A 144,179-nucleotide genomic window follows, 5' to 3' on the forward strand; every position below is an offset into this window, starting at 1 on the left:
TATGTGACGATGTAATCGCCACAATAATAATAATAATTTACTAATTTTTTCGACAATAATATTCATTGTCCCGATCGACGCTCTCATCGCTCTCATAATCGGACAACAAGAGCGAGCTACTTACGGAGTCTCACGCAGAAAGTTGCGTGGTATTTTTAGGATTATCTTGGATAATCCTAAATGGATTATTCACATACATCCATCATCATTATTTCCAACACTCCACTCTGATCGGTTACACGAGCCCAAAATCTAATATAATATTAAAAAGAAAACCACACCATAGATACGCTCAATAATAATAAAATATGAAAGTTACAATCTCCGAGCAAAACAAAAATAGTTAATCTAATATAAAATTTATTAAGCGAGAATAATAAACGTTTATGTTTCAATTTACTTATCGTTGGTCTTCATCATAACTGATCAGTCTTCATAAAACTGATAAAATTACTTTACAAAAAGTATAGAAAAAATAAGCAGAAATATAAAATTAGTCTTGACACATTTATTTATAAGATTAATTTTAGCTTTTGGGCGCAAAACAGATTAATGCGACACTGTCCGTCGATTTTCCAATAACAGTCGGTGTGGGTGGCGGCGTCGCAGGTCGCGCAGAGCCGAGCCCGAGCTGCGAGATAGAGGGGAAAAGGGAAAGAGCTGATTGCGGTTCGAGAGTTGTTGACAACGTTGTTTTATGTGAAAATTTTCACTTTTCATTTCTCGCTTTATCCGTTCCGTGTAAACTTTTTTATTATTTATTTACGCGATCACGTAATTTTGCACGGAGAAAATTGCTATGGTTGTTCAATCGCAGAGTCACTTCCAAGTTCCAGAGTACTATGGTTTCCATAACCCTTTTGTATTGATGAGCGAAAAATAACATTATGATTCTGTATTATTTATCAACCCTAACTTTTTCTCCGTGTATGTGCGAAAGCTACAAATCACTAATCGTAAATTACTAATGCGGATAAGCACACTTGAATCCGCACAACCGGGAATCTCTTTTTCTCTCCATGCCTCTTCTCCTCTCCGGATATTGTTTCCTAAATCGTCGACTCGATGTTTGTAATAGTTTCGAGCCTGTATGGCTCGCGTTTCTCGCAATTTTTTTACGAATTTATCTTCAATTCGATCTCTATCCCCTTTCAGTCATTATAGAGATCCGGCTAACGAAGGCGCGGAATAAAAAGGAGAGCGGCGCGTGGCGAGTTTGTAAGAGGGTGAGTTTGTAGAGTACCTCGGGGCATGCGGGGTACGGAGCGTAAGCTTATAGGGGTGGGTTTTTATCCAGCAAACGTATTTATCCAGCTACTCAATCCACCAGGCGGGGCACGCGGGGAACGGGGGCGGTGGTGGCAGACGAGCGAGGGATATACGCCAAAAATCTATCTTTTTTTAACATATAATAAGCAACAAAGATAAAAATATTGCTTTTATCACACAGGTTTACCAGGTCGCTGGCGGCAGGCACGTGGTTAAATATTCAAATTTAAACATTTGCTTCCAAATATAATAAACGTTAAACGTTATATATTTTCGTATTTGCCTTTCAACCAACTTTGATGTATTGTATAGAAAAATACTGGTTCATTTAAAAAGCAGAAGCCCCAGAATCTCTGCAAATAAAATTTTTATTAAAAAACCGCAGTTCGACCTCGTCATTTAGTTTATCTATCTAGAGAAGCGCATTCACTTTTTGGCGTATAACTTTGATAAATAAACTACAAGAAATAGAGAAACACGTTTATAACAAAAGTTCGTTGATAATAAAAAAAACTTAAAAAAAATAAAAAAAGGTGGAAAAAAACGTTTTCGGTCAATTTGTTTAAATTTGTAATATATATGTCGTAGTTTTTGTATCCCTGGTGAAAAGTCTCAAAGTCGTCAATTGTCTACGATCAATTTCTGAATTATAAACATTTAAAAATCTCCTAGGCTGCAGTCACAGCGCGCAACTGAAAGCATAGCTCTATCTTCGTTTGATATTCGATATGCAACGAAGACAGAAGATGCTTACAGCGGCAAGTCGGGCAAGTCGGGCTCTACACAAGAACCGTTCGTACGTTCGTATACACGAGTTTGCACATGTGTACCCACATCTGTGTATGTATGTCGGTAAATTATTTGCCAGCAAAGCAAAACGAAATAACAAATATTCATCACACAGATGCGAGCAGATACCTATGCAATAATAAAGAAATTATTTACGCGGAATGGATAGAGAAAAGTAAAAAGTAAAACGTTTCACGTGATCGATTTTCAGAAAAAGAAATACGATTTAGAAATTAACTTCAACTTTAAATCCGCACAAAGATTCGTAAAAGATGCATTAATTATTTACAAAATGATTGATCTCCGCAATCAAGAATACAATGAAGAGGCGATGCTCAGCGTTAAACGGATTAATCCAGCTATCCTGCAAAGTTTTGAGAAAATCGATACAAACTAGCTCTTGGAGTTTATCTATAGTACTTTTACTCTGCACGTGGACGCAATTCGGGCTTCAAACCTCAAATTATTTAACAGGTTCCCTTAAATACATGTACCTCAATCAACGTAAGCGCATCTTAAGATAAACGTCTTATTGAGAGCTTTAATCTGTAAGTCTCGCGATAGCATGAGAGGGATTGCGGGGACAGCACATCTAAACAATTAAAATTACGGCCGATAAGGATTACGATATGAAAGTCACTCTGCTATTATATTAACTTTTCAATCGCGAAATTTAATTTGCTAGCGAACATAGTCTGGAATAATACTTTTTCGCTTGCAGCCTTGTAAAAAACACCTACGATACGGACGGTACAGAGAGAGGAAAGTTATTTTTTACAAAAGCCGTTCAATTAAAATCTTGTCGCTGGCGGCGAGAATGTACAAACCCAATTATATAATCCCCTGACTGCAAACTTCCGCAGGAAAGTTTCGAAGGGAACGATCAGTTTCGCGTTTCGTAATCGTTTTTTTTTTACCGTGTATAATATCAGCACGAATATAACGAAAAATGTACATCAATTTCAAAGTTACAGATACAATTAGCTTACAGGACTTTGATAACGTGTCTGGAGTTCTCGTAAATGAACTTCAAATGAAAAATGTTTTCAATATAAAATATCTGTAGCAAGAATTTATCTGACAAGAACTAATTGCAAGTAAACTTCATTCTATCGCTTTCAAAGGAAATAAATGAACTCTGGCTCGATGTTATTGCGTGAAAAGATGAAAGAGAGAGAGGGGAAAAAAAGGGGAAAAAATAATTAAAGCCCTATAGCTATAGGAACACAAAGAAGCGTTATAGACGCCTATAAGCTTCTCTATACGCCCACAAAGTGTTTACAAAAATCTCGTTTGTCTGTGCCCTTAAGCAAAAGGGAATTAATCAAAGGAAAACAGAGTCCGAAGTGCCGAAGTGCTCGCAAAAACTCGAATATGAATCGCGATATCGATTGAAGACGCAGAAAGACCGTTATTTTCTGTTATTTTTATGTTGCTCGGATTTGACTTTAATTGTAATTGTTTAGCATAAGATCGCGTTATAAAATTAACTTGGGAACCGCTATCTAATAAAATTCCAGCATTATGAGAAATCGACGAATAAGTATATAGACCACCTCTGCTGGAGGAGCGGCGGGGTTTGGAATAATGACCCCCATCCCACCGCAGCATATCAATAGACAGCTTAATTGAGCGGGAAAGCGCGAAAGCGCTTTCCGGGTAGGAGCCCAGACGTGGGCCAGGCGCTGGGGGGCCCCGGAAGAATCAACGTTTTTCGGGGTTCCCCTTCAACAGGGGACATGAGGGACATTCGCAGGAGTTTTAACCGGTAGGCTTCGGGCATTATCACGTGTGATATGCGCGCATGGAATCCGGCACTCCCCTCGCCTCTCCCCGGAAATCGATATTCCACACTCACAGAGATGCGAATTTCAAACAGCTTGCAGCGCACACAAGCTAGCAGCCGTGTATGTGTACGTGTACGTGTGCGCCCGGCGCTCGGCTGGCTTCGGGCGTCTCTTTCTTCCTTTTGGGTAATGCTAATGTTGGAGGTATATAACTTTGTCGAGCAGAATTAAATTTACCTCTGATACATTTTCTCGCATAATAATGTTATCGGAATAAAAGCGTCGGAAAATAAACACGTGTAAAACTGCAGATAAATAATTGATTTCATTGTAAATAAAACAGTTGAACGATCGGGTGATGTATTCTCGACGAGACGCACTTTATCTCGTGCAAAATTTACTTTGATTACATACATAAAAGCATGTAATTATCGAAAAATCATTATATTAGCTCAGTTGATTTTTTAATTTGATATCATAACTCCGGAACTAATACAAAATTCTTTTAATTATTTTGACTTTTTACGTTACTGTTTATTTTTCCATTGAAATTAATTAAAGAAAAGTTGTACAATGAGTAAATCTGTTTTAAAATTTACGTCGAACTACATAGTTCACCAGTCGTTGGAAACATTATCCATTAAACAATTGCTGTCGATGAGACAACGATGAAAATGTTTTACGTGCACGGGTATAGAGAATGCGAAATCACGGACCTAGTATATTATTCTCAAATGAATTTCCTCAGCCAAGCGGAAATCGGAGGAGAATTTCGCAACTTTACACGCCGATCCTATTAGAGGAAGGATATTTATTTGCAGTCATTGACGAACATTTACTAAATTTATGGCTCTATATACCTTGTCATAATAATATGACATATATGTATTGTATATGTATTATGCCTTACTGGTAGACTACTACGGTTGCCCGGTCAGATTTACACCTCCTTGTGTGTGTGTGTGTGTGTGTGTGTGTGTGTGTGTGTGTGTGTGTGTGTGTGTGTGTGTGTGTGTGTGTGTGTGTGTGTGTGTGTGTGTGTGTGTGTGTGTGTGTGTGTGTGTGTGTGCGTGCGTGTGCGTGCGCAGCGTTTTTTTGTAGATCTTTCTAAGTTTCATACTTTAAAAATTTCATAATTAAAAATCGGCAATGTTTGACTTAAAATACCGCTATTATTAAAAAACTATTATTAAAATTTGTTAATAAAATTTAAAAATATATACCTTTCTCTATATTTATCTAATTTGAAGTTTTAATATTCTTCAATATAAGCAGAATACTTCTTTATTTCTCAAGCGCTGCTAAAGTAATGATTTAACGTTTTGCGAGATGACATTTATACGACGTATTCAAATGATTGTTATAATACAACTACAAGTGTAAATGGTAAATATTTTGTAGAAAATGAACTATCAGATATCTTTCTTAAAAATATAATCGTTTATTTTAAGAAATATTAATCTTCGAAAATCGACTTTTGTCCAGCTAGATTGCCGTTTTGGCCCACTGTGGCAATGTCGTGTCGCAGCTAATTCTCCCGTAAGCTCCCGCTAAGCCGCCGGAAAAGCCAGGACTGGCGCCTTTGATCTGTTGTAATTCGTAGTGGCGTCCCAAACCGGCAAATCCATTTTCCGTAGAAAGCCCTCGCAACCGTCTCCGCCTCTTGGTCTCGCAATTATATGACCCGTGAGCGCCGTGGCCCTCACCGTCTCTGCCACCTGGAACGCCGGCACCCGAGTTGTCTCTACCTCTACAATCGCATCCGCGATATCGGCTAATTGTTCGTTCGTATCCGCGGTACGCGTCACCAAGCTAAATGTATGCCGGTAAACGACTGAGCCAAACCGTACGCAGGTGGTGTCTCAAAAATTGCGACGGCTTTCTATCGCCGATTTCTTCATGCTCGAGGAGCCTACGAGTCTTATGCTCCTGCGACAAGCAAAGTCGCTTAATCAATTCGGCTTTTAACGTCTCGTACGCCCGTACGCTTCCGCGGGCGGATTTATTATAATGCAAGATTATCTCGGTTTTCTGAGAAGTAGACAGAGAGGAGCAACAATCCGCAGACGCCAAAACTTCTTGAAATTCACAAGTGTTTGCATGTTAATTATCTCGACTATCTTGTGTTCTTATGTCTAAATAGATTCCACGCCGTAGGCGCTTTCAAATAAACTTTGATGTTAAAGGTATTTTATCTCGTTTAATTAAAATGTTTTGTTTGCCTTCCGATGGGTTTCTACCTTGTCAAATCCCATGTCTCATTTTTAAAGGATTTGATGTAATTTTACTCTATAGATCACATGACATTTGACATGTTTCCCATTACTGAGGATTTGCGCGTATATATAGTAGAGGCAAATTAAAAAGGATCGTGGGCTTAGGGTCGTACCTCGTGTACGACACGTTCACGACAATTTCACGTTGCCAAGAAACCACGTATAATAGCAAGGGCGATCAGGATGAATCATCAATAAGCCACCTTCGCTTTTTATTTATTTCGTTCTTGTTTTTATAGAAAACTACATTTTGCTAGAAAAAAAACAAGAACTGAGGAAATAAATAAATATAATAAAATATAGATTGACAGAAGATGAGTTTGATTGGGACAATTAAAATTTTAAATAGAAAGGAATCGTATATCGAGTTTTGCATGGTCGTATTTTGCATGGAAAGAAGGAATCTGTCCAGTTAATATTCGGCTCTCATAAGGTGTCATCTCATTGTTATATTTGACGAGTGAACGTCTGGGATCGACTTAAAAAAAATGCATTTGACTCGCACCACGCGTTGTTAGGCCTAACAGAATGTCTGCAACGTCCATACCCCGCTCTACCGCTCTGATAAAGATAGAATAATACAATAGTGTAAGATCTTTGAGTCTGCAAATCTATCGATCTCCGAATAAACATTAGCGTTTTCAATAGTATCACCTGTATCACACATATCCGGTCATATAATATATCCCTCGCCCGTCTGCCACCCCCGCCCCCATTCCCCGCGCGCCCCGCCTGGTGGATTGAGTAGCTGGATAAATACGTTTGATTTATTTCACCCACGCGCCCACCCCTATAAGCTTACGTTCCATACCCCGGATGCCCCGGGGTACTCTACAAACTCACCCTCTTACCGTTTATTTCGCCTCCGTTTTATTCCGCCGTTTTATACCTCCGTTTTATTCCGCCCCTTCGTTAGGCGGTTCTCTAATGACTGGACTGAATTGAATAGGGATAGAGACCGAATTGAAGATAAATTCGTAAAAAAATTGCGAGCCATACAGGCATTTAGGCAGGAAAAAATATCCGGAGAGGAGAAGCTGGAGAGAAAAAGAGATTCCCGGTCGAATTCAAGTGTCGCATTTCATGCGTCGCATCGAGAAGGGACGCAGATAGGACCGGAGGAAGTACGTCGACCTCTATGCACGCAGATCATATAAACATGCAGGATGAAAATATTGTTTGTTTACAATAAATATTTGATGCATTTAATAAAATTTATGCAATTTAAAAGCGTTATTATTATTTACTTAAAACACCAAAGGTGCGTTCGCGCTATTGCATCATTCTATTCTTGTTCTAGGTCTAATGAGCGATAAAGATAGAACAATGCATGAGCGATAAAGATAGAATAAATAGTGTTCCGCGAATGCATTTCAAATGATAAAAAAAAACTATTGAGAAAATAAATGAAACATGAAGCGAAGCGGTATACGCTCCATGTCGCTGTGGCAGCGCGACAAAATTGAACTTTGAAAGACTCGAATGTACATTGACCTGGACGTTTCGATATATGTATATGTATACGTACATGTATTATATGTCCAGGCATTTCTCCTGCCGGTAGACTATACAATACACAACAAGGATATTCTATTTCCATATTGAAACGTGTCATGTTTATTTAGCGCAATGTGCAATAAAGGGTGTGTAATGAAATAAAATATTGGCGCCTTTGGTATGCCAATATCATGTTTTATACGTTTATTATGACATAAGTCATTACAAGTGAAAAACAAGTAATTGCATTTCCAAACGCAGGCCAATCAAATGATACGTACGATTAAATGGAATGACAAAAGGAGACGACCTTCCTTCCCTTCCCTTCGCACGAAGTCGGGAAATCGATATTCCATTATCCCGAGCGGGAGCACTGTCGATAAGCCGCGCGGGGGGTGGGATGTATTCCCCGCGGGTGCCGAAAGACGCCCTCGTCGTCCACTTGGGGTGGAAGAACGCACGTGGAATAATTTCATCCTTGTTTGTCAAATGTTAAACAAGGACGAATGACGCTCGCGAGCGACTCGCGGACAGTCGAATGTTTGGACATAACACATCTAATCATACACTCCCCTTCATTAGCATTTCTGATCAGCTATACGAGCCCCAAATTTCTAATGCATACGGAGGAATCAGAGTCCTTATAACATTCTTTCTTCACCAATCCCTCGGAGGCGTCGTAACGAAATCTAATACAGTATGAAACACGAAAAAGCTCTCTGTCTTTCTTCTTCTGATATATCCGTTTTGTAAATAATTCATTAAATTTTCATGAGCCTTTTCAATTGCCTTTTATAGGTTTATGAAAGAAATATGCGGCGTCCCGCGCATGTAATTCGTTATGGAATTCACCGCTCGTATTTCCGTCGTAAATATATCATCGCAATATGCCCTTGTCGGGCATTTCTTTCTTCTCGCCACTCTCGCGGCCACCCTTTCTGACATCGCTCGAGCTTTCTGATTAGTCTGAATTTTTTCAAACGCTTTGAACAACGCTCCGCTCTTGACCAGTAATTCATTAGGCATGCTCGATATTGCAATTGTTGTCATGCCTTTAGGCATGACTAAGGTAATACAGAATTTCGCCATTTGTAATCTTCCCTTTTCGTATTTGCCTGGTGTAGATCAAATATCTGCTGACTGTACCATGCTGTTTCAAATCGATCTAGACGTCCGATTGTTTAAATTTTTGCGTCACCGAACGTATAATTTTTTAGATTTTGAGGAGGAAAAAGGTTGGCAATCGAGAATTTTAAATGTCAATGTTTTTAAATTTTATTAGTGGTTATAGGTACTTCTATACACGTGGAATGCGAGTGAACGCAATTATCCCGAGGAGATGTTTGATCTGATCTGGAATACATGTATGATGAAAGGCAAGGAATCCACTCGTGCACATTACGTGTATTGCAGACTGGAGTTCTCATTGGAATTTACTCAGTGGAATTTACATACATTTACACATACATACGCACGCCCGCATGCACGCACACATATGAACGGACAAAATATTTCAATCCGATATTTACAATAATTATTGGTAAAAACGATATTACCGTTGTACGTTCCAGAAGTGCCATAATTAGCCGCGCATGCATAAACCCTCTTGAACAGAAAATTATACATGTAATCTCATATTTATGCTCTAATTGGATTCCGCCCCCTCCCCTCAGAACGAGCAGTTATTAGCGAATATGCTCTTCAGAATCATACATCCGGATTCATACTCAAACAAGGGCTCTTAAAATTGTGTACAAGATAATTATTGGTATTTAAAAGCGGAATTTGATTTCGCTTATCCTATAATCTCTATATGAAATGTAAATGTATGAAAAGCCAATCTCTTTGGAAAGCTTATTAGATAATTGTTGCAACTAAAAAAGTTAAGTTATTTGTTATTGCAAACAATAGTATTTGACAATTATATTAAACATTTAAATATCATTTTTATTTAGAAATTTCAGTATTAAAAATCCGAGTTTCAACATCGAACTCGCGAAATTCATGTTCGACCGTTTATAGACGCCGTCGCGCCGCGGTCGCTTCGTAACGATGAGATTCCAATGACGGGCAAAGACCGCCGGGCTCGTGCAATGACCGGTCCGTGGATCGATTGCCTAATAGTGTCACATTGTTTTGAGCCTTTCGACTCACGAGACTCCTAGATATATCATTGCCACCTTTGACTAGAGAGAATACGGCCTTAGAAGCGTTCAAGCATAGCTTCGCACTACCGGCCGCTCGATCGAATGCGTGAATGTCCGCAAATGTTCGAACCTGCGGTATTTGTGAAATATAGAAGTGTCTTGTATCAAATGTACGCGCGGGGAGACAAAGTATAAAGGTAGATTGGCTCAAACTGAAAAGAAAAGTTATGCACTAATTTACAAAATTCGCACCAATTATTGAGTTATTAATTAAACTGTCTGAGCCAATGTGAAAAGCGGCAGGCCAGACTCGACAGGCACATGAATAAATTATCACGCTCGCCGCGTGCCGCTCGATCTCTATTAGCGATTTATGTTCCGTGGCTCGCGGAATAAAAACATAAATATTTCTGTAAATGTAAATAACTTCTTTATTGTGGACATTGTTAATGCAAACTTATCGATCGTGTCGTATTAAAATTCGGCGTTCTGACTTTTATTCGTCTGTCCGGCTCCAGTCGTGCTCAACTTGTATTCGTGCTTAAAAAAATATTTATATACAAAATATTACATATAATAACATCTAAAAAATAAGAAGTTAACTTCACGCGTGAGAACTCATGGGGCGTTGCTAAGTAACTGACGCCTCTCCTCTTCTGTCACTCTGAACCGAGCGAAAAATTCATCAAATCGCGTACTTCTCGACAAGTATTTCTCGAAAACGAGTACCGCAAGGGTATTGACACTTAATTGCATATTATTTCTATTTTTATGGAGCATCATATACTAATTTTTCAAAAACATTTAGAGAAAATTTTTTCACAATTTATTATAATGTCTCTTTTACAATAGCTCGGAATAGGAATTACATGTTAAAAGTTGAAACTTTGAAACTCAGTATCTCGATTTTTAATACCGCAAGATGTATTGAAATTTATACCATAGCATAAAGCACACCTAAATTAACGTATATTCACAGTTTCAAAAAAATCTGGAGAAAATCGATTTTCCGGAGAACGTCATGAGAATATTGAAGTTCACGGCGCAAAGCTGGAACTTTTTTAAATCGATTCTTATGATATCCCGTAACAAGTGTGTAAAGTCTCTAGAATCAACTCGGCCCGCTTCGCCTTTTTTTATTGCAAAATATATTTAAAAACACGTTTCTGTATAGTTTTCTTTAAATAACTCCTTCTGTGTTGGTCAAACGACAAAACTTGAAGAGAGAAAAATTGTTCGGAAGGAAATTTCCTATAAGAATAAACCTTTAAAAAATTTAAAAAATTTTTTTAATTGCAAAATTGCAAAAAATACGCGAGAAAAGGGCTATTTTTACAGGTTCCCGAAAACTGGGTTAAAAATTATCATATTTAAGCGGACATTCACTCAATGATACCTTTCAGTATGCTGAACAAGTGTGCACAAGGCTCGCCTCCAATTTTTATATGACTGCCTATTAACAAATTATTTATGCAAATCGGGCGCTTGGCTCTCAAGTCTGAACGGGTGAACTTATTTTGATGCACTTTATCGGAAATGAAAGGTAACGATGTCTAGTTTATGAATTTAAAATAAAAAAATTTTTTTTTTCTAAAATTTGACTATTATTTAAAACAATTTAAATTTCGCATATTAAATATCGGCGTTGTTTATTGGCGTAGAGTAATGCAAATAGTACCATTGGTTTGCGCTTAAAAAATCATGAATTTAAAAAAAAAACGTCCCGATACGACCAATAGAAGCCGAGATAATTGACTTTTACATAATTAATGATTACAGCTAAACTATTTCATATTTTTACTTGGGTGTGAAGGTACTGGAGTGAGTGCTTTAACGGTGGAATTTTTTTCGCTGCAATTCGACTGCCAGGTTCGGCGAAAAAAAATGTCGAATACAGCGGTTTTAGAGCGAGAGCGCTGGAGCTGACGCAACCGCGCGAACCGCCAAGCTCGCTTAATTAACAATTACTTTTCTCTGCAACAAAAGCACGTATCCAAACGATTTTTTTTAAATTTGCTTGAAATTTTCCGAATTTTATAATTATCACATTATAAATGTCATATTCTCAGTATTAACGGAGATAAACAAGATATATTAGGAAAAATACGTATTAATTAATAACAGATTGTTTTTGTGATATTTTATACTGTATTGTATGTTGTATATTGTCAAAACAGATTCTTAGCTTTTCGACGAAAGTGATATTTGAAGGCTTTTACGGCCGCCTCCCACAATCCTCCAAAGGGAAGGGCAGCCGGCGGATTAAAATGCCATTGTATATTTTCGCTCGCGAAATAGTCGTGAAGTTCGACATCTCGCAATAATGATCGAACGGCGTAACTTAGTTCGCGGTCGGCTCCGAGAAAATTCATCCCGTTATCACTATATATGTAAGAAGGGAGCTCCCGGCGACTTGCGAATCGTTTAAAAGCCTCGTACTTTATTAATAAACATTTGATTTAATACGATTATAGTTTATCCTTTTATAATTATTTTATTTTACTTTATTTTATTATTTTTTTTAGTACCTGCATCTATTTATTTAATTGATTCCGGAAAATTACTTGTTGTAGGATTCCATTCCAAGATTCTAAACAAAAATATGGCGATGGTACCAAAAAACTATAATAATTTTGAAAAAAAAATATTTTGTTTTTTAAAGTACCTTCTACCTTCTACCTATTTTATTGGTTCGAAAAAATTACTTGTTATAGAATACCGTCTTAAAAGTTTACAAAAAAATATGGCAATGGTACAAAGAGCATATCATAATTTAGAAAAATAAAAAACAATATTTTATTTTTTTAACTTTCGCCTACTTATTTTATTGGTTCGAAAAAATTACTTGTTGTAGAATATTATCTCAAAATTCTACATAAAATATATGGCGATCGTACCAAAAGCATATCATGTTTTTAAAAAATAAATAAAAATATTTTATTTTTTAAAAGTACCGCCTACCCATTTTATCGCTTCCAAAAAATTATGTCCGATAGGAAACTACTCCAAGATTCTAGAAAAATTTTTTCGTAATTGTACAAGAAAGATATCGGGACTAAAAAAAATCAAGAACATTTATTTATTTTTTTTATCAATGTTTCTGTCATTATAAACCTTTCCCGAATTTTCTACAAATGTGTCTCAATGATATCTACAACATATTAAAATTTCATCAAAAACGGTTAAGCCGATCAAAAGATATGAATTATTTTTGAAATTTTTATTTTTATTTTTTACAGCAAAACGGTTCAATATTAAGGCCTAATATTTGACTAAATTGTAAGTGACACTGATAGCAATCAAAGCAATACCGTGATGTTTACGCTGCCACTCGACGTTTGCAGGCATGTGCTCGATGGTTAACAAGTGCGCCACGACTGCAATTTCCCCGTGCAAGCGACAACCGTTACCCCAAAAATCGAGTGAATTTGTTATATTAAATAATATATTTATACGATGTCATCATTTTAATATGGGCGAAATGGAAGCTAAACTAAAGAACCAAAAAAGTCATAAATAACGGTTAGATGTAATTTTAACTACTAAAAATTTCGCAAAACCCTTATTAAAAGTACATCGATTCTTATAAGAAAAAGGGCGTAAAATAAGAATCACCAGATTTTTATTAATTTATGTTGGTTTAATAGGCACGGCATAATAAATTACTCGATAATCATGTATGTAAATGGATAGAGACAAAAAAAGTTTGATATAACTGTTGGATTATGTAAAATACGAGTGACTGGCATTGCCTGATGACTGTAATTCCCCCCATTCTCCCCTACGTCCGCAAATCGATTCGCGACGTACGGGGTCACTGGGTCTCCCGAAGCCACGCGAAAACTACACGGTGGCGTCCGTTCACCCGAAAGTCGGGACGCCCGCGGCAAGTCTAGTACTTATTGTGCCCATTCGAATAACCGAGCTTACAATACGACCGCATTCAACTCTAGACGCGGTATACTGACCTTTTTTACCGGCGCGACTTTTGATTTGACGGCGAGTAAAGTTATGCCAGTCAAGTAATATATGACGTAAGATTCTAAATATTCTGTCGAAACGCACTAAAACTTTTTAAATTATTTTAGAATTGATCGTATAGTACAATTACATTCAATATCAAATATATATTCAATTTTGCAGTAATATAAATGAATATATTATATCAAAATTAATTTGGTAGAAAATTAAAAATACAACAAGATATATTTACATCGATATGTAAGTTTATAAAGATTTGCATATATTTAATTAAAATAATGCGATTATTGATTAATTATATATAATATCCAATTATAATACCGCATTTGTGTGGAAATTTTCTTTTTTTTTTTTAATCTTACGTCACTTATTTTGTATATCTTACTTTTTATATTATTATTATACGATGTGACATCACGTATAGTGCCAGAGACACTGGAGAGACGATAGATAGTTGAGTAAAAGAGAGTTATATAGCTACACACACGATGACATGTAACGTACGTCATGTATTAAAACCTATTTTTTATGTTAAAAGATGACTACACAACTGTCTTTACCATTCTACCTCTTTACACATAGTATAAATTAAAAAGCAAATTTTTATAAATTAATGTTATTGATATTAAATTGACATTAATATAAATTTTAATGTATGTATATATTTAAATTATTAAACATTATTACAAATATAATTTATAAATAATTTATAAATAAATTTTACAGAATTATTATTTAATATTCTTTATATACAAAGTATAAATTAACACTATATAAATTTAAATAATAAAATAGTTTTATTAATATTTAAATTTATATCTATAGTTTAGATATGCTTGGTATATATAAATATGATAATATTCTATGAAATTAATAATAATCCTCTTCTAAAAAGGAGATGTGAAGTTTATTGTTGTCGCTTTTCCGCGATTTCGATTGGTTCTCTTGCTGCGCTTACTTCATTTGCAGCTGTCATTGTATATTTTGACAGTTGTGTGTATCAAGGAGTTAATAGTGTAATAGTAATAGCATAATGTTAAAGCTAAATAGCGCGCGCGAAGCGCGCGTCTGTAGTGTCTAGTTCCCTTTCTAAAAAAGGCATGGATAGTTTATTGTTGCCTCTTTTCCGCGATGCTGATTGGTTGTTTCGAAACTCGATCTTGATTTTGATACCAGTCACTTCAATTCGTGGCTGTCGCGAACGGTGGTATTTTGACATTTGACAGTTACGTAGAAGAGGGTTAACATATTAACAGATTAACTTCTTTTTTCCTTTTGGATGTATCAAGATTGTTTCTCAGAAAAGTTTTATAAATCATTTTTATTATAACCTTTATTCTTAATTTTTTACAAATGATACTTTGTGTTATTTTTTATTTTCAGTAAGTGGTTTTCGTTTTTACTCTTTGTACAAATGTATTACGATGACTGTATGTATAAGGTTATTTCTTATACATGGATCTATGTAACGAGAACGTAACGAGATTTAAAGCATTGGGTAAAAAGAGGAAGAGAAATAATAACGGAAGAAAGAAGGAAGGAAGGAAGGAAAGGTATTTAAAAGAATAAATAAAAGAATTTTAATTCTTTTTTATTTTTTTCCTTTTGGATGTATCAAGATTGTTTTTCAAATACGAGATTTAAAGCATTGGGTAAAAAAAGGAAGATAAATGATAAGGAAAGAAGGAAGGAAAGATATTTAGGGTAACTCCAGTATTTATGTCACGCAGGGTTTTACTCCGCAGATGTCAGAAAAAATAGAAGGAATGAAGGTATTTGCCCGCAATTATTCTTTTACGTGCCTTTATGCCATATTAGTATTGTGTTGTAATTTCAGTTCTTTACTGTTAATATTAACGAAACTGTCGTGAGTTGAATCGATTTCTTACCGTAGTAAGAAGCACGATCTTGTGTTACGACCTACGTAAAATGATTACTGTAAGAAATGTAAAAGGTTTAATGGTTATTTTATGATACATAAGTGTAGAGGGATAGTAAATGATGGAATACAGCAAAATACAAGTGCATAGCTCTTATATTTTTTGTTTAACTTAATATCTCGTATATTTCTTCTATTTAGGATATAAGGCAAGTTAGGATGCGAGATTTATGCCATATAGTCTCTCCCTCTCTAAAAAAGGCGTGCAAAGTCGATACTCGAATGTATCGCGGTTATTGTTGCCTCTCTTTTCCGCGATGCCGATTGGTTCTCTCTCGATTGTTTGCCGTCGCGCCGTGGCTTGCTACATCTCGTGAGGGGCTGTCATCGCGGAGTGTGAACGTTTTGACAGTTTGAACGTTAGCGTAATGTCGTGTGAGTATAATAGTGTGACGTAGTAAAAATTAAGTAATAGTAGTAAAAAGTTAAATTATAATAAAAATTATAAAATTTAAAAAGTTAAATAGCGCGCGCGCAGCGCGCGTCTGTGAACGGTCGTTATCGAAAAATTTCAGATACGTTTCAGATAAATTCTATATAATGTTTTTATTATAATTTTTTATATTATTTTTAATATTTTATTATTTTACATAAGATACTTTGTGTTATCTTTTTATTTCAGTTACTAAATCAGTTCGCAAATTGAAAAAAGTCAAAAAAGACAGAGAAAGAAAGAGAAGAAGACGGAGAGAAAAAGTGAGAGATAAAAGAGAGAGGTAAGCCTTAAAATAATAATTAAACTTATATTGGGCGTAACTCGTTTACGATGAAGATGCGTGTTCGTCCGTAATTTTTTTATTCTTTGTGATTAGATGTTACAAAGTTAAAGATGATGAACAAGAAAAAAAGAAGGAGACAGAGAAAGAATAAAGAGAAAAAGAGAGAAAGAGAGAGAGAGAGAGAGAGAGAGAGAGAGAGAGAGAGAGAGAGAGAGAGAGAGAGAGAGAGAGAGAGAGAGAGAGAGAGAGAGAGAGAGAGAGAGAGAGAGAGAGAGAGAGAGAGAGAGAGAGAGAGAGAGGGAGGTAAACCTTAAAATAATTAAACATATAATAATAGAGAAAAAGGGGCTATTAGGGTCGAACGCGGTTCTTCGTGCGTGGAATCAGTTTATTCGTCTTCTTGTAGTACATTGAAAATAAACGTTTCGGTTCATTTTTGAGCCATCCTCAGCATTAACAAGCGATTTGCCGTACGTTCCCTTGTCAACTGGCGAGCTTACAGACTCGAATTAACGTGGACCAAATGATCCTTATCTGTAATTTTTATAAAAAAGTTAGATGCAATAAGAGCGAAAAAGCTTTATAGACTCACCAAAGGTCGAGGTGAACGTGGGGCATGAAGCCGTATACAATAAAAGTAGCGAAAGGACTTATCCGTCCCGTCCACACGTTACGCAGCAATAAAATGACAAAAATTTTGAAAAGAATGAGCGTGTCACAAGTCACGCCATCGATAACGTTTAGCATAAATAGTTGTGTCAATAAGATAATGGATTGTTATGATATCTGGTCTAAGTACCAATGACATCGCCAGAACTCGACACGTCACCGAGTTCAGTTAGCCAGTGAGAAGCGTTCATGGGCATAGTTTACAATTTATTTAAAACGGCTATATATGCATGGTGTAAAAATTCGGTGTCATCCTGCAAATTAATACTATTTCTCTGTAATTTTATATGAGTCATTTCAGAGACTAATCTTCTGGATAAATATCTTTCTTTATCAAGGATTTCCACGTTCTCCCAATCAAATTCGTGATCCAAATTTAATCTGTGTTCCGTGATGACAGATTGTGTCGTGGTATTTCTGTGAATGTGGTTACAATGCTCTGAAATTCGCGTTTTTAATTGCCTCTTTGTCTGGCCTACATATGAAGCGTCACAATTTTTGCAGGATATTTTATAAACCACATTTTTATTAGATTGAGTTGGGAGAACGTCTTTTTGTACCTTGATAAATTTGTTAAGTTTATTTAAGCTGAAGAAAGAGTTAAGTTTATTTAAGCTTGTTAATGCTAAGGATGGCTCAAAAATGAGCCGAAACGTTTATTTTCAATGTACTCCAAGAAGACGAATAAACTGATTCCACGCACTAAGAACCGCGTTCGACCCTAATAGCCCCTTTTTCTCTATTATTGTAATTCCCGAGAGTCATTCTATGATTTTAATTAAACATATATTGTGTGTAACTCGTGTGCGATGAAGATGATGATAACGTGTTTGTTCGTAATTTTTGTATTCTTTGTGATTAGATGTTTTGTGTACAAAGTTAAAGATAATAAACAAGAGGAAAAGTAGGAGACGGAGAAAAAAAGAAATGAAGAAAGAAAAAGAGAAAGAGGAGAGAGAGAGAGAGAGAGAGAGAGAGAGAGAGAGAGAGAGAGAGGGGGAGATAAGCCTTAAAATAATAATTAAACATATTGTGCATAACTCGTCTACGATAAAGATGATGATAGCGTGTTTGTTCGTAATTTTGTTATTCTTCGTGATTAAATATTGCAAAGTTAAAGATGAACAAAAGAAGAAAAGAAGGAGACAGAGAAAGAAAGAGAGAAAAAGAGAAAAAGAGAAAGAGAGGCAAGTAAGCTTAAAATAATAATTAAACTTATATTGTGCGTTACTCGTCTATGATGAAGATGATGTGATGGCGTGTTTGTTTGTAATTCCTTAATTCTTTGCGATTAGATATTGCAAAGTTAAAGATGAACAAGAGAAAAAGAAGAAGACAGAAAAGGAAAGAGAGAAAAAGAGAAAAAAAGAAGAGAGAGAAAGAGAGGCAGGTAAGCCTTAAAATAATAATTAAACTTATATTGTGCGTAACTCGTCTACGATGAAGATAATGATAACGTGTGTGTTCGTAATTTCTTCGTTCTCCATGATTGGGATATGACCAAGTTAAAGATGACAACTAAGAGAAAAAGAAGAAGAGTCGAGAGAGACAGAAAGAAAGAAAAAGAAAGAAACATAGAGAACAAGAGAGAACAAGAGAGAGAGAGAGAAAGAGGGGGGCGAGGCCGTGGGGAGTTAAGAATTTATTTTCGTAATCAAAGAGATAATAGGCATGTTAAAAATTTTGTATATAAAAATTGTACATATTTTTTTTCGAGGTTTTTAATTAATTATTAAAAGTGTATTTATATCGTTGCAAAAAACATGAAATTAATTTAAATAAAGATTTTTCTGTACAAAGTCATTTGAAAGTCATGTTGTTATGTATATACCGTTAAATTTTTCTTAATGCGTTATTATTAAAGAGCAATAGCGTTGCAAATGTTGTTTTGTGTAATGATATAGAAAAAAAGCTAAATGACGCGCGCGTAGCGCGCGCTTGTAGTGTTCTAGTAATCTATAAAAAATTCATTGTCCTAAGATGTAAGAAATTATACTTTTAAAAAATAAGTACATAATATAAATATACATTGGCCTAAGATGTATGAAATAATTCAGTTACAAGACAAATGAACAAAAGTAATTATTATTATTATATGCTCTAGAAAGATATAAAGAAGTGCTCTAGAAACCACACGCAGTGCTTACTGCTTACTGCACATGAAATTTAAAATAAAGAGAGAAAAAATTAAAATCAATTTAATTTTTTAAATATTCCGCTACAATATTGAATTTTTTAACTTGTATGTATTATATTGATCTATTGTCTATAAAAATTGAATATGTATAAGTAATAAAAAGAAATGTGAATATGAGCGATTTAAATTTATTATTCCAAATTACATGTAAAATAATTGAAAGATTATTATTATCACAATTGAATAAGCACATTTAGAATTAAAATTGCAAATAATTGTTACATGAATGTCTGATGATAAAAACCTTTGTCGCTCAATTCCTTTAGCTGTTGATTGTTTTATTATTACATTTATTTTATAACCCTTGTTATTTTAATAAATTGTTGAATGTATACTTACTTATGTTTACTCTTTGAATGTCGTTTTAAAAGGTTGAAATCTTTTACATAAAATATTATTATATCACATTTATTACATTTTGCTTTATATTCTGATAAGTCCAAATAATATTCCCGTAGCTTATCAGGTAGTGTGTAGCTAGCACAGATGTTACGCTGGTTTTTGAAGCGTTTCGGCGTTTATGCTACAATGATACACACCCACGTACACGCATATGGAATATTGCTTCATGTATGAATGTATGTGTTAAAAATTGCGCTGAAAATTTTATCCCATGGGGCGTATTTACGCCGACGTAATGATCAATAAGCCAATCACAAGACCCCTTGAGCATCCATTTTGAAAATAAGCTTTGTAAAGCAACACTGTGATTGGCTTATTAATTATTACGCTGCTTAAATACGCTCCATGGGACAGCCGATGTTTATGCTAGCGTAACGAAAACGAGCTTAAAGCCTTAAAGGATTAGCCAAGCTTAATACGTCATACGCCAGTACGCTATATGCTGGCTCTATGGGACTTCACCTTTACTGTCCTGTATTAGAATGTGGTACAGTGTACACAAATCGCTGCAACGTTTGCAAAATTGGTCACAAAGGTCGAAGACAAAAGAATGCTTTATTTATTGAAATGTATGTAAATATGGATATATATAATTTAAATTTGCCTTATAGCTACTAAATCATATAACTCTAACTTTCCTTATTCCATCATTAATTTTAATGCCTCGCTTATGGAAAGGAAAAGTCGTTACTTTAATAAAGAAAGACGTACATAAATGTTATAATTTATTTTAGTAATGTTATTTTATGCTTTAATAGGATATACTTTGAGCAAAGAAACAAAGATTTTAATGATATAATTGCATTGTCATATTATCGTTGACGATAGCATAAAATAAAATTTTATAACATTTATGTACGTCTTTCTTTATTAATCCTGGTCACTAGGGGTCATAATAACCCCAAAAATTTTTCAAATTAACCAGAATTGCACTAATTTCTAATTTTTCACTCTTCAATAAACACGTCTTTCTTACAGAATTTTTTGTTCATTTTTTTTAAAGAAAATTATCCACTTTGTATTGTAAAATAAATACCTTTTTTGAAACGCATGCTGCCGTACTATTTTTTTGTCACATCTCATGAGAACAGTCATAAAATTTTAGCCAAAAATATCAATAATTTAAAAAGTTACAAATTTTTAAGTAAAAAAAGTCGTTTTTTTATGTAAAGGAACCCGGGGCATAACGGAAGCGCTGAGGTTTAATCAAGTTTACAAAATATTAACAATAAATAAATGAATCCGTCCGATATAATTTTTCAAGAAAGAGCCATATAGCAAATGTTATAGAATCGAGCGCCGATGACAGACTGCTATAATTTATGACCTACAATTGTCACATCCTATGAAGAGCTACATGTCGGGACATGGTTTATGATACTATTCGGTGTCGAAATTTTTTATTAATAAGCAAATTACAATTGAGACTCAACGTCTAAAGGATGTCACCTCTCTGTGACGTAAAAGTAGAAGAGAAAGAAACGATAGAGAAAAGAGAAAAAGCGATAGAAAAAAAGTATAAAACGATGAAGAAGAGCGTTAAAATCATAGTATGCTCAAGCAAGCAAGCGAGCAACTTGAGAATATGGTTGATTGCAATATGGAGCAAGAGTTATTGGAGCAATCCACCCTATTAAATTCGAGAGAAGAATTTACCGCGTGGGAGTAACGATGTGTTGAGTTTAACGAATCGCTGATGGAAGAACAAAGCCGAGTTAAACGGCCGCGATTATCGATCGGCCACTAACAGTCGTTGGTTGTTCGTATCGCGGGAATCGAAAGTTTAAAAGATTCGGTACGTCAACGTTTCGTGCATGTGAGTGCCGGATACAGTGCGAGTGAGACAGGACTCACTCAGATGGCGTGAGATAGATACGGCTTTCGAAAGTCGTATATTGATTGGTGCGGTAATCAATACCGATCACATCGAACCGCGATCATTTCTCGAAGATGCGAGAAACATTGTACTCGATCGTGTGCGGAACGTGCGTCATACAACAACATGACAGTGTAAAGATAAATACAGTGCGTTCAACGGCGAGTTTGTTGCAGGTGATAAACGTGCGAATAAGTGTCAATACGAGAAACTGTGAACTCCTTCGTTCGTCTGATTTGCAGGAGTAGTATCAGTTGCGCGTTATATTATCGAGCCTACCCTAGCATCGCTGAAGGAATTCCAGGAACGCGATAGCGAGTGGGCGTTGTCACGTATACTTAATTTAACGCTAAATATAAACAAATATAATCCATTGCGCGCGGGGTGTTTCGTGAAATTGCCGGAAGAAATTAAATTAAAAAGAGCGGTGATCAACGTGGAATCAACGAACAATGCGTGTTTCGCGTGGTCAGTGGTGGCTGCTCTGCACCCAGTTAAGAATAATACATGTAGAAAATCTTCGTACCCTCATTATAAAACAGTATTAAATTTACAAGACATTAAATTCCTAATGTCGTTGAGTCAAATAAAAAAATTTGAAAATCTTAACGGCATTTCCATCAACGTATATGCCATAAAAAAAACAAGGATCAACATACAATCTTACCAATACGGCTCACCGACCGAAAGATAAACAACAAACACGTAAATTTGTTGTACGTGGAAGGCCCGCGAGATGCCAACGTAGGATATTTCGCCTGGATGAAAAATTTATCACGCCTCGTGAGCTCGCAGATTAATAAGAAAGGACACAAAAAATACTTCTGCGATCGGTGAGTATATTTTTATTCTATGATATTTCATTTTTTTTTCATGAAAAATAATAAATTATTCTTTTTCGCAGATGTCTACATTATTTCAGTTCGAGCGAAAAATTGGCAGCCCATGGCGTAGACTGCCAAAAATTAAACCACTGTGCCATCCAGTTGCCAAGTGAGGATGACAAGTGGCCGCATTTTACCAACTACGGCAAGAAAGAACGAGTCCCGTTCATCGTGTACGCGGACCTCGGCTACGGTCAACGTGACGCTACAAATGCTTCGAAGCATTCCTCTTCTCTTTTCTTTCAATGAAGAAAGAAGGAGAAGAAGAACGCTCCAAAGCATTTGTAGCGTCACGTTGACCGTAGCCCCAGAGTGCACCCTGAAGAAGACGGAAGCGGATCCACCTATACCTACCAACGACGACTCGTTATCCGTGTATCGATTTCGTCGCGATAAAGACTGCATCGTGTGGTTTGCCGGAGAGCTTGAGAAATTAGCCCATAACGTAAAGTCTATATTGTCTGATAATGTTCACATGATAGATTTAACGCCAGACGAGTGGGAGATATTTCGCAGTGCGACTGTCTATATGCGAGAAACCGTTCGCGCCAGACGACACGCTGGTACGCGATTATTGCCACCTGACCGTGCGGAGGCAATAATCGCGAAACCAAACTTTCACAGTCGTTCAGGCAATCTAGTCGCCGCGCCGTTGAATTGCGTAAACTCGAGGTAAAATTCAACAAACCGATCTACGTGGGCATGTGTATACTCGATGTATCGAAAGTCTATTTATATGAATTTCATTACGAGTATATGTTACCACTGTATCGCGACAAATGCAAAATTATGTACACTGATACGGACAGCCTTATATACCACATCGAGTGCGAGAATGTTTACGAGACGATGAAACGCGACATCCACAGATTCGACACGAGCGATTGTCCGACTAACAACGTGTACGGTATACCGCTTGCAAACAAGAAGGTGCCGTGCTTAATGAAAGATGAAAACAATGGTGTGATGAAGACGATCATGACGGAATTCGTCGGGCTCAGAGCGAAGATGTACGCGTTCAGGGTGGATGGTAAAAAAGACACTAAAAAAGCAAAAGGCGTCAAGAGTAACGTCGTAGCGCGTACTATAACGTTCGACGATTACAGTTCGAATTGAAAAAAAGTATGAAAATATAAAAAAGTATTACTTTATATATTGCATATATTTATGTTTTACATTTATAATATTATTTTATCACATATGTTCTTCTCATTTTTCAAATAATATTTTCTTGTATCATATACATAAACTTCTTCAGCTTCTTTTCACCAACCTCTCTCATCTATCCGTATCTCAGCTACTCGATCCACCTCGATACAAATCGAAAAGAGAGACAGACAAAAAGCAAAAATAATATAATAATAAATATAAATATAAGAATATGTAATTACATAAATACTTATAAAAACAAGGCTAGATACAGATATAAAGTGAAGATCAAAAAAGATTTTTTTATAAATGTAGAATATTTATAAATTTTTTATTTTTCCTTTTACTTTCTTTCTTACATGATTTGTTATGTTCTGATAATGTATAATAAATACGCATACGCAAAAATAATTTGATAAGAAATATTGTAGGAAAATGCGGACACGGCGGTTCAAAAATTATATTTTGCACAAGCTGAAATAAGTAACTGCCAATATTTTTCTGAAAACAATTTTTTTCAAAATTTGTCACAAATATTTCTTCTAACTTATGTATATATAAACAGAAATCATCGCTTGCTACATTTAAGTTCCCGAACATGTTTGTTTCATTTTTTTCATAAGCTTGAAATAAAGAATATAACGTTGTATCATCAAAAGTAGTCTTGCTTTTATTTACATAATCTATACATGTATCACATGAATGTATTTCTAAACATTTTTTTATTAGATACCCACATACATATTTAAATGCATTTTCTTCTGGCAGATTCATTGTATAATAATCATAATTTGGGATGTCTAAAATTGTACGCGTTGAAGATGGAACAGATTCAGATACGATAGATGAAGTAGAATTTGGTGTCCCAATTAGACTTAACATATCATCTTCATCTGGAGCACAATTTTACGTATCTGAATGTTTCAGAAATGTTATACTGAACAGTTTTTTGAAAGCGCGTGAAAATGGTATAGGTGTTGGATTTAAAGAATTACCACCTTGTTGTCTAATCGAACCAAAAAAATTTTCGAGACAATTTTGATTAATCCTACGTGTTTTCAAGTATAGAAAATTATAACATTTTAATTTTTCCCAAAGTTTTATTATACTTTTAATCGTTATCTGCCACCATTCAAAACATTTTACTTTTACATTAGTACCATTTTTATCAATGACTTTAATACTTTTCAAAAAGCATATTATTTTTTCTAAAAACTGTTGTTGTATTTCGCTTTCGGTAAAAACTTTACCATATTTTTTAGGGCTACTTGCAGTATGAGAATTCAAAATATCAAATAATTTATCGAAATGGTCTATTAAATCAATGGTTCCAACTGCTTCACTTGGAAGTAAACCGTGAGGCATTTGGATGGACAGCAAATTTCACTTTCATTCTTTGAAAACCATTGGGTTCAATATGGCATTTCGTTACCCTGGTAGAAATGTCATGCATTTTTTTAGCAGTTACTGGACAGTTATATTAACTTCTGTCTAATAACTGAGAAGTAAAACTACTTGGAATTTTCCAATCAAGATGTAACGCTTTTTCTTCAGTTACTGCGCACAAAAGATGCGCAAAATCTGAACTCATTTACTGAACAATAACAGGACAATAAATGAACAATTCAATTGATTAATAAGCAAACCTACTGATCAAGAAATGGACAGTTTTGCCTTAGTAATATTTTATTGCTAAATGTAAAATTTTGAGGTTAATGAGAGTCATAATGCAGGAAATCTTTCATGCGTAATATATATTATACTAAGAGAGAGAGAGAGAGAGAGAGAGAGAGAGAGAGAGAGAGAGAGAGAGAGAGAGAGAGAGAGAGAGAGAGTTTAGCGGTATATAATACATATTATATACCGAAGATGTTTGCAGTATGATTCGACACTCTCATTGACCTTATTTTTATATTCGGATTGCAAATGTCATGAACACCTTTACATTTTTCTTCAAAAATTTCATTTTTAAGGATTAGTTTTATAAGTTTTACTTTTTATATCATTAATATTATTATCATCAGAATATTTTGCTCACCTCCAATCATAATAGCCTTATTAGTTGTTACTTCTGCAACAAAATTTTGTTCTGTCATATTCCTTATTTCCTCCAATTTCCTTTTCCTTGCTCTATGTTTTTCTACATGTTCACTCATTCTTCACGCAGTTTTAAGATCTTTTAACACTTTATGCAATCTTTTAAATTAATTTTATACAGACTGTATAATACGCGCACGTTATAAAACTGAATCAATATTACAATATGTCTTGGAAACAATGGAAACTCAATGAAACTTTGTTGAGTTCTTATCCAGTTCCTGCGCAGTATTTTAACTAATAATCATCTATTAATACTAGACAATAACTGGGCAGGTGTCCACGCAAACTGCATATATTTTTACCAGGAAAACTGCTTCAGATACTGAATAAAATTCTATCAAGTTCTTGTCCATTTCCTACGCAGTATTGTTACACAAATGAGAATGCAGTAATACTAGACAGTAACTGGAAGGGTGTCTAGGAAAACTGCATACATTTCTACCAGGGTATATGTAAAGACATAAGATTAAGTGCAATATAAATTATTGCACACAAATCATATTGTACAACATATCAGGTATTAATTAAGGCTGCGGTCCATTTAATGCTACAATTTATGCTTTAAAGCGTTCTTTGTCTTCTTCTTTCTTTATTGAAAAAAAGGAGAAAATGACAGCTTTGAATCATTTGTAGTGTTATGTGGACTGTAGCTTATAAGCATTCATAGTTTTGATCACGTAATACAGTAAAGAGATATATAGAGATAGAGATATATAGAGAGAGAGAGATATAGAGATATATAGAGATATAAAGAGATATATAGATTAAAGTAAAATAAATAAAACTTACGGTCCAGCAATTTCAGCATCATTATTCATTACACGTTCAGGTTCAGGTAATTGCAAATTACTGAAAAAGGTATATAATTAAAAGAATGTTATTTTTATTACAATATTCAAATATTTTCCAAACATTGCAAAAAAATTATTATATATATGTATTTTTTTGGTAAGTGTTTATGAAAATAATTACTAGTCTTTTATTATTACCTGTTATTTTCTTCTCTGCTTGTTGATGGAGTTGCATTCTGTACATCCAGATCCATCTCCAACGTTCCAACGTTGAAACATGTATTGCTACAAAAAAATCGAGTTAAATGAGCTATTACAATTTTGGTTTTAGTATTTGTATATAAAATGTGTGGTAATTGTGACGATTCTTAAACATGAAATTATATTTTACGTCGGACAAAATTACTTGTAAATAACTAAATAATTAATCGAATATTTGAAGACAGAAATCATACGTAAAATCGATATTATTCAATGTTATTAGAAGAGCAACATGCGTAACCACATTCCATATATCTAAACCGATCGATTTTAGTTTTCAAACTCAACACGTGCATATTTCGTACATCATATAAGAAAACTTTTCTAGGGAAAAAAGGCTCTTGTCCTAGGTCCTTCTCTCCGTCCACCATAAAAAGAATTTATAGTGGAGGAGATAAGAGGCCACAAGGGCTCGCAAGGATCCTGTAAAATTTCAGTCTGCTTCAGTCGGCTGGTAACAACCAAATACAGAAGTACTCAAATCGATGAAGAATTTAAAATACCAAAAAATATAAGAAATATATTTACAACTCTTTTTTCTATATTTGAAATTATAATATTTTATAACATAGTTAACTTCAAAGAAGATGTATGAATTTTTTTATATTTTTTCAATTATTCCAATAATGTGTATAAAATGGTCTACATGTCTACAATTAAGGTATTAGAAAAACGTGTCCAATTTAAAAATTAAAATACATTCATAATAATAAAATTCAGAATAAGACTTTAATATTATAAGATAAAAAAGCTATCATAATAGTGTGGATTGTAATGGTATACTAGATTTTGTGTGTGTGTGTGTGTGTGTGTGTGTGTGTGTGTGTGTACAATATAAATTTTCTTTTTGTACAGTGTAATGATATATATATATATATATATATATCAATGTATTTTAATTTTTAAATTGGACACGTTTTTCTAATATCTTAATTGTAGACATGTAGACTATTTTATACACATCATTAGAAAATTGAAAAAATATAAAAGAATTCATACATTTTCTTTGAAGTTAACTATGTTATAAAATATTATAAATTCAAATATAGAAAAAAGAGTTGTAGATATATTTCTTATATTTTTTGATATTTTAAATTCTTCATCGATTTGAGTACTTCTGCATTTGGTTGCTACCAGCAAACTGAAGCAAACTGAAATTTTACAGGATTTTTGCGGGTCCTTGTGGCCTCTCTTATCCCCTCCACTATAAATTCTTTTTATGGTGGACGGAGAGAACAACCTAGGACAAGAGCCTTTTTTCCCTATATATATTTTTTTTATTTGACACACCTTGTTGTTTCTTCTTATACAGTGTCCAAGACAATCACACTTATCATCTCTTTCTGCGATTCTTTTTGCGCGTTTCACCCCTTCCGTTCCAAACGATCGTCAAGAAAGATTTGCAATGATGCAAATTGTCCGATTCTTCCAGTTTCACGATTTTCGTCACGAAGCAATGGCTGAAAAATCATATAAAGCAGAAGTAATCATAGTGACACAACAAATATTAAACTGGAACTTAAAATATATTATAAGTAACAATAAATCTTCGATCACAGCAAAAATGTGCTGGATTATAGATGCACTATCACGGTCTGCTCGCAACCCTCTTCCACCAATCATGAGACCGAAAGTATGTGCCTTCAACCTCTCCTTGAGGCTATATAACACAAAACAACGTTATCTGGAACATCAATATATTTCTCAGGTTATGTTCGATAAAAATTAACTTACAAAAAGAAAAAATTCTAGATGTTTGCCTCAGTGTCTCTGTATAACGGAGAATTCCGAAATACTCGGAGATTTCCCATAAGGTGTACTTTATTTGCATATATAATAGATTTTCAATACAGGATTAATGTCAACTTTGCTCGCAGATAGCACATCGCGATATGATAACGAGGATATGTTTTTTTCGACATTCTCTTGCCCCCTGTGGCGTGATGAAGGATACTTACATGGCAGCGGTAATTTATAGCGGCTGCTCGTAATTTTTATTTTCCAGCGGGGTTAAGCGTTTTTAAGGCCATTGCACGTAACAAAGTTTTAGTTTTAATCGTAAGGCCGTAAGAAAATAGACCAATCACAGTCGATTATTCTTCTCGCGCTTGAAGAATAATCGAGTGTGATTGGTCTATTTTCTTACGGCCTTACGATTACAATTAAAACATTGTTACGTGCAATGGCCTTTACCGTAATGTGCAGTGTTTTTCTTAAACGGGTTCAACGCGGCATAGTTGAACGCTGGGAGAATCTTTCCGAACCGGGTAAACGGATGCAGCCGTGTATTCAACGTATTGTTACCGGCCTCCAGATCGCGCTGGAGATAGTCGCTTATTATAGCGTTTTTTATTGGCAGAACTGGTGCGCACTCAGTGCACATTAAAGCCGTTGTACACTGATTTAATCTCTAATATTTAAAGTAAAATGCAAATATTTCGACTGATAAAATACCCAGTACATATTTTACCAAATAGTGCAATAAAGAATATTGAGGATTTCATGATTTAACCCGTTTATATTAAACATACACTTTACGTTGGTTTGTGTACGACGGCTTTAATGTGCACTGAATGCACACCAGCTCTACCAATGAAAAACGCTATTAGATTCAATGCCCGTCTCGCGTTGGATCTGTCAGTTACGGACCGTTAAGCTATAACCACACAAACTTGCATAAGCCCATAAACATAAGCATAAGAGAATTGATTGGTCCATATGCATGTGCATAAGGAAATAGACCAATCCGTTTCTTTATGCATATGGTTATGCACCTATGCAAGTTTGTCTGGATAGACCTTTAAATGGCTGTCGTAATAGGCCGCGACAATTGTGTTACGGTATTCACGTGTGTCGCCTCGCTTTTACGACAGTTTTAGACAAGGAATAGGTACTCACTCGCGATTTGTCGTTACAAACGACACAAATAACACGTATGACCTATATATATCTTATATATAGTTTTAGTATATCTGCAATATTATTTCCTGATTTGTAATATATAAAATACTTTTTTTAATTAAGATGTTTATTGTAGAAAAACGTATGAGATACTCTTCCATGAAAGAAGCTACAAATTATTTTTAAAATGTACAAGAGGATCATAGCAGACCAAGACGTCCGAGACGTCCGAGACATCATTAAGACGTTATTAAGACGTCATTTGACGTTATTCTCCTACCTGGGAAGGTATATGTATATATATATATATATATATTTATATATATATTTGCAGGTGTTATATATTTTACGCGCACTTATTGTCCTATTCGAAATTATCAAATATAAAAATTTGGATGAAAAAGTTGAAAACAATATCTGTACAAGCTAATCTTATGTTTCGGCCTGTATTACGAGCGATATTCAGGTGTTAATAAAGAATTTTACATTAACTTGTGATCTATTTTAATTCGTAGCCAACGTTTCGACCTACTTGGTCTTCTTCAGGGCAACTATTGTTACATTCAAATAAATAAATTAGTGTCTATTGGAGCTCACATAAGAACTCCCACATACTCTCACGTAACATATGACAAACAACGACAAATTCAGACGCCGAACATAGCCGATAGATGCATTCTAATCATACAGAGGACCACCGATAAGATGCAATTTATCCCTATGGAGGACTGCTGTTGCGAGGAAAGTAATGAATACGGAATTGTTCAACCGCGATAATGTAATCGGTAACTTTTTAATGTGTGCTTGATGACAGCGCTAATTTGAGCACGACTTTGACCTTGCTTGCGTGACGCATCACCGACGATGACCATCAAATTTTATGTTATTGTATATAATTTCTTATGTGAGCTCCAATAGACACTAATTTATTTATTTGAATGTAACAATAGTTGCCCTGAAGAAGACCAAGTAGGTCGAAACGTTGGCTACGAATTAAAATGGATCACAAGTTAATGTAAAATTCTTTATTAACACCTGAATATCGCTCGTAATACAGGCCGAAACATACGATTAGCTTTTGCTTCAGACGAGCGAAGATACTTATATTTATATTTAATATCTGTACATTAAAAGTAATTATCGGATTTAGCGATTTATACAATAAATGTCAGTAATATAATTGTAATATAATTTTCTTATTTTTTGCAGGCAATAAGTGAAGGTTTGTAACGTATTGCGTCTGCAACGGAAGCACAAAACGAACTTTTAAGAAAATCTATAAATTTAAATAATCGTACATTTAGATATTTTGACAGAAATGATATGATATAAATATTTATATATATGTCACTAAATAAAGTAAATAATAAGCGATGATAATATTAACCCAACAGCCACGTTGATCGGTCTCCTAAATCATATAATCGTATCATTTCATCCTTTATAGCGAAATATCTCCATATGAAAGCATCATGCACCGTTCCAGGAAATCTGGCATTTATGTTTAATATTTCTAAATCATGGGAGGCTATCTGTAATAAAAAATAAAAGTATGTAATATATGTATCAATTTTTTTTACAAAAATTGAATGTGAAAATGACGTGTATTTATAAATATTATTCGTAATATGTCAACTTACTGCCTGCTCATAAATAGAATGAAAACCCTTATGATTTGCATACGCTTCTTCATGTTTTTTTGGTCTCACGATAGTCACATGTGTACAATCAATACAACCGATAACACCTTTAAAGTTTCTTTCTTCTTGAAATCTGTAAAAATATATTTCAAAAATAAAATATTGGAAAAATATACTGATAATAAATTAGATACAAGACATAGACAAATAGTTATTTTTCTTACAGATAATTTTCTTACAAATATTTCTTACAGATTTATCAGAATCAGTTATAAAAAATAAAAGCATAATTATAAATATAAATAGCTAATTTGCTAATTTAAAAAAGTTAAGTACCTTCTTTTTAAAGCTTCCCGCTTTACCTCTGTTCTTGAGAACTGAATCCATTCATTGGCGAGTATTTCGGTAATACCTACTGCCACAGCTTTTATTGCGCGACTAACAGCAGGTTGTGAGATTGACACAAGATAATCATTTCCAACACCTTTCTCATATAAGCCAATAGCAAAAAAACGTAGTGCCGTTAAAACCTAAAAGTATTAAAATGTCTATTTAATATCTTATTAATTACTTTCAGGTTTTGGCTGCATTATAGATTTTTGTATTTGCTTATTGAATATACATGTCACAGTAAAAGCATGAAATCAGTAAATGTGTACATTTATACTAATCAATGTATACATTTACTAAATTTTAAATTTTAAATAGGGGAGACTGGGGCAAGGTGTTACACAGGTAAAATGTTACAGCGTAAAAAGTAGATTCATGAAACCGTCTAAGAAACGCTAGATAAACGATTGTGAAATGTATGATTATTTAGCTTCAAAATGCGTTTATCTAGCGTTTCTTAGACGGTTTCATACCATTATTATCTGGAGTAAATGACTGACGGGCATTGCTGAGATAAGCGTCATTGCGTACGTGATTCACGGAAAAAAATTTAGCTAAAAGTCGTAAAATAGGGATAACTAATTTTTTTGCAGCAAGAGCTATATTTTTTGCAGCGAGAGCTAAAGTTTAGCAATAGTAGCAAAACCTTTTGTTCTCGCTGCAAAAAATGTTAGTTATCCCTATTTTACGACTTATTTTAGCTATAGTAGCTAATCTTTTTTTTCCGTGTTGTTATTTAACAGTTTATGCGTACTCGGTATGTCTGTTATTTTAGATCCACTCGTGTTTACATTTAAATTCGTCTTAATATTGGATTCTACAAAATCAATATTATATGTACATGCAACTCTACTTTATGGAAAATATGATTTTTCGATTTATAACATGCAGCTGTAGTCGTTCAATATTCTATTTAAATAAAAGTGAAAAAGATCTTGCGTGTAAAAATTACTGTTCCAGAAATAAAGACACCATAATTAAAGTGTAACTATTAATAAAAAAAACAATTGATTCGTTTATTAATACAATTTATTTGTTTAAAATAAGTTAACATAATAATTAATGTTAAACAACAAAATTATTATTAAACACAAGTATAATGTGTATTCCTAAAATAAGAAATTTATCATTCAAAAACAAATAAAAACGTAAATAAATTAACTTTTTTAAAAAATATGCGAACTTAGCGCCTTTTTAACTTTCTATCAAAGTATGTGGAACAATGAGTATATACTGTAAAAGTGTAAAGTAGAACATAAATAGAGATGGGATTAAGTTCAATATGTATTTAAAAATCCGAGTCAAATCCAATAATAAAGTTTCATTTCCTTGGATTCGAGTAATATTCGTAAGAAATAATATTTCATACATTTTGTACTTGCGAAGTAATCAAATTCCAATTAGTTAGTTTCGAATTTTAGAATGAGTGTCTGCAGGATTCGAAATGTACTTATGATGCATATATGCTTTTATTAAATTAAATTTTCAATACCAAGAACAAAAATTATATGACTTTGAAATTTTATAGGTTGAAGAAAGAAAGAAAAATAGAAAGAAGTTTTAAAATATTAATGTTTAAATAATAAATTGAGATTACATATGATTATATTATACATAATATGTACATGTACGATTACACATGATATATTATATTATACATATGTACGTACATGTACATACATATGTATAATATAATCATATGTAATCTCTATTTATTTTTCATCATCATCATCATCCAGCTATCCTAGTCCACTGCTGAACATAAGCCTCCCGTAGTATTTACCAATTTGTTTTGCATTGTGCATCCCGTTTCCAGCGACACGTTTGATGTCGTCGGTCCATCTTGTTGACGCCCCCTGCTCCAAGAGGCCCTGAGCCTCCACTCAAGAATCATCTTCGTCCATCGGTCGTCGGAGATTCTCGCTGTGTCCCGCCCAGTTCCATTTTAAGAAAATGATTCTTTCGATGGCGTCTGCTACCAGCTTTCTCCCAACGTGACATACTGCACTGCCATATATTATAGATAATCCATATTCAGGACATTCTTATTTGCATCCGCGCTTAATCGCGTATACATCGTCAACTCAATCTTGCATTAATCTAGAAGTAATACATAGGGAACAAAACGCTGCTAATAAAGTTCGGTATAATCACAATGCATTACGTTATAATAAAAGTATTCTATAATTAGTACCGGTTAAATCTTATTGCCTTCGAATTTCGTTTGAACCAGCTCGGAAATCGTATCAACTCATCAGAGCTTTCTGACATTTTGCCAGCCGGTATAACAAACGAGAAGCAAGCATGCATCAGAAGTAGACTCCACATAATATTTCCTCTCATCACTTTCTCGATGAAGTCTCTTTGAGATAAGTATTATCTATTATAGATAGAACCGCCCGTCGGGCGAAAGGGAATCCGGTTCCTATTCCGGAACCCGGCAGCGGAACCGCATACAATTCGGGCCCTCGTAAGAGTGTTCGTCGGGGTAACCCAAAATGACCTGGAGACGCCGTCGGGAGATCCGGGAAGAGTTTTCTTTTCTGTATAAGCGTTCGAGTTCCCTGGAAACCTCTAGCAGGGAGATAGGGTTTGGAACGCGAAGAGCACCGCAGTTGCGGCGGTGTACGGATCTTCCCCTCGGACCTTGAAAATCCAGGAGAGGGCCACGTGGAGGTATCGCGCCGGTTCGTACCCATATCCGCAGACCTGCTTTCGCCCCACGTGGGCGGTTCTTTCTTCTCTGCCAACTGCGAATGTAACAATTCATTAACTCTTGGCCTTCGTACAAATAATCATAATTATATACTCACGGTAATGCTTGAAATATTTTGACTCCCAAAAAATTTTCTTGTATAAAAAGAGGCGCTATTTGTAACTGTGGAAATATAAGCCGATCTTATCGTTCAAACTCATATTTTTTTGCTCTGCTGCATTGAGAATGCTATTTTTGTAACATCGAATGGACCGCAGTTTGAAGTTTTTTGTCAATCTTCTCCACGTGAGACTTTTGCCTGCCAAGAAATTCCAAATGATTTATTACTTGTCGAATATCATAATTCATCGACTGAATTAAACGGTCGAGATCTTGATGTTCTCTTCAAAATATGGACTTTATTGAATTCTGCGAAGAACAAGATCGAATTATATCAAATGAATTATAAGAAAGTCTTCCAGTAAAAATAATGCACAATCCAAAGTTGTTACTGGTTTTCCTCCAAAACAAAAAGAGAAGCATGAAAGGCAGCTCTGACGGAGACTTGGATATAAGCGATAAGCATAATGATTAGATCTCTAACAATCGAATAATTCAACATCTACCTCTGCATTTGTCTGTCGGTACTGAAAACAGGGTCGCAAGATAAACTAAGAACCCAGAGCCCTAATAAAAGAGAAATCGACAATAATAAAAACAGGGTGCAAGTAGAAACTTGTACATTGCTTCCTCATATTTTTTAAGTAAGCAAGTAGAAACCTGCATTGCTTCCTCTATTTTAAGCCATAGTTATTTATATTTATTTATTTTGGCTTCCTCATAGAGGAAGCAATCAAAATTATGGACCTTTAACCGCATATAAAGCTGAATCTAATCAACCAAATCTTAAAGAATTATATATGAAATTGGGGTAGAAAAGACTGAAAAATATAATTAATCAATTCTTAAGTTATAGAAATTTTAGTAAGTTTGGCTGTTTTTGTAACAGAAATCGGTAACCCCTTTATTATTAACAAAATTTATTAATTCTATTATATTCTTCAGTCTTTTCTACCCCTATTTCATATATAATTCGTTAAGATTTGGTTAATTAGTTCTGGAGTTATAGAAATTTCGGTAAACTTAGTTATTTTTTTTTAACAGAAATCGGTAACCCCTTTATTATTAACAATTTTTATTAATTCTATTATATTCTTCAGTCTTTTCTACCCCTATTTCATATATAATTCGTTAAGATTTGGTTGATCAGTTTTGGAGTTATAGAAATTTCTGTAAATTTGGCACAGACATACACACATACCGACATTTTTTTTAATGCAATATTTCGACGTTTTAAAACATTCTGAACATATTGACATTAAAAACTCAAAAAACAATCTTTTCTTTGGTTTCTTCTACCCCTATTTTATATATAATTCTTTTAAATTTGGTTGATTAGAACCAACTTTATACGCAATCAAAGGTTCATATACGAATTTACGAAAACAAAGCTTCCTCTATAAGGAAGCAAAAATGGATGCGTCACTGGAAGAATCGATAACTTAGACCCTCAAAATATAAGACGGCGGGGGTGGGCCTTACGACAAAACTCGCCAATGGACAACTTAAAAATAGATAATTATATCTAGCTCGAAGGGATAGGCGAAAAACCGAAAGTTACGTCACGATCGGAAGAGAATTCCACCAATCGAATCATATTAAAAAATAATCCCGCCTCCTTAATTCTGTATAAAAATCGCGACTTTACGCACTTGGAGACACTTCCGATCCGGCACGAGACAGTTTACTTCTGAGTCCGCATACTCATCCCAGTTTTCGTTTACTATTATATTAAAGACAATTTTCTGTTGTTCACCAACCTAAAGAATCGCGAGTAAATTCTGTGCGCGCTAAGTGCCACGAATCACCCTCAGCCTGCTGGCGAACGGGAGTGCCTGAAAAAGGAAGACACCATGAGTCTTGACCAGAGCGCCATGCTGAACAGCCAGCGAGAAATCTTCGGACGCATCTCCAGAGCCGTCGACAATCTCAAGAAGATGGGTCAGGCGAACATCACCCTCTCTGCCATCGAAACACGCATTCGCCTTCTTGACGACCTGTGGGCAAAATTCGAAAGTCTGCATAACTTGATTCGAGCCTGCTACAAGGACCGCTACGCTGAGAGTGAGTACGCTAAATCTGAGTTACTCGACGAAGCCGAGAGTGCTTACGTGATACAGCGTAGCGTCCTGTCCGAACAGGCGAATCGCTTCACGTCCGCGTCGGCTTCTACGTCCTTCACGCCGCAATTTTTGGGTACCTACGAAGACTGTCCGTCTTTCCGTGATCTCTTTTGGTCGGTCATCGGCGACAACACATCTATCTCGCAAGTTGAACGGCTGCACTACCTTCGCTCGTGCCTCCAAGGGTCAGCTGAAAATTTGATACAGTCATTAACTATTACTGGCGAAAATTACGATCGCGCGTGGACGATCCTTTGCAAGCATTATGAGAACAAGAGGGAGCTGATACGCTCCAACTTCGCCACGTTTACCGCCGAAGCTCAGCCGCGTCCATAACGCTCAAGAGAGCATTGGAAGACCCATCGACTCGCACGGCATGGATCTGTTCAACCACCTCGTCGTTGAACTGTTCAACTCGCGAACGCGTCTGGAGTGGGAATCCTCCTCGGGAGACTCATTCGAACCGCCGAGTCACGACACTCTGATGAACTTCATCACGAAACGCATTCTCACCTTGAACGCCGCGAATCCGAAGAACACTGTCACAAATTCAAGCGCGCCATCACAGGAGCAGTGCCACCAGGCACACAAAAAAAAAGTGTCTTGGCCGAGAAACTACACTAGTGTATTCCCATGTACTTTTTCCCCCTGAATCCGAATCACAAAAAAACAATTTTTTTTGCCTTTAATTCGTGTTTTTGAGCATTTTTTTGTGGTTATCTCATAAATTTTAGCCAATCTGACAATTCTGACTTCGGATTCGGATTCAGCGGGAAAAAGTACATGGGAATACACTAGTGTGTAGTGTCTCGGCCAAAACACTTTTTTTTTGTGTGCCTGTGTAATTATTAGAAAATATATTACTAATTTTTTTAGAAAATTAGCATTTATTAATTTTGTAAAGTATCCGTTTTTAGAAGTATATTAGTTGCAGTAGAAAAGAAACGATGACGTTAACTATACTGTAGTATATTCTCGCCTTCGGCTCGTGCGCCTACCCGCGCTCGTGACTAATGGCGTTTTCGATTTGTGACAAACCTGGCTCGGGTTAGCTCATGGACATAGAACACATATACATATTATGTATGTATTCTATGTCTATGAGCTAACCCGAGCCAGGTTCGTCACAAATCGAAAACGCCATATCAGCCAACTTCCGTACGTGTAACACATACTATTTTGTATTACAAGTGCATGTAGGGATGGGGGTTAAGGGAGTGGAAATGTGCGTATATTAGACGAGTGCGGGTAGTCGCACGAGCCGAAGGCGAGTGCGTTTATCCGCACGAGCAGTCGGGAGTTTTTTCCCCCAACGAGGGGGGGCGAAGCCCCTCCCCCCGCATACTTTAACCGACATTTATTACAGGAGCAAATAGCACGTATCGCGTAGGCTCGTAGCGAGCGCGAGCGCGAGCGCACAGTCACGTTTATCCACTACCTGTCGAAATCGACTTCGTCGGCCAGGTCAGCCTTGTCGTCGTCGTCGTCGCGTCGACGACGGCGGCGGCAGCGGCGATGGCCACGGGCTGACGGGCCTCACGGGTCTGATGCCCTGATGCCCGAGCGAGAAAAACGAATAGCGGCGCGAGTTTGCACGCGGTTGTCCGCGATACGAGACTCGCGCTTCAGACTCGGCACTCGGCGACTCCGCGACTCGGCCGCGCTGACGAAAGAGAACACGAAAGGGAGGACGCGCCCGTACTCGTACCGTTTGGGAAGGTTATGCGTACAAGTATGTACAGTAGAGTGACATATGAGTAGCTGTTAGGTTAGATGTGTGTTGGGAAGAGGTAAAGTGGCGGTATTTTCGGTAGTTGTTTTCTGTGTGCGCTGCGAGATGGCGTTGATACCCGTTAGGTATGGCTTGAACCCGTGCGCTATGAGTCTTAGCGCACGGTTTTCCCGTTGACTATGACTTTGGATATGACGTGTGGAATATTTTGTAGGTAGATGTTGGCAAATCGTTAGGGGAGACCGGGGCTAAACCGCCAGCGGGGTTGAACCGCCAAATCAAATATCTCGGAACCTGTATATTGTGCGAACTCGCTATTAACATTGTAAACGCTGCTTATGGTACCCATGTGACCAACGGAGTTTCGGCAGGTTACCTGCCGTGTTATGATTTTTACGAGGGCAAACGTGTTTTCGGAAGGTGAAAGTGAAATTTTCTGCGCGTGGAAATATTGTAATATCTGCAATAATATTTGCTCTCCAAATCTCGCGGTACGTGATTATAAAGAGTAATGCATGCTGAACACGAATCCAGTGTAGTTTTTTCATTATCGTTGATGTCTAATATTTCGTGGGCGATCAAACCTGAAACTTATGTTTGGGGCTTATCCGCCAGTAAGCACCCGGGGTTGGTCCGCCAGTCTCGTCACTGTGGCGCGCCGGGCGCACGACTTCAGCTCACGGCGATTTCAGGTTAGGTTTCCCTCGAGCGTGATTCTGTCTTCCCTTGCACGTGCGTCAGTTTGTGTAGGAGGGAAATGGTACGCACGTATCGTCGCAAAACGGGTGTTTTTGGGTGTTTTGGCCGACCGAAAAGATGGCGGACCGTTGTTTTCGAGATCGCTTACGCTCACGGCACGTCGGCGAGGTACGGCGAGGCACGGCACGGCTCTGAGATCCCGCGATTTCCGCGCAAGAGTTAACATGCCGCGCGCGCTGTAGATCGTCCCGACTCCCGGCCGCGGTAAATCGTCGTTGTTGGTCGTTGTGTCAGTGACAGTCGCGCGTGCGACCGCATCGTCCAGCGTTCGCCGCATCGTCTCGGCGTCATTGTCGCCGCCGTTGTAGTGGTGGTGGTGTCGGTGGTGGTCATCGTCGTCGTCGTCGTCGTGGTGGTCGTGGCCGTTGTCGTCGTGGTGGTCGTGTCCGTCGTCGTCGTGGTGGTCGTGGCCGTCGTCGTCGTGGTGGTCATGGCCGTCGTCGTCGTCGTCGTCGTCGGCGCGTCGAAGAATCGGCGCGAGGACGCCGTCGAGTCGGTAAAATGGTCGCGCTCCACCGCGAGCTTTTCTAACCCCCCTGTCGCTATTTATCGCTCCCCCGCGAGAAACGCGGCTTGGTTAGGTTGCTCGAGGGTCCGCGCTGATCCTATGGCACCGGAACGCCGTCACGCGTATTCCCCGTGGTTGCCCGCGTTGACAATGTGACGTGCCGTTGGGGAGTTTACGATTTGGTTAACCTCTGTATTCACGTGCCTAAATTGTTTTATGGAATAAGTAAAACAATTATTTTTTAATGTTTTGCATAAAAATTTTTAATAAATTTTTATATTTTTCTCTTAAAAAACAATTATTAAAATGTATCCTATCATTTTTCAGGATTACATGTACGTATATGTATTGAAAATGCAGTGTGGCGGATAAACCCCGGGGGGGTGGCGGTTCAACCCCGGCATTTTTGAGATTTCAATTTTTGCACCGTTGTCGTTTTTGCTCTATACCGGTTAAACAAAGCGACGTAGATAAAAATTTCCTTAATAAATTTTGTAGCTAAAGGTTCACTCTTTACAGTGGTATACCACCTTTAACTTCAATTATTTATTTTGTTGTTAAAAATCGGCTCCGAAAAAAAACTGGCGGTTTAGCCCCGGTCTCCCCTACTTTCCGCACAGAAAACACACACGGAAAGTGCTACTTTCCATGCACGTGTAATACAAAATAATTTTTTCATACTGAAAATTCGTGTTTTTGGGGAAAATTTGCAATTACTAGATAAACTATAAACGTGCTTTGCACGCTCCCCCCCCCTCAACCCCTTCCCCCTCAATATAACAATTATAATTTATAAAACACGAAAATTTGTCGGCCTAACTGGCAATAAATTTAATATCAATCACAACGACGTTTCGACCTCTGCTTTGGGTCCTTATCAAGTTACAATTATTTAGCAATGCTGCAACAACACAAATTACCGATATTACAAAGAAATCAATAAATAATGGTACAAATATAAAAACTTACAATGATTGCGCGTCAAGTTTTAAATCTTATTGTCATCGTAAAAAATATGCGGTCAGGAGATGTAAAAGAACAACCACTTAGAGACATGACCATGCCGTGTAAAGCTCGGAGAACGAATGGTAGCGAAGATATAATACGGTCATAGACTAATGGTAGATATTCGGTGTCTTTTTGTGAGTTAATAGCGTCTGTATGTTTGACGGTAGTTTGCGTTTGTTTATTATGAATTTACCATTCGTTCTCCGAGCTTTACACGGCATGGTCATGTCTCTAGTGGTTGTTCTTTTACATCTCCTGACCGCATATTTTTAACGATGACAATAAGATTTAAAACTTTACGCGCAATTATTGTAAGTTTTTATATTTGTACCATTATTTATTAATTTCTTTGTAATATCGGTAATTTGTGTTGTTGCAGCATTGCTAAATAATTGTAACTTGATAAGGACCCAAAGCAGAGGTCGAAACGTCGTTGTGATTGATATTAAATTTATTGCCAGTTAGGCCGACAAATTTTCGTGTTTTATTAATTTATTACTGGCGAAGAATTATCGTATTGAATTATAATTTAATCATAATAATAATTATAAACAAATAATTGTGAATTTTATGTGTTCATATACGTATTTTTCTTATTTATTCAGATATTTCTTGATATAAATAATTTTTAACGTTTCTAACTTGACGTTGATGGTTACCTAGAAAAACTTAATAACTGAATCAAATAATCTCACTCTAGATAAAGCAACATATATAATTTTCGTTGATTAAACACATATTTTCTTCAATCACACCAACTTTTCATCAAACATTTAAGTTTGAGAATTATTGTTTTTTTTTCACAAAATTATATTTTTTAATATAAATAAAGTTTAATTGTTTAATATCGAATTTCTTTGAATGTTTTTTCTGTTTTTTTATTGCTTCTTTTAAAAACCTTATATATACAAAAAGGTTAAAATATAAAGTTTTAAAAATTCGCAAATATTTGAGTCCGCCATATTGGATTTATTTTTTGGAATTTTTAAAATTTGTTACAATATGCAAAATCTACACCAACAATACCACATATATACAAAAAGGTCTAAAAAATATTGATAATAAAGTACTTTTGAATCGGGGGATCACTTTTCGGGGGATCACATTGGATTTTTTTATAAGGGATTACATTAATAAGAGATTTTCAATTTTCCACCGAGATGACTGGGCCCGGAAGTACAAGTAGCGCTAGTAATACGCTTATGCTAAGGTATGCATTTCGTGTGCGATGGCTCTAATGCTAGCCACACCCACTTTTCATAAAACGTTAACACGTTAACAGGTTTTGACCAATCGCGTATATCCGTCCCCTTCGTCTTGTCCAGTATCTCTGATTGTAATATTGTCAGTTACCTCATGTTCATACTTGTTTTTGCCAAGACAACTTGTTTCAGAATAAAGGATAAAAAATTATTTTTATTTAATTGTTAATTTTCTGAAAAATTAAAAAATATTTTTTTTAATTACTAATTTTTTGGAAAATTAAAAAATATTTGTTTTTTATTATTATTTTTTAGAAAATTAAAAATTATTTTTATTTAATTATTTATTTTTGAAAAATTAGTTATAATTCTCGATTTATTATTAAATTTTCTAAAAATTAAAAAATAATTTTAAACATTAATCATTTTTGTAGAAATAATCTTTTTTTGAAATTATTTACAAATTGTTAGGTAAATAAAAATAAGTTTAAAAAAATTTTTATTTTTTTGGCACTTAATATATTGTATTTTGGCTTATTAATGATTGCTTTGACATTTAAAAAATAAATAATGAAAATTTTTTTTGCCGATCACTGGTCACGAAGATACGGAAAAAGCCCGAAAAGGTTACTAAATTAATATAATTAATATAATAATAAATAATTTCGATATTTTCATAAATCTGAAAACTGACTCTTTTTTATATATTTAGAATAGGTGCTCCTATCGTCGTGTCACGTCGTGTCTAAGATAGGTTAAGATAGGTTATATTTCTTTCTTATACATAACAACAGTCGCAGTACTGCGGATATCGTTCCGTTATTGCAGCGTTATATGCGGTAAAAGCAACAGAAGTAATTACGGAACGATCTTGCAGCTGTGCTCAATGACGTCACATCGTCAGTACTTACAGTGAATACAGAAACTAGAGCTCCCGGTCAGAAATGTGTTTTAAAATACACGGGTACACGTGACACGTGTAGTCGTACTACACGTTACACCTGACACGGATCACCGCAGGTACACGTGTAGCCGTGTATTTTAAAACACGTTTCTGACCGGGAGCTCTACGTTCTAGCGTCTAACGTCTCTAGAGACGTTGACCCTTCTTGAGCCATTTACCTACGAGTACAAGATTATCTGCTTGCGTCCTTCCTTACCCCTACCCCTCTGGTTAGCCTTGCATTCGCTTCCCAGTTTTTCTCATTCAAATCCTGGGGTTGGACGTAACAGGTGTAAGAAATGATTTTGATACAAGACAAATGGACATAGTATTTATTATTTTCTCTTTGTTAGAAAAGTATTTAGACTTATAAAAATTTACTTAATAAACGTTTGAAATATAAAAAAAAAAGTGGACAGTATACTTTTTTACAAAAAAAAAATTATAATCAAGACACAAACGTTAAATAAACTAACGTTAAATAAATTTTGCACATAATAAATGGGATATTTTGTTGTTTAAAAAAATCAATACATATTAAATTCGTAATATATTCTTTCTCTTAATGATGTTGTGTCACACATGCATGAATAATTATTCGTCATTAGCGTACGTTTCGTCTTCCTTTCGTTTACGTGAGTCGGAACAATTCGTTGACATTTCTATTGAAATCCACAACATTGCTGTCTATTGATCTAAAAATAGTCGTTATTTTGTACTTATACATATATAAAATGATTCTCCAGTGGAGTGTATTTTACACCCGAGGCTTCTTATTTTCTAATGAGTGTTGATGGGAGCATTGAAGGGTGTAGTCCCAGTAACAAAGATCAGAAAGATAACAATTTATAAGCTCTTATTTAAGGGGAGATAACTAAGTAAAATGGTCAAAAAATCGAAATTTTTTAAATTTAATATTTCGAAAGTATAACATCTTGAGAGTATTCTGGCAAAAGGAGAAGTCGAAATTCGAAATATTTACGGAGCTATCGCCCATTGTCGAGACGCACCTGGAACGCCGGGAGCGTACCTGAAGCTGGAAAATAATCAACTTTTCGAGGAAGCTGAAGGACTATTGTATGGGCCTGGAATTGCTGATTGAGCGGTAAGTCACTAAAACTAATAGTTTTATCGTATTAAAACTTTAAACGCGATTATCTCGAAACTGCATTTTCAAAAACTGCTGCCACTGTAGTTCAAAAAGTTGTTGATCGATCGGGCTGAAATTTGGGGAGGTTTTAGTCTATAATATTATCGAAAGAATATACCTAAAGTTGTAAGGATATCGCGTAAATAAATTACTTTTTTGGGGTAAAAAGTGTCGAAAAAATAGTCGAAAATTTGAATTTTTGATTAAAATGCCTACCAAATTTTTAATTTTGCACTTTTTTATAATCTTATAGGTATATCCTTCGCCTAAACTCATAAGTAATCGAAAAATTTTTTGGTTTTTTGTTTCAGACCGCTACAAAAAACGTGACGATGGCAGCCTTTTTCCATCTCGCGCAAAAGACGCCAAATTGTGAAGCCTGTAACGCCGCCATTTTTTTTTGTTAAAAAAAAAATTTTTTTTTCAGTGCTTGACACCTATAATTAAAGTATGCCAAAAGTTGAAATTGATGCAATTATTTTATCACCTCTAAAAAAATTGTTCAAAAATCGCTTATTTTCGTGCTTCTACTTAGTTTTCTCCCCTTAATGTGTTATCTCTTACAATCGCAATAATGAGAAAGAGAAGAGAGCCCATCTCGATCTGACAATGAGTATCGATCTGAGTATCGAAAGTAACAAATGGCGCTAATTTCAAGAGTAATAAAAAATGTAGACTTTAATAATGTCTAACTTTCTAATGTATAACTAACAAGTGTTCTGGATTCATACCGACCATAATTATTTAAAAAAAACAATAAAAATAAAGTTTTTACCTGTTAATATACTTTAAGATGTATAACCATGAACAAAAACATGTGATATTATACTGCAAAAACAAAAAATTATAATTAGTTTTAATATTTAATATTTATAACATAAATAACGTGGGGTATAATATACACCCCACCCCCCCACTGAAAGAATGAACAAGAAAAAATTAGTCGGTGTTTGGAACGTTACAGTCATGTATACTATAAGACTATAGAAACAAATATCATTCTTAGATTTAAATAATCATCAAATTTCATTAATGCATAATCCTATTTTAGTGTTACACTGATTTATTTAAGATTCTTGTATATCAAGATAACTTCTCAAATATATTGTCATTGTGAAAAGAAGAAACATAACGCTGTGTATAATAAATTAAATAATGTTAAAAGCAAATCGAATAATTACCTAATAACGGCTCTTCTTTATCTTTTGCTTGTTCCCTGTTCCTCATATATGACCATATATAGTCAATATCTATTATTATAAGTACCTGACGTCTGTCTGTATGTCTGTCTGTCTGACCGCGAACTACTTATTCGTTAGTGGACCGAATTTCAAAGTATTATATAAATAAAAGGACATTACCAATGTAAGAAAAAACATATGCCAAATATATAAAATAATACAAATTTGTATATTACTAATTTCTACAAAAAGTAGTGAAATCCTAACAAAAAGTCTTTACAAAAGAAAAAAAATACGCCAAGTACATAACAAAGCAATGTATATATGTAGATTTTGGAAAAAATAGATGTCTAAAATTAACTTCGTTCAATATCAAAAATAGACGTAAGCTTAATGCAATTAACCAAGTACATAATATATAGTATAAATATTATAATCTAAATTACAATTTTTAGTACTGCTATCTATATATTAAGTAAGAAGTACATAGCTCTCATTTATACTTTGTTATATTAATTTGTTGGTTCTCTGCATGTATATTAATAATAAACGCTGAAATATCCAGGTGAGAAGTTAAGGAAGAACTTAACATTGAGACTCAAAAACTTGGCGTGCCCTGGGCATATTGAAATACATTCAAACTTATGATAAATAAATATACAATATATGTATAATAAATTTATGTATGCTAATTCTTTGAGTGAGAAGAGCAGCACAAAGAAAAATGTTAAATTTAACATTAAAACTAAGATATAAAACTCTTAACTCACTAAATATTATAATATAAATTATAATATGTTGTTACATGTTGCACAGAATGCAACAATTGATTTAATTCATATCCTAATTATACATTTTTTTCATTGTTTTAATAGTGTAGGAATTCCGGGGGAATTTTTGGATGGAGATTTTTTCCGGGGAGATTTCTTCCTAGAACCATAATATAGGCATATTGTATATTCAATAATGTTTATAAAAACTAATAGCATTCTTAACATTTATAGTAAAGGTCAATTTATTTATTTGGGCACACCAAGTTTCCTTAACTTCTCACCTCGATATTTCAGCAATTATTATTAATATACATGCAGAGAACCAACGAATTAATATAACAAAGTATAATGAGAGCTAATAAGTACTTCTTACTTAATATATAGATAGCAGTACTAAAAATTGTATTTCAGATTATAATATTGATACTATAGGATTATGTACTTGGTTAATTGCATTGATCTCACGTTTATTTTTGATGAACGAAGTTAATTTTAGACATCTATTTTTTTCTAAAATCTACATATTATGTATGTTTGATTAATACATTCTACAAGAATATGAGCCAATAATTGTACATAGAAGTGGAGAACTATTGTAAAGAACTACGAAGATAATGGTGTTAAAATAAGAATATCAGCAACAATGTATTTAATGATACTGGCAGTAACTTTAATAACGTCTTTTAATACACAATTTCGTTATACATTTCGCATATCCGCTAACATACAAATTATGTTGTTACATAATTTATTAATCGCCCTGATTAATATATTTTACTAGTTTAATAATTATACATATACAAACTGTCCTTTAACTTATTCTTTTATCTCATAAAAATTAATAATAATTAATTTTATAAATCATATAATTAATATTGGCAAATTTAATTTTTAGATCAAATATAACGGAGAATTTCGCACTAATGTTTGTGATACGTTAATTTCTGAAAAACGTGAAATGTAAATAAAATTACAATTGCAAATAAAAGAATAGGTCCACATTAAATCTTTCAATCATGTGTAAGATATTAGTTGGTTAAGAACGATTAATTCTTCACCGTATAAGTATAAATAATCATCAAGATTAATATGACAAATCCGGAATATATAAACCATATGTTGTAATCAATTTAAGTTTCTTTGATTAATTGTAAGTTAAAAAAAATATAATATATTAAACAATACGAATCACTGATCTCAATAACGTTGAAGAGATAATGTTTTCAAATTTAGAGAAATAGAAATGTATATTTCGAATTCCATCTCTCGAATTATTCAAACGTGCTCTACGCTGCACGTTTTTTGCATTTTTATGTGAAGGTATAGCTTACCGCCTGATGACAAAACCTATATATTGAATTTATGTACCAATTAGTATAAAACTTTTAGAACAATTACCTGCGGTTAACGTGTTCTTACTCCAATATAACTTTTGGATTGTTCAATACGAGATGTGAGGAGAACGGTCTGACTGTTTTGGGGAATGTCCGAGAACTGACTAGGCAATAAGTCATTCACTATTCTTCGACCGCAAGGAGAACAATAGACTGTGGTCGGTCAATTTCTTACGACTCACGACTTACGACAGTTACGACATCCATTGTAGACCGGGCCTAACAGAAAAGCTGCAAGCTTATTGGCTAAAAACTGTGCGATAGCCAATCAATTTGCAGCCTTTCTGTTAGAGTAGAGTTTGCGCATACATTTCTCGTTAGAGAATCGGGCCCCTGTTCTTTGCAGCTGAACTGGCTGCACTAGTTCAGAGTTTATCTTTTTTACACCACATTGGAAGGAAAAGGATGAACTCTGAACTAGTGCAGCCAGTTCAGCTGTAAAGAACAGACCCATTAATAGTTTCAATACATGTAAACAATGTATCTAACTAGATGGCTAAGGTGAGAAAGAGAGAGAGAGAATATAAATTAGTTTTCTCTGTAAATTTGCACCGATTTTTATTAGTGTAGAAGGGGAAATGATGGCACAGGGCCGTACAATCTTACGCGAGACCCAACAAAAATGTTGCGGAAAATTTTAATAATTTATTGGCTCATAGAGACACATAACGCGCTAATGTTATTGTGTTAATAGTTTAGTAACACTTTATTTTAAATAAATAGTAATATTTTATTATAAACTGTTTACATATATAATATAAGTAGGGGAGACCCGGGGCTAAACAGTCCGTTTTTTTTCGGTGCCGATTTTTAACAACAAAATAAATAATTGTAGTTAAATGTGGTATACCACTGTAAAGAGTGAACCTTTAGCTACAAAATTTATATAGGAAACTTTTGTCTACGTCGCTTTGTTTAACCGGTATAGAGCAAAAACGACAACGGTGGAAAAATTGAAATCTCAAAAATGCCGGGGTTAAACAGTCTACCCCCTGGGGTAAATCAGTTTCAGGTTTGATCGCCCATGAAATATTAAATATCTACACTGGATTCGTGTTCAGCATGCATTACTCTTTATAATCAGCATGCATTTATAATCACGTACCTCGAGATTTGGAGAGCAAATATTATTGCAGATATTACAAAATTTCCACGCGCAGAAAATTTCACTTTTCACCACGAAAACATGTTTGCCCTCGTAAAAATCATAACACGGCAGGTAACCTGCCGAAACTCCGTTGGTCACATGGGTACCATAAGCAGCGTTTACAATGTTAATAGCGAGTTCGCACAATATACAGGTTCCGAGATATTTGATTAGACGTATTTACCCCGTAGACTTTTTAGCCCCGGTCTCCCCTACATTTATTCTTGAAATTTAAGTTTTGTTGCGATACCGCAGTCATCTTATCAAATGTCATCTTATTTATCTATAAATTTATTTATATATAAATGTCTCAATTATATAAATCACAGATTATTCCTACGAAACTTATATATATTATTTAATGAAATACTTTTTATTATTGTAGGTCAAGATTTTCTTGTGTATCTTATTTATATTATATTATGGCATCACTATTTGCATATTTGGTGTTTCCGATTGTTTCTTAAATAATATTTGAGCAGAAAAATATTTTTTAATTGTATCCGGTTCATTGTCCATAGTTAAAGATTCTAAATTCTTGTAAAGAAAAATCACTATATTTATTTATTTCTAAAATTTAGATATTTTTAATATGACATTCAATATGAATTTACTGTCATAAATATTTTTAAAACTACGAGGGTCGGTACGAAAGTAATGCTTCCTAATTTTTTTCTCAGAAAATTTTATTTCTGGAACTTTGGTGTTTACATGAGTTTAATCTTACATCTTTATGGTGAACATTTATTACTTTTTCACATAATTACCATCTCTTTCTATACACTTTTATTATCTGTGAATAAGACTGTATACCCGTGCGGTAAAAATCTAAGTAAGAGAATTAAGTAAGAGAATTTACAAGTATAACTTAAAAATCTTTGAAATAGATAGAATAGCTAATTACGATGTTTAGTTACGCGATGTTATTTCTGGTCCAAATACAAAAAACTAGATAAGATATGTAACATGTAATAGAAACAAGAGTTGACAGCTTAAACCCTTGTCTAGCAAGTCCGGTTCCGACAGTAGTTCCCAAACGTATGTACCCTATAAGCGCATAATATTCCTAGAATATTATATGAATATTATTAAAAATTAAAATAATATCATTATAATATTCCTAGAATATGATATAATATTTTTTAATATCGTAGAATATTACTTTAACATCCGGCGTGGAATAATATTTTAATACCCGGGGAATATTATTTTAATATCCGCGGAATATTATTTTAATATCCGCGAAATATTAAAAAATGTTCTTAGTATATTATTCTGGTCCAAAATTGACGTTCATATAACATTCTTGGGATATCATTATAATATTTAGGGGACATAATTAAAATGTGCACAGAATATTAAATTTATGTAAGCAAACATTTTTATATTTAATATTTTATTTTTTTAATGAAAATTAATCTATATTTAAAACATTTTTATTTAATAAATTGTTTAATCAAAATTTTTTATTACAATAAATAATAATATGCCATAAAATATATATTCCAATATTTTTATTTTAATATAATGTACAAATTTTATACATATTATATGCATATTACAACATACATATTACAAAATAAATTTCTCTGTATTATGTTCGTTATGCAGCAATGGTAATACAACGAATTTGTCTTTATACGGCAATACGAACATTTTATTTTTAATTTTCTTCAATGACCACATTTTTTCTCGCGAAAGCTGAGAAACCACATAAATTTGGAGTAAAGAAGATTCACATGAGATTGTAAATAAATTATCTTTTTGTTTGTATCTTTTCCCACAAATGATTGATTCTTTCTTCTCAAAGTCGTAAGAAAATTTTGTTATTTTTACAATGTCTCCATTTGTCAATATACAACAATTATCATTGATAGTATTTACTCGAAAACGATAATTAATTGAAATAGCTTCTGTATACAAAGGTGCTCTTTTTCCATTGGGCAAAATACAATAACTATTATGCGATTCGCTGACTACAAGTTCAGTTGTACGATAATCAGTGCTTTTCACGTTAGATTTAATTTCATGATACCGATTATACAATTGTTGTAAAGGTTGCGCATACTTTTTGACTATTTGTTTTAGATGCTGTAAAAAATTTTCATATTTAAAGGCACTGTAATTGTCTAATGGTCCAAATGTTTTTACATCTTGTATAACATGTATCAATCCATGCACATTATGCGATACAAAACTTTCATGATACAAATGTGGCATTGCATCCACAAATTTTTCTAACAGTTGACCTGCATATTTGATGTACTGACTATAATCATTACTACACAGAATTCGTACAGATACGTGTAAAACCAAGAAATGGTTATACAAATCTTTATCTAAAATTTTTTTTTAAACAACAGGACCGGTATATAAAAGCAATAATCTGTATTCGGTTGCTTTAAAATATTTAACTAATTGTAACGATCGAGGTTTACGTGAAAATTCGTTAGGAACAAACGATGCAATGTTTTCAAACAAATTGGATAAACGTTGTATACTTTGCGCATTTAAAGAATATGGTTGTATTGATTTACTTAACCATAAATATAAGAGTTTACGCATAACACCGAGGCATATTAAATGCATGTATTCTAAAGGAATTTGCTTAACAATATCAAAATTCGGAATGTCTGTCAAAATACTATGCCCTAGATGATAATTAGGATCAGTTTTATTTTTAAATTCAAAATTATTTCGCAATTGTTCATGATTATTTAACATATAAACGCGCCTATGAGCATATTTGCCTTTTACATGACATTTAGTGCAACTATAATATCCGCAGTGACCTTTGACATTTAAAATATATGATTTTGCTGGTGCATCAGCTATAACAGAAACAATTCGACAGTTATAATGTAATCCTTCAATTGTTATACCATTTTGACATACATCTTTAATATCATTTACAGTAGCACTTAAATAAAGATTACTATCATATGGCTTTTCAGGACCGTAATAAGCTCCAATAAGAAAAATACCATTAGTATTTTTTACAGAACCTACAATAGGCCACAATGATGCATTTGATTTGAATAACGGAATACCATCTATAAAAATTGATATTTTTATTCCACTAAGAAATAATTCTTTGTTTGTATTTAAAATTGTTTCTGTAATTCCTTTTTGTAAACCTATGTGTATATAACTACCTGGTGCCATGGATATGATATTTACTTTGTTGCGAGGAGTATTCATCAATGTCTTAGATTGTATTGGTAAAGTTTGAAAACAAGAGTGCAATTTGAAATGATGTAACAACTCAGTCACAGCTGTATGAGAAATATTATTCCTCAGTTTCCAATTTCTTAAAAAGTCTTTTGTATTCTCGATCTCTTTATTTTTATGCTCTTTTGTAGAACACTCCGTTTCACTCATCATATTTTCGTATTCAGGAAGATATGGTACTGTTGTATCATCTGTATTATCAAAGCATTCAATATCTGAATCAATTGGATTATCATCCGAATCTAGACAATTTATATCAATATGACAGCTTTCTTCATCAAATATATCTAGTACTTCTTCGAATTTATTTTCACATTGATTCTGATGCTGTAAAAATCTATCAAATGGATCCTGTTTAGAAGAAGAGCCTGGTCTATGTAATGATTCAGTCATAACAGTATCGAGCAATTCTGCAAAAATATAATAATGTATTACAATTGATAAATTCTTTAACATCCATAATAGCGCATAATATTGCAAAATGTAATACAATATTTAAGCAATATTACATAAATATAATATTATACAAGAGATTGTGAGAATATTTCAAAACATATTTAATATCATAGGAATATTTTTTATAAATATTTTAAAATTAAACACTTAAATTAGTATTGCTTTTCTACATTAAACTTCTTGTTTGAAATATATTGTGCTAAAATAATACATGTTACATGATATATAAATATTTTCACAAAAACATTTTTAATATTAAAGTGAACTTCATGAACTTTCCGGAATATTTAAAATGCCTATAATATTTATGTAATAAGAAATTAAAATATTTTATATATTATATAAAATATTTAATCTGCATATCTGCATATTTATAACATTTAAAATTAGTATTTTCTGATACAATAATTATAAATGTATAAAAATGCCATTAAATTGTATAAATTTTTATTCTGTGTTAAATAATTACAGAAAAACGTTATTAATAATTGTGTTACTTTTATTAAAAAATAAAAATGTTTTAATTGCTTGTTAGTACAAATAATTTCAATATAATTTTCTTTTTAAAATAACACTTCCATAGGATGAAATAAATTGTTTCATACGTAATACAAATAATTTTACAATAAAATAATATTGCAAAAATTATACCTTTTCTTGTTTCTTCTTCTGCATCATCATAATCATTATTGGGCCAATTCCTTTTAGTGACACAAGTCGACACAAACATCGTTCTATCCTTCTTGGCATTCAATGAATAACAAAGACAGAACGACACTTGTGTCGACTTGTGTTACTAAAAGGAATTGGCCTATTATCTTTTATGTTTTTGAAAATATATCTCATCACGTTTTCCGTTTCACTTGTTATGCGACGGCGGAACTGACGATTACTCAAATCCGAAATGTGTTTTTTAAAACGTTTCGACATCATACAAGTTATCCTGCAATATATGCTCAATTAACAAAACGTTATCCTGTTATATTTTTATCCAATATTAAATTAAAATAAATGTTAAGAGAGTGAGATTTCATTATAAAAACAATATCATAATGTAATTTTCAAAATGTAAGTTTTACTTAAAATAAATAAAATATCAAAAAAAATTAAAACTTTGTGGTTGCAAATTTAAATACTTACGCCGCGCTGTCCGCAAATTTAAATAATCACATAAAAAATTTATCATTTACATTTATATGTTTTAAAAACAATGTGATAAACAAAATATCAACAACATATTCTGTTTTATTATTAGAAAAAAAGAAGTATACTCTCAAAGGGACAACTTTTTGCTTGGCATTATAATTATTTAAATTTGAAACTACGAAGTTTTCATTATTTTAATATACTATTTTATTTATTTTAACTAAAATCTACATTTTTGAGATTATGTTATGATCTTGTTTTTAAAACGAGAATAAACGCTAGTGCGATTATCCATTTTACATGTCATAAATAATTATATATTATAATTATACCTATATCTACTATAGTACTTATACTTACGACACTTATAATGCAAAATGAATTGAATTAATTTTGCTTTCAAGATCTTTTAATTAACTTGATACTTTGTACCGTATTTACAACGGATGGCCAAAATGTATACTCCTTGTCATCAGTTAACCATTGTTTCGGTACTGTAACCAAGCGATTGTTCAGTAAAATTATGTAAAATATGTCGTTTTTTCTTTTTCTAAAAAAAAAAAGATAAAAATGTGTGCGCATGCTGCTAACATTTTGCTCTTATTGGACTATTTCATACAATGTAGTACTTACCGATACGACATTCATAATGCTGATTGATTAGATTAGAGTACTTAATTACTATTAATGTACTACTAATTAGCCTGTAGAACGTGTGACCACGTAGCATTAGATATTATAAATACGTGGTACCGTATTTCTAGATTTTTCCTTTGTCGAACGGAATTTCACTGTGTACTACTAATTAGCCTACGCTGCAGAACGTGTGACGACGTGGCATTAGATATTATAAATACGTGGCACCGTATTTCTAGATTTTTCCTTTGTCAAACGGAATTTCACTGTGTACTACTAACTATAGCCTATGCTGAACAACGTGTGTGCTGACGACGCACCAGTCGGCACCAGCCGAGTGTAGCCTTTTACCAGCCATGCGCTGGCCGCGCTGTCCGTGGAGGGGAGCTAGGCCGGCTAGCTAGGAAGGAAAAATCGAAGAAAGGAAAAATCTAGAAATACGGTGCTGCCAGTGATCGGCTTTTGGTCGCACGTGGTCGCACGGTCGCATACAAGCGAGCGACCGTGTCCGAGCGCACACGTTGTTCAGCAGTACACAGTGAAATTCCGTTCGGATTGACAAAGGAAAAATCTAGAAATACGGTGCCACGTATTTATAATATCTAATGCCACGTCGTCACACGTTCTGCAGCGTAGGCTAATTAGTAGTACACAGTGAAATTCCGTTCGACAAAGGAAAAATCTAGAAATACGGTGCTGCCAGTGATCGGCTTTTGGTCGCACGTGGTCGCACGGTCGCATACAAGCGAGCAACCGTGTCCGAGCGCACACGTTGTTCAGGGGGTCAATCATGAATCTTTTCCCCTGGGGTGGAAACGTAAAAAATGAAAAATCTCTCTTTCTATTGATGTTAAATAGAAAGAGATAGTCATATAAAACTTTTCACTTTCCACGTTCCACATTAATACATGATTGACCCCCAGCAGTACGCAGTGAAATTCCGTTCGACAAAGGAAAAATCTAGAAATACGTTTCCACGTATTTATAATTAATCAGCATTATGAGTGTCATAGGTAAGTACTACATTGCATAAAATAACCTAAGAAGCAAAATGTTAGCATGTGCGTACATTTTTACCATTTGTTTCCAGAAAAAGTACAGAAAAATGACAAATTTTACATAGTTTTACTGAAGGATGGCTTAGTTACAGTACCGAAACAATGGTTAACAGATGACAAGAAATATACATATTGGCCATCTGATGTAAATACAACACAACGTACGAATTTAATTAAATCTTGTGCCGAAGTAAACTTAGAATGGGAAAAATACGAGATAGAATGTAGATATGGAACAGCAGGTTTGTATTTACCCAGGTAGCACACGATATCCATAGAATGTTTATTTAGACTTGCAATAATTTCAGCCGTAAAATTAATTTAATTTAACGTGAATTTAATTATTGATTTAAGTCTTAATTTTAATCATGTATATTCTATGCTGAACCATTGATTTACATAAATATTATTTCTAAAATATCACTCTTTATAATTGTCAAAAAATAATCTAGTAAACTCTTGTAATTGTATTTCATTTTTAACTTAAGCAGTAATATTAAAATAATAGAGCTTTAATATTGAAAAATTAATATTTATTATTTGAGTAAAGAAATCTAATTTTGCAGAACATCATTAGAATATATTAATTTTTAATGTTACAATTAAATAAAATCCCGGGAAAACAAATTTATATACAGGGTGGGAGAAAAGTATGGAAACCCTGAAAAATCTCGAAAACTATAAGTTTTACAGAAAAATGTTTCAGACAAAAGTTGTTTGGTTTCGAGGGGGCCATAAGATGGTACCATTGGTTTGACCTTGGATGGTCGTTTAAAGCTCACGTAAACGACACCTTTAATTTCTTAAATGGAAACCCCTATTTTTCAATGCATATTCTTGTAGCTGATCTCGAGAGCTTTTCAAAACACTATAATAAAGTATTTTTTCATTAAGAACTTTTGGAATTATGAGGCTTGAAAGTTCTAGTATTTTGACATAAAATACAAAATATCTTGTAAAACATTAAGTTTTCGGTAATGTTACCTTAATACTTTTATGCACAGAATAATGAGACGAATCAATTGGTATGAAAAAAAGACATAGTTGCTTTTAAGAAAAAGTATGCAGATGCGTGTTGCAAATTACATATTTTTTCTTAAAGGAACTGTGCCTTTTTTTCATACCAATTGATTCGTCTCATTATTCTGTGCATAAAAGTATTAAGGTAACATTACCGAAAACTTAATGTTTTACAAGATATTTTGTATTTTATGTCAAAATACTAGAACTTTCAAGCCTCATAATTCCAAAAGTTCTTAATGAAAAAATACTTTATTATAGTGTTTTGAAAAGCTCTCGAGATTAGCTACAAGAATATGCATTGAAAAATAGGGGTTTCCATTTAAGAAATTAAAGGTGTCGTTTACGTGAGCTTTAAACGACCATCCAAGGTCAAACCAATGATACCATCTTATGGCCCCCTCGAAACCAAACAACTTTTGTCTGAAACATTTTTCTGTAAAACTTATAGTTTTCGAGATTTTTCAGGGTTTCCATACTTTTCTCCCACCCCGTATAATCATATAGGATCATATATTTATATACCATTATATAAGAATTATAAATAATATACGACCATACATAATTATGGTACATAATTGTATATAATTATTATAATTATATTACTTATCAGAAGCATTATATACAAAATTATAATATGTAACTTACATAAAATGCTTTTCGTAAGTGATTATATTCCATATATGATTATATATAATTACTTGACGCTACTTATTTATTTGTAAATAATTATAACAATAAATAATTTTTTTTGGGAAAAAGAAACTTATAAAAGGGCTCGAGAAAAGGAAAAATTAGCAGAGAAAATATCCGACATTAATACTACTTCAGATGAAGAAGAAAATAGACATAAAAGAAAATTACGCTGTAAGAAAACTTTAACTACTTCTGAAACTGAAGATAATGCTTCTGATGATAAAGATGCTTCTGTTGCTGCAAAATTGCCAAGAAAAAATAAACCTCCACAATTGACGTATCCAGAACCACCAACTTCAAAAACTACATCTGTATCCAGTTTAAATATGGATTACATTGACACAAATAAATCAGATTCCAATAGTGAGATTGAAGAAGACATTGATAAGTATCACAAATCAAACAATTCAAATCCTCGGAAAAATACAAGTAACAACTCTGTTGTAAAAAATTTGGCATGTAACAAAAGTCAAGAAGCTACTGGTAAAAGTTTGGCATATAACACAAATAAAGAAGCTACGGGTAAAAATTTCATGTTTAAAATATTATTATATAACAAAATTTCTTATATAACTTAAAATTTTGTTTTCATAAGTAATTAAAAATTTTTTCAAATATTATTAACTTTTTTCCAGAAACAGAAAAAAAATTCCAAAAATATATTATTAAGAGTTTGGTAGATATTACTAATCGCGTAAAGAGTTGCGAGTGTTTGTTAAAGAAACTGCACAATTCTTCTGAGCAATTGGAAAATCAAGTTTATGATACTGACAACAAAATCTTTGATGAAAAATTCCCCATGAAAAGTCTCGATGACGTAAGAGATATTGAACAGCAATTAAAACATGATGAGACATTTAAAAACCAAGTTGTAAGTATAGATAAACATATTATTGAATAATACTTGTATATTTTTTACTTATTTAGAAAAATTTAGACATTTTTTAAGTTTTACAGTATTTCCACTTTTTTTTGGAAATGTAATTGGTACATTATTGTAAATATCCGTTATCAAAATTTATTTTTTTACAGAAATCGGCACTTTATTTTTACTCACAAAGTACTATGAAAAAAACCGTTACGAGAATTATGACAACATTGTTTACAAACGAAGTAGCTACAAAATTCAGTTGGACTGGACAAAAAGAAAACAAACAGAGATTTGAAATATTGTTTTTATGGAAAATAATATATGGTAAGAATAGACTTATAATTTACTTAAATTGATAACGTCGTTTATTTATGTAAAAGTAGAGTTGTTAACATATTACAAAACATTTGATAATGCCATTTTTTAATTTTTATAATTATTTTTCACATGAGTAAAATAAAAATTCTATTTTTTATGTAGGTAAATGTTAATACTGCTTTTTGAGATTTAAAGGAGTAAACATTTCTTGAAATATATTATAAAATTGTTAATAATGGCACGTTCAAACTTTATTTTTTGCATGACACGAAATTTTATATGCTTCATTTTTTCTTTGAATTTCATTACATTTTAACAACAAAATATATTTACATTTTCAAAGTTTAAATTTATTTTTTTGTTCTATAATTACGTTTTATGATTATTTTAGGTGTTGTAAAAAGCAAGTTCAAGGATGTCACTGAGGGGGATGTAAACGCACCTATTAAAATTTGGTTAGCTCACGCAACGGATCGACTAAAAAACAAGAGACAAGAATGATTATTTTCCTATAGTATTTAATTTAAAATTTAATGAAAAAAAAAAAGTCATGCATTTTGTGTTTTTTTAAATAATTTCTGTTTATTAAGATATACCTTTATTGTCTGACGATTTTTTTATAATTTATGTTTATTGAGATATATCTTACAATTAGTTATCTAATCTAAACGATAAATACCGTTTCTTGAAAGATTGTTTTTTTTAAAGATTAGAATTTGCTCAACAAATTAAAAAATATACGAAATGGTTCTGTTTATTAAGATATACCTTTGTTGTCTAACAATTTTTTTTAATTTATGTTTATTGAGATATACTTTAGTTGTCTAATCTAAATTATAAATACCGTTTCTCAAAAAATTGTTGTTTTTTTTTATAAAAAGATTAGAATTGTTACTCAACGAATTAAAAAATATACGAAATTATGAATAAAGATTTTATTTGATAAAAGTAATAAAATTTATAATCTTTCTCATTTGTCCATATATCCTTCATATAGTGTAGCGATTACCGATCACATAACTTAATTGTTATAATATTAAATAATATTAAATAATATTAAATAATATTACTTTTTAATATTCAGAATATCATTATAATATTAAATAATATTACTTTTTAAATATTCAAAATATTATTATAATATTAAATAATATTATATAAAATTATATTAAATAATATTAAATATATTAAATAATTTTTCTTTTCTCAAATAATATTTTAATAACATTAAATAATATTATTTATTTAATATTATATGAAGTGGACATATAACCATCTATTCATATTCCAGGAAGATTATTTAATATTATGTAATATTCTTGGTATATTCTTAAATTATTCATTTAATATTCTAAGAATATACCAAGAATATTATTTAATATCAAATAATATTACGCGCTTATAGGGTATTTTTAATAAAATCACTTACGCCAGACACCTCGTGCTCTCTATTCTGTCTCCCTCTTCCTCCCTCTCTTTCCCCCTTTTTCTTTCCCTCCTCTTCTCTATTTTGATTAATGTAGAACTCTGACAGCCCTAATTGGGGGATGGTATAATTCACTTTTTTAATACGAGAATCGATTAAGTAGCTTTGCTATGGCTAGCGATTTTTATCATGCACATTTTATGATGTTGTATAACATATATATAATACTTCCACATACAACAACAATTTAAATCCGATTTAGTAGTGTAATATATATAATTAATAAAGAGAGGTATTATATATTTGTATACATACGTTAATAACTTATGTATTTGTTTAAATATGAGGGACGTAGCACAATTTTATTTAAGAGTTATATTCCTTCTGGTTATCTCAAATGTGAATAAAGTTATTATAAGGTTATTTGATATCGCGAAATATCTTTATTGTGCAATTTACAAGTTATATAACATCAAATGGTTAAATTATAACATTTTATACAAAGATAATAGACTATTTGAAAATATTAATATAAGGAAGATAAAATAAAGATAATGATATAACGAACGATGATATTATAGTTTACAAAGATGACTCTCTACATGTATCACGCGGTATTTAATGTGTATAATATATTATACATTATTACTCACTTATCTAATGTACAATAATTTCAATTTCACAGAAAGTAGAAAATTATTTTATTGTTTTACGCGTAAACAAGATTTGATACAGAAAAATATTGTAATATTCAAAGAGAGAGAAAGAAAGAGAAAGAATTAAAAAGCTATAGCTTCTCTTTGAAGAAATAACGAAATACATAACAATCTAAAACTATTATTGTATCATTTCTTCTTACATCTTAGAAGAACATCTTATACCCTTTCTTACAAAATTTTTGTCGAACGGTTTTAGTACAGGATATAAACTTTGACTTAACTTAAATGACATTAAATCATCAAATTCCTTAATTTCATTATCAGATGTCACAACGGTAATTCTTCTAGGTGTATCAGGTAAATTCCTTTCCATTGACATAGCCGTAGACATCACATGTATCGACAACTTACGTCGAGGATTGCTAGGTATATTTTCCTATTGGAGATTATATGGATAAATTAATAAAAATATTATTGATTTATTATCTATCAAAATCACTTTTCTCATAAATTGTACGTCATATGAAAAGAATTATATTTTCTATTTGCTTTTCACTATAAAACCTTTTTCTTTTCAGTTGAATGATATATTCCGCATATAAAAATAAGTGATTACCTCAAAGAATTTCAGTAATTGTTGCCGCGTTATCGTTCTTAAGTAAGGTACTTCAATATTGACTCGATCGAAATTATATTCTTGACTTTCAATTTCTTTCTAATATAAAGAACATTGATTAGTTATCGTTCCGGGTGTCTCCAAACGTGATGAAACTAGACTTTCCTTGTGATTGTCAAATTTGCTCTTCTGGTATAGTAGATATGTGTTCCTGAAATGTTGTTATAGTGATATTAACGATATTTTAATAGAAATATACTCCGATTACTACGTCACATAATAATTGGAGTGATATATTGGGTAAACTCGGGTAAGATGGCCATAGAGGGAAGATGGCCAACCTATGTTCTTTCAATCTAGCTCGACATGAAACATCGAATGAACATGAGTTGGCCATCTTACCTGAGTTTACCCTTCATTAATATGATCATATTAGAATATTGCGTGAAAAATAAAGAAAAAGACATATTGTTATACAAAATCTTATTATACTTACAAACATAGAGTCTATAAATGAATCGATTCGTTGTTCGACATTTTGCGGGTGATAACCCACCTTGTACTACGATTTTCAAATATTGCGTTCCGTTCTTTGTACATACAGTATCATTAAATACTGTATAGCCTAATTGCTCCATAAGTCTTAAGATATCGAAGCGGCTGCTCAATAATTTGTTCTAAAAGCGATAAAAGCATATTTGACTCCGCTGATCGCAAACCAGTTGCGTAATATAGGGGAGACCGGGGCTAGACCGCTACCGGGGTAAATCCGCTAAATCAAATATCTCGGAACCTGTATATTGTGCGAACTCGCTATTAACATTGTAAACGCTGTTTATGGTACCCATGTGACCAACGGAGTTTCGGCAGGTTACCTGCCGTGTTATGATTTTTACGAGGGCAAACGTGTTTTCGGAAGGTGAAAGTGAAATTTTCTGCGCGTGGAAATATTGTAATATCTGCAATAATATTTGCTCTCCAAATCTCGAGGTACGTGATTATAAAGAGTAATGCATGCTGAACACGAATCCAGTGTAGTTTTTTCATTATCGTTAATGTCTAATATTTCGTGGGCAATCAAACCTGAAACTTATGTTTGGGGCTTATCCGCTAGTAAGCACCCGGGGCTGGTCCGCTAGTCTCGTCACTGTGGCGCGCCGGGCGCACGACTTCAGCTCACGGCGATTTCAGGTTAGGTTTCCCTCGAGCGTGATTCTGTCTTCCCTTGCACGTGCGTCAGTTTGTGTAAGAGGGAAATGGTACGCACTTATCGTCGCAAAACGGGTGTTTTGGCCGACCGAAAAGATGGCGGACCGTTGTTTTCGAGATCGCTCGCGCTCACGGCACGTCGGCGAGGTACGGCGAGGCACGGCACGGCTCTGAGATCCCGCGATTTCCGCGTGAGAGTTGACATGCCGCGCGCGCGGTAGATCGTCCCGACTCCCGGCCGCGGTAAATTGTCGTTGTTGGTCGTTAAGTCAGTGACAGTCGCGCGTGCGACCGCATCGTCCAGCGTTCGCCGCATCGTCTCGGCGTCATTGTCGCCGCCGTTGTAGTGGTGGTGGTGTCGGTGGTGGTCATCGTCGTCGTCGTCGTCGTCGTCGTCGTCGTGGTGGTCGTGGCCGTTGTCGTCGTGGTGGTCGTGGCCGTCGTCGTCGTGGTGGTCGTGGCCGTCGTCGTCGTGGTGGTCGTGGCCGTCGTCGTCGTCGTCGTCGGCGCGTCGAGGAATCGGCGCGAGGACGCCGTCGAGTCGGTAAAATGGTCGCGCTCCACCGCGAGCTTTTCTAACCCCCCTGTCGCTATTTATCGCTCCCCTGCGAGAAACGCGGCTTGGTTAGGTTGCTCGAGGGTCCGCGCTGATCCTATGGCACCGGAACGCCGTCACGCGTGTTCCCCGTGGTTGCCCGCGTTGACAATGTGACGTGCCGTTGGGGAGTTTACGATTTGGTTAACCTCTGTATTCACGTGCCTAAATTGTTTTATGGAATAGGTAAAACAATTATTTTTTAATAATGTTTCGCATAAAAATTTTAAATAAATTTTTATATTTTTCTCTTAAAAAACAATTATTAAAATGTATCCTATCATTTTTCAGGATTAGATGTACGTATATATATTGAAAATGCAGTGTAACGGATTAACCCCGGGGGGGTAGCGGTTCAACCCCGGCATTTTTGAGATTTCAATTTTTGCACCGTTGTCGTTTTTGCTCTATACCGGTTAAACAAAGCGACGTAGATAAAAATTTCCTTAATAAATTTTGTAGCTAAAGGTTCACTCTTTACAGTGGTATACCACATTTAACTTCAATTATTTATTTTGTTGTTAAAAATCGGCTCCGAAAAAAAACTAACGGTCTAGCCCCGGTCTCCCCTACGACTACGGTACAAGAATTTTTATGCACTTTCTCTTCTTCTTCAAATAGAATGTGGCAACCTACAGTAATTATAAATCAATACACAACACTTTATGTACTATGTTAGATAAAAAATATTACAACTCACTAAAAAGCTAATGTTAAATTTCTGGAACAAATTGAAATACTGATAGAATAACTTTAATAATAAAATTTTCTTATATTTTTCTTTTCTTATATTTTTAAATATCGATTTTCTATATGGATTGAAATAAATTATGTTTTTTATTTTTATTATTTTTTGCCTGCTTCTAGAGGAAGCTTGTTTTTTTTGGTAAACTATGTATATGAACTTGCGTATAAAGCTGGATAAACTATGTTCCATAATATAAACTGAAATCCTTTAAGCATATAAATTCTTTTAAATTATTATAAATAAGATTTGATCGTGTCGAGCTTACCATTTTCTAGTTTAATTTGACGATACGATGCTTTTGCAACAAGGGTGCTATATGAGGCATTCTAGTTTTTAAATTAGACTCAATTAGTTCATCTATATCTGTAGCTTCCATTTCATTCACGTTACCATATATTAAGCACTCCACATGCATTTTGCTGAATAACTTTGGTATGAAGTGCTGGAGCCTATCGACACTTAGATCTATATGTCGCAGAAATTTAATATAGATATCATAATAAGTACAATAATCATACTAAGGACTAAAAAGAATTTTCAAAAAGGAAAAGAAAATAATTTTTAACAGAAAGTATTAATTCTCTCTTACACTTACAAGCAGTAGATTCCAATAATTCATCGTTAGACCACTGTCGTTCTGAGCAGTATTCTAAGATAATCAACATCACAACAGGTCGTTTTGCAGCGAAATTCTTCAACACCCTGATAAACTGTAAGACATTCAACATAAATATGGTGTTTAATTACATTCATGAAATTGATTGCATTAATTATGCACACCTCTTCCTTTAGAATTTCAAACTTCTTCGAATTAATCTTGAAATTTATCATTTTGTCAATGCTTCTTTCTAACAGAACACGTTGCTCGTCGTAACCATCTATTGTCAACTAATAAAATAATTCGTTTTCTCTTCAACTATATATACTTTTATATAAAACATTAAATTGATGCTCATTTATAAAGCATTCCGTAAACTTTATTAGAACATTACAAAAATGTAACTGGTCATATTTACAAATAACAATAATTTTAATATTAATAAGAAATAAAATCCTCCTTAATAAGTAATATTCGATGTACATGGAGAAGCACACGCTTAAGCGTTACTAATAATATTAACAAGTTGAATAATAATTTATTCGAATAAATCTATTTAAATAATATACAATATTTTATTAATGTTATTATATATATACTTACTGTTATTCCATATTTCGTATAAATAATTTGCCATTTTAAATATGTATATTCATCAAGAGAATCACGAAGTAGTCGAACAAACATATCAGTCAAATTGGAACTGAGAGGATCCATGTAGGCGAACGGACTATAAATTAAAGATAACACGAACGTTATTTATAATTATAAAAAAATATTTTTTCTGTCTATTATATGAGAAGAGATTATAGCATCATTTTAATTTATATTCTTTAACTAAGGAGGTATTTTAAAATAACGGCATTCAGAGATATATAAATGTACAAATTTAGAATTATTTTAAAAATGAAAATATTTCAGAGATAATCAGTTTATTATTTTGATTTTATTTAGTATCGTATATTAATACATATGTGTACCAATCTCATTATTATGATAATTAAATAAATTAATTCACAATTGCAATTTGTATAACTTGCTAGAATATATCTCAAATTCTGATTTAAAATCATCTCAGTATTCCATATTTGATTAGAACAACAATGTGTTTTTTACAACCACACTTATCTCATACCTAACGAAGTGGAAATTCATCGTCGCTTGCGCAGTACAAAATACATCATCCTTTTCATACCAAACTCTTACAAACGATGTATCCTTTACGATAATAGGAAACTTTTGTACCTGTAAAATTTTACCTGTTAATATGTGTAGAAAATACACAATCAAAATTACATCAAAATTAGTGATTCATTAGAGCATACGACAATTCCGTATGCAAAAATGAGCGTGTGTAAAGCATTATTTGCATTACAATTTTCTTACTTGTATTAGTCTCTTGGCTTTATATTACGTAAATTAATCTCTAAAACTCAGCGTATATTTTTGTAAAGTTAATGCAAATATATAGGGGAGACCGGGGCTAAGCCGACAACGGGGCAAACTTGACACTAGGCTTTTTGCCAATTTAAATCTATCGTAGAAACTTGCCTTTCCTACTGTAAATGCGTCTTTATGTGCCAGTATTATCAACGGAATTTGGTAACATTCTGAGTTATAGTGTAATTTTTAACGCGACATAAGCGTTTTTGATAGTGAAAAGTAATTTTTCTGATCTCTCGAAAATGTCTACTCTTTCATCGAGCTTTACTCTTGCGAATCTACCGGTAAGTGATTTTGATGGGAAATTTGATGCTCTATATGAATCCGATAATCGTTTTTGGATATTTTCAAAATTTTCATGTTTTTGAAGTGACAAAAGTGAAAAACGACGTCCGGGGCAAAGTCAACACCACGCCGTTTCGTCGGCTCCCAGTAACAAACGATGCTTGTCATGCAGCCGTATGGCTCATGACAAATGTATGCGCACGTCCGATCGCGAGTTTACCTGCATTAATTGTTTTTCAGACATGAGTTTAGATGAAGATAATTGAAAGTTCAACAATTTTTGTTCTCATTATTTCAAATGATTGTTCTAGCTACTTTATTCCGAATTTTTGTACTTTTTAAATACACAATAAACAATGTATTTTCATTTTCAGACAGTAAAAAATAAGTTCCAGATCAAATTGTGTCGATCAGACAAAGTGTTGAGTTTGCCCCGGCGGGGTGTCGAGTTTGCCCCGGCATTTTTCAATTCGAAAATTTGTCTTCGCGTCACTTTTTCTTTCCTGGCGGCAAAACAAAGCGACGTACAGCAAAACTTCCTGAATCAATTTTGTACCTGAAGAAACACTCTTTAAATATGTACCATTGAATTTGCCTAAAAATTTTAATTAAATATTAAAAATTGCCTTTGAAAAAATAGTGTCGGCTTAGCCCCGGTCTCCCCTACATATATTTAAATAGTACACTATAATTATTTTTATTACCTATATAAAAAATATGCATAAGAATAGAATTTATTATAAACTAAATTAACATTATATTTTATATCAAGTTTCATGACATGGTTTATGCTTTATGGAGATTTTGCTTATTGTTAGTATTACGAAATGGTGTTCAAGGATTCTTTGCATTTTTACCAAGTTTTTTTGCATTTTTAATTAAAAGTACAACTTACCGTCTGATGACGAAACCTATATTGAATTTTTATGCCGATTAGAATACAATATTTGGAACAATTATAGCTACGGTTAACACATTCTTACTCCGATATGGCTTTAGAAGATTAATTAATTACTTTTTTTTAAGTTTAATACAAAATTTAGGTAATACGAGCGTGAAGACAACGATACTGTCTTGAAAGATTTCCGCGAACTGACAAGGCTATACGTATTATGTATTTAATGTCAACACATATAGACAAGTATCTATAATAACAAGACAGTTAGAGGTGAGAGTGTAACGAACGACGATATATGACAGTGCTGACTTTTCTAGGAATTTTCGTTCTGATAAAAGTACGACGTGATAATTGTTTCTTATTAATTGGATGAGAGAGAGGGGGAGGGAGAGAAAGAGAGAGTAATTGTTATCATGTTAAAATATAAGACTTTTAAAAACTACAACTTTGCAAATAAAAGTATCAAAAATGTGAAAGCATAAAAATACCGAAAATAACATTTGTTAAACTTTTAAAATAATCTGGAGGTGTAATCAAAACTGATGCTGGAATTCTCAAAGTAATAAATAATATTCACATACATATGTATCTTTCAACCGCATGTGTTCCACAAAACAAGAAATAGATTGACAATCTGCGTTTTCTCGATATCCGAGCGATTACTCGGATATATCTCTGTTTAGGAATCGATTAATTAAGAATTAATGTTTTAGCTACGTTTAAACTTACTAAGTGAAACTTATGACGTCTGCTGTGATTAATGTGGATAATATATAATATTGGATGTGCTGTTGAATTTATGACGAATTTACTTTTGACGTTTATAAATAGCTTGATATCATAATGGTTCGGTGAAACATATATCTCTTCGTCATACGAAAATCAACTTCAGTGCGTAATCTATTGTTTAAATGTTTCCCTCTCTAAAAAAGGCGTGCAAAGTCGATACTCGAATGTATCGCGGTTATTGTTGCCTCTTTTCCGCGATGCCGATTGTTTATCTCGCTGTGCTTACTTCATGAGTAGCTGTCATCGTATATTTTGACAGTTGTGTGTAATGTTAAAGCTAAAAAGCGCACGCGAAGCGCGCGTCTGTAGTGTCTAGTCTCCCTCTCTAAAAAAGGCGTGCAAAGTCGATACTCGAATATATCGCGGTTATTGTTGCCTCTTTTCCGCGATGCCGATTGGTTCTCTCGCAGCGCTTACTTCGGCTGGGTTCGCGGAGCGCGCTTTTAGCGCTATATGAGCGTGCTCTGTCCTTGTTCAACTTTCAGTAAGTAACAGAGATAGAATGACGTTGTCAGCGCTAATAGCGTCTCCCCGAACGCACCTTTCATGAGCGCTGAACGATTGATCTGCTGAACGCGACCAATGATAACGCGATCGTCGCGGTGCGGCGGCACCCCGCCGCGCCGCCGCGCCGGGCGGTGCCGACTGCTCACGAACATGGCCGAAGCGCTAGTTGTTGCACGGCACTCGCGGGCGCAGGCTGGCAGTCGTAGTCGTCGCGCCGGCCTTAAACGACGCGGACATACAATGTGGGAAATCAACTTGTTTGAGTGGATTTCGATTGCCGCAATGGCATTTTTTTTTATAATTTTATTTATTGTTTTGTGTCCTTGCGGAAAAGGCTAACATTTGTCGGTCTGGTGCGTGTGCTTGCAATGCAACCCGATAAACATCTGTTGTGACATTAAACGATGCTGAAATTAACTTTCAGTGAATTTTAATTAACGACAGTTTCGGTATCGTTGCGCAGCTTTTTTAACATATATAATACCTGCGCAACGATATCGAAACCGTCGTTAAGGAGTTAGAGAATCCCCGTGCAGTCCCGTTAAGGAACAGATGTGCCACTTTGTCGCGCCACAGAGAGGCGCCTCAGAGAGACGCCACAAAGTGGCTAGCAGGCTAGTCTGTTCGGACCCTAAATCTGTATATTTTCTATGAAAATTAATGATGCTATGATCTTTTACGTCAACGTTTATTATACTACCTTAAAAAAAGAAAAATATATATATTTATACACATTTAGGGGAGACCGGGACTATCTGTTTACGGGGGCTATATGTGTCCACAGTACTGCTAAAGGTTTTCAGGTCTCTATCATTGTAACGAATAGTTGAAAAATGCTTTACTTATAAGATTTAAAAGTTGTTTGTTTTCTTGCAATGCTTCTCGCAGACGCTATATGCATTAAAAGAAAAGCGAAAATAATTATTGACATTTTTCGACGGTCGAAAACTTTGCTGTGCGACAGTAGTTACATTAAGTGAGTGAGAGTTATTAATTTCCCTGCCTATGCATCAGGCACGAGAGTTATTAATTTCCCTGCCTAATATGCATCAGGCACCCGCACTCAAATTAAGGTAAGCAATTCATAATATTATCAATTAATATATAGTTATCAGGTGCGAAAAGCGTCAAATAATATTTCGCATAATCTAAAATTCGCAACATGTTTTAAAGACTGAAAAAACGTGGTAAAATATCTGTTGAGATTGAATTATTAAACAGAGTTTAATTTAAGATGCAGACATGCAAAGCTTGTGAATGACAAAAGATATATTTAAGAATACTGTTACGTCCTGCGAACTTCACGACTTCCCTTTTTCGCTTAAATTCCTCTGCGCTCAGGATAGCCGTTAAGATTAGGATAAGGTAAACTAAGCACGGACGGTTGTCGATCGACGAGTGAGCCTTGATCCTTGCACATTCCTTTTCCTTTTTTTATATATAGGTAAAGTATCTGTTTACCTAGGCGCTTAAACGCAACCTTCCAATGTCGCTGAAGCTAGCAGCGGGCGCTAGCAGCGGAACGTCTCGCGGACAGGGCCGAATATCATGTGGGTTCCTCGGGGGGTACGAACGTATCGTAGGTTAATTACTATCGGCCGCTGGGCTTTTCTTAGATATAATTAATTAATGAAGATTAAATATAACTATATATATATTTTTTTTTTGACAATATTCAAACTGTTTTTTCATCGGATTGATATAAAAATATGTTTTAATTGTTATAGATTATTTGATAAATAACTGCATAACATAGCAAAGAGCGATTCTCCCCAAATTTTTAGGGAATCACGTTCTTGCGATAACAAAACGATTCAGCAAGTATTTCCGAGGGGACGCGGTTTCCTTTAATTGTTATTAATTTTTTATTGATAATTTATTCTCTGGCGGTCGATAGCAAAGAACGATTCTCTCCAAATTTGTATGGAATTACGTTCTTGCGATAACAAAACGATTCAGCAAGTATTTGCGAGGGGACGCGGTCTCCTTTAATTGTTATTAATTTTTTATTAATAAATTTATCCAGCAGCGACCGATAGCAAAGAACGATTCTCTCCAAATTTTTATGGAATTACGTTCTTGCGATAACAAAACGATTCAGCAAGTATTTGCGAGGGGACGCGGTTTTCTTTAATTGTTATTAATTTTTTATTAATAAATTTATCCAGCAGCGACCGATAGCAAAGAACGATTCTCTCCAAATTTTTAGGGAATCACGTTCTTGCGATAACAAAACGATTCAGCAAGTATTTCCGAGGGGACGCGGTTTCCTTTAATTGTTATTAATTTTTTATTAATAATTTATTCAGTAGCGACCGATAGCAAAAAACGATTCTCTCCAAATTTTTATGGAATTACGTTCTTGCGATAACAAAACGATTCAGCAAGTATTTGCGAGGGGACGCGGTTTCCTTTAATTGTTATTAATTTTTTATTGATAATTTATTCTCTGGCGGTCGATAGCAAAGAACGATTCTCTCCAAATTTTTATGGAATTACGTTCTTGCGATAACAAAACGATTCAGCAAGTATTTGCGAGGGGACGCGGTTTCCTTTAATTGTTATTAATTTTTTATTGATAATTTATTCTCTGGCGGTCGATAGCAAAGAACGATTCTCTCCAAATTTTTATGGAATTACGTTCTTGCGATAACAAAACGATTCAGCAAGTATTTGCGAGGGGACGCGGTTCCCTTTAATTGTTATAAATTTTTTATTAATAATTTATTCAGTAGCGACCGATAGCAAAGAACGATTCTCTCCAAATTTTTATGGAATTACGTTCTTGCGATAACAAAACGATTCAGCAAGTATTTCCGAGGGGACGCGGTTTCCTTTAATTGTTATTAATTTTTTATTAATAATTTATTCAGTAGCGACCGATAGCAAAAAACGATTCTCTCCAAATTTTTATGGAATTACGTTCTTGCGATAACAAAACGATTCAGCAAGTATTTGCGAGGGGACGCGGTTTCCTTTAATTGTTATTAATTTTTTATTGATAATTTATTCTCTGGCGGTCGATAGCAAAGAACGATTCTCTCCAAATTTTTATGGAATTACGTTCTTGCGATAACAAAACGATTCAGCAAGTATTTGCGAGGGGACGCGGTTTCCTTTAATTGTTATTAATTTTTTATTGATAATTTATTCTCTGGCGGTCGATAGCAAAGAACGATTCTCTCCAAATTTTTATGGAATTACGTTCTTGCGATAACAAAACGATTCAGCAAGTATTTGCGAGGGGACGCGGTTCCCTTTAATTGTTATAAATTTTTTATTAATAATTTATTCAGTAGCGACCGATAGCAAAGAACGATTCTCTCCAAATTTTTATGGAATTACGTTCTTGCGATAACAAAACGATTCAGCAAGTATTTGCGAGGGGACGCGGTTTCCTTTAATTGTTATTAATTTTTTATTAATAAATTTATCCAGCAGCGACCGATAGCAAAGAACGATTCTCTCCAAATTTTTAGGGAATTACGTTCTTGCGATAATAAAACGATTCAGCAAGTATTTGCGAGGGGACGCGGTTTCCTTTAATTGTTATTAATTTTTTATTAATAAATTTATCCAGCAGCGACCGATAGCAAAGAACGATTCTCTCCAAATTTTTATGGAATTACGTTCTTGCGATAACAAAACGATTCAGCAAGTATTTGCGAGGGGACGCGGTTTCCTTTAATTGTTATTAATTTTTTATTAATAATTTATTTAGTAGCGACCGATAGCAAAGAACGATTCTCTCCAAATTTTTATGGAATTACGTTCTTGCGATAACAAAACGATTCAGCAAGTATTTGCGAGGGGACGCGGTTTCCTTTAATTGTTATTAATTTTTTATTGATAATTTATTCTCTGGCGGTCGAAAGCAAAGAACGATTCTCTCCAAATTTGTATGGAATTACGTTCTTGCGATAACAAAACGATTCAGCAAGTATTTGCGAGGGGACGCGGTTTCCTTTAATTGTTATTAATTTTTTATTAATAAATTTATCCAGCAGCGACCGATAGCAAAGAACGATTCTCTCCAAATTTTTATGGAATTACGTTTTTGCGATAATAAAACGATTCAGCAAGTATTTGCGAAGGGACGCGGTTTTCTTTAATTGTTATTAATTTTTTATTAATAAATTTATCCAGCAGCGACCGATAGCAAAGAACGATTCTCTCCAAATTTTTAGGGAATCACGTTCTTGCGATAACAAAACGATTCAGCAAGTATTTCCGAGGGGACGCGGTTTCCTTTAATTGTTATTAATTTTTTATTAATTATTTATTCAGTAGCGACCGATATCAAAGAACGATTCTCTCCAAATTTTTATGGAATTACGTTCTTGCGATAACAAAACGATTCAGCAAGTATTTGCAACAAGACGCGGTTTCCCTTAATTGTTATTAATTTTTTATTGATAATTTATTCTCTGGCGATCGATAGCAAAGAACGATTCTCTCCAAATTTTTAGGAGATCACGTTCTTGTGACAACAAAACGATTCAGCCAGTATTTGCAACAAGACGCGGTTTCCCTTAATTGTTATTAATTTTTTATTGATAATTTATTCTCTGGCGATCGATAGCAAAGAACGATTTTCTCCAAATTTTTAGGAGATTACGTTCTTGTGACAACAAAACGATTCAGTTAGTATTTGCAACAAGACGCGGTTTCCCTTAATTGTTATTAATTTTTTATTGATAATTTATTCTCTGGCGACCGATAGCAAAGAACGATTCTCTCCAAATTTTTAGGCGATTACGTTCTTGTGGCAACAGAACGATTCAGCCAGTATTTGCAATAAGACGCGGTTTCCTTTAATTGTTATTAATTTTTTATTAACAATTTATTCTCTAGTGGTCGTTCTCGATCTTTATTATCACAAGAACGTAATCCCCTAAAAATTTGGAGAGAATCGTTCTTTGCTATCGGTCGCTACTGAATAAATTATTAAGAAAAAATTTATAACAATTAAAGGAAACCGCGTCCCCTCGCAAATACTTGCTGAATCGTTTTGTTATCGCAAGAACGTAATTCCATAAAAATTTGAAGAGAATCGTTCTTTGCTATCGGTCGCTACTGAATTAATTATTAATAAAAAATTTATAACAATTAAAGGAAACCGCGTCCCCTCGCAAATACTTGCTGAATCGTTTTGTTATCGCAAGAGCGTGATTCCCTAAAAATTTGGAGAGAATCGTTCTTTGCTATCGGTCGCTGCTGGATAAATTTATTAATAAAAAATTAATAACAATTAAAGGAAACCGCGTTCCCTCGCAAATACTTGCTGAATCGTTTTGTTATCGCAAGAACGTAATTCCATACAAATTTGGAGAGAATCGTTCTTTGCTTTCGACCGCCAGAGAATAAATTATCAATAAAAAATTAATAACAATTAAAGGAAACCGCATCCCCTCGCAAATACTTGCTGAATCGTTTTGTTATCGCAAGAACGTAATTCCATAAAAATTTGGAGAGAGTCGTTCTTTGCTATCGGTCGCTACGGAATAAATAATTAATAAAAAATTTATAACAATTAAAGGAAACCGCGTCCCCTTGCAAATACTTGCTGAATCGTTTTGTTATCGCAAGAACGTAATTCCATAAAAATTTTGAGAGAATCGTTCTTTGCTATCGGTCGCTACTGAATTAATTATTAATAAAAAATTTATAACAATTAAAGGAAACCGCGTCCCCTTGCAAATACTTGCTGAATCGTTTTGTTATCGCAAGAACGTAATTCCATAAAAATTTTGAGAGAATCGTTCTTTGCTATCGGTCGCTACTGAATTAATTATTAATAAAAAATTTATAACAATTAAAGGAAACCGCGTCCCCTCGCAAATACTTGCTGAATCGTTTTGTTATCGCAAGAACGTAATTCCATAAAAATTTGGAAGAGTCGTTCTTTGCTATCGGTCGCTACTGAATAAATAATTAATAAAAAATTTATAACAATTAAAGGAAACCGCGTCCCCTTGCAAATACTTGCTGAATCGTTTTGTTATCGCAAGAACGTAATTCCATAAAAATTTGGAGAGAATCGTTCTTTGCTATCGGTCGCTGCTGGATAAATTTATTAATAAAAAATTAATAACAATTAAAGGAAACCGCGTCCCCTCGCAAATACTTGCTGAATCGTTTTGTTATCGCAAGAACGTAATTCCATAAAAATTTGGAGAGAATCGTTCTTTGCTATCGGTCGCTACTAAATAAATTATTAATAAAAAATTAATAACAATTAAAGGAAACCGCGTCCCCTCGGAAATATTTGCTGAATCGTTTTGTTATCGCAAGAACGTGATTCCCTAAAAATTTGGAGAGAATCGCTCTTTGCTATGTTCTACAGTTATTTATCGAATAATCTATAACAATTAAAACATATTTTTATATCAATCCGATGAAAAAACAGTTTGAATATTGTCAAAAAAATATACATATAGATATATTTAATCTTCATTAATTAATTATATCTAAGAAAAGCCCAGCGGCCGATAGTAATTAACCTACGATACGTTCGTACCCCCCGAGGAACCCACATGATATTCGGCCCTGTCCGCGAGACGTTCCGCTGCTAGCGCCCGCTGCTAGCTTCAGCGACATAACCTTCCAAATGACGAATTAGTGACGGACGGGGCATACGTGACAGGATTTTCATCGGCCTTGTCAGGCCTAAAACTGAAAGAATGTAAACCTGGCGACTCGATGCGCCAAATGGGCCTTAATGGGTTGATGAAGATCTTTATTGCATCAAGCGAGCTTTCAAAATGCACGTACGATGTTTCCGACAAGCGGAAACAAAGCCTGAGACGTGTCCGTAAATACACGTGGCGGAGTTTTTTGCTTGCATTTAAGATTGAGAGGTGTGCATCGTCCGTCAACACAAAAACAGGGCCGCGAGATAAAAAAGAAACCTTAATAAAGGAGAAACTTAACCGAAAAACAAGTGAGTCACTGGAGGAAGCGATGGGTTGCACCCCCAATAAGACAGTGGGGGCCTTACGAGAAGACTCGCCAATGAACAGTCGGAAAAATCGACAACCGTCTCTAAGCTTCTAGGATAGGCAAAGACTTAAGAATCTAGCTCTTGGGTGAGAAACATCTCGCCCAATAAGAAATCCTTCAGACAAAAATTAGAAACATCCCGCCAACCAGAAGTTCCCAAAATGAAAACCTGACACATCCCACACGCAATTCACCCTTCCCATCCTTAGAACTTTCCTATATAAATCTCGACATCGCAGCACTTGCCCTCTTAGTTCAGCTTCTCTTCTGACAGTTCACCTCTTCGGCCCAGTTCAATTTACTTCGCCTCTCTTCCGTTTACGAACACTATCACATTCAAATCCGATCTCAAGTTTTAAGTTAAATTCTGTGCGTGGACTTAAACTCACCGAGTGTCGACGAGAGGCTATCCAAAGGGCCCAAAGAGATCCAGCTAGCTACCCACGGGGCTCAAAGAGATTCAGCTGTTCTACTTTAGTTTGATCAGCACCAAGAAGTAAGTCCTCTACATACCTATTCACATACTGATATCGGCCCCCTTTTATCATTATCTTACCCCTTTTGTATTCACTCGAACACTCACGCGTTCGGGAAGTCCCTCGGTTAAACATTAAACATTAACCCTTCCAACCCTCCAATTCTCTTCACTATTCCGAATTAGCCGATTTATCGGTGGATTCGGAAGAATCTCTATTGTTCCGAATTAGCCGATTTTTCGGTGGAGTCGGAATAATCTCTGTACGTTGTTCCGAATTAGCCGATTTATCGGTGGATTCGGAATAATCTCTATTGTTCCGAATTAGCCGATTTTTCGGTGGAGTCGGAATAATCTCTGTTCGTTGTTCCGAATTAGCCGATTTATCGGTGGATTCGGAATAATCTCTATTGTTCTGAATTAGCCGATTTATCGGTGGATTCGGAAAAATCTCTATTGTTCCGAATTAGCCGATTTTTCGGTGGACTCGGAATAATCTCCCTTCGTTGTTCCGAGTTAGCCGATTTTTCGGTGGGCTCGGAATAATCTCTCTCTATTACTTCGAGTTAGCTGACTCGTCAGTGGATTCGAGGTATTCTTTTGATTTCTTTAATCTCCGAAACCCGAGGTGACTTCCCCACAGTTAAAGGACTTTAATATTTAACAATCCGCTAACTTGTAGTGGATTCGGGCTGTCCCACCCACAAGAGGTCGAAAAACGCCACGAGACACGAAAGGAATCGTCAGAACAAGCGGGGGCGAAGGGAGCTTGACATCCCTCAGGAATCAGTCAACGCAGGTCCTCCGCGACTCGCCACTCCACCCCCTCCGCCAGCTTTTACAGAGGAACCCTGTTCTTCACAGCAGAATCGCCCCGTTGTCCCCCTTTCTCGCCCTGTCGTCCTGCCTTCTCGCCCTTTCCTTTCATCTTCTCGCCCTGTTTGTCGCGTGGCCCCGTTTCGCGTGGTCCCCGTCAACCCCGATCCCGCCACCCTCCTCGAACCTCCCGACTCCCCCTCCTCTTCCCGAGGACCATCCCCGACTCCGTCGACCGCCTCGACCCTTGACACCCACGAGGAAATGGTCGGTCCCGAAATAGTGACCCTAGATTAACAATCATTTTTTTTATCCATAAATTCTTGTCCCTCTGCTTTCACTCCCCAAACTTTTCTTTATATTTAGTTCTTAATGTCGACTTAAATTAGTTTCAAGTACTCATATACACCGCACGCACACCTAACCAAATCATTATGCTATTCAATCCCGATCTTGATGTAATAATAGCGGGCAGGATGTCCACTTTCAAATAGATTTCCCCTCAAAAGGTCCTGCCCGATCGTCCCGCACTTTTGTTATACCCGCGAAGAATGCGCACACCAACTCTCAATTATATATATATACACATTTTACACTAACGCCTAGTTTATAATTATATTTTTTTTTATACTAAATAACATTTTTTTTTTATGTCAAATAAATATAATTACTTATGTTAAAGACATCTCCATTCTTTCTTTAATTTAAGACCTCACCTACCACCCATCTCCCACTCGAAATCGCACGAGGTCCGATCCTAAGTTAAAGGGATTGAATTCCTTGATTTAAAAGAGGACCGACGATCGCACCGCTCACAGAAGGCGTCCTAGGGTCCCTACGGACCCTGACCCTTCCTGAGTCATAAAAGTGCGTTCGGCTCGCGCCACGCGCCTCAGAGCGCGTACCTGCGAGCAGTATTCTTAAGCGTCTAGTTGCGTCCTTCCTTACCCCGACCCCTCTGGTTAGCCTTTCCTTCGCTTCCCAAGTTTTCTTATCCTAATCCCGGGGTTGGACGTAACAATACATTAACACAGATAATTGTGAAAGATCATTCAACAAGTTAAAACTAATCTTAATATAAAATTTTCACATTTAGACTTTGCGTCGCAATATCTCCGCTCGTAGGGCACGTAAGGGAAAAATAAAAACACTTTTTTTATAAATCGACCCCAAGCTATCGATCAAGCCTACTTAGAACTTGATCCGTTCACTCGTTATATGAGATCTCAACATCTCGAGTACTCGCAACTCGTCGCGTCGCGTAAAAGAGTCATGCACGGGAAAAAATTTTAAGTCTCTACAGCCGATGGCCACGGCTATTATGACCTGACTCTTAAGCCGGCGGGTGAAGTTACAGAAGCTTCGGCACTCAGGCAGTTTTAGCCTGGGAGTGTCAAGCAGTTTGTACGGTACAGCGAACAAGCCGCGCTTGCCTGAGAGACCAGTCATAGGGTGCATTCGGGGAGCACGCTATTAGCACAATTATCGTCCAAAACTGTTCGAGGAGACGCTTTGTGGCGCTGTGATATACGATGATGACGTCACTGTAAAGGCAGCGTGACGTCATCACTCGCGCTATTTTCGCTATTATTTTCGAGGTGAGGCACGAAATGCTATTGGCGCTTAAGCTGCGTTCGGGGAGCTTGCTATCGCTATCGCGCTATTGGCTCCTCGAACGAAATTCATAGCGTTTGCGTTTATAGCGTTAATAGCGTCTCCCCGAATGCACCCATAGAGGCCTAACTCTCACTGTATATTTCTTCTGTGTGTGTATACACACACACACACACGACTGACAGATGACAGAAAGATATATAGATTATGTAAACTAAATACGATTGATAAATCTTATTCTTCAACAAATGGTTGTCTTTATAATAAATCTTTTTCTAAATGAATCTCTTTTTTAGGGGTAATTTCAAACAATAATTTCAAAGTATATATACATTTGATCATAAGCGTCAAGGAATTACCGAAAGCTTTCACTGCTTCGATGATACAGTTTTTCACGAAAGTACCTTCGGTAAATGGCTTCGAATTTTGTGCTATAAGCAAAGAAATAGCATAAGAGGCTAGTAGGGATTTTTGAGAGAAAGATTTAGAAGAAGATATTGCACCTTCTTGAAAAAATAACCATTCTTGATAAACTAATTTCAATCCTTCAATAATACTTAACTTTTCTGAATGTGAGTATATAATTCGAGTAATCGACTGAATGACTATACAGCGCCAATCGAAGAACAGCATCTTAATTTACAGGATGAATTATGTGATCTGCAAAATGATATTTCTTTTAAAACGGTTAAAGAAACCGGTGCAGATTTTTATAAAACTTTATCGAAATCATCCTACCCCAAGCTTCGAGATTTTGGACTCCGAATTTATTCTATGTTCGGATCTACATATTTGTGTGAGACTTCTTTCTCAAAAATGAAACTTATCAAAAATGAAAAACGTTCTTGTTTAAGCGACAATTCTTTACCTGCTGTCGCTTGTAAAAAATCCCGAAAATAGTTATTCTGAATGTGAGTATTTTTTATTTCACTTAAGAGATTTATATATAAATATATATATATATACACATATAATTCTGCTTCTTCATTAATTAAAGTTCCAATTAATTAAATTTATGAAAGGGTTGTCTGTCTTCAGTGGATTAGGCCTACAGGGGATACCACTTAAAAAAAAACGCGTCAATAATAGTACCCCATGGGTGATGCGGAAAACTATTCGCGGGGTGCCGGTACGCCGTACGGTGATGCGGTCGCGAAACGGCACGGTCCTGAGCCTCGCGAAGCTCGTAGGCTGCGCGCGGGACGTCGCGGTAAGAGGAGAGCGGGAGGCGGAGTCAACTAAAAATCGGCCGAAATTTCTTGCCGAGCTCTGATTACAACGTTATCAATATCATGTTACAATGTTATTTGTTTCAGTATAAAATAATTTGTTAAACGTTTATATTAATTCTAACTGCAGACGGATGACGACGGACCTTCGGGAACACTAGCGCCTTCTTCTTTTAACATGAATAACTAAAAATCTATATTTCGGCTAGGTATTACATAATTTGGTAAATATGCATTATAGGGGACCCAGCCCCAATGACCTTGACCTTGACATATGTTGTCAAGGTCACCCTCCTGAGTGACCTACAAAAAGTTTTAGCCGTCACTCGTTTTATATTAAACAGTTATTAACAAAAAAAGTTTCAAAAATATAGTAGTTATTTTGAGTATATTGAAAGGCATAAATGACTAATTGTAAGTGTATGTAAAAATAGTACACGTATGAACAAAGAAAAGTCATTTAAAGCAGCTAATCGTTGATACAATGAACAGTCTTTTGTTAAAGTAGAGATATATACTTTTCAATATACTAACTATTCTCTGCCATGAAATTTAACTGTTTAAAGCGCGTCACTAACTTACATAGGTTAGATGACGCGCTTTAAAAGTATTTAAGTGTTTAAAGCGCGTCATCTAACCTATGTAGGTAGGATATTTTAAAAAATACATAGGTTAGATGACGCGCTTTAAAAGTATTTAAGTGTTTAAAGCGCGTCATCTAACCTATGTAGGTTAGTGAGAATGTAGGAAAGTGTATGTGTGAACTATTTCGACATATTTATTAGTCATTTATACCTTTTAATACTCAAAATAACTACTATATTTTTTAAACTTTTTTTGTTAATAACTTTTTAATAAAAAACGAGCGACGGCTAAAACTTTCTGTAGGTCACTCAGGAGGGTGACCTTGACAACATATGTCAAGGTCAAGGTCATTGGGGCTGGGTCCCCTATTATGCATATTTACCCAAACGATTTCATATGTAGATTCTTTATCGGACATTCATTTCAAATACATACGAATCGTAAAAAATATACATTTTTTCATGAAAAGAGGTCATAAAACCGCTCACTAAGGGCCTAAGCAGAATGGCTGTCTTATAACCTTAAGGCAGTGTTTTATGCCTTACTGTACAGTATTGTGCGTTACATAAGACAAAGACTTAAGGCATAAAACACTGCCTTAAGGTTATAAGACAGCCATTCTGCTTAGGCCCTAAGGCTGCGTTCGGGGAGCGCGCTATTAGCGCTATTTGCTTATTCTATCCTTGTTCTACACTTGATGAGCGATAAAGATAGAATGATGCAATAGCGCTAATAGCGCGCTCCCCGAACGCAGCCTAAAAGTTCACGTGAAAAATTTGACGTTTTGAAAATTTATGATAGAAAACAATATTTATGTCATAGACAGTGAAACCAATGGCAGGCAGTATGTCTTTTTTAACTAAATCACGTCCAAATTAGTATATTATAAAATGTGTACCATGTAAAAATGTAATATCATTTTTTCATTTTTCACGTAAATATTTTCAAAAAAGTGAAAATCTTTCATGATCGACCCCCGGGACTTATTATCGTTGCTGGACAATACAAAGTGTCGGCGTCGTTCATTTGACGTCTGACGGTCGGTGCCCGACAGTTGCTAACAGCAGTGTAGTAGCACTAGCGCAGCACAGTTCTTTGCAGCTGAACTGGCTGCACTAGTTCAGAGTTTATCTTTTTTACACCACATTGGCTGCGTTCGGAAACGTCACCCGGGTACAGTGAGGAGCATAAATGAGTTCCGTTACCCGGTGAGCTACGGTGCAGAGCGGTGCAGATGAGCGCGCTACCTCTAGGTCGGTTACCGACCTACTTACAGCCACGGTCGATAAAAGGTTCAAATACAGAACCGCGAACGCGTAAAAATGGTCAGTCACGCTGTATTGCTCGCGCGTGCATTTGATTAAAAGAACATTTTTAATACAATTTGATACACACAATTAATATTTATTACATACAATATAACAATCATAGGTGATTATGTAATTATAATTGTATTATGCATCTGCAACTATTATTCCACCGACTAAGTATGTGTTTACTGGAATAATATAATTATAGATAATATGATAAATATAATTACAACATAATTACCTATAATTATTCTATTGTATATGAAAAATTGTTTCGCGATATTTTATAATTTTTACGATGTCGCATTATTTTCAGTATCTTATTTATAAGTAAATAAAATATTAAAATTAAAAACCAAGTAATGTTACGGCCGATATTCCGAGCAATATTAGGGTATTAATAAAAAGCTATATATACATTTTGAATTATAATTATCGAGTCAACGTTTCGACCTACTTGGTCTTTCTCAGGGCATTACATTCAAACTTACAAGTAATATAAATAAAAATAATTATAACTGTTAGAGTTCACATTATCAACAATGAAAATTATAGTTATCGCCGATGGAACGATTACGACACGCAAAAGAAATAAAGTCAAAGCCAACTTCGAATTAAACGCCGTCACAGGCCACATAATTACAATAATTGTTACCGATTACAATAAATCCTGATCTGAGTTGCAGCTGACGGAGATGCTAATTTCGTGCATTTTCTGTATATTTTAAAAGGTTCTTGACGCAAAACCGATCTCTACTTCCATTTAATATTGGACATGACAATTTCCGACGTTGAGCATGGCTGATACCAGGATCATACAGAGGACTGCCCCTTTTAAAATGAATAGGAAGTATAAACAATTGTTTGTTTAATATATTGTATTATATTGTAATATGTTGTAATATGTTGTATTGTATTGTATATATTGTATTAATATTATGTTTGAATATATTAGTGTGCAATAATTTGTGTGCGTTACAATTATAAAATTTTCTAATTAAATTTTTTATTAATTAATAACAATTGTTTAAACTTCATGACGGAAGAGACCACCACCTTCTCGCGGTTTCCGTCGAGCAACAACATGTACGTTGTACATGTAATATAAATACGAGATATAAATATCGATCTTAATTTTAAAAAAAGTTATTCTACTTATTAAAAAATTATTACTTCATTTTTATTAAGAAATGTTTTCAAAATTTTTATAAAAAAATGTTTTTAAAATATATTTAATATGGCATTAAACAAAACGTACACGTTGGCCAAGAGTGGCATTTCATTATTTTTTGTTTTAGGATTTTTATAATTTTATTATATACTGTATATAAAAAATATATTATGTACAAAGAATATGTATATCTAAATATTTTTACTGTTCAAAACAAATTACTTTTTCTTACTACCCCGGTCGAAAGTACGTACTTTCTTCCCCGATTCCACGGCAGAAAGTTTACCTTTTATGCATTGGTTTCGCCTCGGCTTCGCCTCGGGCATTATGGCGCGCAGTGCAGGAATCTCACACTTTCGGCCCTTGTAGTGTAATATACTAATAATGTGGATTTCGTTAACTCTTTCTTTATTGAACGTATCGTCAGCGCCGCGCTCGAGCGGCACGAAGGAAAGAAAGAGACAGACAGTCATAAGTCTGTCTCGATCTATTCGCACGAATCGCACGACGTTGGCCGTGATAGAGTTCGGCGTCAGAGTTCGGCGGAAAAATTGCGCCTGACTATAAACTGTTTGGTCACCGACAAGTTTCGAAAACTCTGAGTCCTGGAGATGCCTTATATAATGAAATTAAAAAGTGGCCCCATTGGTCACCCTGGCCCTATGGTATCTTATCACGATTACAAACCCTAAAAGCACAGTTGACGGAAAGTCGACGGCAAGTCGACTTTTATAAGTCGACTTCTAGTCGACTTCTAAAAATGGCGGAAAGTCGACTAAAAGTCGACTTCTAAATAGTCGACTTCTAAAAATGGCGGAAAGTCGACTAAAAGTCGACTTCTAAATAGTCGACTTATAAAAAGACGGAAAACAGTCAAGCGGCGCGTCATGCATCATCAATATGGCGGCGAATCTCGAGGAGGCTGGAGGACCAGATGAGTGGACCAGAGTTTACGCGAGTGCGAGGAATACGTGCCGCGAGACAGGACACGATAAGACGCCAGATAGTTCTTGCAGGTATGGCGGATCAAGTCGCGAGAAAGGTTTTGCCCGACGAGGTAAAAGAGGATCAGGATAAGGCGAAGTGGAAACATGCTTACAGGTTAGGTATGGTGTGTTATTAATTATCATCGATAATTAAGACCTATTGAATGCGACCTCTCTATTCTGTATCATCTTTCAGAACACCAGAAATGAAGGAACCTGTGTTCATGCATTCTTCGTGCGTTCTACGGAAAATCAGTCTGGAATAGGTGGTTTATAAAGAGGTGTACGAAACGAATAAGATGTACATGCGAGGTGTCACGATGATAGAACCCGAATGATTGCCGAAATTCGCCCATGCTATGCCATCTTAGTGAACCATTGGTTGATCCACCGCCAAGGTATTTTTATCACAATTGTTGCTTTATAATGTTTTTCCTACTTATTTATAAAGATATTTATAGATATAATCAATGAACCGGGAAGATCATTTGCCGCGTGTCTGGTACATTCGGAAAGGCCGAATGGGCACTACCATCGATGGATATAGAGCATCCGTGGACGGTGTCAAGTGGTTAGCGTATTTCTTCTTGGAGGGTCAAGTGTGCCCTAAGCTGAAACGATTTGTCCCGTCGCTGCTGACGACACCTGGGAGCATCACCAAGTCATGGGCCAGGTAAATCGTTATTCTATCTCCTTTTGATTTCACGTTGATTCATCGAATAGATTACATCAATTCAATACGATTTTTTCAGGTTGATACCACGCACTCAAGCAATAGTACAAACGCTGCAGTCGCAGGGAGTCGTGTCCAAACACAAACTGCTAGAAATCTGGGGTTCGGATAAAAAATGTGAGATTTTAATTTATAAAATAATATTTAGATATTATCATAGACTTCTATACAATACTAGACCGCTGACAGACATCTCGCCCGTGATGCTTGCCGCCATGTTGATTTTAGTCAAGATATGCTATACTACTATTCTATACAAGTGGTTTTATACAAGATTTCTATACAATAGTCTGGCATATACAGAATGTCCAAAAGAAAGGGTTTAATACTACAGGAGTAGTGGTTCGATTTCGGCATCCAAGTACGCTACACGTCGAAGGCATGACTTACAAACTTATTGATAACATGTACCAATATTTAACACAAAAACATTCGCCTGCTTCGTTATGTACTGTAATAACGAATGCAGATAAACGCACATCATGAGCAACTGAACACCCGATAGTGACTTGTTGTTAATTCAATATGGCCGCACCCTTCACTAACACTTGCACCTTGCACTCGCATCAGCTTTTCGGCAGTGCGTCCATAGATGTTAGTGGTCTAGTATAAAAGTCTGTGGATATTATATATTTATAATAATATATGGGTGTTTCTACGTAAATAGCGTTTTTTCAGATTGCAAATATCTCAATTTCAAACATACCTAAAAAATTTTTTTTTCCTATTTTTGAGTGAATATAGAAGCAGAAACATACCCTGAAAGCCAGCGTACTACAACATCAAAAACCTGAAAGTAATGGCTTATTCATCAGTGATCTGGTAAAGTGCGGTAATGAGTCGACTTTGCATGTCTAGTAAAATATTGAATTACCTCAACAATGAGTGATTTTGAGAGGAAATGTCAAAAAAATTCCGTTTTTGGGGCCAAAACGGGGCCAAAACGTTTTGGGGCCCTTGGGGCCAAAAAAATATTTTACCGTATTTGATTTTATTTCGCCGTATTTTACCGTATTTGATTTTATTTCGCCGTATTTTACCGTGTTTGATTTTATTTCAACGTTTTTTACCGTGTTTGATTTTATTTCAACGTCAAACCCATGAATGGCCAGGTGAATGACATGCCAGTAGACTGACATTTCATGGTTGAATTAATCTCACTTTCTCCTGAATTGACGTAAACCAATTTCCATTAAAAATCAAGTTTAGCCTACCGAATATCATCAGAATTTTACCACTAGAAGGAAAAATTTACTGCGATATAATAAAAAAAGATGTGCCAGGCAAATGACGCGTAATTTTATGACATACCTTTTCTCAAGTGAAATACACGATTACGATTGTATCACGCTCAAAACAACCAACCACCAACAATGTAAACAACACACCTGATGTCCAATTCTTGAAATCTCCACACCAGACTCCCATTGAATCGATGCAACATGGCGGAACCGCGGTAAAATTCAAAATGTGCAATTTTACTCCATATGTCCGGACCAAGTTTGAAGCCGGTTTTTTCGGTTCCAAAGGGAGATTTATGTTTAATAATGATGTTAAAATCTTAGTTCTATATTATGATTGAATGAACATGGGGAATTTTCAATTGAGTTTGCAATTGGAGGGAGTAAGTGTAACTGGAATAGAGAATTTTCGACAATGGACAGGCCAGGTAACTGACATTTTTAGGAGTTTCTGCATGTTTCCATTGGATAAGCCACTCCCCAATTAACAGATTATTGTGCGATACTTCAAATACGATGCAGTAGTGAACTTTCACAACGCTTGCTTACCCTCCTCTCAATCATGAACATATAACAAGCTTGGACAGTAAAAAACGCTATTTACGTAGAAACACCCATATACATATGTGCGATAACGTCGCTTTATACGATTTTTAGTCTTTCGTGGAGCCAAATGGACTTGTATCTTCATTTCCATGGCCGAGGATTTCTAACATCAGTAGTGTACACGAAACATCTATATTATTTCTATTATATGTTTTTGCAATTAAAGATAAAAGATTAGTATTTTCCGCTAATTATGTCACGATTATTTGCCTCGAGTTGAAAGGCAGTGTATTTAAAAAAAATTTGAAGCTAAGAGTTTCGTAGAGGTCTTTTTATATAGACACAGACTTATATTCAGTTATATGTACACTGGCCAAAAGAATTATTGCAACACTCAATTTAACCAAAATTTCGCATAACTTTAAATAACCGTATCTCCGCGAAAAATTGTCGTATTTAAAAAAATGTTTTTTTATTTTGAAGGGTAAAGTCTCTACTTTAAGGGACTTTCGTCAGATTTTGATTTTATCGTCTTCCCCTTCCGCCATCTCTTTAAAAGTAAGGACGTGTTTTTTCTCCGAAATATTGCACAGTTTGACGAACTCTACGGGGTGGAATAAACTTTTTTCGCAAATATCATCATAATTATCGCAAAATATGGACTTTTCCTTGCAATTAAAAAAAAATTGACGTCCGTACGATTTTTTTCGCGGAGTTACAGTGTATCAAAGTTATCTATGCATTTTTGTGCATTCAATTACCGCCAGTATTAGCATTACCCAATGGATACCACGGAGAGGTTGCTGGTCGGATTTTGCCCATTGTGTGTGTATGTGTGTGTATATATGTGTGTCAGCAGAGATAAGGACCCCACGGTTCGTCACTCCCGCAGCCAGACCCTCTCTGCTCTGTGTGTGTGTGTGTGTGTGTGTGTGTGTGTGTGTGTGTGTGTGTGTGTGTGTGTGTGTTGGGGGAGCGATGGTTATTCGCACTTAAAATTGTGTGTATTACTACCTCGTCTTCGGATGACCTCTTGCAGGCGCTCACGCATATTGATGCAGGCTCTAATTGTGGCCTATGGAATTTCCAACCATATTCGATGTAGAGCTGCTTCCAATTGCTGGAGATTGGTTGGTGGTCTTTCCAAATCTCGCAGCCATTCTTCCCATGATATCCCAACATCGAGGTGCTATCTACATCCACCGATGAGCCCGGATTTAAATCCTATTGAACACGTGTGGGCGGAAGGGGAAGAAGGGTAAAATCAAAATCTGACGAAAGTTTTTTAAAGTAGAGACCTTACCCTTCAAAATGAAAAAAAAATTTCAAATACGACAATTTTTCGCGGAGATACGGCTATTTGAAGTTATGCGAAATTTTAGTTAAATTGAGTGTTGCGATAATTTTTTGGCCAGTGTATAAATATATATCTTAAAATTAAATTTAGATAGACACTTTTAAGAAATAGTTTTTTATATCTTTGAAAAAATCTAGTAGCATGAAACATAATACTATACCATATTCTTTGGATACAATAAGATTATATATACATATAAATACAATAAGATTATATAAATTGAATTTAATTTAATATACCGAGATGTCAATACATGTTTTACTTCGATATAGTATTTTATTTAATGATAATATTATTGAATAAAAAGAAAATATTATACTTAATAATACTATAGAGACTCAGCTCCGCCGACACGTAGCCCGTAGGAATGGCCGCATTAAACTCCTTTTCTCTCTGCCCGACTATTTATGGACCAGCAGAACTCTGCCTGCTTCAAAAATTTAGCTCTTTTAAATCTCCTTCTCCTTTCCATGTAAACTTTCTTTCAATTACTTGTAATTTCCTATATTTGATTTTAACTCTTGTTTCCCTTGCCTTTTTCGTCTCTGCTCCCCTACCAAACGTATTTCCCTCTGTACCTGTCTTACCTTCCAAGTTAGGTCATTGTCAATGATTCTGTTTTTCTCCTTTAAGATCTTCTTTTTAACCATAACTGTCCTTTTCTGTTCCTTACCTTTCAGTTTCTCTATAATCATATTTGTTCCTCTTCTTGTCCAGAATTTAACGTAACTTCTAATGTGGAGTTCTTTCTGGTAATATTTCTTCTGTCGCTTTTTCTACAGCATCTCTTTTTTGGACCTCCCATTCTTTTATCATAGTATTGTTTTTTTCTTTCTCTCTCTTATTTCCTCTTGCATTTTTAATTTTTTAAATTTTCTATTGTATGTAGATTGCCATCCGCGCCACTGTGAGATGAGTACAAATAATGTTTGACGATTGGAAAAAAGATGTACAGGAATTGAATACGTATATGTCTCTTTATTTAACAAATTATAGGCTCGTCAAATGTACAACAAATTACATTTTTAAATCGTATATACAAGATGTTCCCCAAAATTAGATATTAAAACATGACTGATAAATCCGGTATATTATAAAATAGAATAAAGTATGTAGTTATATACTGTCACGTTGGCATCTTTATTTCTTTATACAAACCACTGAACTGAGTAATCTGGTGTTTGGACACGTTAGTGAATGCGTGTGGTTGACTTAAAATGGACTACTTAACATTTCTTACTGATGTATATCTCCTGTATCATATGTACATGATATATGTATATTTTAATAGCGATTTTCAATTTTAATATTTATTTAACAGCCAATTAATTTTATTATAAAGTTCAACCAGTACAATGCCTATTATCATACCTCCAACACAAAATGTATTTTTATATATGACATTTCCTTCCTTTATTCACTAATTAGCTTGATCTAATTAAATTTATTGATGCTACAAAATTTGCAGGGACTACCTCTTTTGTCGTATATTTCATTGTATTCGAGTGTAAGAAGATTTTATATTCGGAACGAAAATAGTAGATCCGCGATATATTCAGTTAACTGTTATCTGAACTTGTTGGAATTATATCTAACTGATATAAACAAGTGGCAACTACAGATTTAAAGAAAAAAAAGATGTAAATATTTTCAGACATTGTATTCCATTCACAAGTTAAATTTTCAAGCTATCTAGTCAGGGCTCGGATGACCAATGAGGCCACTTTATAATTTCATTATATAAGGCATCTCTAGGACTCACAGTGTTCGAAACTTGTCGGTGACCTAACAGTTTATAGTCAGGCGCGATCTTTCCGGCTTTGACGCCGAGCTCTATGATCTTTTGCGCGGCACGTAATTGTAGTTTCGGCGGTACAACTGAACCGAAATTACCGATGAAGGAAATGCCAATACTTCTGCTGTTATAACCGCGGGCATGGGCACCGACGTAGTCTCAACATCTGCCAACATATGCGAAGCCGTCACCTCCGACGAGAAAATTATAGCCGATATCCGAAAAATTGTAATTTTTGAAATGCGTATACTGAATTAATTAATTCCGATTAGTAATTATTTATATCTTCTATTTAATTTCTTTCTATAAATAATAACATTAATTATACATTGTGATAATATAAAGCGGAACAAAGTCATACATTGGTAGTAAAGCAAAAACAAGTATAATCAAGTAAAATATTCTTTCTAAAAAAATATTAATAATTGACTTATTTTACTATAAATATCTTTCTTTAGATATACTTGCATAGGAGCTATTATTAACAATCTAATGCACGATTGCTTTCTTATTCACCTCGCATGCATGCTGCCGCAACTATTTTGGCGAATGATGCTCTTAATCAGGGGCCCGTCGCTATTGGACAGATTATCATCAGCCTTCGATATCGATGGCGAACCGGTATCATTTCCACATACATCTAGAAGAGCCGACATTGAACGTTCTTCCGTCTATCTGCCGAAAATTAAACATCATCAGGTTGTTATAAGGGTTGTATAGAAAAGTCAGATGACTAGATAAATTATACATATATATGAAATATAAAAATGGAATTATATAATAAAAATATATCTTTTATTTTGCTATAATTGAAGAAAAAGATTAGTTTATTATTAATATATAAATTATATAAATCAAGATTTCCGTTCACATTCTTTTGTTGGTTTCAGGAGGAAGGTAGGGGAGACCGGGGCTAGACCGCTAACGGGGTAAATCCGCCAAATCAAATATCTCGAAACCTGTATATTGTGCGAACTCGCTATTAACATTGTAAACGCTGCTTATGGTACCCATGTGACCAACGGAGTTTCGGCAGGTTACCTGCCGTGTTATGATTTTTACGGAGGCAAACGTGTTTTCGTGGTGAAAAGTGAAATTTTCTGCGCGTGGAAATTTTGTAATATCTGCAATAATATTTGCTCTCCAAATCTCGCGGTACGTGATTATAAATGCATGCTGATTATAAAGAGTAATGCATGCTGAACACGAATCCAGTGTAGATATTTAATATTTCATGGCCGATCAAACCTGAAACTGATTTATCCCGGGAGGGTGGCGGTTTAACCCCGGCATTTTTGAGATTTCAATTTTTCCACCGTTGTCGTTTTTGCTCTATACCGGTTAAACAAAGCGACGTAGATAAAAATTTCCTGTATAAATTTTGTAGCTAAAGGTTCACTCTTTACAGTGGTATACCAAATTTAACTACAATTATTTATTTTGTTGTTAAAAATCGGCACCGAAAAAAAACTAACGGTCTAGCCCCGGTCTCCCCTATATAAAATCTTATATCATGTTAAAATAATTAAATTGGTATATTCGTGACAATATTTGGTTTTATCGACTTGTATCGCTACAAATTACAATGCATCAACAAAGGCACCAATGTATGGTCACACCGAATGTACACCTCGTGGCTTCGACATCGCGATAGTCTTAATTAAACCCGTAGAACCAGTTTTGCTACCAAAAATAACACTCTTATCCGAGGAGGAATCGTCCTTTGCACTCAACGGCGAGCTCTTCCACGCCGAATGCCCCGATCTGCCCTGGCCGCGGAGACACGTGCCGCGGCCGGTCGCTTCGCGTGCAATTTCCTTACCTCGGCTGGGACCAGCAGCGGGAGGCGGCCGCCTTTTCAGATAAACGAAAATAGACGACCGCGTTACGTTCCGGACTTTCGCGGATTCTCCGACGACCGGGAGCGATGGATTGAGTGAGTTTGTACATTCGCGCTTCTGTTTGACAACGAGAGAAATAGAGCGAGATCGAAAGTCGCAGGCGAACGGCCATAAGAGTCCACGAGGACGAAGATTAGCTTCAATTTTCTTATACTTTTACATGTACATTGTTTAATCATATACCGCTAAGGTCGGGTTTTCAGTAGAAGCTCGCACTAGGAATAAACAAACTGTTGCGTCGTATAAAGAAAGGAATGTATTTGATACTTAAAATGGATACATTTAAATTAAATGAGTAACGATATGTTAAAAGTATTCCGGCCACGCGGTTCTCTCTATCCAGGGGATGTAATAGTAGACTCGGGTGTACACGTCAGGTATGATGCTGCCGCAGAGTCGTGGCTCAAGACTGACCCCGATTATGGTGTACATGCACTCATGGTCCGTGTTAAAGGCGGCGAGTGGTCCTCCTCTGTCACCCTTGAACAGCAACGAGTATTTTCTATTAATTCGCCTCTGCTTACAAATGTTCTGTTTATAAAAATGATTTAACGTTTTTTTCCCAGTTGAGGCTAACCAAGTCTTTGGTCCCTTGCTAGAGAAATGAAATTGGAAAGAAGCAATTGTAAAGCTGCGCATCATCAGATTTAACTTTAAAACGATTTTAAAAGGCTCGCGTTAAAATGAAACTTTATTGAGATTTGAAAGGAACGAGGGGACTTTCTCGATGCAAATAAATATATTTATTTATTACCTGGCTAGTATCTTCCCCGACTTCTTCCGCGCATATTTGCCATGCGTTGACAATCCCTGAGAGCCCCATGAAACTGTCACTCGAGGAACAGTATCTCTACCGACGCGGAATGACTACCCTATGAAACTTATTCAGTAATCCAATGTGCTTATACGAAAATGTTCGCCAGTGTATCGTAATACTGGCAGTGAAAGTAAAAACTCGATCGCGCGCTTAACGGCGCGCGAGAGTTTAAAAAGTTACATTGGATACTGTCGTGAATGACAATCGGTTATTCACGAATCGCACTTCATGCGAATCACGAATTTCCTATGGGGTACGGGAGAAAAGGGCATAAAAGCCGGACGGAATCCGAATGGAGCCAGTCGTTCATTATTTTCCGGTAGGTGCTTCCGCAATGAGCGCAATTTCAGCAAGTCATGAACGTTAATAAAGTACTTTTAACGATCATTCTTTGCGCGGTAAGTGATCTATATTAAGCAGGTATAAAGGCACTAATTCACTTGCTTCTCTGATTCAATTCAAGGAATTTTAATTTTACCCTGTAATTTTTATATTTCTTGTAAACGATCCTGCAAAATTTCAATTTAATTATGTATCAAACTGATGGAATTAATCTGAATTTATTAAATTTCCTGTTAATGAAAACAGAAATATAATTATCTTGAGTAGAGAAACGCATGGTGCGGCGATCGAACGTTGACACGGAATGCCAGGACATTTGATTTGTCGTCGTTTGGCCGCAAGCATTGTTCAGCAATCGGCCCGATGATTTAATTTTCCCAAAATTTTGGCCCAGTCGACCGCAGCTCCAGGAATGGGCCCAGAACGGTATCGCGAGTCTGTTACGTCTCGTGTCCGTAAGTACCGAAAAGGAACCGATGAACATCGAGTTCAGACCCGAGGATGGACCACGTGCCGCGGGAACGTATCAACGGCGCTTTGGATATCGCGGAGAGTGGCTCAAGGAACAGTTGGGAAACGGTCTTGGTCCTGATATTCGACTGAACAGGCAACCTGTGCCTAGAACATTTTTGAACCTCTAGCTCCCTTTAGAAGTGGTAATAACTTCATCCGCAACAGCGCGAATGCACTCGAATACAATCGATAGAACTGTAAACTATGTTAGCTTAAGTTAGTAGTAGAATAGCCAGAACTCTAAAATAAGAAATAATCATCAAGTACAAATCAGTGTGTGTTATTATTTATTCTGTGTATAATATGTGTGAGTTAAATGATCGTTAAGGCCGGAACACAATACAAAGGTACAGGCAATAGGAACAGGGAATAGCAACGGAATGCATTGCACACGGCTTCTGATAGGTTGAAATTCCGGCCTTTATTGATAAACGTACGTGTTCGCAAGAAAGACACGCGTATAAAATCCAAGATAATAAAAATATACGTAGTTATACGGATATTTTATCGTTTCACGGAGACGAAAGTATTTAAAATGCCCACACTTTCACATAATCCACTTGAAGCGCTGTTCTTGTGTCCCATGTGGGATGCCAGTAATTTTTCGCATGATAGAAATTGTACAATGCCTGTAAAGAACAATGTATTGATTGCACTTATTTGTCAAAATCTCTTACATATTTAGCTCTAAAAGTTTCTTAAGAAATTTAATCTTAAATATTCAGGAGCATACCTTCGCTTCGACATTTCGCCAAGGTTTGGCATATCCGTTGCTTGTGACGTGATCTTGAAATTCGTGAAGGCCTCCGATAGCTACGCCCAAAGTCAAATACGACTGCGCAATAAATGATATCAAACTTTCAGCATTGTTACAAGATTTAGCAAAACTATGCAAATGGTACAAGAGTCTCTGTTAACAAAGAAAAATATAATATAATTTCAATACCGGTTTTCCAAACGAACGGCCGACGGCTTGCTCGCCGTACTGCACTCCGTCAACCTTTACTACAATGAGGCCGCTCTTCCATTCGATCTCGAAGATATGGAAATCATCCGACCAGGTTTTGCCCGACTGCCTCTTGGGTAGCGTCATGCGATTATTACTCTGCGCGTTACTCTCATTTAAGGATACGGTCAGTCCACCCGCGGCCAATATGTGACCACTGATAGTCTCACCCTCGGGAGTCCTTAGCTCTTCGTTGCCCACCGAGGAAGCAATCCTGATCTCGTGATGCAGTCCCAATTGCCATGTATTCTCGGCACTCTCTAGTGTTATCACTACAAAACACGAACTTACAACGATCAAAATTGCAAGAAAAATCGATGGAAAAAAGTTGCGATAAACTTACCAGGATACACCCAATCGCCATGTGGCAATTTGGCTCTTATTTCGACACGCCCGAAAAGAAACTCAAATTTTCCCTTTGTATTAATACGTCCAGAGATTAGAGGAGGAAAGATGTAAAAGCCAGCGGCTACTTGGTAGCACTCTACTGTACCAATTTCGCCTGTGCAACTGAAAAAAGAATATAATTAAGTTTGACTTTAATCTCTCTTTTATTTTCTTAATTCATATTATCCGCATACTTTTCTATTTTTAATGTTCCACGTAATACAAAGTTCGTGCCGTATTTAGTATTAAGCAGGATCGGTTTAATGCGCAGCTGTCCATCGCTCGTATCCGTTACTTCATCGGTCATATAGACGACAAATTCATAATCCTAGCATCAAAAATAGCATAACAGTTTAATGAAAACCGTTTTTTATAAATGGACACTTGTCGGCAATACGTACCGGCGGGCCGGCAAAACGATTCAACTGATTCCATTTTGTGGCATTGAGATTATCGAAGTTGTCCTCAAAGATGAGCTGACGTGAACAGGCTTGTCGTCGGTTGCCGTTCTCGAAGATCCATGTGGTCGACGCCGTCGTGCAATTCTGCGAACTTTAGATAATAAAAATATACGTAGTTATACGGATATTTTATCGTTTCACGCAGACGAAAATATTTACAATGCCCACACTTTCACATAATCCACTTGAAGCGCTGTTCTTGTGTCCCATGTGGGATGCCAGTGATTTTTCGCATGATAGAATTTGTAAAATGTCTGTAAAGAACAATGGGTAAATATGCATTATAGGGGACCCAGCCCCAATGACCTTGACCTTGACATATGTTGTCAAGGTCACCCTCCTGAGTGACCTACAAAAAGTTTTAGCCGTCGCTCGTTTTTTATTAAAAAGTTATTAACAAAAAAAGTTTCAAAAATATAGTAGTTATTTTGAGTATATTGAAAGGCATAAATGACTAATTGTAAGTGTATGTAAAAATAGTACAATTATGAACAAAGAAAAGTCATTTAAAGCAGCTAATCGTTGATACATTGAACAGTCTTTTTGTTAAAGTAGAGATATATACTTTTCAATATACTAACTATTCTCTGCCATGAAATTTAACTGTTTAAAGCGCGTCACTAACTTACATAGGTTAGATGACGCGCTTTAAAAGTATTTAAGTGTTTAAAGCGCGTCATCTAACCTATGTAGGTAGGATATTTTAAAAAATACATAGGTTAGATGACGCGCTTTAAAAGTATTTAAGTGTTTAAAGCGCGTCATCTAACGGATCTAACCTATGTAGGTTAGTGAGGATGTAGGAAAGTGTATGTGTGAACTATTTCGACATATTTATTAGTCATTTATACCTTTCAATACTCAAAATAACTACTATATTTTTGAAACTTTTTTTGTTAATAACTTTTTAATAAAAAACGAGCGACGGCTAAAACTTTCTGTAGGTCACTCAGAAGGGTGACCTTGACAACATATGTCAAGGTCAAGGTCATTGGGGCTGGGTCCCCTATTATGCATATTTACCCTTAAATATTCAGTAGCATACCTTCGCTTCGGCATTTCGCCAAGGTTTGGCATATCCGTTGCTTGTGACGTGATCTTGAAATTCGTGAAGGCCTCCGACAGCTACGCCCAAAGTCAAATACGACTGCGCAATAAATGATATCAAACTTTCAGCATTGTTACAAGATTTAGTAAAACTATGCAAATGGTACAAGAGTCTCTGTTAACCCTCAGTTACCTTACGTTTTTACACCCCGATATTACCTCACCAGGGTCTGAGAGACCCCTGCCGTTTTCTCCAGCTTGTATCTTCAAGACAAATGCATCAATTTGAAGTCTTTTTTTTTTAATCGATGCGTCTTTTAAAGATCTACAAGACTGTGCAAGTTAGATTATTCCAAGTTAAAAAATGTAAATGTTATTTAAAAAAAAAGGAAGACGTGTTTTTCTGAAAAAGCGAAACAATTTGCTTTTTTTCAAATTGATGTAGTACTGACTAAAAAAAGATACAAGGGTTTTATGAATGTTTTAAAAACCCTGCACGTTTTAACAATGTGCAGGGTCTCTCAGACCCAGGTGAGGTAACTGAGGGTTAACGAAGAAAAATATAATATAATTTCAAATCAATCGAAGAAAAATGGAGCGTTGAGCTGTAACAAGGTGTTGGTGTTTGTATATTCTATACTTAAGTAAAGAAGTAACGAATTATAATGTACATACTGTACATATAGGGGAGACCGGGGCTAACTCGACACAATTTTTTCAAAGGCAATTTTCAACAATTAATTAAAATTTTCAAGCAAATTTAATGGTACACATTTAAAGAGCATTCCTTCAGGTACAAAATTGCTTAAGGAAATTTTGTTGTACGTCGCTTAGTTTTGCCCCCAGAAAAGGAAAAGTGACGCAATGACAAATTTTCAAATTGAAAAATACCGGGGCTAACTCGACACAATTTTTTCAAAGGCAATTTTCAACAATTAATTAAAATTTTCAAGCAAATTTAATGGTACACATTTAAAGAGCGTTCCTTCAGGTACAAAATTGCTTAAGGAAATTTTGCTGTACGTCGCTTAGTTTTACCCGAAAGCTCGATGAAAGAGTAGACCATTTTCGAGAGATCAGAAAAATTACTTTTCACTATCAAAAACGCTTATGTCGCGTTAAAAATTATACTATAACTCAGAATGTTACCAAATTCCGTTGATAATACTGGCACATAAAGACGCATTTACAGTAGGAAAGGCAAGTTTCTACGATAGATTTAAATTGGCAAAAAGCCTAGTGTCAAGTTAGCCCCGTTGTCAGCTTAGCCCCGGTCTCCCCTACATATATTCCAACTTAATAGACTGCGCGCCGCAAATTTGTAGGACTTGAAACACACCTATCCCTTATAGAAATTTAATACTGTAAGTGATTATTTGGCTAGTAATTAATTACTTATTTTGAGTATTAAAATCATTAAAAACAGTACTTTTAATACTCAAAATAAGTAATTAATCAATAGCCAAATAATCACTTACAGTATTAAATTTCTGTAAAGGATCTTGGAACATTAATACCCTTCCCTCCCCGGAATTAAATCGACACGATTTAATTATTTAAAAAACTGTAAAGAATTTCAATATAATTTCAATACCGGTTTTCCAAACGACCCGTCGACGGGTTGCTCGCCGTACTGCACTCCGTCAACCTTTACTACAATGAGGCCGCTCTTCCATTCGATCTCGAAGATATGGAAATCATCCGACCAGGTTTTGCCCGACTGCGTCTTGGGTAGCGTCATGCGATTATTACTCTGCGCGTTACTCTCATTTAAGGATACGGTCAGTCCACCCGCGGCCAATATGTGACCACTGATAGTCTCACCCTCGGGAGTCCTTAGCTCTTCGTTGCCCACCGAGGAAGCAATCCTGATCTCGTGATGCAGTCCCAATTGCCATGTATTCTCGGCACTCTCTAGTGTTATTACTACAAAACACGAACTTACAACGATCAAAATTGCAAGAAAAATCGATGGAAAAAAGTTGCGATAAACTTACCAGGATAGACCCAATCGCCATGTGGCAATTTAGCTCTTATTTCGACACGCCCGAAAAGAAACTCAAATTTTCCCTTTGTATTAATACGTCCAGAGATTACAGGAGGCAAGATGTAAAAGCCAGCGGCTTTGCGGTAGCACTCTGCTGTACCAATTTTGCCTGTGCAACTGAAAAAAGAATATAATTAAGTTTGACTTTAATCTCTCTTTTATTTTCTTAATTTATATTATCCGCATACTTTTCTATTTTTAATGTTCCACGTGATACAAAGTTCGTGCCGTATTTAGTATTAAGCATCAGGATCGGTTTAATGCGCAGCTGTCCATCGCTCGTATCCGTTACTTCATCGGTCATATAGACGACAATTTCATAATCCTAGCATCAAAAATAGCATAACAGTTTAATGAAAACCGTTTTTTATAAATGGACACTTGTCGGCAATACGTACCGGCGGGCCGGCAAAACGATTCAACTGATTCCATTTTGTGGCATTGAGATTATCGAAGTTGTCCTCAAAGATGAGCTGACGTGAACAGACTTGTCGTCGGTTGCCGTTCTCGAAGATCCATGTGGTCGACGCCGTCGTGCAATTCTGCGAACTTTCAACCGTGTTGACAATGTACGGGGTGCCATCGATTACGACAATTATGTCAAAATCTAAAAATAAAAGTTTTAAGGATTATAACAAGAGAAAAAATCGCGGACAATTGCATATTGTATCTAATAAATAATCGCTCTTTTGATAAATCAAATTCAACCAGAATGTCTATATTGCCGATTTAGTGTTGATAAAGCTAATTACTCATCATTGCTAGAAAATGTAATTGGGTGCGTTATTTAAGAGATGCATTTACGTATTACGAGATACGTTCGTAAAGCGATCTGAAGAGATACATATTAAGTGGGCCAAGTTGCACGTTAGTTTTGATAAATGTTAAAGTTACTTCAGTATTTTTTATCTTTTATTAGAGAATAGCTTGGAAAAGAATTTTTACTTACTTGCTCGCGCTACAGCTTCCCTTGATCCATCCAATTTTAAAAGTCCCACTGTATTATTTGTTCGCGTGGGACTCTGTGATTGTGGCGCCGGCCGGGTGCCTACACGCCCGGGAAAAAAAATCTCTTATAATGTCTTATATGCTCATATAAGAAGCGATCTTATATGCTCATATATGAATTTTGGCCTGATAAGATCTTATATGGTCATATATGATTATATAGGACATATAAAAAATATCTCTTATAATGTCTTATATGCTCATATAAGAAGCGATCTTATATGCTCGCATATATGAATTTTGGCCTGATAAGAGCTTATATGGTCATATATGATTATATAAGATTATATATAAAGACATATATATTTAAGTAAGTTTAAGAAAATTGTTATATATTTTCAAATGTTATTTTTTAAGTGTGCCACTTTATTATAAAAGTAGACTCCACGATACAACTGATACAAAAATTGTGCCGCTCCATGGAGCAGAGACAGTGTCGTGTCTTTTGATACCGTTCTTATAACACTGTTTGTCAAATTTTGAATACGAGAAACAGATCCCATCGAATGCCATCTATCGAATACTTTGAAATGCAATATCTGATCTGATCATATATAATCTTATATGACTATATAAGTTTATATATTATTTTTAGTTTAAATTATAAGATATGTTTGCAAAATAATACTATTAATATATTTATTTATAAGAACTATAATATATATTATATAACAGTTTTTTTCACGAATTATTACAAGTAAAATTTCACTGTTTACGAAAATATTTAATAAAAATTAATGTTAATTAAAAAAGATTAAGTGTCTTATGCAAAATTAGAAAAAAAGGAAAATTTAAAATAACACAAGCAATGAGAAGTGCTGTTTTTGGTCGAAGCGGATCTTGATGCTTAATAATATTTCACAATATTAATTATTATTAAATGCACGGTTTGTTGTTGGACAACATACTATCGAGTCAAAGCCTAAAAATCCGCAGGACTCACTGGGCGTTTTGTTTTTTGTTTAACTTAATATCTTGTATATCCCTTCTGTTTAGGATATACGGCAAGTTAGCATGCGGGATTTATGCCATAGTACAGACACTTTGTAAAACTCGAAATCTTCTATGTGTTCTTTTTCCTTCATTTTTGGATCGTATAATAACAATAATCTTTAATGCATCTATCGCTCTTCTATTTTCTTTTTAAAAGATTTCAGTTCTATGATTTGCTTATCATTTTTACATCTTAATAAACTTCTTACACACATTTTATAACTTATTATGACATTTTATTGCCTTATCTATAAACATTATTTGTAATTTTTTATAAGGCGTATATTTCACCCATAAATGTCATATAACCCAACCCTCTGGGATATATGGCAAAAATGCAAGAATTCCTAAACGTTTTTTTTTTATTAAATACAAAGAATGAATATTTCATATTTCTGTTTTTTATAGTAGTAGACAGTATAAAGTTCTTATTGGTATAATTTATTTGCCTTAAACATAATAAATAGTACTCGCGATAAATTAAGTTTCCCTTAGCTGCGGCATATATACCGGAGTTACCCTATATGATATGTGGCACGTGGAAAGTAAAGAGAGGCGCGCTTTTAAGTAGACGAATAAATGGAATAAATACAGATATTAGATTGCAAAATACAGATTTTAAGTTTACAATCAGGATAACATAACGTTATAGCTTCATGTCGCGCTTGCAAAACGAAAAATTTTCTAGATAGACAATTACCTTCGGTCGATGAGGTTGGAATTTTCGGGGAGACCGATGCGTCCGGTTGATGAGTGAAATGTACAGTTATGGGCACTACAATAGCTAGAAGTATTAAAGTTATAACGCACGATAAAACCGCACGTTTCCACGTCCAGAGCCATTGTGTCACTAGAATAATTATAAAAAGCTGTATTAGAACGTTTGTTTCACGAGCTACTTATTAATACCTTTTGATGAAATTCATACACAATTATTATGACGGGTAGCACATGTGTACGGAAGGAGTATTATAATTACATTAAGTCCTTCACGTAAAGCATAATTCTTATAATTCTTGTTTGGTATCAATTTTCCGTTATTCTATTCACAATCGAGTAAAGAATTTGCGGCATGCAATATCTCGCCAATCTATGTCAGACAGCGTGACACATATATATATATATATATATATATATATATATATACATATATATGGGACGTTCTGAAATTTTAAATTTTGTCGATTACATGAGTGTGAATAGTCATTTTCGATGTATTTTTGCCTGCTAAACACGAATCCGTTGTCCAAATTCGGCTATTTGATGCCTAAAACGGCATTTTTGATGGTTTTCATGACGTAGTACACCCTCAGAAAAGATTTCTAATAACGAGACAAAAAATATTCTTGACATGTTTTATCTCATCACAACCTGAAGTAGTATAAAAATAAAACAATATTGAGATTAAATCAATAATTCCTATTCTTTTCGCTCGAATAAAATAAGATTGACTTAATATCTTGAAACAAGAATAACATATATAAATTTAAACTTATATATTCTTGCGTTTAGACTAATCTTCACGACGTTATAAGTTACAACGTCGCGTGAAGATTAGTCTAAACGCAAGAATATATAAGCTTAAATTTATATATGTATTCTTGTCTCAAGATATTAAGTCAATCTTTTATTTTATTCTAGACTTAAGAAATTTTCTATTTAAGATTAAAATATTGTTGTTTCAATACTAAATATGATTGGCCCTATTTCGATCCTATTTTATGATAGATTGAAGAGTAATAGCATTGTATCTAGAAATCTTTTCTGAGGGTGTACGGCAGCAAATTTTTTTCCTCAATTTCATTAATGCCACGCGAAAGTACCAACTTTTAGCTTTAAAATGCCTTGTGTTTCGTTTCGGTATGTGATTATTCGTTTCTGAGATATAGCTAAAATTAGAAACACCGGTTGCGCGCTGGACTGATTCTGTTTGATGGTCAACCAGCTTACCGGAGATCAAAAAAGATGTCAAAAATCTTAAAAAAATAATATACATGACTGATGGGGCGAAACAGCATTTTAAAAATAAATTTCAGAGTTCTGGAGCTGGTTGACCATCAAACAGAATCAGTCCAGCGCGCAACCGGTGTTTCTAATTCTAGCTATATCTCAGAAACGAATAATCATACCGAAACAAAACACAAGCCATTTTAAAGCTAAAAGTTGGTACTTTCGCGTGGCATTAATGAAATTGAGGAAAAAAATTTGCTGCCGTGCTACAACGTCACGAAAACCATCAAAAATGCCGTTTTTACAACTTTGAGGCCCATTTTTCTCAAAATTATGACGTGCTAGCCGAATTTGGACAACGGATTCGTGTTCAGCAGGCAAAAATACATCGAAAATGACTATTCACACTCATGTAATCGACAAAATTTAAAAGGGCATAGGGAGATAAGCATGTAAAAATTGCCCCCGCAAGTATGAAGTTGATATTGGCGTCGTAAGTTAGTACCCATGTGACCTTGAACTCCTGCAAATATTCACCTTAAAATTATATTTTTGAAGGAGTTATGGAGGAAGAAAGAAAAAAAACAAAAAATTTTTTTCTCGAAAACGGCTCGACCAATTTTTATGAAAAAAATATATGTTGTAGGTATCAATAATGGTGTTTAAAAGAAAATATTTTGTAATTTTTAAACAAATAATAGAGCTGAAAAAAATTTTTGAATTTTTCAAAAAAAAATTTTTTTCGTGTTCCTTTAGAGTGACACCTTTAATTTTTTTTGCAAAAACATTGTACTAGTATTTATTTTAACATATAATTTTCCCAGATTTTAAAAAAATATAGTTTTGGAGTAAAAAAATGAAAATCTTGGTCGTGTCACCTGATGCTCAAAGTAATAGTACAAGATCCCGACCTAAATCGACCTTCACTCATCTATTTTCCTAATAAAAGGTATTTTTTATCAAAAATAATGAATAAACAAACAAATCGCGGATAGGTTGCCTAATTAAATCAGCTCAAGGCTACCCTTAATTAAAAATAATTTAATTATTGCTTCCTCATAGAGGAAGCTTTGTTTTCGTAAATTTCGTATATGAACCTTTGATTGCGTATAAAGTTGGATCTAGTCAACCAAATTTTAATGAATTATATATGAAATAGGGGTAGAAGAAACTAAAGAAAAGATTGTTTTTTGAGTTTTTGATGCTAATATGTTCAGAGTGTTCTAAAACGTCGAAATATTGCATTAAAAAGAAATGTCCGGAAGTATGTGTGTATGTGTGTGTGTGTATGTACAGATTTGATTGTTTTTTTTTTAATCGATAGAGTATCATTCAAGGAAGGTTGATATTGAATTTGGCGATGATCGGTAAAGGGGTTCTTTTTTAAAAAATTTTTGAATTTTTTTAGAAATGTCCGTAGTTGCTCTAACTTCCGCAAATATTGAGATATCGGGCTGTTTTTTTTTTAAATGATAGAGTATCATTCAAGGAAAGTTGGTATTGAATTTGGCGATGATCGGTAAAGGGGTTCTTTTTTTTTTAAATTTTTGAATTTTTTTAGAAATGCCCGTGGTTGCTCTAACTTTTTTTTTTATTTCTACACTCATTTATATTCTCAAAAAATTCAGTACCAATCGAAAGTACAAAGCATAAGTAGAAAGGAAAAGTTAGGTTGCCTATCTTTTACTGCTCCCTATTATCGGGTTGCCAGGTATAAACAGGTGAGTTGGTATTACCAATTTACACTCATCTGTATTCTTTAATTGAACTATACAAAAAATAAAGATAATTTTATTGCGAACACAGTGGTATTAGGTTGCCTAAGCAAAATCGATCAAGACTTGCGGTTGCCGCGCTTTAAAGTCCGAATATTTGAGTAAGCGAGCGGGGTGCGACAGAGAAGCGCTGAACGTACTATTCTATGCAATAGAGGAGGACGCAACATAGCAGTTGTGCGTGAAACAGTTGCCGAGTGAAAGAGAGCGCGCATGCTTTTTTCTCCGTGCGATAGAGAAAGACAACTCTTAGAGCATGAACATTTTCGGAAGAACAGCCGATATGTCACAAATATCATTAACTACTCTGATTAATGGTCCTATCACAACTATTCCAGAATATAGTTTTAACCCTTCGAGGCCACACTAGGTGGCGGCAACCCAGATCTAAACGATCAAAGTTTGTAAATAGTTCCTTCTAGATAAAAAGGCATATACTAAAGGTATTTTTTGCGACTCAAATAAAGTTTTTGACATCAACTATTTATTAATGTATCGATATTAGATTGACGTCTAATCGACTAAACATTTCTGGCTAAATATGTATATACGCAACACAAATTGTCGAAAATGCTTAAATGTAAAACGTAGAGAAGAGAATTTGATTCTATGATGTCTCTGAATTTACCAAGCAATTATTGCGTTCTACTAATATATAATATTTAAAATTTTTAGAACAAATATTGATTCTCTATAATTAGATATTCAATATATTTATTACACACGTTTTCAAATTATAAACTTGAAAGAGTTAAAAGTATATTTTCTTTTATCAGGAAAGAAGAGTAATGTCTTTTTACAATGATATCGATAAAAAATATTTACATTATCTATATTCAATTTATAGCATATTTAGCATATTTACATTATAATGCAATTTAGCGGGTCGCGATTTATTATTTCTTATATAAAACTGTATCTTATATAAAATTGTTGTTACCCTAAGATCCAGAAACTTATAAGAGATCTGTACTTTTTAGTTATCCGGTGATTTTATGATTAAACATATCTTTGTATACTTACGTAAAGAAAGAAGTATATATAGAAAAACTAAAAGCAACGGGTGCGTTGCACGATTAACTATTACCTTTATTTAATTCAGTATATTGCGGAAAAATGCATCCGTTTGGAGCTCCGTTGTCCTTATTCGTCGACAAATTCGAGATATTCTCGGAGGGGCGGATAACGTCAAGTTCAATCGCATCTTGATTCGGAGTAGAATTCGTGTAAACGAATTGGTTTATGGTAACCGGACCATTGTAATTGACCTCATTACCCAGATGCACATTGCTCGAATCCTTCACGCGAACGTCACTGAAATTCGACGAATCGGGGTTCGGAAGGGCGATGTAACCATTCGTGGTATAGAACGCTTGATGGTGCTGGATGATGGTCGATACCGGCGGATTCATGATCCAGCCGCCGGCGCCGCTTTCCTCGACATCCGTCTCTTCTTCTTCATTGTCGTCGTCTATAACGTCACTGCACTGCGTAGAGGAATCTCCAACGCTATCATTGTCCGGAGCTACGACCGCGATTTCCTTCGCCGAACATCCAGCCTCGCCGCGAAACCTGTCGACCGCATGACCCTCGGCAGACGCAACAGTATTTACGTTGTCCTGCTCCTTCTGACCCTGATTGTGATTGCCTTCGAGCGTTTGATGCTGCTGTTGCACCAATGTCGCTATATCCATGCGCTACGCTGAAAATTCACCTTCTTTACATCAGATACGTCTTAAAATGCGATACACCGCATGCAGCAGAATACGCTCGAGAAACAGCTGTAGGGTCTTTAGATAAATTCGTCAGATCGCTACGAGATTCTTTCACTTCCAATTAGAATATAAATGTCCGGTTTAATTTTTTGTCTTTTAATCTTCTCTTTTCAAGTACCAAAGGAAAGATCAGTTTGTAAACATAATTCTTATTTGATTTTTTTTGTACAATTTGCGAAAACTTTGAAGGTAAGATAAAAGACAAGCTCGAGAAACATCAGGGCTGCGTTCAGAAATTCAACCTGGGTAACTCTATAGCTATAGCTTACGTCACGTATATTATAGCATTAGAATTACTTATGTGTGCCTGGGCGCACCCTAATATTTTAAATTGACGCAACCGGTCGGCAACAATCCCCTAAATTAAAAGATGACTTATATTTAGGATTACCTTGCACAAATTACCATCTGGCGGCGGTCACTTTATCAACACTAAAATCACCATTGATCTATGACGACATGGTGCTGTCATTGTGGAAAGCGCTTCGCGGGCAGGAAAACTTTTCTGATCTGGTCCTAACGGTTTTCGACACGTCGCGTTGACAACACCTGCAGTTGGAGGATGCAACGTCTCGCAGGAACAAAGTACAATCCGAACAAGAACGGACTCGGTTCAAGTCACTATCGGCTATTTTCATTGATCCTACGACACTGTCAGACAGATACTGGCTTCAGCGATAACGCGACACGGCTGCTGAAAAACGCGCCTTAGATGTGGAATCGTGAAAGGCGCTCGTTCTTGCTCGCGAGAAGCAAAACATGGAAAAGAACAGGAAAGCGGAGACTAAAAACTGGTATAACATGCACGATATTCCTTTTCTCACAATAGGTATTATCCTATTTAATTCGAATGATAACGCCTCGGCTTTTTGATATGTGCCAGTACGTGAATGGCACCGTAGTCACTATGTCGCCAAATCTATCAGCGAATCAAGCTGCATATTAAAGCTAATAATACAGTGCGATCCGAAAATATATTGTACATATGTATATTTTGGAAGTGCGCGACGATCGTTTTTATTGAAAAGAATGGATTTTGCGATCGCAAGCCGCTTGTCCAGCACTCATTGACGAACGAACTACCGATGGAATCAAAGTACGAGTAATGGCGACATTATCTCCGTTCAATCCGACATAGAACAAACTACTGTTGCGTTTTCTTATCGAATGTACTCGGAAATCGTTGTCCCCACTCTTTGCCTCTTTCCCTCAACCACAACTGTTAACATAGCTGCGGCACGCATGTGTGTGCGATAACGTGTTATTCAGACGGTTTTTAATCTTTTCCGTGGAATCGAATGGACTTTATTTCGATGGCCGGGGATTTCTAACATCAGTAGTGTACACCAAAACATCTATATTACTCCTATTATATGATTTTTTGCAATTAAAGATAAAAGATTAGTATTTTGCGCTAATTATGTCACGATTATTTGCCTCGAGTTAAAAGACAGTGTATTTAAAAAAAATTTGGAGTTAAGAGTTTCGTAGAGGTCTTTCTATATAGACACAGACTTGTATTCAGTTATATGTACCTATAAATATATATCTTAAAGTTAAATTTAGAAAGAACTGTTTTAAGAAACAGTTTTTCATCTCTTTGAAAAAATCTAGTAGCATGAACCATAGTATACCATATTCTTTGGATACAATGAGATTATACATATAAATACAGTACAATAAGATTATATAAATTGAATTGAATTTAACATACCGAGATGTCAATACATGTTTTACTTAGATATAGTATTTTATTTAATTATAATATTATTGAATAAAATAGTATATTGTGCACCAAGGGGCGAAAGTAGCGTTTTTCAGACGAGTGTGAAGTTTGCCGCCCGAGCCGAAGGCGAGCAAAATACGACCCAAAGAGGGCGATTGTGGCGCAGAGATATGTGCGCTACTCTAATAAGCCGAAGATCCGAGTTCAAATCCGACCACCAAAAATCGTCGGTTTTTATACAATCGCCACCTCTCGGAAATGGCGTGGCAACCCCCCGAGAGTATGTTGCCACGAGGGTGTACTTTCTCTCTAGCTATAGAAAACCGATTTGGAATCGACATTAAATTGCAGATCCCTTATATCTAACGCACGGATATATAGAAAGGGGTCACGAGAAACCGACTATTCTGTTGTGTCATGTCGGTTACCCGTCGTTCCAATAATTTCACATAAATATTACGATTCTAGCTTGGAAAAATTAGCGGGGAAAGAAGACCCTGTTGAGCTTGACTCTAGTCTGGCACTGTAAGGAGATATGAGAGGTGTAGCATAAGTGGGAGATGGCAACATCGCCGGTAAAATACCACTACTTTCATCGTTTTCTTACTTACTCGGTTAGGCGGAGCGCGTGCCCCGAGGGCTTCGTGCCCCGGCGGTCACGGTGTTCTAGAGCCAAGCGTGTCAGAGTGGCGTGAGGCCTCGCGGCCGATCGCCGTTAATACTCCCGCGTGATCCGATTCGAGGACACTGCCAGGCGGGGAGTTTGGCTCAATACTGACAGTAAAATTTACCGAAAAATGAAAAATTTCTAAATACACATAATATTTTCACTTTTTTCTTATAATTAAACATAATAATTAATTATAACTTAATTTTATATAAGTTTAATGCAATATACAAGAGTTTGCTGAGGCCCTGCTTAAGCGCCTACAAAATACGCTCCTCCGTGAAAGGAATACCTTAAAATGGATACCTTTAAATTAAATGAGTAACGATATGTTAAAAATATTCCGGCCACGCGGTTCTCTCTATCCAGGAGATGTAATAGTAGACTTGGGTGTACACGCCAGGCATGATGTTGATGCCGCAGATTCGTCCAAGACTGGTGACCCCGATTATGGTGTACATGCACGGATGGACCGTGTTAAAGACGGCGAGTGTTCCTCCACTGTCACCCTTGAACAGCAACGAGTATATTCTATCAATTCGCCTCTGCTTACAAATGTTCTGTTTATAAAAATAATTTAACGTTTTTTTCCCCAGTTGAAGCTAATCAAGTCTTTGGTCCCTTGCTAGTAAAATGAAATTGGAAAGAAGCAATCGTAAAGCTGCGCATCATCAGATTTAACTTTAAAACGATTTTAAAAGGCTCGCGTTAAAATGAAACTTTTATTGAGATTTGAAAGGTACGAGGACTTTCTCGATGCAAATAAATATTTTTATTTATTACCAGGCAACTATCTTTCCCGAGCGCATCTAACATTTCTCCCGCGCATATTTGCCATTTGTTGACAATCCCTTGTGCGAACTTATTGAAATAATCGAGATCTATGAAATCGTCGTCGAAGAAACTCGTGTTGCAAGATTGATGAGGGACCAAATTGAGTGTCACCTTCAATAGATTGTCCGAGCCCTTGTCATCAGCTGAATTAAGCGACATGCTCTTATTAATTTTACTCATACGTATGCATATATAAAAATAAAATATAATTATGTATACAAGACTTATGTCCAATTTCTATCAATGCAGATTAATTTTAATTTTGGTTAACTTATTTTTTACCGTCTTTTAGTTCTAAGAATTAGAAAAAGGTAAAAAGTAAGTTAAATTGAGATTAAGGTTAATCTCCATTGGTAGACATGGACATTATAAGTTAATACTTAATTTTAGCAACTCGGTTTTAGTAATTTTAAAAATTTCTCTTTTTATAATCTTACACCAGTCGACTGTGCCCCATCCGGTGGCAACTGCCTTGTCATTTTGACCCACGTCAGGCCAATCAACCGGAAGACACGCCGGTCCAACAAACGCGTTGTAGGTAGCTTCTTTTTCCAGGCGGAGTATAGCTATGTCATGATATTGCAATGGGCGTTTTTAGTCAGGATGCCGTATCCTTTCCTGGATTCTGATAGTCTGCGACATCGCGGTGTCGTTCGTCTGCGTGAGATTCGGATCGCCGAGTCGCACCCACCTCGCGATTCCCCTTTTTATGACAAACAAAATTTATTATAATTACTATTTATTAAGATAACCGAAGTGTGTTTATAGTCAATTATGGGCAAAAAAAGTGACTTTCTAATTTCCAACAATAATAATATAAACTCGAGAAGAATTTCAATGGAGATTTTGACAGTCTATTGCAGCTTTTTAACATTAAATATTTTGAAGGCAATAGTTAAAATTAAGTATTTCAAAGTATAGGCTGAAACTTAAGAGAACAATAATCTTAAGTATCTCAATTTTATTTCAGTATCTTATTTAATTGCACCCCGAGAGTTTAGTTTCTCTTCATCTCAAATTAAGTTGCTCGTAAAAGTAGTGCCTTGACATAGTTCGGGTAAGAGATAGATTCTAAATCAAAATTTATAGTTAAAAAAGGAACTGTAGTTATAATAACAGGAAAATCGTCGTTTTTCACTTTAGAAGATAAAAGCAATCTTGGTCACATTTTTCATAAATTTTTCGAGTGTTAGATAGAACGGTGAGAGAAGGCGAAGAAAATTTACCAGAACTCGCTCCAAGTGCAGTGGGCCGCTGTCAGGACAATCTTGGAGAAAATTAAGCTACCGCTGCAAAGCCACGAGACCCCAACTTCGAAATCATCGAAACCGACGGCCGCCATGTGCGGAAATTCTGTCGCCTGGGCTTTCTTAATCTCGATGTACCATTCCGATTTGCGCGCTGGCAGGAAGCATATCGACGAATTACGTCTGAATATAGGTGGTATATCAAAGGTAGACTTTGCGTTTTCCTCGCATACTGAGAAGAAATAAATATTACAAGTTAAATAAAGCTTTAATTGAATCCATACCCACATTGATCCTAGTTCTTTTCATTTAATAAACATTTCTTATCTTGCTCTTCAAGATCTCATTAAGTCGAATTTAATTTCATAAAAATGTTTACGCGTGAGACTGTTATTTTTTTTACCATTTTCTACTCAAATTCAACCAGAATGTCTATATTGCCGATTTAGTGTTGATAAAGCTGATTACTCATCATTGCTAGAAAATGTAATTGGGTGCGTTATTTAAGAGATGCATTTACGTATTACGAGATACGTTCGTAAAGCGATCTGAAGAGATACATATTAAGTGGGCCAAGTTGCACGTTAGTTTTGATAAATGTTAAAGTTATTTCAGTATTTCTTATCTTTTATTAGAGAATAGCTTGGAAAAGAATTTTTACTTACTTGCTCGCGCTACAGCTCCCCATGATCCATCCAATTTTAAAGGTTGCACTGTATTATTTGTTCGCGTGGGACTCTGTGATTGTGGCGCCGGCCGGGTGCCTACACGGTTTGTTGTTGGACAACATACTATCGGGTCGAAGCCTAAAAATCCGTAGAACTCACTGGGCGTTTTGTTTTTTGTTTAACATAATATCTTGTATATCCCTTCCCACGAAAAACGATTGTATTAAAACCGTATTAAAAGCTTATATGAATTCAATAAGAGTCTTATTAGAATCGAATGTGCAAATCAATTATAATTTAAATATAAGTCATATTTAAATCAAATTAAGTAGGGGAGACCGGGGCTAAGCCGACACTATTTTTTCAAAGGCAATTTTTAATATTTAATTAAAATTTTTAGGCAAATTCAATGGTACATATTTAAAGAGTGTTTCTTCAGGTACAAAATTGATTCAGGAAGTTTTGCTGTACGTCGCTTTGCTTTGCCGCCAGGAAAGGAAAAGTGACGCGAAGACTAATTTTCGAATTGAAAAATGCCGGGGCAAACTCGACACCCCGCCGGGGCAAACTCAACACTTTGTCTGATCGACACAATTTGATCTGGAACTTATTTTTTACTGTCTGAAAATGAAAATACATTGTTTATTGTGTATTTAAAAAGTACAAAAATTCGGAATAAAGTAGCTAGAACAATCATTTGAAATAATGAGAACAAAAATTGTTGAACTTTCAATTATCTTCATCTAAACTCATGTCTGAAAAACAATTAATGCAAGTAAACTCGCGATCGGACGTGCGCATACATTTGTCATGAGCCATACGGCTGCATGACAAGCATCGTTTGTTACTGGGAGCCGACGAAACGGCGTGGTGTTGACTTTGCCCCGGACGTCGTTTTTCACTTTTGTCACTTCAAAAACATGAACATTTTGAAAATATGCAAAAACGATTATCGGATTCATATAGAGCATCAAATTTCCCATCAAAATCACTTACCGGTAGATTCGCAAGAGTAAAGCTCGATGAAAGAGTAGACATTTTCGAGAGATCAGAAAAATTACTTTTCACTATCAAAAACGCTTATGTCGCGTTAAAAATTACACTATAACTCAGAATGTTACCAAATTCCGTTGATAATACTGGCACATAAAGACGCATTTACAGTAGGAAAGGCAAGTTTCTACGATAGATTTAAATTGGCAAAAAGCCTAGTGTCAAGTTTGCCCCGTTGTCGGCTTAGCCCCGGTCTCCCCTACCCCAATCTTATTTAATCTATATATGGATTAAACTGGACCTTGCTTTGTTAAAATATGCAAAATCAGCCGCACAGACCTAAGGAAATGCAGAGTTAATATGGTTTTAATTTGCTAAATGTGGATTAAATATGGTAATAAATTCAAAATTAATTTGATCATATTTAAACCAATTTAAATTTAAATTTAAACCAAATTATATAAAATTCTAATAAGATCCAAATAATATTTATATATGACTGTAACTCAATCTTATATTTGGTCTTAATGCGATATTTTCAGTTAACTGTTAGCTGTACATGTTGAAGTTATATCTAACTGACAGATGACAACTGCAGATTTAAAGGAAAAAAGGATGTGAATATTTTCAGACATTGTATTTCATTCACAAGTTAAGGTTTCTGTTCACTCGCACAGTCATCTTGGATTAATGACATCAAAAACGAGAAAAATAGGTATCATGAAAATTCTTGCGACATTAAAATAAAAATGTTTTTCAATAAGAGAGCGTTTGTAATAGAATAGATTTGTAAGACATATCGAACACTTTTCTTTTGTTTGGATAATTCACGTATGTCAAATTGAATCAGTGCCTAATCAAGGATGAAAATAAGCCGTTTGGCAGTTGCTAAATTGAAATAAGTATTTGCTTTCACATATTGTCAAATTAAATTATAACAAAATAGTAGTCTTCGGTATATTATAACACTACGACAATTATTTTAAATATAAAAACACTGCGTTGAAACGGAATATAACGCTGTGGATCGCAAAATTAATTCAGTTTTTTTTTGTCATTTTTTGCGCCTAGTTCACAATTTTGTCAGGTGTAATGCCGTGTGTACTGTCAACGCGGACTTGGCAATCGAGCTAGCAACCTTTCGGGCAGGGTGACCAATTTTTCCAAGTATTTTTAATTTCATTATATAAGGCATCTCCAGGACTCGTAATATTAATAACTTGTCGGTGACCTAACAGTTTATAATCAGGCGCAATTTTTCCGGCTCTGACGCCGAACTTTATGATCTCTTTCGCGGCATTTAATTGCATTTTCGGCGGTACAACCGAAGTGAAATCACCGATGAACGCAATACCGATACTTATGTCGTCATATATTCCTGAATGGGCACCGTAATTCCATCTTCTGCCAACATATACAAGGCCGTCGCCTCCGACGAGGAAATTGTAGGCGATATCCTCCACACCTTCATCTTCCATGTGATAAGCCTGCACAAATCTCACTTTGTTTGCACACTCTGGTAGCGTGGTACAGAATGCTGTCACAGTGTGACAAATAATTACATATGGTACTGGCAGCTTCATTTTTCTTAGGGGTTCCGAAGGCGGCCGTGCACCCCATTCGTTTCTCTCGACAATGCGAAAATATGTCCCGTTAATACCTGCAAGTCATGAAAATAAAATACATATCGTACAAAAAGTTCAAGATATACCATTCAGACAAATTTATAGTTAGAAACTCCTTAATTTAACACCGAATTTGGCAATCTTAATCAGACGCATATGTCAACTTTAACATTAAAATCTAAAATATTACTCTCATTATATAAGAATGCAAAAAGTTTTAAAATATATGACTCGTGGAAAGTAAAAAAAGACATGCCTTTAAGTAGACGAATAAATGGAATAAATACAAATATATAATGTAGGAGACAGATTTTAAGTTTTCCATTGTGAAAAGATACCATAGGCCCAATTGGGCCAATTTTTAATTTCATTATATAAGGCATCTCCACCATTCGTAACATTCTTAACTTGTCGTGTTCTTAACTTGAGTCCAATCAGTTTATAGTCAGGCGCAATTTTTCCGGCTCTGACACCGAACTTTATGATCTCTTTTGCGGCATTTAATTGCGTTTTCGGCGGTACAACCGAAGTGAAATCACCGATGAACGCAATATCGATACTTATGCCGTTATAGTGTCTTGAATGGCCACCGACATAATTCCAGTTTCTGCCAACATATGCGAGGCCGTCGCCTCCGACGAGGAAATTGTAGGCAATATCGTCAAAAACACCTTCCATCTGATTATTCTGGATAATTCTCAATTGGTTTGCACAGTTTGATTGCGTGGTACAGAATGCTGTCACAGTGTGACAAATAATTACACATGGTGCTGGCAGCTTCATTTTTCTTAGGGGTTCCGAAGGCGGCCGTGCACCCCATTCGTCCCTCTCGACAATGCGAAAATCTGTCCCGTTATTATCTGCAAGTCATGAAAATAAAATACATATCGTACAAAAAGTTCAAGATATACCATTCAGACAAATTTATAGTTAGAAACTCCTTAATTTAACACCAAATTTGGCAATCTTAATCAGACGTATATGTCAACTTTAACATTAAAATCTAAAATATTACTCTCATATATAAGAGTGCAATAAGTTTTAAAATATATGACTCGTGGAAAGTAAAAAAAGACATGCTTTTAAGTAGACGAATAAATGGAATAAATACAAATATATAATGTAAGAGACAGATTTTAAGTTTGCAATCGTGATAAGATACAAATGGCCTCGTGTCGCGCTTGCATAACAAAATATTTTCTAGATGGACAATTACCCTCGGTAGATGAGTTTGGAATTTCCGGTGTGGTTGGTGTGATTGGTGTAGGTGTTGTGGGTGATGTGGGTGGTGTGGTCGGTATAAACGGTGTGGTCGTTGCGGGCGTTGTGGTCGATGCGTCCGAATGACGAGTAAAATGTACAGTTATGGGCACTACAATAGCTAGAAGTATTAAAGTTATAAACGCACGATAAAACCGCACGTTTCCACGTCCAGAGCCATTGCGTCACTAAAATAATTATAAAAAGCTATATTAGAACGATAGTTTTACGAGCTACTTAATATCGTTTGATGAAATTCATTCGCAATTATTATAACGGATAGCACTGTGTACGAAAGGAATATTATAATTACATAAAGCCCCTCGCGTAAAGTATTATAATTCTTGTTTGATGTCACTTGTCTGCTAGTTTATTCACAATCGAGTAAACAATTTGCGGCATCCAATATCTTGCCAATCTATGTCAGATAGCGTGACACATATATACTGTGAGATAAAAATAGCTCTTTTATATTTAGCTTTAATTCTTGTGGCGCGACTAAAGTGTAACAATTTATAGTCTAGACTCTAGAATATCGTCGATATTAAACTATATTCTGGAATAGTATGACAAAGACCATTGGTCAATGTAGTTAATGATATTCGTAACATTGAAATTACTTTTAAAAATTGTTCCAGTCTAAATGGTTCTCTGATAACATTATCATAATTCACGTAAGAGAAGAAATGGCTGTTCTTCCGAAAACCCCCATGCTCTGACAGGTCAACGTTTGTAAATAGGTTTCTTTCAGACATGTACTAAAAGGAAGAAATTATCGAAACTACTTCAAAATAAATAAAGATTGTACATCATTGATTCTTATCGCATTACTATCACAGAACTATCATTACTATATAACTAGAGATGATTAGTCAAATCGACGTCAATGCATCGATGAATGATTGATATCGAATACTGATTGATATTTTTGTCATCTGTATATGTGTAGCCAGATGAAAGATAATAGCTTACAAAAATATTCGCAATTGTTTAATTGACGTAAAAACAACTATGATGAGATCGGAGATGACAAAGATATGAATCAGTATTTGACATCGACTATTTATCAATGAGTCGACATCAAATTGACGTCGATTCGACTAATCATTTCAGGTTACTCAGCCAGATCAAATTCTCTTTGTTTTACATGTAAACATTTCAACACTTTGTGTTGTTTATTACGTACCCACGTATGTTTACATGTACCACGAAATGTTTACGTGTAAAACAAAGAGAATTTGATTCTATAATGTTTTTGAATTTATCAGATAAAAATCAGTGTCCGCAAGTAATCATTACGTTTTCTACTAATATATTTAAAATTTTCAAGATGAATATTGATTCGTTCTTTAATATTTAAATACACAACATATTTATCACACACGTATTCAAACTATAAGTTTGGAAGAGTTGAAAGTATATTTTCTTTTATCAGGGAAGACATTAGAGTAATGTCTTGTTACGATGATATCGATAAAAAATATTTACATTATCTATAGCATATTTATAGCATATTTAGCAATTAGCATATTTACACTATAATGAAATTTAGCGGGTCGCGATTTATTATCTATATATTATCTATATATATAAGTACCGTCTTCTGTCTGTATGACCGCGAACTACTCATTCATTAATGGACCAAATTTTAACCAAAAGTATATGAAATAGGGATAAAATTTTCCGGGGAGTGCTTTAAGGGTATAATTTTTTGTTACCGATTTTTTTGGAAAACGTTTACGAAATTTTTCCAATTTTTCCGGAAATAATTGACCGAATTTCAAAGAATTGTATATGAAGTAGAAGTAGAATTTTCCGGGGATTGCCATAAAGTGTATAATCTTTCGTTACCGATTTTTTGAAAACCGGTTCCGAAATTTTTCCAATTTTTCGGGAAATAATTGACCGAATCTTAAAGAAATATATATATAAAATAGGAGTATAGAAAGAACTGAAGAATATAATAGAATTAGAAAAATTGCTAAATTGCTAGTAAAGGGGTTTCCGATTTCTGTTTAAAAAAATGTACGTGATTGCTCCAATTTCCGCAAACTTTGAGATATCAAGCTGAATTTTTTTTATGGATAATATTTATGGATAATTTTTCGTTACCGATTTTTTGGAAACCGGTTTGGAAATTATTTAAATTTCGAGAAATAATAAGTAGAGGAAAGTCCCCTATTATGAGATAGGCTCCTAATATGCGACAGCGAGGTTTCTGCTAAACTAATAGGCCCTATCTGTTGGTTCCACCATAAACTTATTGCCCTTGGGGTAAAACCTATTTAGTGGAAAATTCATTGTTTGATCGTGCGTGTAGTTGTTGCAGAGAAAGAAATTGTGAAATTGGATGTTGTCAAGTGCCATGGATATGAGTCTTTAAACCTTGTTTATTATATAATTAATAAATATTTGGCAATAAGTTCTGCATGCAGCGATAGAGTAAGGTCGTATTAATAGGAAAATACGGGATATGTTGAGTTGCTCAATTGTAGAGATTAGATTTGGTGATCGCGAAACCGCAAGGCGTGGTGCTCGTAACATGAGATACTCGGGGTACTCCTGGGTTGCTGAAGTATGAAAGTTATTGTATAGTAATAAAAGAAGAGAAAATACTATATTAACGTTAAGGGAAAGTTTATACGAATTTATAAGACTGTGCTGACCTTGATTTGAGGGGAAAGGGTGGAGGGGGAAGTTAGGTACAATATTGAGTATAAGTGGGTTTACGATTGTTGCAAATATGCTTCTCCATTACATTTGTCTTTCAAAAACTTTAAATAAAGTTTTTTAATTGCAATATGATGTATTTTGCACTTTATTAGCGATTTCCCGGGACCTCTCATATTAGGAGCACACTTTTGCGATTTTGCCGAAAGCTCATTTTTCACATTTTTCTAATTTTCAGCAAAATTAATATTTAAATTAAATTTTACATTTCAGCATCTTAAAGCTTATTAAATTCCCTTCAAAATGACCTACTATATTTTTCAATTCTGCCCATAGACTTCCGGCAATCACACAAAATAGATATGGTATCTCATAATCGGGTACTTTCCTCTATTAATTGACCAATCTTTTGAAACCAGTGCCAAAATTTTTTTAATTTTTGGAGGATAAGTTTAATTTTTTATTAATGGATAATTTTTTATTAATAGATCAATTATCTTGAAACCAGTGCCAAATTTTTCTAATTTTTTGTTTATGAAACTGGTACCACAAGATTACTAATTTTACGGGGATAGCTACTATGGGGTTGAAAATTGGAGGTTTTATGGGATTCTATTGGTGCTCCTAATTAATGGGTGACTTTGGGGAGAGGGGAATAGATTTTGAGCTTGCGCTTCGCTAGTTTCTTATATAAAACTGTATCTTATATAAAATTGTTGTTACCCTAAGATCCGGAAACTTATAAGGGATCTGTTCTTGTTAGTTATCCGGCGATTTTATGCTTAAACATATCTATGTGTACTTACGTAAAGAAAGAAGTATATGTATTATAGAAAAACTAAAAGCAACGGGTCTGTTGCGTTGCACGATTAACTATTACCTTTATTTAATTTAGTATATTGCGGAAAAATGCATTCGTTTGGAGCTCCGTTGTCCTTATTCGTCGACAAATCCGAGATATTGTCGGAGGGGCGGATAACGTCAAGTTCAATCGCATCTTGATTCGGAGTAGGATTCGTGTAAACGACATGGTTTACATGAATGGTAACCGGACCATTGTAGTTGACCTCATTACCCAGATGCACATTGCTCGAATCCTTCACGCGAACGTCACTGAAATTCGACGAATCGGGGTTCGGAAGGGCGATGTAACCATTCGTGGTATCGAACGCTTGATGCTGCTGGACGATGGTCGATACCGGCGGATTCATGATCCAGCCGCCGGCGCCGCTTTCCTCGACATCCGTCTCCTCTTCTTCATTGTCGTCGTCTATAACGTCACTGCACTGCGTAGAGGAATCTCCAACGCTATCATTGTCCGGAGCTACGACCGCGATTTCCTTCACCGAACATCCAGCCTCGCCGCGAAACCTGTCGACCGCATGACCCTCGGCAGACTCAACAGTACCATTCACGTTGTCCTGCTCCTTCTGACCCTGATAGTGATTACCGTCGAGCGTTTGATGCTGCTGTTGCACCAATGTCGCTGTTGCACCAATGTCGCTATCCATGCGCTATGCTAAAAATTCACCTTCTTTACATCAGATACGTCTTAAAATGCGATACGCCGCATGCAGCAGAATACGCTCGAGAAACAGCTGTAGGGTCTTTAGATAAATTCGTCAGGTCGCTACGAAATTCTCTCACTTCCAATTAGAATATAAATGTCCGGTTTAATTTTTTGTCTTTTAATCTTCTTTTTTCAAATAACAAAAGGAAGATCAGTTTGTAAACATAATTCTTATTTGATTTTTTTTTACAATTTGTGAAAACTTCGAAGGTAAAATAAGAGACAAGCTCGAGAAACATCAGGGCTGCGTTCAGAAATTCAACCTGGGTAACTCTAAGCTATAATTTACGTCACGTATATTATAGCATTAGAATTACTTAGGTGTGCCTGGGCGTAATTCCTGAATGCACCCTACCCGGGAAAAAAACCTCTTATTTATACATATTAGTTTATATTAGTTTATATTAGTAGATATATGATTATATATGATCATATAAGAAATGGAAAATATAATCTTAAACAATATTATTTGGCTATATATGAGAGTATATAATTATATACGGCCATATATGAGCATATATGATTATATACTCGGGAAAAAATACCTCTTATTTGTTCATATTAGTAAATATATAATTATATATGGTCATATAAAAAATGGAAATATAATCTTTGTGCACTCAACGATTCGGGTTTTGTTTCGCTAAGCGTGGTTGGCTGGTACAGCCTTGTAAGAAGGACTCGGCAGTCAAGGTATTGGTATATAGGAACGACTAATCAAAAAGGCGGTATTGGTGGTATCGAAAATTTAATGTAACTGTTACGATGTCACGGTGAGTTCTGAGGCGAGCGGTATTCACAGTAAGTGTCTAGACGGTAATTGCGAGCGCGCGAGGAGAGGGAGGTTCGACGAATAACGCGATCGTTTCCGAGGAGCGAACGAGAAGATTCGGGTAACAGGTAGCTGTCGCGGTAATACGTCGGGTTTCGACAAGGGGTACTTTCCGATTCACGCATGATGCGCACATTTTCTATAGTAAACGTTACGTATGCTATAGATAAATGCGCGCATATGCGTGAAACGGAAAGTACCCAAGGTCTCGCAGATAAACAAAACACGGCGAGCACTACAGAAATTTAACGCTCGAAACCAACGGATGAGACGCGAGGTTTCTCGCGATTCCTGAACAATCTTGTACAATATTATATGGCTAAACCTCTTTAAGTATAACTTTATATAGTCATATATGGTTTTACATACTAGTATATTATCATATGTGATCATGTAAAAGTATGTTTATAAGGTTAAAGATAATCATATATGTATATGAATATATACTCTATAATGGATCCATATAAATTTGTATAACTGTTATAAATATTCTTCTAGTATATTATTTTACTTGACAATATCAAATTAATATGAAATATATTATTTCTAGTTTCAGTTTACACAATTGCGTTTTAAGTCCGACAAAGTCCATATTGGCACGCAGTGCCAATTTAAAAAACTGAAACATGCATGTATTTAATAATAATAATTGATTGTGAAATATTATTAAGCATCAAGATCCGCTTCGACCGAAAACGGCAATTCTCATTGCTTATGTTATTTTAACTTTTCTTTTTTTTCTAATTTTGCATATGATACTTAATTGTTTTAATTGACATATTAATTTTTATTAAATATTTTCGTAAACAGTGAAATTACCAGTAATAATTCGTGAAAAAAACTGTTATATAATATATATTATAGTTCTTATAAACAAATATATTAATCCTATTATTTTGCAAACATACCTTATAATTTAAACCGAAAATAATATAATCGTATATGAAATGATATAGTCATATAAAATTATATATGATCAGATCAGAATATTGCATCTCAAAGTATCCGATCCGGCATCAAAAAGACACGACACTGTCTCGGCGCGCTATTCTCGCGCGACGCTGTCTCGAAGTGACACAATTTTTGTATCAGTTATATCGTGAAGTCCACTCTTATAATAAAGTGGCACGCTTAAAAAATAACATTTGAAAATATATAACAATTTTCTAAAACTTATTTAAATATATATGTCCTTATATATAATCTTATATAATCATATATGACCATATAAACTCTTATCAGGTCAAAATTCATATATGATAAGATAGCTTCTTATATGAGCATATAACACACTATAAGAGATATTAAATATATGATGTCCTTATATAATCTTATATAATCATATATGACCACATAAGAGTTTATGCGGCCAAAATTCATATATGAGCATATAAGACCGCTTCTTATATGAACATATAAGACATTATAAGGATTTTTTTTTTCCCGGGTAATATTTTAAATTGACGCAACTGGTCGGCAACAATCCGCTAAATTAAAAGATTAACTGACTTATATTTAGGATTACCTTGCACAAATTACCATCTGGCGGCGATCACTTTGCCAACACTAAATTTACACTCAATCTATAATCACATGGAGCCATTATCGTGAAAAGCGCTTCGCGGAAAGAAAAGCTTCATTTGATCTGGCCAACAAAATATAATTCGAACAAGAACGGACTCGGTTCAAGTCACTATCGGCTATTTTCATTGATCCTACGACACTGTCAGACAGATACTGGCTTCAGCGATAACGCCATATAGCTGCTGAAAGACGCGCCTTGAATGTGGAATCGTAGAAGGCGCTCGTTCTTGCTCGCAGAAGCAAAACGAGGAAAAGAACAGAAAAGCGGAGACTAAAAACTGGTATCACATGCACGATATTCCTTTTCGCACAATAGGTATTATCCTATTTAATTTGAATAATAACGCCTCGGCTTCCTTATATGTGCTGGTACGTGGATGGCACCGCAGTCACCATGTCGCCAAATCTATCAGCGAATCAAGCTGCATATTAAAGCAAATGTAAATGGAAGTGCGATCCGAAAATATGTTGTATACATATATTTTTTTTTTATTTTTTTTTTAAGTGCGTGACGCTCGTTTTTATCGAAAAGAACAGATTTTGCGGTCGCAAGTTGCTTGTCAAACAGTCACTGACAATCCAATTACCGATGCAATTAAAGCACACGAAATGACAGCATTATCTCCGTTCAAACCGGCACAGAACAGACTGCTGTAGCGTTATCTTGTTGAACGTGAACGGAAATCTATGAGCCCACTCTTTGCCTCTTTCCTTCAATCAATTATCAATGACATAGCTGTGGCACGCATGTATGTGCGATATTTGCGATAACGTCGCTTTAGACGATTTTTAAGGCCCCCGCACAATGAAAAATATAAGGAACAAGGAACAGATATTAGCGATTAGAAATAAGAAATTAAAGGAATAAAGCTGGTGTAGCATTAATGCACGGCTTCCGATAGGTTAAAAATCTATTGCCTGTGTTATTCCCTGTTTCTGTTGCCTGTATTTTTCATCGTGCATTCAACTTTATTCTTGATTCTTTAGTCCTAATCGCTAATATCTGTTACTTATATTTTTTATTGTGCGGAGACCTTTAGTCTTTTAGTGGAATCGAATAGACTTGTATCTTCATTTCTATGGCCGGAGATTTCTAACACCAATAGCATACACGAAACATCTATATTACTCCTATTATATAATTTTTTGCAATTAAAGATGAAAGATTAGTGTTTTGCACTAATTATGTCACGATTATTTGTTTCAAATTAAAAGGCAGTGTATTATAAAAAAAAAATTTGGAGCTAAGAATTTTGTAGGGGTCTTTCTATGTATAGACACAGACTTACACATTTAGTTATATGTATAAATATATATCTTAAAATTAAATTTTGAAAGACAATGTTTTAAAACAATTTTCCATATTTAGAAAAAATCTATTAGAATGAACCATAATATACCATATTCTTTTTGGATACAATGAGATTATATAAATTTAATTAAATTTAACATAAAAGTATATGTATTTGTTTCGCCAATAACTAAATAAACAAGAAAGACTCGATTTTTATATTCGACAACGTTTGGCTAATGTCGTGACAATTCGACCATAAATTTAACATGCCGCCGAGATGTCAATACATATTTTACTTTGATATAATATTTTATATAGTATTTTATATAGTATTTTATATAATATTTTATATAATATTTTATATAGTATTTTATATAATCTTTACATATATTTGATTTTCACTCTCGCTTAATTCCCTTGCCTCCACTTCTGCTACCAAGCATATTTCCCTTTGTATCTGTCTTACCTTTCAAGTTAGGTCACTGTCAATGTTTTTCTCTTTTAATATTTTCTTTTTAACCATAACTGTCCCTTTCTGTTCCTTACCTTTCAGTTTCTCCGTAATCATATTTGTTCCTCTTCTTGTCCAGAATTTACCATAACTTCTAATGTGGAGTTCTTTCTGGTAATATTTCTTCTATCGCTTTTTCTACAGCATCTCTTTTTTGGACCTCCCATTCTTTTATCACAGTATTGTTTTTTTCTTTCTCTCTCTTATTTCCTCTTGCATTTTTAATTTTTTAAATTTTCTATTGTATGTAGATTGCCATCCGCGCCACTGTGAGATGAGTACAAAATAATGTTTGACGAGTGGAAAAAAGATGTACAGGAATTGAATACGTATATGTTTCTTTATTTAACAAATTATAAGCTCATTAAATGTACAACAAATTACATTTTTTTAATAGTATATACAAGATGTTCCCCAAAATTAGGTATTAAAACATGACTGAGAGATAAATCCGGTATATTATAAAATAAAATAAAGTATATAGTAACTGTCACGTTGGCATCTTTATTTCTTTATACAAACCACTGAACTGAGTAATCTGGTGTTTGGACACATGAGTGAATACGTGTGGTTGACTTAAAATGGACCACTTAACTTTTATTACTAATGTATATATCTTGTATCATGCATGATATATATTTTCATAGCAATTTTCAATTTTAATATTTATTTAACAGCCAATTAATTTTATTTAAAGTTCAACCAGTACAATGCCTATTATCATACCTCCAACACACAATATATTTTTATATATGACATTTCCTTCCTTTATTCGCTAATTAGCTTGATCTAATTAAATTTATTGATGCTATCAAAATTTGCAGGGACTACCTCTTTTGTCATATATTTTATTGTATTCAAGAAGATTTTATATTCGGAACGAAAATAGTAGATCCGCGATATATTCAGTTAACTGTTATCTGAACTTGTTGGAATTATATCTAACTGATATAAACTACAGATTTAAAGAAAAAAAAGATGTAAATATTTTCAGACATTGTATTCCATTCACAAGTTAACTTTTCAAGTTATCTGGTCAGGGCTCGGATGACCAATAAGGCCACTTTATAATTTCATTATATAAGGCATCTCCAGGACTCTTAGTGTTCGAAACTTGTCGGTGACCTAACAGTTTATAGTCAGGCGCGATCTTTCCGGGTTTGACGCCGAGCTCTATGATCTTTTGCGCGGCACGTAATTGTAGTTTCGGCGGTACAACTGAACTGAAATTACCGATGAAGGAAATGCCAATACTTCTGCTGTTATAACCGCGGGCATGGGCACCGACGTAGTCCCAATTTCTGCCAACATATGCGAAGCCGTCACCTCCGACGAGAAAATTATAGCCGATATCCGAAAAATTGTAATCTTTGAAATGCGTGTACTGAACAAATCTCACTTGGAATGCACACTCTGGTAGCGTGGTACAGAATGGTGTCACAGTGTGACTAATAATTACATATGATACTGGCAGCTTCATTTTTGTTAGAGGTTCCAAAGGCGGCTCCGCATCCCATTCGTCCCTCTCGACAAAGCGTAACGAAGTGTCCATTCCATTATTATCTGAAAGTCATAAAAACATATAGTACATATATGTCATACGAAAGGTTCAAGATATACCATGCAAACAAATTAATTAAAAGCTCTTTAATTTAATACACCGAATGTGTCAATCTTAATCGGATGCATATGCCAATTTTAGCTTTAAAATCTAGAACATTATTAATTCTTATATATTACTATATATGACAATGCAATAAAGTTTTGAAATATATATATGACACGTGGAAAGCAAGAAAGATGCGCTTTTAAGTAGCCGAAATGAAATAAATACAAATATTAAAGTGCAAGATACAGATTTTAAGTTTACAATCGTGATAAGATAGCGTTTGTTTCATGTCGCGCTTGCAAACGAAAAAATTTTTAAATAGACAATAATTACCCTCGGTCGATAAATCTGAAATTTCCGATGGGACCGGTGTGGTCGGTTCGGGTGGTGCGGAAAATACGTCCGGATGATGAGTGAAATGTACAGTTATGGGCACTACAATAGCCAGAAGTATTAAAGTTAGTACGCACGATAAAACCGCACATTTCCACGTCCAGAACCATTGCGTCACTAAAATAATTACAAAAAGCTGTATTAGAACGGTTGTTTCACGAGCTACTTATTATATTACGCACGTGTGTACGAAAGGAGTATTATAATTACATTAAGTCTTTCACGTAAAGCATTATAATTCTTGTTTGGTATCAATTTTTTGTTATTCTATATTCACAATCGAGTAAAGAAATTGCGGCATGCAATATCTCGTCAATCTATGCCAGGAATAGCATAATACGTATATACTGTGAGGTCAAAATAGCTCTTTTATATTTAGCTTTAATTCTTGTGGCGCGACTAAAGTGTAACAATTATTAATGTAGAATATCGTCGATATTAATCTATATTCTGGAATAGTACGACAAGACCATTGATCAAAGGAGTTAATGACATTTGTGACGCATCATTGAAATTACTTTTAAAAATTGTTGCAGTCTGAATAGTTCTGATAACATTATTATCTTTCACGTAAGAGAAAAAATGGTTGTTCTTCCAAAAACACCCATGCTCTGATTTAGGTCAAAGTTTGTATATAAATTTCTTTCAGATAAATAAAGACATGTTCTAAAAGGAAGAAATTATCGAAGCTACTTCAAAATAGATAAAGATCGTACATCACTGATTCTTATCGCATTTGTCTAATAATCGACAATTAACATATACTCCATTTATCCGTTTTTATATTTGCTTTTTCACTTATCTCAAATAGTACTATCTAACTCATAGATTTGTCTATGATCTAACTATAGATGATTATTCAAATCGACGTCAATTCATCGATGAATGATTGATGTCAAATACTGATATATATTTTTGTCTGAATGTGGAGCCAGATGAAAGACAATAGAAATCTTACAAAAATGTTCGCAATTGTTTAACTGACATGAAAACGATTATGATGAGATCGGAGATTACAAACATAATAATCAGTATTTGACATCGACTATTTATCAACGCGTCGACATCAAATTGACGTCGATTTGACTAATCATTTCTGGCTGGATACGTAAGCAACACAAAGTGAATTTGATTCTATGATGTCTTTGAATTTATCAGATTAAAATCAGTGTCCGCAAGTAATCATTACGTTCTACTAATATATGTATATATATTTAAAATTTTTAGGACAAATATTGATTCGTCCTAATATATAATATTTAGATACTCAAGATATTTATTACACACGCTTTCAAATTGTAAGCTTGAAAGTAATTTCTCTTATGCAGAGGAAAGATATTAGAGTAATGTCTCGTTGCGATGACATTTATAACAGTATGACATATTTAGCATATTTACATTATAATTCAATTTAGTGAGTCGCGATTTATAATTTCTTATATAAAACTTTATCCTGTTGTTATTCTATAATCCAGAAACTTATGAGAGATCTGTCCTTTTTAATTATTCGGCGACTTTGTGCTTAAACATACCTGCAGTGTACTTACGGAAAGAAAGAATTAAGTATAGAAAAACTAAAAGAAATGGGCCTAAACAATCTATTGCATCGCACATTGCCAGTGTCGGGAACTCTTTAGAAAATGCTTCAGTATGCTCAGAACTATTCGAAAAATATTTTAGAAAACCGGAACTCCGAGATTTCGGAAAACTAGCAGATAATTTTTTCAATGGACTTTTTTTTGTCAAAATCAACAGAACTATTACTAAAAAGTATCAGGAACTATAGAACTCGACTGCATGCGACAAAAACTCTTTTTTATTTTTGATCTGCTAGAAAATGATCTGCTACGGGAAGTTAGCAGATCATTTTTTCGATCGACTGTTTTTTGGATAAAATCACCAGAACTATTACTAAAAAGTATCACTAGTATCAGGAACTATAGAACTCGACTGCATGCGACAAGAACTCCCTTTTATTTTTGATCTGCTGGAAAATAATATGCCAACTTCACAGACACCCTATTGGGTGCATCCAGGAGCGCCACCGTGAGCGGCGGTGCTCCTGGATGCACCCATTAGTGTGCTCTTCGGTAGAAAACGGAGGGATCTCGTAACGGTCGTAATCTATTAAAAAGGCGCGACGTATATTGTGCCAATTCGTGTCTTCTGGAGAGTGCGAAGTAACATCGAAAAATTGTACTCATTAAACTCCATCTCTACTGCTAGACAGTGGTTTGTTCCAAAGCAATAATGGTATTTAAAGTACATACTAAGAAACAAGATCATACACACTAAAATTCAGCTTATTTTAGACCGCATAATTTTGCATAATTTCAATAAAATTTCAAGCATAATCAGGCATTTTTAAATGCATAAATCTTAGGTCCTTATCTATAACGTCACTGCACTGCGTAGAGGAATCTCCAACGCTATCATTGTCCGGAGCTACGACCGCGATTTCCTTCGCCGAACATCCAGCCTCGCCGCGAAACTTGTCGACCGCATGACCCTCGGCAGAATCAACAGTACCATTCACGTTGTCCTGCTCCTTCTAACTCTGATGGTGATTACCGTCGAGCGTTTGATGCTGCTGTTGCACCAATGTCGCTGTTGCACCAATGTCGCTATCCATGCGCTATGCTAAAAATCCACCTTCTTTACATCAGATACGTCTTAAAATGCGATACGCCGCATGCAGCAGAATACGCTCGAGAAACAGCTGTAGGGTCTTTAGATAAATTCGTCAGGTCGCTACGAAATTCTCACTTTCAATTAGAATATAAATGTCCGGTTTAATTTTTTGTCTTTTAATCTTCTCTTTTCAAATAACAAGAGAAAGATCAGTTTTTGAACATAATTCTTATTTGATTTTTTTTACAATTTGTAAAAACTTCGAAGGTAAAATAAAAGACAAGCTCGAGAAACATCAGGGCTGCGTTCAGAAATTCAACCTGGGTAAGGGCCAAAGCACATATGACAGTCGTAGTCGTGGACGTAAGTAACGCACAATAAGCTTTGGCGCATCCTGATTTGTCAGGTCGAGGACTACGACCGTCGTATATCGCTACGCCATGTTATGTGCTTTGGCTCTAACTCTAAGCTATAATTTACGTCACGTATATTATAGCATTAGAATTACTTAGGTGTGCCTGGGCGTAATTCCTAAATGCACCTTAATATTTTAAATTGACGCAACCGGTCGGCAACAATCCGCTAAATTAAAAGATTAACTGATTTATATTTAGGATTACCTTGCACAAATTACCATCTGGCGGCGGTCACTTTGTCAACACGAAAATCACCATTGATCTATGACGACATGGTGCTGTCATTGTGGAAAGCGCTCCGCAGGCAGGAAAACTTTATTTGATCTGGCTCTAACGGTTTTCGACACGTCGCGTTGACAACACCTGCAGTTGGAGGATGCACCGCCCCGCGGGAACAAAATACAATTCGAACAAGAACGGACTCGGTTCAAGTCACTATCGGCTATTTTCATTGATCCTACGACACTGTCAGACAGATACTGGCTTCAGTGATAACGTCATACGGCTGCTGAAAGACGCGCCTTGAATGTGGAATCGTAGAAGGCGCTCGTTCTTGCTCGCAGAAGCAAAACGAGGAAAAGAACAGAAAAGCGGAGACTAAAAACTGGTATCACATGCACGATATTCCTTTTCGCACAATAGGTATTATCCTATTTAATTTAGGCTGCATTCCGATATTCACTGTCAGTACTGCAAATCTATATTTTATGTCACGTATACTATAGATTTTCAGTACTGAAAGTTGCTGAATGTGAATTTCGGAATGCAGCCTTAAATGATAACGCCTCGGCTTCCTTATATGTGCTGGTACGTTGATGGCACCGCGGTCACCATGTCGCCTTCTTCTTCTTCTTCTTCTTCTATTAAATTGGCTCTTGCCGCTTTTCAGCAGACAATACGGCCAGAATTTGCCACTGTTTGTTTAAGGATGTATTGCACCTATTTTCAAAGCGCTACCAAGTGGATAAAAATTTGTGAGAATGTTCTTTTAGTCTTCCTGATGTGCTACAAAAAAGTAGAAACGAATCCACTAAACGGTTGCTGAGATATAACGATTTTAATTTTCACTGATTTTACACGTATTCTTATGGGAAGAGACGATTTTGGCGGATAAAACAGCTAAAAAAATGTTGAAGGAGCGCTACCAATATTTTGAATTTTTTTGTACATCTAGTATACGAATAGATGAAAATATCTGCCAAGTTTCAATTGTCTTCACTATACCGTTTTAAAGAAATAAATTATAACTTGAGATAATTTTGCTGTCGGCACGAACATCTCGTGAAAGCGCGGCAACGTCGCAATCAGCTGGGCAAGCGAATCATAACCTATGGCTGTGGCTGTCGCTACACGTATAGCTTTTCGTCGAGCGAGTCTTTTTTTATAAACTGCTTTTCTCACTATTTTGCCTTTCCACCGATAACTTTTCGTGTCTGACATTGTAAAAATGTAACCGAACAGACATAACCTCGCAGCTCGCATCAAGTCTCGCACTGTTTTGGTACTGTGCAAGGCTGCCAACCTACGTGAATCGAGTCATAGAGAGTCGCATAACAATGTTTATAGTAAATAATAATCAAAATTATCGTTTATATGATACATATTTATCTTTTTTGACGTTATTAAAGTCACATTTGTTTATCAGCACTGCTGAATAATGTCTTTTGCTTTGAAATAATTTGACGTTATGAAGTTGAAATCAGGGCATTTTCACTGCCAAAAGTTTAGGCTCATAAATTACAAAAATCGCAAATAATACGGAAAAAACATTTATAAAGTAAAAAATACTTTTCTAGGAGTAAAAATAAGACTCCTACTATCATTTGAGTATCTTACATCTAGATTTACTATGCGTTAGGCGTAGATATTCAAGTATTTCAAATTTCATGCACTTTTGTCTAAGATTGTACGTGTGATACATCCTTAACAAAGTCTGAAAACGTTAGCGTGACAAAGTCTAAATGGAAATTGCTGAAAGTCTGAATGAGAATCAATCCAGACAGTAACAGTCGCAATACTTAAAAAAAATTTCCTTCCGGACAAAACATGTCCGAACCGGTCCGCGCACGTTGAGCGAATGTCACCATGTCGCCAAATCTATCAGCGAATCAAGCTGCATATTAAGGAAGTTCGGTTGCTTCATCGGGGGGAGTAGGGAGTAGTGGGACGCGGGGGTTCTGGCAACAGCGCACTAGCGTTGAATTAGTGGGAGTGAAGGGGATTGCTCTGATTGGTCGCCGGGTGTATAGTGCGTGCTGCTGTTCACGTCGTTCACGACCGTGGCAGTCTAGCAGACGAAAAATTAAGCAATTTATGCTATAATAATTAATTTTTCTACGAAATGTGCGGTAACCTTCCCCTTTCTTTCACTCATTTATTTGTAAATTATTAAGGGTCTATATCCCTCAGTAGGTCCAAAAAATAGGTGATTTTTGTGAATTTTTTGTGGAGAAAGTAAACAAAATAAATTATTCAATATTTTTGGATTATATTTATGATACTTTTAAGTAGTTATAAAAATTTTTTCAGCCCATTTTTAAATAATTTGGCGAAGCGAGATACTGGGCAACGCGCGGAATAGGTTGCTCCATGGCGGTAGTCCTCCAGGTCGTAAAATGTGTCTGAAACATCGAATCAATCGATTTTCCTGTTCAGTACAAGTATCCCTATAGAGTAGACTAAAAAAAATTATTTTGAATAAAAATTCATAAAATGGCGGCAGTTCAAAAAGAAAAATTAATTTTCACTATAAATTTTCGATACTTTTTTGCTTATAAAAAATTAAATATTGCATATATCGATATGATTGTAGTCTACTCTATAGACAAACTAGTTTTATATATGTCAAAAAAAAATGAAAGTGTTTCATTGAAAATTACGTGAGTTATCACTTCCGCCGCGAAAACGCTTTTAAAGTTTCAAGTTATGTTTTCGTTGATATAAATGTATATATTTGGATACTTACAGCTAATCAGCGCTAATTTGCGCTTTTAACACACTATTCTACACACCTAGAGCTATCAAATTATGCAAAAAAAAATTTCGATTTTTTGAACCCAACTGAGGGATATGGACCCTTAAGTTATACATGTGCATATTTTTTTTCCTTATCATTTGCATTTTTTCTTGCACTTATTTCATTCTGAAGGTGTGCAATAATATGTCATTTCTCATAAGAACCTAATATGCTATAAAGTACAATTTTTGGAGTAGATTTTTTTTCAAAACGGGACGGTGAAAAATTCACATAATTCTATTTTGCATTCCAGAACAACATATTAAAATTTCATGAAACTGGCTGCATTTTTTTGTAGCGACGGAACCTCCTTAAAGCAAATGTAAATACAGTGCAATCCGAAAATATGTTGCATATAATATATATATATATATATTTTTTTTTTTTTTTTAAGTGCGTGACGCTCATTTTTATCGAAAAGAATAGATTTTGCGGTCGCAAGTTGCTTGTCAAACAGTCACTGACAATCGAATTACCGATGCAATCAAAGCACACGAAATGACAGCATTATCTCCGTTCGAACCGGCACAGAACAGACTGCTGTTGCGTTATCTTGTCGAACGTGCTCGGAAATCAATGTCCCCCCTCTTTACCTCTTTCCCTCAAAAATCTCAAAACATAAGCTGCGGCATGCATGTATGTGCGATAACGTCGCTTTATACGATTTTTAGTCTTTCATGGAGCCGAATGGACTTGTATCTTCATTTCCATGGCCGAGGATTTCTAACATCAGTAGTGTACACGAAACATCTATATTATTTCTATTATATGTTTTTACAATTAAAGACAAAAGATTAGTATTTTGCGCTAATTATGTCACGATTATTTGCCTCGAGTTAAAAGGCAGTGTATTTAAAAAAAATTTGAAGCTAAGAGTTTCGTAGAGGTCTTTTTATATAGACACAGACTTATATTCAGTTATATGTACACTGGCCAAAAGAATTATTGCAACACTCAATTTAACCGAAATTTCGCGTTTCAGTAGAGTCCAGGACGACAGGACTGTTCCGAGATCTTGCCGAAGTTGCACAGATAATACTTAGTGCAATCGTTTTTGTGCGGTATGAATAAATGTCCTCCGCAATCTGCCGCGGATAGTGGACTGGTTTCGATCTCGATGGTATCGTCAATATCTGATTCAATCGTCGTTGTTGTCGGGGTTGTTGCTGGTGGGATGTAGAGGAGACCGGGGCACCATGAGCCACGGGGTACCATAGGTCATTGACTGTTTAGTGTAATCCAGAATGTTTAAGTTGATTCAATTAGTATCATGTGACAGTTATTTCGTTGCCCATACTTCGTATCGAGGTGGCAGTCATCAAAGTCCGTAGTCTCGAGACGCACGTGACATAAATGGTTTTCGTAATGCGTAAATTTCTTTTTAACCATTTAATATTGTTTTTGTAGTAAAATATACACGTACTAAAAATTAGGTGCAACTTTCTAGCATCTTTTGTCATTTTACTACACTACAGATAATCATGTATCATTTATTTTTTTTATTACGTTTCACCTTTTTCTATATTAAATGCATTCGGGGCACCATGGTACCCAATGCTGTGGCACCATGAATCACACACGCCACCAAGGTTGATGATAGATAGATATGTTGATGATGTATGTTATTTTTGATTGAAGAAAACATGTCAGAAGTTAGTTTTTCTTCTAAAAAAAGGATATTTCAGTAGTGGGTTCTGATATCTTGTTTGTCCTGCCCAATCCTGCTGAACAGTGTCATAAGAAAACGTATAAAATAAAATTTTTTTTCAACTTTTGTAACTTTTCGTTATTTTTTTAATAAATAAACTTAGTTTTTGTGTGTGATTTATAGTGCCTCAGTGACAGACCCATGATGCCCCGGGTATAAGGCACTTGGGTCATTTCTCAAAAAATGTTTTTTAATTTTTTTCTCCAAAACTAATCAATATTTGCCAAATACGCTAAATGAACTTTAAAATATACATAGTACTTTAATTATTTTAAAAAATGAGACAAAAAATCTTATACTTAAAAGTACTTTTCAGAGTTCGAATTTTTGTGGCTTATAGTGCCCCGGTCTCCCCTTATATTGGTCTTGATGATGTAGTGGATTCGTATATTGGACGTTCTGTGGATTCAATGTCGGTTTGGCTGACGTCGATTACAATCGCTCCTAATAATCATAAAAAGTAGTATTAAAATGTTATTAAAAAATCATACGTAAAAAATACTATTTCAATATAATCAATATTTATACTTTCTTTATATAATAGACTTTAAACTTTATATTTTTTTATATATTGTATATATTGTTGAGATATTTTTCTATCTCGCACCACTTTTTTTTTTATGAAAAAGTCACTTTCTTAAAAACCTACCTTTATATATTTCAATTTTTCATATAAAAATCATTTCTTTTTCCTAAAATAAAGTGCACTACTCGATTGCCAGGGAAATTTTACATAAAAAACTATATAACTGTTTCTTTTTTTTTATCAAAAATGACTGAGATACGACAGTTAAAAGTTGTCGAAATCCCAAATCGCACTAGTGTGGTTTTTGAGGTGGCCCAACCGAGGTGTGCTAATTGAGGGTTAACATCCACCTTCTGTAATGGGACACAGCGGGCCCTTCGGATAATTCCTCAAAACTCGATTCATTGTTCTCAATAGCGGACTAGGCTCGCAGCCGCATCTGTTTTTGAAGTCGTCCAGATCTAAGGCCCAAACCATACCACCGCCGAGACCAAGTTTCTTGATCAGTTCTGCCTTCAGTTTGATTTGTTGAGCGTCATCGAAGCTCACCCACTGATCACCTTTGTAGGCATAAGGGCCGATTCTTCTGTCTTTATCCTGAACGACTGTCCATCCCTTCTTCAACGTTCTTTCACATATCTGTCATAAAAACAAAAGAATAGATATTTATTTACTCCTGGAATAAATATATATCTTTTAGGATATTAAAAATTAATAACTTTTTATTTGCAGCTATTAATTAATGCAGAATTAATATTTTCTTATATGAATTTTATTAGAAACTTATTTGATAATTTTTTTATATTTATTTAGATTTTTTAATATTTCTTTTTTGGACATGGATTTACCTCGTAATATGACAAGAAGCCTCTTGCTCTGGTTGACTCTCCAGCTTCGCCGCCGCCATAGGTTGACGCGTTTAATCCGTGTACATTTCTCTCCGAAAGTGAAAATGATTGGCCGTACAATGGGACGCCCATGATCAATTTTTTCGGATTTGCACCTTTCTCTATCCAATAATGGATCGAAAAGTTCTAGTGACAAAGAACTAAGTATTTTTAAAATTTCCGATATTATTAGTATAATTCCCATGCTAAATAATTCTCGAAGTAATTAAACTTACGGCATTAGCTGTCGATTTCCAGTCATTCGGTAAAGAATACAGCGGTGCTACGTGGCCAGTCTTTTTATCCCATTGGCCATGGAAGTCGTACGTCATCACGGATATCCAGTCCAGGTATTTGGATAGGATAGGAACGTCGTATCCCGCGTCGATCACTCTCTTGCTTGGCGATACGGCCGCGGAGAGAAGTAATCCTCGAGGCTTGAACTCGTTGCTCAGTTCCTTCACCAGCTCAGCGAAACTTTGCTTGTCAGACTCCGGACCCTTGTTGCAGTCCACTTGCCAGCATACCGGATATTTCCAATCGAGATCGAGACCCTCGAAACCATATTTCTCGATGAAGACGAGAACTTGCGTGATAAATCTTCGCCTAGCCGACGGCGAGTTTACCAGTCTACTGTATTTGTCGCCGACCGAATCGTTCCAGCCTCCCAGTGCCATCAGCACCTTCAGACCCTTTGCCTTGAACGCCGCCACCCTTTCGTAAAACTTTTTGTCTATATCGGTAGTAGGATCGTTGGATTTCATCGTTAAGCTGTTACCGTCGAGCATGGAGAATCCGTAAAGCACATGGGTACAGAGATCGGAATCTATATCTTCCGGTACGAATCTGCCACCCTCTTGCCGATACCAGGCCCAGTTAGCGAAATAGCAAATGACTTTGAACTCGCTGAAACTGTCGTGTGAAACGCGATCCACTGTCGTAGTCGTCTGTATCGCTTGCGTGGGCCACGTCGTAACCGCTCCTGTACCTAATAATCATAAGAAGTAGTATTAAAATGTTACTAAAAAATCATACGTAAAAAATACTATTTCAATATAATCAATATTTATATTTTTTTTATATAATATATAGACTCCAAACTTTATATTTTTTTATATATTGTATATACCGTTGAGATATTTTTCTATTCTTAAAATGATATTAACATCTACCTTCTGTAATGGGACACAGTGGGCCCTTCGGATAATTCCTCAAAACTCGATTCATTGTTCTCAATAGCGGATTAGGCTCGCAGCCGCATCTGTTTTTGAAGTCGTCCAGTTCCAAGGCCCAAACCATACCACCGCCGAGACCAAGTTTCTTGATCAGTTCTGCCTTCAGTTTGATTTGTTGAGCGTCGTCGAAGCTCACCCACTGATCACCTTTGTAGGCAAAGGGGCCGATTCTTCTGTCTTTATCCTGAGCGACTGTCCATCCCTTCTTCAACGTTCTTTCACATATCTGTCATAAAAGTAAAGAAATAGATATTTATTTACTCCTGGAATAAATATACATCTTTTAGGATATTAAGATTTAATAACTTTTTATTTGCAGCTACTAATTAATGCAGAATTAATATTTTCTTATATGCATTTTATTAGAAACTTATTTGATGATTTTTCAATATTTATTTAAATTTTTATTTTTTAATATTTCTTTTTTGGACATAAATTTACTTCGTAATATGACAAGAAGCCTCTTGTTCTGGTCGCCTCTCCAGTTTCGCCGCCGCCATAGGTTGGCGCGTTTAATCCGTGTACATTTCTCTCCGCAAGTGAAAATGATTGGCCGTACAATGGGGCGCCCATGATCAACTTTTTCGGATTTGCACCTTTCTCTATCCAATAATGGATCGAAAAGTTCTAGTGACAAAGAACTAAGAATTTTTAAAATTTCCGACATTATTAGTATAATTCCTATGCTAAATAATCTTGAAGTAATTAAACTTACGGCATTAGATGTCGGTTTCCAGTCATTCGGTAAAGAATACAGCGGTGCTACGTGGCCAGTCTTATTGTCCCATTGACCATGGAAGTTGTACGTCATTACGGATATCCAGTCCAGGTATTTGGACAGGATGGGAACGTCGTATCCCGCGTCGATCACCCTCTTGCTTGGCGATACGACCGCGGAGAGAAGTAATCCTCGAGGCTTGAACTCGTTGCTCAGTTCCTTCACCAGCTCAGCGAAGTTTTGCTTGTCAGACTCCGGGCCCTTGTTGCAGTCCGCTTGCCAACATACCGGATATTTCCAATCGAGATCGAGACCCTCGAAACCATACTTCTCGATGAAGACGAGAACTTGCGTGATAAATCTTCGCCTAGCCGACGGCGAGTTTACCAGTCTACTGTATTTGTCGTCGGCCGAATCGTTCCAGCCTCCCAGTGCCATCAGCACCTTCAGACCCTTTGCCTTGAACACCGCCACCCTTTCGTAAAACTTTTTGTCTATATCGGTAGTAGGATCGTTGGATTTCATCGTTAAGCTGCTACCGTCGAGCACGGAGAATCCGTAAAGCACATGGGTACAGAGATCGGAATCTATATCTTCCGGTACGAATCTGCCACCCTCTTGCCGATACCAAGCCCAGTTAGTGAAATAGCAGATGACTTTGAACTCGCTGGAACTGTCATGTGAAACGCGATCCACTGTCGTAGTCGTCTGTATCGCTTGCATGGGCTTGACGGTCCACGTCGTCATCTTTGGCGGGGGTGGCTTCGATTCTACGGGCTTCAGAGGCCTGTCGTGCTCCTTTGGCGGTTCCGCCAGCACCCGCTGAATCGTGTGCATCAGTGGATGTGGTCCGTTATCGCACTGTCCGCGAAAATCGTCCAAATCCAGAGCCCATACCATACCACCACCCAAACTCATATCGCGCACAAACTGCGCCTTCCGCCTGATCATCTCCGAGTCGTCAAAACTAACCCATTGGCTGCCATTGTAAGCGTACGGACCCATTCTACCCTCCGGATCCTGCACAACCGTCCATCCACGATTGCGTACTCGTTCGCAGATTTCGTAGTAAGACAGAAAACCGGCAATTCCGGTGAACTCTCCGGCGTTCCCGGCGCTGGCCGGAGAATTCAGACCAGTTCCAGCTCTGGGATCGTGGATTGAGAAGGAGTGTCCGTACAACGGCATGCCCATAACAATGCTCCTGGGTGGTGCACCCTTCGAGATCCAATAGTTTATCGAATAGTTAGCGTTCAAGTAGTAGAACTCATCGTCCGGATGATAATATAAAGGCGCAACATGACCGGTACGTTTGTCCCATTGTCCGTGATAGTCGTACGCCATGACGGCGATCCAGTCCAAATACTTGGCCAACGCCGGGACATCGTAGCCCTTGTCAATCACCAGAATGTTTGGCGAGACCGCTGCCGAGAGAAGCAATCCTTTTGGCTTGAATTTAGCGCTTAATTCCTGCAATATAGCTGCAAAGCTCTCTTTATCCGAATCTGGACCCTTGTTGCAATTTGCCTGTTGCCAAAATTTGAAAAAAATTGTTAATAACTGAAAATGATTATAAATTTTGCAAGATTATATACAAAAAGTACGGAAAACAGAACTTTAAATAAAGATATAAAATACTATTTAAATTTTATATTTAAATTTTAAAATACTATTTAAAATATTTCCAGAGAGATAAAATAAAGAAAAAAAAACACGAAAAAAAGGACAATGATGAATAAAAACTCGAACGCTTGTATTAATATTATTACAATCTGTCAAATAAGAGCGTGGTCGGCCTAATTTATAGAAAAATTGAGTTAGCAAAATTTTGAAATACATAGATACATTCTATTTGATTAGAGCTAAGATGCAATTACATTAATAATGTGTCCAGTCATTATCGACGTCGATATTGACTGACATTTCCGAGGCATATTTTGCACTATTCGTGCGGCAAGGATCTCCATATCTCCGACGAATCTCACAAGATAATTGCTTTAAATTGAATATTTGTCTTTCACGAAGCTTATTATGCTTAACCTTTAGAGGCCGGGGGTGGTCGAAATATCGACCACCCAAAAAACACAAGCTATTTGATGTTTTCAGGCAAAATTTGTGTGTTGAATAAGGAAAAAATAGTAAAAAAAAAAAAAAAAACTCTTCAAGTCCTTTTCCCGGCCTCTAAAGGTTAATATATGCCCAAACATTTTCGATCGAATTTGCATCGGGCGACTGTGACGGCCAGTCCAATTGATTGATGCCAGATTGCTCCTTCCATTCAGTACAGAGTCTGCTCCGGTGTTTCGGATCATTATCCTCCTGCAGGATCCAGTCTTCATTTTTTTCCCACATAAACCACGAGTAGGCAGATAGTAACAAGGCCTTTTTATAGATTTCAAACATTTTGTCCGCATTCAGATTGTGTATAAACACGTAACACAACTTCGAAGCGCGACGCGTACGCGGCACTTATGCGACGCCTATGCTCTGTTCTGGCAAAACTTTAACGACAACCGAGCTTTTCTTCGCAAAGCATCAAGAAGAAAAGTATCCTCTATCAACTCATGCAAGAATCAGGAGTATAGCTTTTACCAACTGCGAGTTATAGCGACCACGTTCTTACTTGACAAACCGTAAATAAAAGAAAAATTGCGCTTACCTGCCAGCAAACAGGATACTCCCAATCCAAGTCCAATCCGTCAAAGCCGTATTTTTCGATAAACTGAATGGCATGATTGATGAATTTCTTCCTAGCGGATGGACTATTCACCAATCGGCTGTACTTGTCGCCGGCGGAGTCATTCCATCCGCCCAGCGCAAGGAGCACCTTAAGACCCCGCTTTTTATACGCTACCACCCGCTCGTAGAAACGATTGTCGTAGTCCGCCCAGGAGTCGTTCGTCTTAATCACCAGCTCGGAATAATCTAGCATTGCGAAGCCGTACACGATATGCGTGCATAGAGTGTGATCGATGTGTTCCGGCAAGTAACGGCCGATTCCACGACGGTACCAGGCCCAATTTGTGAAGTAGCACACAACCTTGTAGTAACCGGATAACGAAGATACCTTGTCGGGGTCTATAATCGCCAGGATAGTGATAACATATAACGCTTGCTTTATGTTGCGCTTGCAAAATAAAAAAATTTCCAGATAGACAATTACCCTCGAGCGATGAGATTGGAATTTCCGAGGAGACTGATGCGTCTGATTTATGAGTGAAATGTACAGTTATGGACATTACAACAGCTAGAAGTATTAAAGTTATAACGCACGATAAAACCGCACATTTCCACGTCCAGAGCCATTGTGTCACTAGAATAATTATAAAAAGCTATATTAGAACGTTTGTTTCACGAGCTACGTATTAATATCTTTTGATAAAATTTATACACAATTATTATGACGGGTACCACGTGTGTACGAAAGGAGTATTATAATTACATTAAGTCCTTCACGTAAAGCATAATAATTCTTGTTTGGTATCAATTTTCCGTTATTCTATTCACAATCAAGTAAAAAATTTGCGGCATGCAATATCTCGCCAATCTATGTCAGATAGCACATATATATATTTATACTGTGAGATAAAAATAGCTCTTTTATATTTACCTTTAATTCTTGTGGCGCAACTAAAGTGTAACAATTTTTAATCTAAAATATTGTTGATATTAAACTATATTCTGGAATAGTATGACAAAGACCATTGGTCAAAGTAAGTAATGATATTCGTGACATTGAAATTACTTTTAAAAATTGTTGCAGTCCGAATGGTTCTCTGATAACATTATCGTAATTCACGTATAAGAAAAGAAATGGCTGTTCTTCCGAAAACTCCCATGCTCTGACAGGTCAACATTTGTAAATAGGTTTCTTTCAGACATGTACTAAAAGGAAGAAATTATCGAAACTATTTCAAAATAGATAAAGATTGTACATCATTGATTTTTATCGCATTACTATCGCAGAACTATCATTACTATCTAACTAGAGATGAATTAGTCAAATCGACGTCAATGCATCGATGAAAGATTGATATCGAATACTGATTGATGTTTTTGTCATCTGTATGTGGAGCCAGATGAAAGACAATAGAAATCTTACAAAAATATTCACAATTGTTTAATTGACGTAAAAACAACTATGATGAGATCGGAGATGACAAAGATATGAATCAGTATTTGACATCGACTATTTATCAATGCGTCGATATCGAATTGACGTCGATTCGACTAATAATTTCTGGCTACCCAGCCAAATCAAATTCTCTTTGTTTTATATGTAAACATTTCAACACTTTGTGTTGCTTATTACGTATCCACGTATGTTTACGTATACCACGAAATGTTGTTTACATATAAAACAAAGAGAATTTGATTCTATGATGTCTTTGAATTTATCAGATTAAAATCAGTGTCCGCAAGTAATCATTGCGTTCTACTAATATATTTAACATTTTCAAGATAAATATTGATTCGTTCTTTAATATTTAGATACACAACATATTTATTACACGCGTTTTAAAACTATAAGTTTGAAAGAGTTGAAAGTACATTTTCTTTATCAGGAAAGAAGAGTAAGTCTTTTATCCAATGATATCGATAAAAAATTTCTTATCTATATTCAATTTATAGCATTATTAGCATATTTACATTATAAGGCAATTTAGCGGGTCGCGATTTATTATTTTCGTATATAAAACTGTATTTATATAAAATTGTTGTTACCCTAAGATCAGAAACTTATAAGAGATCTGTACTTTTTAGTATCCGGGATTTTATGATTACACATATCTTTGTATACTACGTTAAAGAAAGAAGTATATATAGAAAAACTAAAAGCAACGGGTGCGTGCACGATTAACTATTACCTTTATTTAATTCAGTATATTGCGGAAAAATGCATCCGTTTGGAGCTCCGTTGTCCTTATTCGTCGACAATTCGAGATATTCTCGGAGGGGCGGATAACGTCAAGTTCAATCGCATCTTGATTCGGAGTAGAATTCGTGTAAACGAATTGGTTTATGGTAACCGGACCATTGTAATTGACCTCATTACCCAGATGCACATTGCTCGAATCCTTCACGCGAACGTCACTGAAATTCGACGAATCGGGGTTCGGAAGGGCGATGTAACCATTCGTGGTATAGAACGCTTGATGGTGCTGGATGATGGTCGATACCGGCGGATTCATGATCCAGCTGCCGGCGCCGCTTTCCTCGACATCCGTCTTCTCTTCTTCATTGTCGTCGTCTATAACGTCACTGCACTGCGTAGAGGAATCTCCAACGCTATCATTGTCCGAAACTACGACCGCGATTTCCTTCGCCGAACATCCAGCCTCGCCGCAAAACCTGTCGACCGCATGACCCTCGGCAGACGCAACAGTACCATTCACTTGATCCTGCTCCTTCTGACCCTGATGGTGATTGCCTTCGAGCGTTTGATGCTGCTGTTGCACCAATGTCGCTGTTGCACCAATGTCGCTATCCATGCGCTATGCTAAAAACTCACCTTCTTTACATCAGATACGTCTTAAAATGCGATACGCCGCATGCAGCAGAATACGCTCGAGAAACAGCTGTAGGGTCTTTAGATAAATTCGTCAGATAGCTACGAAATTCTCTTACTTCCAATTAGAATATAAATGTCCGGTTTAATTTTTTGTCTTTTAATCTTCTCTTTTCAAATAACAAAAGAAAGATCAGTTTGTAAGCATAATTCTTATTTGATATTTTTTTCACATTGTGAAAACTTCGAAGGTAAAATATAAGACAAGCTCGAGAAACATCAGGGCTGCGTTCAGAAATTCAACCTGGGTAACTCTATAGCTATAGCTTACGTCACGTATATTATAGCATTAGAATTACTTAGGTACGTGTGCCTGGGCGCACCCTAATATTTTAAATTGACGCAACCGGTCGGCAACAATCCCCTAAATTAAAAGATAACTTATATTTAGGATTACCTTGCACAAATTACCATCTGGCGGCGGTCACTTTGTCAACACTAAGATTACCATTGATCTATGACGACATGGTGTTGTCATTGTGGAAAGCGCTCCGCGGGAAGGAAAACTTTATTTGATCTGGCCCTAACGGTTTTCGACACGTCGCGTTGACAACACCTGCAGTTGGAGGATGCACCGTCCCGCGGGAACAAAATACAATTCGAACAAGAACGGACTCGGTTCAAGTCACTATCGGCTATTTTCATTGATCCTACGACACTGTCAGACAGATACTGGCTTCAGCGATAACGCCATACGGCTGCTGAAAGACGCGCCTTGAATGTGGAATCGTAGAAGGCGCTCGTTCTTGCTCGCAGAAGCAAAACGAGGAAAAGAACAGAAAAGCGGAGACTAAAAACTGGTATCACATGCACGATATTCCTTTTCGCACAATAGGTATTATCCTATTTAATTTGAATGATAACGCTTTGGCTTCCTTATATGTGCTGGTACGTGAATGGCACCGCAGTCACCATGTCGCCAAATCTATCAGTGAATCAAACTGCATATTAAACCGAATGTAAATACAGTGCGATCCGAAAATATGTTACATATATATATTTTTTTTGGAAGTGCGTGACGCTCGTTTTTATCGAAAAGAACAGATTTTTCGGTAGCAAGCCGCTTGTCAAACAGTCACTGACAATCGAATTACCGATGCAATCAAAGCACACGAAATGACAGCATTATCTCCGTTCAAACCGGCACAGAACAGACTGCTGTAGCGTTATCTTGTTGAACGTGAACGGAAATCTGTGACCCCACTCTTTGCCTCTTTCCTTCAATCAATTATCAATGACATAGCTGTGGCACGCATGTATGTGCGATATTTGCGATAACGTCGCTTTAGACGATTTTTAAGGCCCCCGCACAATGAAAAATATATAAGAAACAAGGAACAGATATTAGCGATTAGAAATAAGAAATTAAAGGAATAAAGCTGGTGTAGCACTAATGCACGGCTTCCGATAAATTAAAAATCTATTTCCTGTGTTATTCCCTGTTTCTGTTGCCTGTATTTTTCATCGTGCATTCAACTTTATTCTTGATTCTTTAGTCCTAATCGCTAATATCTGTTCCTTATATTTTTTATTGTGCGGAGGCCTTTAGTCTTTTAATGGAATTGAATAGACTTGTATATCTTCATTTTTATAGTCGGAGATTTCTAACACCAATAGCATACACGCGAAACATCTATATTACTCCTATTATATAATTTTTTGCAATTAAAGATGAAAGATTAGTGTTTTGCACTAATTATGTCACGATTATTTGCCTCGAATTAAGAGGCAGTGCATAATAAAAAAATTTGGAGCTAAGAGTTTCGTAGAGATCTTTCTATATATAGACACAGACTTATATATTTAGTTATATGTATAAATATATATCTTAAAATTAAATTTAGAAAAACAATGTTTTAAAACAATTTTCCATATTTTGAAAAAATCTACTAGAATGAACCATAATAATATACCATATATTCTTTTTGGATACAATGAGATTATATAAATTTTAATTAAATTTAACATAAAGTATATGTAGTTGTTTCGCCAATACTAAATAAACAAGAAAGACTCGATTTTTATATTCGACAACGTTGGGCTAATGTCGGTGACAATTCGACCAGAATTTAACAAGGCCGAGATATCAATACATATTTTACGTTTGGAATATAATATTTATACAGTATTTTATATAGTATTTTATATAATATTTTATATAATGATTTATATAGTATTTTATATAATCTTTACATATATTTGATTTTCACTCTCGCTTAATTCCTTGCCTCCGCTTCTGCTACACAGCATATTTCCTTTGGTATCTGTCCTTACCTTTCAATTAGGTCACTGTCATGTTTTTCTCCTTTAATGGTTTTCTTTTAACCATAACTGTCCTTTTCTGTTCCTTACCTTTCAGTTTCTCCGTAATCATATTTGTTCCTCTTCTTGTCCAGAATTTACCATAACTTCTAATGTGGAGTTCTTTCTGGTAATATTTCTTCTATCGCTTTTTCTACAGCATCTCTTTTCTGGACCTCCCATTCTTTTATCACAGTATTGTTTTTTTCTTTATCTCTCTTATTTTCTCTTGCATTTTTAATTTTTTAAATTTTCTATTGTATGTAGATTGCCATCCGCGCCACTGTGAGATGAGTACAAAATAATATTTGACGGGTAGAAAAAAGATGTACAGGAATTGAATACTTATATATGTTTATTTATTTAACAAATTATAGGCTCTTTAAATGTACAACAAATTACATTTTTTAAATAGTATATACAAGATGTTCCCCAAAATTAGTTATTAAAACATGACTGATAAATCTGGTATATTATAAAATAAAATAAAGTATATAGTAACTGTCACGTTGGCATTTTTATTTCTTTACACAAACCACTGAACTGAGTAATCTGGTGTTTGGACACATGAGTTAATGCGTGTGGTTGACTTAAATGAACTACTTAACATTTATTACTGATGTATATATCTTGTATCATGCATGATATATATTTTCATAGCAATTTTCAATTTTAACAATTATTTAACAGCCAATTAATTTTATTATAAAGTTCAACCAGTACAAAGCCTATTACCATACCTCCAACACACACTATATTTTATATATGACATTTTCCTTCCTTTATTCGCTAATTAGCTTGATCTAATTAAAATTTATTAATGCTATCAAAATTTGCAGGGACTACCTCTTTTGGTCATATATTTCATTGTAGTCAAGAAGATTTATATTCGGAATGAAAATAGTAAATCCGCGGAACGGTGGTCCGCGGTCTAAACTTGTTGGAATTATATCTAACTAACATAAACAAGTGGCAACTACAGATTTAAAGAAAAAAAATATAAATATATTTTCAGGACAGGTGTATTCTATTCACAATGTACCTTACATTTTCAAGCTATCTGATCAGGGCTTGGATGACCAATAAGGCCACTTTATAATTTCATTATATAAGGCATCTCCAGGACTCTTAGTGCTCGAAACTTGTCGGTGACCTAACAGTTTATAGTCAGGCGCGATCTTTTCGGCTTTGACGCCGAGCTCT

The 144,179-nt window shown here is 35.2% G+C and overlaps 9 protein-coding genes, 4 long non-coding RNA genes and 2 pseudogenes across 39 annotated transcripts in view; 3 read left to right on the forward strand and 12 right to left on the reverse strand.

Moving 5' to 3' along the window:
* Window positions 1-16,212: 16,212 nt before the first annotated feature.
* On the reverse strand, window positions 16,213-19,219 carry LOC139782988 (uncharacterized). Its single transcript, XR_011721082.1, has 2 exons — window positions 16,997-19,219; window positions 16,213-16,938 (listed from the first exon to the last, which is right to left on the reverse strand). It is a non-coding gene; the product is annotated as an uncharacterized lncRNA (long non-coding RNA).
* A 4,354-nt stretch (window positions 19,220-23,573) lies between these two features.
* LOC139782997 (uncharacterized) lies at window positions 23,574-28,847 on the reverse strand. Of its 4 annotated transcripts, none has more exons than XR_011721087.1 (5): window positions 28,692-28,847; window positions 28,024-28,417; window positions 26,671-26,757; window positions 26,471-26,530; window positions 23,574-23,729 (listed from the first exon to the last, which is right to left on the reverse strand). It is a non-coding gene; the product is annotated as an uncharacterized lncRNA (long non-coding RNA). The 4 variants fall into 4 exon arrangements; XR_011721086.1 differs by having other exon boundaries at window positions 23,574-23,742; XR_011721085.1 differs by lacking the exon at window positions 23,574-23,729 and adding an exon at window positions 23,894-24,474.
* A 541-nt stretch (window positions 28,848-29,388) lies between these two features.
* On the forward strand, window positions 29,389-31,020 carry LOC139782996 (uncharacterized). The gene is made up of 3 exons (XR_011721084.1): window positions 29,389-29,666; window positions 29,771-29,922; window positions 30,844-31,020. It is a non-coding gene; the product is annotated as an uncharacterized lncRNA (long non-coding RNA).
* Window positions 30,645-47,380, reverse strand: LOC139782995 (putative nuclease HARBI1). Of its 6 annotated transcripts, none has more exons than XM_071722108.1 (9): window positions 47,257-47,380; window positions 36,591-37,141; window positions 36,240-36,476; window positions 34,478-34,678; window positions 33,859-34,414; window positions 33,448-33,764; window positions 31,611-31,804; window positions 31,275-31,407; window positions 30,645-31,166 (listed from the first exon to the last, which is right to left on the reverse strand). In XM_071722108.1, the coding sequence occupies exons 6-9, from the start codon at window positions 33,556-33,558 to the stop codon at window positions 31,017-31,019; spliced, it is 588 nt and encodes a 195-aa protein (XP_071578209.1). In that variant the 5' UTR covers window positions 33,559-33,764; window positions 33,859-34,414; window positions 34,478-34,678; window positions 36,240-36,476; window positions 36,591-37,141; window positions 47,257-47,380; the 3' UTR covers window positions 30,645-31,016. The 6 variants fall into 6 exon arrangements, with proteins under 6 accessions (XP_071578209.1, XP_071578213.1, XP_071578208.1 ...); XM_071722112.1 differs by having other exon boundaries at window positions 36,591-36,792; window positions 47,257-47,379; XM_071722107.1 differs by lacking the exon at window positions 47,257-47,380 and adding an exon at window positions 38,041-38,859.
* Window positions 47,381-49,898: 2,518 nt separating this feature from the next.
* Window positions 49,899-52,953, reverse strand: LOC139782982 (uncharacterized). Of its 5 annotated transcripts, none has more exons than XM_071722081.1 (3): window positions 52,738-52,953; window positions 51,555-52,040; window positions 49,899-51,230 (listed from the first exon to the last, which is right to left on the reverse strand). In XM_071722081.1, the coding sequence occupies exons 1-3, from the start codon at window positions 52,814-52,816 to the stop codon at window positions 50,752-50,754; spliced, it is 1,044 nt and encodes a 347-aa protein (XP_071578182.1). In that variant the 5' UTR covers window positions 52,817-52,953; the 3' UTR covers window positions 49,899-50,751. The 5 variants fall into 5 exon arrangements, with proteins under 5 accessions (XP_071578182.1, XP_071578181.1, XP_071578180.1 ...); XM_071722080.1 differs by having other exon boundaries at window positions 49,899-51,452; XM_071722084.1 differs by having other exon boundaries at window positions 51,056-51,230; window positions 51,580-52,040.
* A 64-nt stretch (window positions 52,954-53,017) lies between these two features.
* LOC139782984 (uncharacterized) lies at window positions 53,018-54,139 on the reverse strand. The gene is made up of 3 exons (XR_011721079.1): window positions 53,866-54,139; window positions 53,593-53,726; window positions 53,018-53,029 (listed from the first exon to the last, which is right to left on the reverse strand). It is a non-coding gene; the product is annotated as an uncharacterized lncRNA (long non-coding RNA).
* Window positions 54,140-54,740: 601 nt separating this feature from the next.
* Window positions 54,741-58,684, forward strand: LOC139782983 (uncharacterized). Of its 2 annotated transcripts, XM_071722086.1 has the most exons (6): window positions 54,741-54,881; window positions 54,959-55,168; window positions 56,709-57,164; window positions 57,278-57,513; window positions 57,675-57,837; window positions 58,223-58,682. In XM_071722086.1, exons 1-6 carry the CDS (start codon window positions 54,869-54,871, stop codon window positions 58,330-58,332), a joined length of 1,188 nt encoding a protein of 395 aa, XP_071578187.1. In that variant the 5' UTR covers window positions 54,741-54,868; the 3' UTR covers window positions 58,333-58,682. The 2 variants fall into 2 exon arrangements, with proteins under 2 accessions (XP_071578187.1, XP_071578186.1); XM_071722085.1 differs by lacking the exon at window positions 54,741-54,881 and having other exon boundaries at window positions 54,928-55,168; window positions 58,223-58,684.
* Window positions 58,685-59,941: 1,257 nt separating this feature from the next.
* On the reverse strand, window positions 59,942-67,341 carry LOC139782991 (insulin-degrading enzyme-like; annotated as a pseudogene).
* Window positions 67,342-82,506: 15,165 nt separating this feature from the next.
* Window positions 82,507-92,310, forward strand: LOC139782986 (probable ATP-dependent RNA helicase DHX37). 5 transcript variants are annotated; one of them, XM_071722092.1, is made up of 5 exons: window positions 82,507-82,912; window positions 82,989-83,190; window positions 83,254-83,465; window positions 83,545-83,642; window positions 91,919-92,310. In XM_071722092.1, exons 3-5 carry the CDS (start codon window positions 83,263-83,265, stop codon window positions 91,981-91,983), a joined length of 366 nt encoding a protein of 121 aa, XP_071578193.1. In that variant the 5' UTR covers window positions 82,507-82,912; window positions 82,989-83,190; window positions 83,254-83,262; the 3' UTR covers window positions 91,984-92,310. The 5 variants fall into 5 exon arrangements, 3 of the variants coding, with proteins under 3 accessions (XP_071578193.1, XP_071578191.1, XP_071578194.1); XM_071722090.1 differs by lacking the exon at window positions 91,919-92,310 and adding an exon at window positions 89,031-91,118; XM_071722093.1 differs by lacking the exon at window positions 91,919-92,310 and adding an exon at window positions 84,261-87,798.
* Window positions 92,308-108,303, reverse strand: LOC139782985 (uncharacterized). Of its 3 annotated transcripts, none has more exons than XM_071722088.1 (20): window positions 108,151-108,303; window positions 107,663-107,856; window positions 107,186-107,388; window positions 106,824-106,986; window positions 104,878-106,735; window positions 103,799-104,408; window positions 99,687-99,836; window positions 97,935-98,033; window positions 97,384-97,592; window positions 97,174-97,310; window positions 96,936-97,102; window positions 96,533-96,864; window positions 94,937-95,038; window positions 94,051-94,145; window positions 93,832-93,982; window positions 93,625-93,758; window positions 93,387-93,553; window positions 92,984-93,315; window positions 92,771-92,872; window positions 92,308-92,666 (listed from the first exon to the last, which is right to left on the reverse strand). In XM_071722088.1, the coding sequence occupies exons 6-20, from the start codon at window positions 104,403-104,405 to the stop codon at window positions 92,568-92,570; spliced, it is 2,883 nt and encodes a 960-aa protein (XP_071578189.1). In that variant the 5' UTR covers window positions 104,406-104,408; window positions 104,878-106,735; window positions 106,824-106,986; window positions 107,186-107,388; window positions 107,663-107,856; window positions 108,151-108,303; the 3' UTR covers window positions 92,308-92,567. The 3 variants fall into 3 exon arrangements, with proteins under 3 accessions (XP_071578189.1, XP_071578190.1, XP_071578188.1); XM_071722089.1 differs by having other exon boundaries at window positions 94,060-94,145; window positions 103,799-104,413; XM_071722087.1 differs by having other exon boundaries at window positions 103,799-104,413.
* Window positions 107,212-107,872, reverse strand: LOC139782992 (serine protease snk-like). Its single transcript, XM_071722104.1, has 2 exons — window positions 107,663-107,872; window positions 107,212-107,388 (listed from the first exon to the last, which is right to left on the reverse strand). The coding sequence occupies exons 1-2, from the start codon at window positions 107,870-107,872 to the stop codon at window positions 107,212-107,214; spliced, it is 387 nt and encodes a 128-aa protein (XP_071578205.1).
* Window positions 108,304-111,239: 2,936 nt separating the features above from the next.
* Window positions 111,240-120,988, reverse strand: LOC139782987 (uncharacterized; annotated as a pseudogene).
* A 1,300-nt stretch (window positions 120,989-122,288) lies between these two features.
* LOC139782990 (peptidoglycan recognition protein-like) lies at window positions 122,289-129,087 on the reverse strand. Of its 5 annotated transcripts, none has more exons than XM_071722101.1 (4): window positions 127,753-129,087; window positions 127,221-127,521; window positions 123,910-126,609; window positions 122,289-123,530 (listed from the first exon to the last, which is right to left on the reverse strand). In XM_071722101.1, the coding sequence occupies exon 4, from the start codon at window positions 123,517-123,519 to the stop codon at window positions 123,004-123,006; it is 516 nt and encodes a 171-aa protein (XP_071578202.1). In that variant the 5' UTR covers window positions 123,520-123,530; window positions 123,910-126,609; window positions 127,221-127,521; window positions 127,753-129,087; the 3' UTR covers window positions 122,289-123,003. The 5 variants fall into 5 exon arrangements, with proteins under 5 accessions (XP_071578202.1, XP_071578201.1, XP_071578204.1 ...); XM_071722100.1 differs by having other exon boundaries at window positions 127,221-127,524; XM_071722103.1 differs by having other exon boundaries at window positions 123,910-124,086; window positions 127,221-129,087.
* Window positions 129,088-130,770: 1,683 nt separating this feature from the next.
* LOC139782989 (probable chitinase 10) lies at window positions 130,771-141,839 on the reverse strand. 4 transcript variants are annotated; one of them, XM_071722096.1, is made up of 12 exons: window positions 141,770-141,825; window positions 141,073-141,600; window positions 139,975-140,618; window positions 138,270-138,419; window positions 137,766-138,184; window positions 135,104-136,633; window positions 134,830-135,015; window positions 134,326-134,614; window positions 133,390-134,141; window positions 133,115-133,300; window positions 132,617-132,905; window positions 130,771-132,184 (listed from the first exon to the last, which is right to left on the reverse strand). In XM_071722096.1, exons 4-12 carry the CDS (start codon window positions 138,343-138,345, stop codon window positions 132,096-132,098), a joined length of 3,816 nt encoding a protein of 1,271 aa, XP_071578197.1. In that variant the 5' UTR covers window positions 138,346-138,419; window positions 139,975-140,618; window positions 141,073-141,600; window positions 141,770-141,825; the 3' UTR covers window positions 130,771-132,095. The 4 variants fall into 4 exon arrangements, 3 of the variants coding, with proteins under 3 accessions (XP_071578197.1, XP_071578196.1, XP_071578195.1); XM_071722095.1 differs by having other exon boundaries at window positions 139,975-140,606; window positions 141,073-141,839; XR_011721083.1 differs by lacking the exons at window positions 139,975-140,618; window positions 141,073-141,600; window positions 141,770-141,825 and adding an exon at window positions 138,852-139,660 and having other exon boundaries at window positions 132,390-132,905.
* Window positions 141,840-144,005: 2,166 nt separating this feature from the next.
* LOC139782993 (peptidoglycan recognition protein-like) overlaps window positions 144,006-144,179 on the reverse strand; it is a 515-nt gene continuing 341 nt past the window's right edge. Inside the window, exon 1 of the mRNA XM_071722105.1 lies at window positions 144,006-144,179. This exon is cut by the window's right edge and continues 341 nt beyond it. Within this exon, the coding sequence (XP_071578206.1) occupies window positions 144,041-144,179 (139 nt within the window). The 3' untranslated portion in view covers window positions 144,006-144,040.

This window comes from Temnothorax nylanderi, unplaced genomic scaffold (genome assembly GCF_030848795.1).
Source record: "Temnothorax nylanderi isolate EJ_2023f unplaced genomic scaffold, tnyl_v1.0 TNYL_tig0459_pilon, whole genome shotgun sequence".
Lineage (NCBI taxonomy): Eukaryota > Metazoa > Arthropoda > Insecta > Hymenoptera > Formicidae > Temnothorax > Temnothorax nylanderi.

Excerpts from the sequence above, each read along its gene's own strand:
- LOC139782986 (XM_071722090.1), top strand. The coding sequence starts at position 83,263 with ATGAACCGGGAAGATCATTTGCCGCGTGTCTGGTACATTCGGAAAGGC. Across the intron at positions 83,466-83,544 it reads ATCACCAAGTCATGGGCCAG|GTTGATACCACGCACTCAAG; the intron begins GTAAATCGTTAT and ends CGATTTTTTCAG. Across the intron at positions 83,643-89,030 it reads CTGGGGTTCGGATAAAAAAT|GGGCCCGTCGCTATTGGACA; the intron begins GTGAGATTTTAA and ends GCTCTTAATCAG.
- LOC139782995 (XM_071722108.1), bottom strand. The coding sequence starts at position 33,558 with ATGATTCTTGAGTGGAGGCTCAGGGCCTCTTGGAGCAGGGGGCGTCAA. Across the intron at positions 31,805-33,447 it reads GCACAATGCAAAACAAATTG|GTTTTAACGGCACTACGTTT; the intron begins GTAAATACTACG and ends TAATACTTTTAG. Across the intron at positions 31,408-31,610 it reads CGGGAAGCTTTAAAAAGAAG|ATTTCAAGAAGAAAGAAACT; the intron begins GTACTTAACTTT and ends ATATTTTTACAG.
- LOC139782990 (XM_071722101.1), bottom strand. The coding sequence starts at position 123,519 with ATGGACACTTCGTTACGCTTTGTCGAGAGGGACGAATGGGATGCGGAG.
- LOC139782989 (XM_071722094.1), bottom strand. Across the intron at positions 134,142-134,325 it reads ACTGTGTCCCATTACAGAAG|GTACAGGAGCGGTTACGACG; the intron begins GTAGATGTTAAT and ends TATGATTATTAG. Across the intron at positions 132,185-132,616 it reads GCTGTGTCCCATTACAGAAG|GAGCGATTGTAATCGACGTC; the intron begins GTGGATGTTAAC and ends TATGATTATTAG.
- LOC139782983 (XM_071722085.1), top strand. The coding sequence starts at position 54,928 with ATGTGCGTACATTTTTACCATTTGTTTCCAGAAAAAGTACAGAAAAAT. Across the intron at positions 55,169-56,708 it reads ATGTAGATATGGAACAGCAG|AAACTTATAAAAGGGCTCGA; the intron begins GTTTGTATTTAC and ends TTTGGGAAAAAG. Across the intron at positions 57,514-57,674 it reads AGACATTTAAAAACCAAGTT|AAATCGGCACTTTATTTTTA; the intron begins GTAAGTATAGAT and ends ATTTTTTTACAG.
- LOC139782982 (XM_071722079.1), bottom strand. The coding sequence starts at position 52,816 with ATGTTTGTGTCGACTTGTGTCACTAAAAGGAATTGGCCCAATAATGAT. Across the intron at positions 52,041-52,737 it reads AGAAGAAGAAACAAGAAAAG|AATTGCTCGATACTGTTATG; the intron begins GTATAATTTTTG and ends ATATTTTTGCAG.
- LOC139782985 (XM_071722088.1), bottom strand. The coding sequence starts at position 104,405 with ATGGATATAGCGACATTGGTGCAACAGCAGCATCAAACGCTCGAAGGC. Across the intron at positions 94,146-94,936 it reads GGCGAAATGCCGAAGCGAAG|ACATTTTACAAATTCTATCA; the intron begins GTATGCTACTGA and ends TGTTCTTTACAG. Across the intron at positions 93,316-93,386 it reads TGGCGATTGGGTGTATCCTG|TGATAACACTAGAGAGTGCC; the intron begins GTAAGTTTATCG and ends CGTGTTTTGTAG.
- LOC139782992 (XM_071722104.1), bottom strand. The coding sequence starts at position 107,872 with ATGTCGCTTAATTCAGCTGATGACAAGGGCTCGGACAATCTATTGAAG. Across the intron at positions 107,389-107,662 it reads TCGGGAAAGATAGTTGCCTG|GGTGACAGTGGAGGAACACT; the intron begins GTAATAAATAAA and ends TTGCTGTTCAAG.